Below are 144,179 nucleotides of genomic sequence, written 5' to 3'. Positions count from 1 at the left end.
CCTTCTTTAAAGAAAGGTTTCTAATATAAGAAGAAGACAAAAACATAAATCGGCTACACAAAAGAAAAACAAATAAAATATGTGTTTAAAAGGACTCTAGTTACTTTTTTCAAAACCATAGAATGTCGACTTACTTGAAGTCATCATTCTCTTTACAAAGCATTAAATACCTCCTGTAACAAATCCTTGTTAATATCCTTCTCAAAGAATGTCGACCTTCTTTTTGGTCCTCATTCTCTCTGGAGACTTTGAAAAACACAACATAAAGAAAACACTTGACATGGCTATGTACAAATAAATATCTCAAAGCACTCATTGTACTTACACTCATTTAAAGCAAAGAAGTACTAATGTACCTCAAATCATTAATTAGAATAAAGACAAAACTACAACCCAACGTTCAATGTACTATTGTAAGAAATAGACTTTTTACATAAAATATGTATTACCTAAAATATTACAACGACTAGTGTACCCTCTAGTTTACTTTTATGGAAAAAGGCATTCTCGAAGTTCTCTAAAAGATATTTTTGAAATGACATAACAATTCACATTTCAAAAAGTTACAAATCCAAAATGTAACGACTACTTTTTAAAAGCTATATAAACACACTCAAATAAACTATTCAAACAATGGAATGGAATAGACGTGTGAGCTTACAACGAGAAAAATTCCTATTCGATATTTGAAAAGAGAGCCTTTAAAAAGAAAGAGAAAAAGGAAAGAAAGAAAAGAGAAAAAGTCAAGTCCAGCTCTTTGACAAAGAGTATCCTCTGAGTGACAAACAGAACATTCTGAGAATCCTTCATTCGTGCATTCATATCATTATGAAGGTTCTATAGGAAGTATTGTAACTCTGTTATTCACTGTATTCCTTCTTTGTTGAAAGAAGTAGACCTCTGTGAAAGAGGGTGTTGCCCTTCTCTGTTGAGAGAAGAAGACCTCTGTGAAAGAGGGTGTTGTCCTTCTCTGTTGAGAGAAGAAGACCTCTGTGGAAGAGGGTGTGCCCCTTCTCTGTTGAGAGAAGAAGACCTCTGAGGAAGAGAGTGTTGTACTATTTATCCGGTGACTCGGATGTTATAGTGGAAAGCTCAAGTGGTTTGCTTGGGGACTGGATGTAGGTCTGGATACTGACCGAACCAGTATAAATTATGTGTTTTATGTGTTGTGCCTTATTGCTTAATTATTTTATTTTATCAATCTTTATCATATTTCACTATTCACCCCCCCCCTCTAGTGGAATTTCATTTGGTATCAGAGCAGGTTTGCTGGTTTCGACGTAACAAGTCTTCCAGCACAAATGGCATCTACTTTCTATGCTCGTGATATTGAAGGTCAACATGCATCTCGTCCACCTTTCTTCAATGGCTCCAACTATGGATACTGGAAGTGCAGAATGGCTATATTTCTCAAATCCATAGATTTTGCTGTATGGAAAATTGTTGAGCATCCATACACATCTCCATCCGCAGACTATAGCTTATGGTCTGATGAAGAAAAGAAAATGGCAAACCTAAATGCAAAGGCTATGAATGTCTTATATTGTGCCATTGATCAAAACGAATTCAATAGAATATCTATATGTGAATCTGCATATGATATTTGGCATTCTTTGGAAGTTATTCATGAAGGAACCAACAAAGTGAAAGAAGCCAAAATTTCATCTCTTGTTAGAAAATATGAGTTGTTCAAAATGAACAAAGATGAACCCATCACAGAGATGTTTACCAGATTCACCAACATCACCAACGATCTGAAATCTCTGGGTGTAACATATTCCCAGACTGAAAAGGTGAAGAAAATCTTGAGATCTCTCACAACTGATTGGGAGAAAAAGACTACTGCTATTAAAGAAGCTCAAGATTTATCTAAGCTTACTTTGGACGACTTAATAGGCAATCTTATGGCCTATGAAGTCCACATGAAAGAAAGAAGGGAAGAAGAGCAACCAGTAAAGAAAACTCTAGCTTTCCCAGCCCTATCTGAGAATGAAGACTCAGATAAAGAATCAGAAATTGCGCTACTTACCAGAAAATTCCAGCGCTTCATGAGAAGGAACCGGCTTCCAAACAAGTACAAGGAAAGAAAAGATCCTAAAGAAGATCCCATGTGCTTTCAGTGTAATAAGCCAGGCCACTTAAGACGTGACTGTCCCCTTCTCAAAAGAAAGTCCAAGACTGAGGAACCAAAGAAGAGGTTCTTCAAGAAAAAGGCTCTGCATGCTCAATGGGATGATTCAGAACCATCCACTAGTGAAGAGTCAAGTGATGATGAAGCCGAAACTGCAAATATGTGCTTCATGGCAAACGAAAGTTCGGTAAGTGAAATCTCTGATTTTTCCTTTGAAGAACTTCTAGATGCTTTTCAAGAACTATTTGAAGAATCTAGAAAATTGAGTTTCAAAAATAAAGATTTAAAATCTGAAAATCTAAAGCTTTCCCAAGAGAATGAAAAACTCAGCAGTGAAAATTCTGAGTTGAAAAAGGAAAATCTTATGCTTATGTCTGAAATTTCTTCTACTAGCTCCAAAACTAAAAATCTGCAAGTAGAAATTTCAGAGCTAAAAAGTAAAACTGAGAACCTCATGAAAACGGTTTTCAAGTTTACTAAAGGTAAAGAGAACTTGGATAAACTCTTATCCTCTCAGAAGGTCTCTTTTTACAAGAATGGTATTGGCTACTCTCATTTCAAAAAGCCTTCTTGTATAAATCAAAAGACCACGTTTGTGAAAAGTTCATCTGAACCAAATAAGGAGTATTATAATGATAATCTTTTTAACTCCTCTAAAGATATAGACAAACCCAAATCCAAATGGATATGGGTTCCAAAGTCTAACAAAAAAGGACCTGATTGGGTACCAAAAAGGAGATTTACTTAATGTTTTGCAGGCTCCAAAGAAGAAGAACAGATGGATACTAGATAGTGGATGTTCAAAGCACATGACAGGACATCCAGACCTTTTTGTTGTTCTTCATCATAAAGAAGGAGGAACCGTCACCTTTGGAGATAACAACAAAGGTTTGATAATTGGTATTGGAAATATTGGTAACATAGATAAACCTCTTATCAAAGACGTTCTCCTTGTTAAAGGCTTAAAACATAACCTACTAAGTATCAGTCAAATGTGTGACACAGGTTATAATGTTAGCTTTAATCATGATGCATGCCTCATAACAGACACCAATGAAAACATCATCTTAAAAGGTATAAGAAAGAATAATATATACGAACTATACCTAGAAAACATCACAGAACATTGTCTTATAGCTAATAACGACTCTCAACATTTATGGCACTTAAGAATGGGTCATGTAAATTCTAAATACATGTCTAAATTAGCTAAAAACAAGTTAGTACGTGGGTTACCCAAAATTTCTTTTAAAAAGGATTACTTTTGTGATGCATGTCAATTAGGAAAATTATCAAAATCATCTTTCAAATCAAAAAATATCATTTCAAGTGAAAGACCTTTAGAGCTTCTCCACCTGGATCTTTTTGGTCCTTCTAGAGTAGCTAGTCATAATCACAATAAATACGTTTTTGTTATTGTAGATGACTACTCAAGATTTACTTGGGTAATATTTTTGAAAAACAAAAGTGACACGTTTTGTCAATTTGAAATCTTATGTAAAAAATTACAAAACGAAAAATCTTGTTCTATTGTTAAAATCCGTAATGACCATGGAGGAGAATTTCAAAATGAACTTTTTGAAAATTTTTGTAACTTGCATGGTATTTCTCATAACTTTGCCTTTCCTAGAGCTGCACCTCAAAATGGTGTAGTAGAAAGAAAGAATAGAACCCTTCAGGAATCTGCCAGGACTATGCTCCAACACAATAATCTTGCTAAATCTTTTTTGGCAGAAGCTGTTAATACTGCATGCTACATAACAAATAGAGTTCTCATTAGACCCTTATTAAATAAAACTCCCTATGAACTATTCTATGACAGAACTCCAAGAATAGACTATTTCAAAGTCTTTGGATGTAAATGCTTTATCCTAAACACAAAAGATAGCCTGGATAAGTTTGATGCTAAATCTGTTGAAGGCATATTCTTAGGATATTCAAGTCATAGTAAAGCATACAGAGTTTTCAATAACAGTCATAATACTATTGAAGAATCTATGCATGTTAGTTTTTGTGAATCTATTGATCAATCTGTTCATAAACAAACTAAGGATGATGATGTTGAAAGTATAGATTTATTTTTAGATTACAAAGCTAAGTCTAATGAAGATGATCATCAAAGAACCTTTGTCGATATCAAAGATCATCCTCAAAAGCAGATTTTGGGAGAACTAACAAAGGGGGTTCAAACTAGAGCTCAGCTAGAACGGATTGCAAACATGGCATTCATTTCTCTCAACTTGAACCAAAGAAGATTGATGAAGCCATCATTGATGAGTTTTGGATGCTAGCCATGACTAAAGAATTGAATCAATTCCAAAGAAATGATGTTTGGGATCTTGTACCTAGACCAAAGGATCATCCAATCATTGGGACAAGATGGATCTTCAGAAACAAGCTAGACGAAACAGGTAATGTTATAAGAAACAAGGCCAGACTAGTAGCTCAAGGATACAACCAGGAGGAAGGTATTGATTTTAATGAAACATTTGCTCCTGTTGCTAGACTTGAATCTATTAGAATGTTTTTAACATATGCAAGCTATATGGATTTCAAATAATATCAAATGGATGTTAAAAGTGCTTTCTTAAATGGTTTCATAAATGAAGAAGTTTATGTAAAACAACCTCCAGGATTTGAAAATGAACAATACCCAGATCATGTTTTTAAACTCAAACGTGCTTTATATGGTTTAAAACAAGCACCTCGTGCTTGGTATGATAGATGATGTCTTCTTTTAAATCGTTGTAATTTTGAAAAGATTTTTATATGAAAAACATGTGAAAACCAGACATCAAATAATAAAAACCAGTTCTCACTAGTGAATGAGACCGGGTCGAACTCAGGGAACGGGAATATTTCGTATTCAAGTACACAAATCTAAACTATTCTTTATTGCTGAATTATTGAAAAATAAAATGTTCAGAAAAGGTAAAAACAACTAACTATTACAACAAATGAATACCCTTCGCAGAGGGCATAAAGTGCAATATTTACAAACCCAATTAAAATTCCTACTTCTAAAAATAAAAGCAAAAAGAAGCTTTATTCTTCGTACTTCGTGTCACGTAATCGCTTCCGCTCCAGTCTCGTGCAATCCTGCATAATTCAAAGGACACGAGCAGTACAAGAGATCGAAATAGAAATTATGCTAGACTAAATATAATACTAAAAAAAAATTCTAAAAGAAATCACGAAAGGAATCTAATGACAATTATAATCTAACTACTAACTAATGAATTACAAGGCAATTAAAAACTAATTCACTCACTTAACTAATACCTAACTACTTAACTATAGTCTTGACTAACAATTACAAAATGAAGAAAACAAACAATAGATGATTAACAAAAATTGCATAGAAAGAAGAAACATAAAAGGAAAATGCAATGAATGAACAAATAAGAAAATGAACGGATACACAGTAAAAACAAATCAACACAGGAAATTGAAAATTGTAACAGTGAACAAAATCAGATGCATGACATTGCGAGAATGAGAGAAAAAAAAAATACAGAACTGGAATAATCGATAACAGGAAATTAAAAACTAAACAACAGAAATTTATTTTGTGCGGTGAATGAAAACAGAATTTAACAAATAACTAATAGACTAAATTTATGAAACGTAAATTTTAACAAACAAATTGCAAACAATTAGATCTAATGAATTAAAGAAATCCACATAACTAATCAAAGAAACAGACAATTGGGCGATGAACAGAAAAATCTGACATAGCAACTATTTAGATTTTTTTTTCGTTTTTTCTCTTTTTCACACAGAATTTAATTGAAGAAGAAGATAATGAAGTAGAAAAAGCTGATGCTGAAATCAAACTCGATGTATTTATTTTTTTATTTTTCTGAAACAAAACAGACACAGTTAGATGATCGATTGAAAAGAAAGAAAAAGACAAAGAAGTAGAAGATCAGAAGAAGAAGAAGAAGAAGAAGAAGAAGAAGAAGAAGAAGAAGAAGAAGAAGAAGAAGAAGAAGATACAGAGGATGAAGAAAAATCGGAGGAAGAAGAAGAAGAAGAAGAAGAAGAAGAAGAAGAAGAAATAGAAGATGAAGATCGGATTGGAAAAAGAAGAAGAAGAAGAAGTAAGAAAAGAAAGAGAACTCAGCACTCACCGTACCGTGAACCTGAAGGAAGAAGCTGGCGACCTCCACCACCGCTGGCGTCGCCGGAAGGAAGCTCCACCACCGCCGGTTGCCGGATTTGACAGAGAAAGAGGGAGAAAGGAAAGGTAGGTAAGGAATGGCCCGGTGTTGGTGGAGGAGGGTGAGAAAAGAGGGAAAGAGAGGGAAAGAGGGGAAAAAGGAGAGGTTTCAAGCGTAAATGGGGGAGGCGCCCTTCCACTCTTTGTTTTTGGGTTTTAAAAGTAACGAACCGGCTGGAACCGGTTTGAAACAAATGCAAACCGGTTCAAGCTGGTTTGTTTATTTATTTTTTTTAAAAGCAAACCGGGTGAACCGGTTTGTGTTTATTTTTGCAATTTTCAAAAATCAAAAACTATATAAAATTTTCAAAGAAAAAACAAAACTTATTTATGAAGAACTAAAAAAAACTATAAATTTTTTTTTTCTCTTTTTTAAAAAAAACAAACACTTAAAATGAAAAAATATTTTTCTATATTATTTTTTTTTTCATTTTTAATTGCAAACTAAAACTAAACTACTATGAATATAACAAAAACTAAAATATGTATAAAAATGTAAAAATAAAACTATTTTTCATGCATTTTCTATTTTTAAATCATTTTAACACATTTACTCGAAAACTAACATAAAATTGGGTTTTTGAAACATTATTTCATAAAATCATGCATATTTAAATGTTAATAAACCCTGAATTATATGCATGATCAAATACCCCCATGCTTATGTTTTGCTAGTCCTCGAGCAAACTAGAAAAATGCAAGAAATTAAACTATCACCTAACTCACTTTTGTAGGAATCACGATTGCATTTAGCTCATGCAACAAGCCCTTTCAACCCCTGGGTTACCCCAGTGGACGAGTAAGGTCTCGTGAGGGTTTGCAGTGATGCTACCCACAAACATCTCTGTCATGTATGCATAATATTACACATCCTCATAAGCAGTAAGTAATTAAAGACTTTGTTTTCACAAATATTTCCTATTATTTCACAATCGAAATATAATTAGAGTCTTTTATATACCACCACAGAAAAAGAATTTCTTTCACTTTTCTAAATATCATAATTATTTATGTTTTATTCTTAGAAAATCCAATAAAAACATATTATTATTTACTTATCCTCACTCATATGTTTTCTGCACAGGTTTTCTCAATCACACTTCTAAGCATTGAACTTTTCTTTCTTTTTAAGCTCTTTTCTCTCTCTTTTTTTTTTCTTTTCTTTTCACGCTTTTTTCTTTTTGCGCACTTATTCTTCTCTTATAGCTTGCGTGTGGTCTGCTTTTATGCCTTGTGCAATGTCAATATCTTCTATACTTTTTCAATGCATACCAAAAGATATCAACTAAGACATAAAAGTGACTTCCTTCATTCACCTTTATAACATGAGAGTCAAATATTTCAACTTGTATCTGTTCTCAGTTACGTAGGATCACAAAGTTTTCCACTCTTTTTTTCCGAAATGGAATTAAAAGTTTCAACTTACATCTAATTTCCATCTACTAAGGATTGTGGAATTATCCAAACAACCTAACACATGCTATATTTTTTCTTTTGAGCTCATTTTTTACGCTTTTGTTCATTTGCTTAGTTTTTTCAAAAATAGAACTGTGCATATTCATATTTATGATTCAAAATAAACTCTAACATGTATCTATCATCATTTCCTCAAAATCCACATAAACAACCATAATTTTTAGATTTATGTCAGAAAAATTTTTTCGTGGGGCTTAAAAATCCTCTAAAAACATCAGATTTGAAATAACATTCATATAAGTTCAAACTCTTTCTTTAAAAATCTACTTTTTATGAGAGATGTGTAAACATGTGCAAGAACGTAAACAGAAATATCCAGGTGTGCAAACTACACCCTCCCCCATGCTTGAATGACACTGTCCCAGTGGCACTCCCCCATGCTTGAATGAAACTACGTGAATGCACATGAGAGGAAATAAATGAGGGAAAAGAGTAGAATTACCTGACATGAATTAAAAATACATGTTCTATGAATGTAATAAATGCAATATATACATGACAAAACATGAAACTCATAGAAAAGATAGAAAAAAATAAAACCAAATGAAATCTACAAATCCTAATAACAAATGTAAAACTATACAGAATATGGGTTGCCTCCCATAAAGCGCTAAGTTTCACGTCCCCAGCCAGACGGATCCCTGGAAAAATCCTTCATCGTCCATGAGATCAATGGACGTGAAGTTAGACTCAACCGGGCTCTATGAAGAAAAGAGTGTCATCTGTGACACTACGCACTGTGTTTCCATCCCTTCTACCTCCAAATGTAGGATCATAACTCTCTCGACGTGAAGAACAAAGATTAGTCTCATCTGAGAGACTGGTCAAGAATCGAGAGTCTAGGACCGACCGAGTATCAATTAATGCAACTTCAGACAAGTGGTGAATATGATCAGGCTTGACTTGGTCAAGCACCTTCTGCATCTGTACCTCTTGCTTACTAAAAATTGGTGATCCTAAAGGCTGAGAAAATGGGGCTTTATATGAAGACTGTAACAACTGAGGGCCTTGCCCCTTCTGCTGAGGTAATATGGAAATCGACTCGTCAGTAGAAGTGATATGGGGCTCATGAGTCGATTCCTGAGTGGAGTGACACGCCTTCCCATACTGAAGGGATGTAATAGATTTGACTTGTTCATGATGTGAATCAGTGGGTTGTAAGTCAAATGACATGGAATCTTCTCCCTTAGGGACAACAGATTGACTATGAAGGTTCCCCTGACTTTGTCTACTCAATGTCTGAGCTAATTGTCACATTTGAGTCTCTAGCTTGGCTATTGACTGCGTATGGGAACAAAGAGTGGCCTTGATATCAGAAAATGCTTCTAACATCTTTTCTTGAAATGATGAACTTGGACTGGGCTCCTGAGGTGAAGGTAGACAATACTGGGGATGAACCTGTGGAAATATAGGATGTGAGTAACCTTGTGAAGGGTTACTGGGTCTATACTGTGTCTGGGAGGGCTGATGGAATGGGGAACTGAACTGGTTTCGCCAACCTGTGTTATATGAAGATGTAAATGAATCAGGCATGGGTTTAGCTAAACCTTGGGCAACATTCACCTGTTCCTGAACGAATTCAGGATATAATGGCGCTGCCGGACAATCCGCAACACAGTGTGCAGGGCTAGCACATATCTCGCACACTCTTTCTATTGGATTTCTCGAAGAATTGGCTAGGAATTGATCTAACTTCCTAGTCAACTGGTCAACCTTGGTACGCAATTCTAATTCGGACCCAACTTCGGAAATCCCAACTTTCCTAGGACCACTAGGCAGAGATGTAGTTCTATCGAACCGTGAAGACAAATTATGATGCATCGTGTTTTCACTCAAGGTCTCGAATAGAGACCACGCCTCATCTTCACTCTTGAGCATAAAAGTGCCCCCACAAGACGAATCAACCATTTGACGATGCTTTTCAGTAAGCCCGTCATAAAAATACTGCACCAACTGCCAACGAGGCACCTGGTGATGGGGACACTTGCGGAGAAGATCTTTCAATCTCTCCCAAGACTCGTGAAATTGTTCTCCCTCAATTTGAGAAAAATTGGTTATAGCTTTACGAAACTGATTCGTTTTACTAATTGGGAAATATTTTTTTAAAAATTCTTTTTGTATTCCTTCCCAAGTAGTAATACGAACCGTCTCAAGAGATTTTAACCAGTGCTTGGCTTTATCTTTGAGAGAGAACGGAAACAAAGTTAACTTCATAGCGTCGTCTCCAAAATTATTGATTCGCACAGTCGAGCAAATCTCAAGGAATTCGTCGAGATGACGATATGGGTCTTCATTGCTAAGGCCATAAAACGAAGGTAACATTTGAATCACACTGGCCTTAATCTCAAAATGGCTCGCTCCTACATCAGGTCTCGTGATGCAGGAGGTGGGAGTATACGTATTTGGCATGAAGTACTCCCTCAAAGGACGGATTAATTGATGATTGTCAGCCATTGCGTACACCTTGGAGTAGACCGGTGTAGCACACGTCCTAACTTTGGGTTTTCTACCTGACTAATGCACTAAGTGGCCAAACCACGCAAACCACAAAGCGAGTGAACTAAAAACAACAAAAACTAAACAAACACCACGCAGTTACACATAAAAGAGATTATGCACAGAAATATAAAATCTATGTGTACGGTACCAATCGTACACAGTCACCTCTAAGGGGATCCTAATAGGTGGGCTGTGCAGAAAAGTAAGCTCGTCTCTAAGATATGCACATACGTGGTTCTAAACCTAAATGCACACAAACACTAGGCTATAAAGCGAATACTAATATTACGCCGTTCCCCGGCAATGGCGCCAAAAATTTGATGTCTTCTTTTAAATCGTTGTAATTTTGAAAAGATTTTTATATGAAAAACATGTGAAAACCAGACATCAAATAATAAAAACCAGTTCTCACTAGTGAATGAGACTGGGTCGAACTCAGGGAACGGGAATATTTCGTATTCAAGTACACAAATCTAAACTATTCTTTATTGCCGAATTATTGAAATATAAAATGTTCAGAAAAGGTAAAAACAACTAACTATTACAATAAATGAATACCCTTCGCAGAGGGCGTAAAGTGCAATATTTACAAATCCAATTAAAATTCCTACTTCTAAAAATAAAAGCAAAAAGAAGCTTTATTCTTCGTACTTCGTGTCACGTAATCGCTTCCGCTCCAGTCTCGTGCAATCCTGCACAATTCAAAGGACACGAGCAGTACAAGAGATCGAAATAGAAATTATGCTAGACTAAATATAATACTAAAAAAAATTTCTAAAAGAAATCACGAAAGGAATCTAATGACAGTTATAATCTAACTACTAACTAATGAATTACAAGGCAATTAAAAACTAATTCACTCACTTAACTAATACCTAACTACTTAACTATAGTCTTGACTAACAATTACAAAATGAAGAAAACAAACAATAGATGATTAACAAAAATTGCATAGAAAGAAGAAACATAAAAGGAAAATGCAATGAATGAACAAATAAGAAAATGAACGGATACACAGTAAAAACAAATCAACACAGGAAATTGAAAATTGTAACAGTGAACAAAATCAGATGCATGACATTGCGAGAATGAGAGAAAAAAAAAATACAGAACTGGAATAATCAATAACAGGAAATTAAAAACTAAACAACAGAAATTTATTTTGTGCGGTGAATGAAAACAGAATTTAACAAATAACTAATGGACTAAATTTATGAAACGTAAATTTTAACAAACAAATTGCAAACAATTAGATCTAATGAATTAAAGAAATCCACATAACTAATCAAAGAAACAGACAATTTGACGATGAACAGAAAAATCTGACATAGCAACTATTTAGATTTTTTTTTCGTTTTTTCTCTTTTTCACACAGAATTTAATTGAAGAAGAAGATAATGAAGTAGAAAAAGCTGATGCTGAAATCAAACTCGATGTATTTATTTTTTTATTTTTCTGAAACAAAACAGACACAGTTAGATGATCGATTGAGAAGAAAGAAAAAGACAAAGAAGTAGAAGATCAGAAGAAGAAGAAGAAGAAGAAGATACAGAGGATGAAGAAAAATCGGAGGAAGAAGAAGAAGAAGAAGAAATAGAAGATGAAGATCGGTTTGGAAAAAGAAGAAGAAGAAGAAGTAAGAGAAGAAAGAGAACTCAGCACTCACCGTACCGTGAACCTGAGGGAAGAAGCTGGTGACCTCCACCACCGCTGCCGTTGCCGGAAGGAAGCTCCACCACCGCCGGTTGCCGGATTTGACAGAGAAAGAGGGAGAAAGGGAAGGTAGGTAAGGAATGGCCCGGTGTTGGTGGAGGAGGGTGAGAAAAGAGGGAAAGAGAGGGAAAGAGGGGAAAAAGGAGAGGTTTCAGGCGTAAATGGGGGAGGCGCCCTTCCACTCTCTATTTTTGGGGTTTTAAAAGTAACGAACCGGCTGGAACCGGTTTGAAACAAATGCAAATCGGTTCAAGCCGGTTTGTTTATTTATTTTTTTTAAAAGCAAACCGGGTGAACCGGTTTGTGTTTATTTTTGCAATTTTCAAAAATAAAAAACTATATAAAATTTTCAAAGAAAAAACAAAACTTATTTATGAAGAACTAAAAAAAACTATAAAAATTTTTTTTTCTCTTTTTTAAAAAAAACAAACACTTAAAATGAAAAATTATTTTTCTATATTATTTTTTTTTTCATTTTTAATTGCAAACTAAAACTAAACTACTATGAATATAACAAAAACTAAAATATGTATAAAAATGTAAAAATAAAACTATTTTTCATGCATTTTCTATTTTTAAATCATTTTAACACATTTACTCGAAAACTAACATAAAATTGGGTTTTTGAAACATTATTTCATAAAATCATGCATATTTAAATGTTAATAAACCCTGAATTATATGCATGATCAATAGACTTAAAACCTTTCTATTAAAAACTGGTTTTTCTGTTGGCAAAGCAGATTCTACATTATTTGTTAAAGTAGTGAATAATCATACCCTAATTGTTCAAATATATGTCGACGATATCATCTTTGGATCTTCTAACAGCACTCTTTGTGAAGAATTTTCTAAGTCCATGCAGAAAGAATTTGAAATGAGCATGATGGGAGAACTCACCTACTTTCTTGGACTGCATATTAAGCAAACCAAGGATGGAGTTTTCATCAATCAATCTAAGTATGCTCGTGAACTTCTGAAGAGGTTCAACATGAACTTAACTGCTTCAAAATCTACTCCTATGAGCACTACTACTGTTTTGGACAAAGATGAAGATGCTAAGTCTGTTGATACAAAGGTATACCGAGGTATGATAGGATCACTTCTTTATTTAACTGCTAGCCGTCCAGATATTATGTTCAGTGTTTGCTTGTGTGCTAGATTTCAGTCAAATCCAAAAGAATCATATCTTAAAGCTGTAAAAAGAATAATGAGATATTTAAAAGATAGTTGATTTTGGATTATTCTATTCAAAATCCTCTACATTTGATCTAATCTCATACAGCGATGCTGACTTTGCTGGAAGTAAATCTGACAGAAAAAGCACAAGTGGAACATGTCATATGCTAGGGCACTCACTAGTATCATGGTTCAGTAAGAAACAAAACTGTGTATCCTTATCAACTACTGAAGTCGAATACATTGCTGCTAGCCTAGCCTGTACACAAGTCATCTGGATGAAACAAACTTTGAAAGATTTTGGTTTAAAATTCGAAAATACAACTATTTTATGTGATAACACAAGTGCTATAAACCTTTCCAAAAATCCTGTTTTACATTCTCGAACCAAACACATTCAAATTAGACATCACTTTCTAAGAGAACAAGTCTTAAATAATATAATTAAACTAGAATTTATACCCACAGATAAACAACTAGCAGACATCTTTACTAAACCTTTAAAAAATGAAGATTTTATAAGAATAAGAAGAGAACTAGGTATATGTAAATTGAATGATATATAAAACTAAAATATTAATTTCACTCGAGTTCATAATATTTACTAAATTCATCTTAATAAGGATAATAAAAGAACTTTTAATCGTGTCTTCCTTTTACAATTTTTTTATTTTTACAAAAGAATCATTTCTAAGGGTCTCGAATACCACAAATTGCCTTAAAAGTTGAAACTTCATGTCAAAGTACATTCTACCTCTTGTCACATCATCTTTCATATCACTTTCATAATTATTGTTTCTCATAACTTGACTTTCTCTTTACTATATAGTTACTTTAGTTACTTTTCTCTCTCTCACACATACGATTTGAATCTCCATTCATAACTTTGACTTCTTTACTATTTTCCTAAAGAAACTATGAACTCCTTCAATCGAATTCCTCCAAAAACCTTGTTCCTCAAACCAAAAATTCTATGAATAACAACACATTCTTTATGTCTTTCATTTTGTCACCTTTCAAGTACACATTAATAATCACACTTTGTCCTATCCTCCTCCACGCATACCCATGAGTACTACCTTCTTTAAATATAAGTAATTATGACACTCTTTCATATCACTCATCTCATAACATCCTTTCATCACCTTTTGTCCTCTTGTGAAAACCCCTCATACGAATAACAATCTTCTACACTTCAACCCATGCATTATATTTTAATAACACCCACTTGTTTCTTGTTTTAGTAGGCCATCATTTCTCACTTTTTCTCTCTCTCTCTCTTCACGAGTTTCTCTTTGTTTCTCTCAAAACAACTTTATGTCTAATCAAAATATCTTCTTCTTTCCATCATCATCACTCCTCTCTCTCACGATAGGCTAGCCGATCTTCAACAGAATAGTATATTCCTCATATTCAAATGATATATCTCTTTCTTTGTCCTATCAATATACTTCTCTAAAACTTGGGTCAAAAATTTGATTATTTATCCATCAATCTTTTTGTTGCTACATTTCACGTAAACTTTTACTATATCATCTACTATATCATAGCCTATGTACAATCAATTATCGTCTTTAGCAATCATGACCTTTTTCATATTGTATATCTTTCTCTCCAATCAAGATTCATTAAAAACTTGTCCTCAAGAAAAACTTCATCTTATGTCACTCACACATCTCTATTTGTCTTATTCCAAACACATTCTTCACGAATACTCTCCATAAAGTAGAAACATCTTATAAAAGGATATTTGTTTTTATTAGGCCATTATTTCACCTCATCTCTCGAAAATCTTAAAAAAAAAAAAAAACATAGAAAAATTCACTCTTTTGACTTTATCACACATCAAGTCACTCCATACATGACACAAACTCACAATTCGATAAAACTCTCACATGATAATTCTTTCTTATATAAAAGAATAATTCAAAACCATGTCCTCCTTGACTTCTTCTCAAAAATAATACACTATCCTCCAAACTTGATTTGATTTGTCATTCACAAGCCTCTTAACTTACTTCTCACGGATTTCCTTATTTGACTAAATTCTAAAAATCACTCACTTCCAATGTCATTCAAAACCTATCAAAATTATTTTCATTCTTCTATTTAATGGATTGGTTTATCACACACCAATTTCACTCGCATCTATCTATCATCCTACAAACTATTACTCACTTCAAGCTCGCCCTTGTTAGTCCTCCATTTTTCTTACAAACTCTTGCAATGGCCTCTTCCTCCAACAATGTGATTACTGCAGCACATTTAAGGTATCCAGATCTGTTTCACGACTACAACTTACTATGCTCTCGCCCTATTCATGAAGGTAAATTGGTTAACTTCGACGACTTCATGCTCTTTGACTTAGACACCTATCTCCCTGAACTCAAACCTTTACTAGGATCTTCATCCCAAGCTGCCTATTATCCCGAACTAGTTCGACTGTTTTATACCAACTTCTCTACTGATCATGAACAAACCTCAATCACCAGCAAAGTCCGAGGAAAGCTGATGATTCTCGATGCTTCCGACCTAGGTAGAATTCTAAACCTACCTTCCACCGGTACCGACCTTAACACCATAGTACCAATCGAACGATCGGTACTTCGAAAAATACTTCTCTGCACCAACTGCTACCAACTTCCATGGCACATGAGGAATCTCCAACCTCATGCTCAACTATTTGCCCATATTCTTCTCCACAACATCTATCCCAAGCTTCCCCGCCAGGGATTAGTTCCTCGAAAAATCTCTCTTCTTATCTACGCAATCTTTTCTTCTCTTCCGATAAACTGGTCATCCATTCTTTTCGACCTTTTTATTCGGTATCAAAAATTCGAGCCTCTTCTTTTTGAGTGTTTCATAACTCCCATTCTCAAATACTTCAAAGTACCCCTTCACAACGAAGTCATCCTCCGTCCCTCTCAAGTCCTCGATGGTACCACCTTCAATCTAAGGTCCCTGCACATGCCCGGCTCTGATAAAGCAGATCCAACATCCTCCTTCAATTACTTTTCTGCTATGATGGATATCGAGCACTCTCAGGATCGTATCCTTCGTAATCAAGCCCTGTTGCAGCAGACTCACAAGCGAAATCGTGCCGACCGAACACATTACCTCCTCCACCTTCGAGATAAACTCATTTTTTTTTGTCTGTAATAACTTTTAATTACTTTTGGACTGTAATATTTGGTCTGTAATAACTCTCTTACTCTGGTCCCTTCCTTTTTGTCCATGACAAAGGGGGAGAAAACCTGTCTCCATTACTGGAGAAATACTCTCTTTAAACATTTTTTTATCATATTATTATTTCTATGCATAATGTCTTTTTGACAGGGGGAGCATATTTTGTCATCATAAAAAAGGGGGAGAATGTTGAGAAACTCTGTTTTGATGTCACACAATATGATACACTGTCGTATTTGATTTTATATAATATGATAATATGTCATCTTGAATAATGTTATATTATGACTGAATATGTTTTGCCATAAATCTAACGAGTATTTGATGCAAGGATATCTCACCCAATAAGGATGGAGACTTCCTGTTCAAGTACAACTATGGTGCAATCATACTCCTTGAAGAAAAAGCTTGATGAGCCATGCATTCCTAATGTTCAAATGAAGAGATCGGCTACCTCAAGATGAAGACTTTTTTCTTCTTTAGAGTCATATGTAACAGAACCTTCAGGAAATTGCATATTGCATATTACATACTCATTCATAAACACTATATCATAAAAGTATACGATAGTTTCAAAAAGCTCCTTTTTGAAAACCAATAATTGTACCTTCTTACAACCTTTTATGAAAAAGATATTTTGTCATGTAATAATTGTACCTTACACTATATACAAGACAACATGAAAAAGAAATGTAGGAAAAAGACAAACACACAAAATCGGCTACATAAGAAAAATAAATATAATATGTTTTTGAAAAGACTTTAGTTACCTTCTTTAAAGAAAGGTTTCTAATATAAGAAGAAGACAAAAACATAAATCGGCTACACAAAAGAAAAACAAATAAAATATGTGTTTAAAAGGACTCTAGTTACTTTTTTCAAAACCATAGAATGTCGACTTACTTGAAGTCATCATTCTCTTTACAAAGCATTAAATACCTCCTGTAACAAATCCTTGTTAATATCCTTCTCAAAGAATGTCGACCTTCTTTTTGGTCCTCATTCTCTCTGGAGACTTTGAAAAACACAACATAAAGAAAACACTTGACATGACTATGTACAAATAAAAATCTCAAAGCACTCATTGTACTTACAATCATTTAAAGCAAAGAAGTACTAATGTACCTCAAATCATTAATTAGAATAAAGACAAAACTACAACCCAACGTTCAATGTACTATTGTAAGAAATAGACTTTTTACATAAAATATGTATTACCTAAAATATTACAATGACTAGTGTACCCTCTAGTTTACTTTTATGGAAAAAGGCATTCTCGAAGTTATCTAAAAGATATTTTTGAAATGACATAACATTTCACATTTCAAAAAGTTACAAATCCAAAATGTAACGACTACTTTTTAAAAGGTATAAAAATACACTCAAATAAACTATTCAAACAATGGAATGGAATAGACGTGTGAGCTTACAACGAGAAAAATTCCTATTCGATATTTGAAAAGAGAGCCTTGAAAAAGAAAGAGAAAAAGGAAAGAAAGAAAAGAGAAAAAGTCAAGTCCAGCTCTTTGACAAAGAGTATCCTCTGAGTGACAAACAGAACATTCTGAGAATCCTTCATTCGTGCATTCATATCATTCTGAAGGTTCTATAGGAAGTATTGTAACTCTGTTATTCACTGTATTCCTTCTTTGTTGAAAGAAGTAGACCTCTGTGAAAGAGGGTGTTGCCCTTCTCTGTTGAGAGAAGAAGACCTCTGTGAAAGAGGGTGTTGTCCTTCTCTATTGAGAGAAGAAGACCTCTGTGGAAGAGGGTGTGCCCCTTCTCTGTTGAGAGAAGAAGACCTCTGAGGAAGAGGGTGTTGTACTATTTATCCGGTGACTCGGATGTTATAGTGGAAAGCTCAAGTGGTTTGCTTGGGGACTGGATGTAGGTCTGGATACTGACCGAACCAGTATAAATTCTGTGTTTTATGTGTTGTGCCTTATTGCTTAATTATTTTATTTTATCAATCTTTATCATATTTCACTATTCACCCCCCCTCTAGTGGAATTTCAAAGAACAATGACATAGACAAAATATAAGAAGAAATGATAGATGCTCAAAATGTGAAGAGAAAGTTGATCTTTTATTGATTGGAAATGAAGTATTTACAAGACATTGACAAAAGATGGGATCGTGTTGTCCCTACAAGATTTAAACAAAGAAACAAGAGCAGAAAAAAGCAGGAAAACTAAGGCATCATCTCTTCATTGGCTTCCTTTGACAAAAACTGTCCTTTTGCTGGAATCTTGTCCGGTGAACCCCAACCCTAAACTGTCCGCATGCCGAACTAGAATGATGGGCTCTATCATGCCATCATCATCTTTCCCCATGCCTCGGAATGGCTGGTATCCATGTTTTATCAGCAGATCAAATCCCTTCCTGGCTTTGGATAACTGAGGGAATAAAGGGTGATCTTTGAAGGAGGCGTAATCAATGCGTCCTCCTAGCTTGAAGAAACAAGGTCCCTGCCATTGGACTGTAGCTGCAATATTTTCCTCTTCCATGACATCTTTCAGTTTTAGCATCTCTAGACTGTCACTGAAATTGATCTCATCTGCTTCTCGGATGCTTGGAATATCAGCTGTGAATGTTGGACGAGGAATCATAGGCTGTGGTAGCCTCTCTTCAGGATCTTCGCCCAAAATGGTAGTGATCATTCCACCTTTGGACCGCTTTATGCATTGGTGGAGGGTCGACGGAACTGCATTGGCATTGTGGATCCATGTTCGTCCCAACAACAAATTGTAAGTTGGCGGCACATTGATGACATGGAATAGCACCGTATGCACTGAGTAATTAATGAAGATTTCTAGGAAGATCTTGCCCTTGGCAGTCTGCCCGTGATTGTCAAAGCCGTAGATGGTGATGGGATCAGGCACGTATTCTTCTTCCTTCAATCCCAAGGCTTTCGCTGTCATTTCTGGGCAAATATTCAAGCTGCTGCCCCCATCAACAAGAACATGTGGGACAGTCATGCCCCTGGTCCTGACCACAATGTACAACGCATTGTTATGAGATGAATGAGGCTTAGGCAAATCCTCATCAGAGAAGGTGATAGGCGCATTAGTCATTGCTTGATTTACTATTTGCGCCATATCCTCGGGCGTGGTGCCCGGCTTCACCTTGATCTTTCTTAACAGATCATCCAACTTTTCTTGATGCTTCGGAGAATCATGAGTTAATTCGAAGATGGAAATGTTGGAAAGCGCCGTAACTGGCTTCTGAAAATCATCAGCCTGTTCCTCTGCTGCTTTAGAGGTTTCTGCCTTCTCTGCGCAGGCTTCTTTCTTAAGAAAGCTCTTGGGGAAGATTTGAATTCTTTCATTTTTGATTGGCACACTAGCTTGGTCAAGAAGCGAGAGGATATCTATTTTCTGATACACAGGCTGATCCTGATATAGAACCATTACCTGATGCTGGAGTTTTAGCTCTTCACTAGAGCATGGGTGGATATGACTCTGTGGAAGGAAAGGGTGTTCGGAGATAGTCGATGCTGAATGCTTCGGGAATGGAGCAGATAAAATCTCCATCTTGCCCTCCTCTTCATCTTCTACGAGGATACTTTTGTCGATACAGTCTTGGACCAAATGCTTCAAGACGAAGCAGTGTTTTGTATCATGCCCCATGGCTCTATGGAATTTGCAATATTGCTCTCTGTACTTCCCCATGAATACTGGAGGATCCGCAATTTTGGGCAATTTCACCATCCCATGGGATAGCAGGTATTCCAGCACTTTTTCCAGAGGCTGGTCCAAAGGAGTGAATTTTCTGTCCTTGCTCCAATTGATGTGTTTTGGTTTTTCTTGAAAGTCCCCTTTTTGTTGAGGACCGGTTGGGAGAGATTTGTCATTGCTCTTGAAGAATTTGCCCTTTCTTCCCCTGTTCTGCTCAGGTTTCGACCCGCTGCCACTGTCATTCCTGCTGCTACTGCCCGGATGGTCTTCGGGGATATCAGCTGAGTAGGTAAAATGGGCCTTCTTCTTTGGGTCCAAGATGTTCTTTGCCGAAAAGACACCTTCGTACATCCCATTTTCTACCCCCATTTCGAGCCATTCGGCTCGCTCTGTTAGCTCGATGAAGGACTTGAAGGGATATGGGAAGAGGAGGCTTTTCAGGGGCTGACAGAAATTGTTGAGGATGACCTGGAGGGCATGTTCTTCAGAAATGGGATTCCTCATCTTATTGCAAATACTTCTCCACTTATGGATGAAATCCCTGGCCTTTTCATTGGGCTCTTGCTTGAGGTTGTACAAGTGGTTTAGGGTAGGTAGGGCTTCCGTGTTGAACAGGAAGCGTTCAACAAACATATTAACAACTTTATCAAAATCCCTCAATTCGATGGGATTAACATGTTCAACGTACCACTTGGCCACTATCCCGTCCAAGCTGCGGGGAAAACAGAGAAAAAGGGCGCGGTTATCCTCACTGAACCGGGTGCATTCTGCGAAGAACATTGCCAAATGGGCTTTTGGGTCGCCGGTTCCATCAAACTTGATGAACGTCCGGGGGAGGTTCTCCAGATCCTTGTCCCCTTCTAAACCGAGATAGAAGTCCTGCCTGGTGTACGACCTCTTTCCTTTGTCACGGATTTGCAGGTCCTTGACTATCTTGGTTAAAGCTTGAATTGAATCCTCTGCGGGGGCCCCATACTTGGGCTTGTTTACTGATACTGGCTCTTCCACTGGCCTCTTGGACTGCCGCAGGTGCTTTGGAATGTAGATTAACTGTTCTTCTTCTTCAGAGACTTCTCCTGCTGACCCGGAATCCTCAGAAGTACTTTCACGCTGTTTCTTCTGTTTGTTGATCTTGACTGGCTTCTTCATGGGCCTTTTCTTAGCTTTGCCCTTAGAAGCCGCCTTCTTGGGAGCAGCTTTGGCCTGCTCAACCATCATCTTGGTCATCATTTTTTGAAAGATCCGATACATGGCCGGATCAACGTCGCTTTCATCTCCGGAGTTATTCTTCTTAGACAATCTAGGAGAATTCATCTCCTCTGACTCGCTGTCACTGTGCTGTTGAGCAGCCCGTTTGTCAGCCCTTGTCTGGACCATTTTTCAGATGCCTAAGCTTTCCTGTAGAATATGGGAATGGTTAGAGTATGGAGAAGCCCTTTTGAAAATCACAATTTCTTTGAGAAAAAGCAAGAAATGAGGAGATTTGGTAGACAATTTCAAGAGATTATCCCATTACCCGGGATTGGGTCATCACACGATTTGTGATAATTGTGTTACCATTTGATGATAATAGAGAAATGTGCCTTGTTACCTAGGCGAGGTCGTCAACCATGATAAGATTTGAAGAAATGCGGAAGGGATATCCCTTTTACCCGGGATTAGGTCGTCATCCAAAATTTGTGACCTTTATTTGTGTTATAAACAAAATACAGAAAACAACATTTTTGGCCAAAAGTAAAATTTTATTGATATTTTTAACTTTCAACGACAAAGAGAGGGTGGGCAGACAGTTTGCCACCACTCTTGATATTCAGATGATACATTTGGCCCAGGAAATATAGACAGAGAAATAAAGGAGTTCCAGGTATATTTAGCGACATGATATGCCCCAGACCACTGATCCGACTGCAGGTTGAATTCTGACACGTTGCCTGTCGGGAAACGGGTGTTGGCACGGACCTGCCGCTGTGAAAACTGCCTCAGACATCGTTCCGGCTGATAATCAACACAAAAGAAAGGGCCCATCAACTTGTAGCGCTTGTCACGGGCATAAGTGTATTGAGGAACAGTCTCTCTTCTGTCAAAGAAATCCCAAGTGATCTCCTCCTGATGCAGCTTCTCGATCAAAGCTCGGCATTGGATGACTGTTTTCGGTTGCTTATTGTTGAACCTGAAAGAACTGGCCTTCGAGGGAACGTGTCGCAGAAACCACGACTGCAAGGCGTAAGTGCATCCTTCTACCAGAATGGTCTCCCCGAGAGCAAATCGAGCCAAGCCTCTGTAAAGAAAGGCTAATGCGGCCATGGAGACTGAAAGTTGGCGGGTCTGCTTGTTTCCCCATCTTCGAAAGAGCTGAGCGACTCTGATATCTATGAAATTCTGACCATCTTGGAAGAAAGCTAACCCCACCGTACATAGGATCATGGCATGCTGAATTCTGTCCTTCGCTGCTCGAGACAGAGTGTCAACCTCTTTGTAGGCTCCGTACTTTTGATATAGTTCAAATAGGTCGATGTACTGATTTCCACCAATCTCAGTGAGGGGCCAAGATCTGCTCCCTGTTGCTCTTGCTAAGGCCTCTCAAACATCTACCCCTTTGATGTTGATCAAAAACTGTTGCTCGACAGGATCATCTGGCTGACCAGCTAGTTCGGGCAATCCCATAATATCATTGAACTCATCCATCAGTAGAGTCATTTCCCCCCAAGGAAACCAGAATGTACAGGTACGTGGATTCCACCGTTCTGCCATGGCCTGAATCAGAGCTCCGTTGATGATTCGTTTGTCTGCCGCCGACGCCATCTCCAACCCACAGTCATCCAAGTGGTCTGGGAACATACGTGAGAAGGTGGCGAACCAAGAATTATACCACCGTGGGAAGAAAGGACGAGACTGGATGACCCGCAGATCCGGGGGTCCATCCTGGATCTGATAGAAGACATGATCTTGGGGGAAGACAGCATCGAGGGAATTTGACGCCATTGAGATAATACTGGGGTAAAAGAAGAAATGAGGAGAATTAGATAGAATGCAGGACTTATGGATAGACTCTTTAAAGAATCAACCTGGAAATTTTGAAAAGGTTGATAAAATTTTAAAGGTATTTTCCAGGGTTTTGAAGAAAATTGGATCTAAAAAAGAAAATGTAGGTAGATAGAAATATAGACCTGGGGTTTTTGAAAATAAAGGTAAATTTTGAATAATACACCCAGGGTTTTGAAAAAGGGTTTGATACATATATATGAAAGAAATAAGAGAATTGCCATACAACTAAAGCTGCACAAACAAGGATGCGCAAACAACACTCTCTAAAGGCTGACTCTAAATGCAATATTTGAAATGGCTTGTAGGACCTTAATCCTAACTCTAGGGTTCAAAAAATCATCTGATTCCAATCAAGATATGCCGATATACTCAAGCTGAAGCTCGAAGTACGTGGCATAGAAATATTCCTCCGGTTCTAAGGTAATGGTTTCCCAACATCCTTGAGCACCTACCGATATACCTTGGACTATGGCCCTTAGGTACGTGGTAGGGTGGCGCGAACCCAAATAGGTGGTCCAGTTGTGAGGCTCTCTCCCAAACTATGGTTCAGTGAGACAGCCCAGCAACGTGAAGACCGGGATAATATCAGGTAGGGGATATTTTTGAAAACATGTTCAACATGCAAAATAAATCAGATGGCTCTAATGCAAGTCCTAAAGAGATAGATTAAAATGAAGAGAAGCATACACTTGCATTCATTGTTTTGCATTCAATCCCTAGAATTGAGGAGAGTTGTATTTCAGACCTAAGTCTAATGTGAGCATGAAATAATCTCCTCAATATGGTCCTACCAAACCATACTTAAATCCTATATGCAATGATGTCAGCTTAGGGCAGAATCTAGGCCCCTAAGGTTTGCATGGAAATGAAGCTGACATATATAGAAAAGACTTAGATAATGTCAAAGCAAAAGAAAAGGCATTAAATTTGACTGGACGAAGACGGGTCCCATCTCGGTCGCCAAAACTGTGATCATCGCAAAATTTTTCCTCTCATAATATTCTCTCTCTTCCTCTTCCTTTCCAACCTCTATGTCCTCTTTTTAAAGGGAGAAAATAGAAGACGGAAAGAGAAAAGAGAAGAGAGAAGAAGAGAAAAGAAGAAGAGGAATTCTTTTGTGGGTCTCACTTGACCTTAATTTTGAAAATATTTTGAAATAACTCACCTCCGTTTTGAAATATTTGCGGGAAAACTGGGAGACGGGATTCGCTCGTCGGTACGAGGTTCGACCGTTCCTGGCGCCTTTACCAGGGGTAATCGAACCAAGGGTCGAATTTTATGCCTTTTGCTTTGCGAAGAATTTATCTAAGTTTTTTATCCTAAGTCTAAATGCACAATGAATCATGCTTGTGTAAATGCAAAGATGTATGCTCTTTTTGAAAATATTTTGAAGAATTTCCAAGTGAATCTGATAAAGTGAAGAAATGATTCCTAACTGAGAACTTAAGATTAAAGTTCTAAGTTTTTAGAATAATCAAGAGCTTGGGAAAATAAATCTAGCATTTGGAAATTGATTTTGAAGTTTTGAGAAAAAAATAGAAGAAAAGAAATTTCAGAGTCGTAAATGGACTTTGAATCAGAATAGAGATGATATGGAATTGAATTCTTACTTTGAAGTTTTTGAAATCATAATGGAATGTGGGAAATCTAAATAGAATTGAGAAATAGGATTGACTAAAAAGTTGGAATTCAAGATGGAATTTGAATCCAAAGTCTGGATTCTAAATAGAGTCCGAAGTTGAATTTTGGATTTAGGATTTGAAATGGAAATTTGATTTGAAATCTGGAAATGGAATTGGTTCTAATGAATTGGAATCAAGATGGAATTCGGATTTGGAATTTTGAATAGAATTGGATTCAAGATTTGGAATCCAAGATGGTATATGGATCTGAAATCTGAGACCCGAGATAGGGTTGGACTCTGGATCCTAAGATGGATTTGGAGTCTGAGATAGGATTGGGTTCTGGATCCTAGAATAGAACTTTAGATCTGAATCTGAGATCCAAGGTAGAATGAAGATCTGGATCCTAAAATGGAATTTGAATCTGTAATTGGAGATCCAAAATGGAAATGAATTCTGGATCCTAAAGATGGTTTTTGGATCTGAATCTGAGATCCGAAAAATGGAAATGAGTTCTAGATCCTAAGATAGGTTTGTGGATCTGAATCTGAGATCCGAAATGGAAATGAATTCTGGATCCTAAGGATGTTTTTTTGGATCTGAATCTGAGATCCAAAAATGGAAATGAGTTCTGGATCCTAAGATAGGTTTGTGGATCTGAATCTGAGATCCGAAATGGAAATGAATTCTAGATCCTAAGATAGGTTTGGATCTGAAGTCTGAGATCCAATGTAGGATTGGGTTCTGGATCCTAGAATGGAATTTTGGATCTGAATTTGAGATCCAAAGGTAGAATGAGGATCTGGATCCTAAATGGATTTTAGATCTGTAATTGGAGATCTAGAATGGAATGAGGATCTGGATCCTAAATGGAGTTTGGATCTGTGATTGGAGATTCGAAGTGGAATGGAGTTTATACTTGGAAATCTGGATCCAAGTTGAGACTAGGATTGGACTTTGGATTTGGGTTTTGAGAAGTCCAAATAGGACCTTTAAAGATGGATCTGGGTTTTAGAAACCCAAATCTAAACTTGAGATTCAAATCCAAACCTTGATTTGAAGATAAGGGGATGAATTTGATTTTGAAATCAGAAGATATCTTCAAAGTTAAATTGAACTTTGATTTTGAATTTTTGATTTGAGTTTGGAAGTTTGAATATAAGAGTGATTTTGGAATTTCAAAGTCAAATTGAACTTTGAAATTGAATTCTTGAATCTTGAAGTGAGATAGAATTGGATTTGAATAAGATCTGATGAAGAAAGAGAAACACTTGGGATTTTTGAAAAGAAGTTTTGAAAATATGATGCAATTCTGCCCTATATGATGAATGAATTTGAATAAGTTTGAAATTTGAAATTTGAAAAGCTATTTCATTCTTTAATTGAATTAAAATAAGATTGAAAATATAATACATCCTTGACTATGGTCATTGAATGTATTATATTATAATCTATATTTAAATTCAAAAGAAGAATAAAATACATTTTTTTGTGCTTTTATAGAATTTAAAATGAAATTAACCCTCAATATACCCTTACTATGGCCATTGGTATATATTTTGAGTTAATCCTAAGTTAAATTCTGATAAAAGAAAGAAAATATTTTGAGAAAATATGATGAATTTTAAAGGTGGATCCAGTGTTATTTTGTAAAAGATAAAAATTCTAAGATTTGTTTACACCCCGACTATGGCCGTTGATGTAAATCGTCAACTTAGAATTAACTTACCTCTTACGAAATGGTGCGCGTGCCATTCGTGTCTCACCATTGTAGGAATTTTGAGAAATAAAGGAAAATGCATGAGAACAAACAATTCATGATATTTTGCAATGCTCATTCATTCTACCTAAAGCAGGAAATGGAAATTTCTCATTTATACCTAGCTATTACAATTGAATTGAAATCATGCTCCTGAGCTAAGAAGGGAAAAGCAATCTCTATCTAATTCCTGCAAAACAAATGTTAGCACAAGATGAATGGAAAATAGTATGCCGAATGTACATGAGAATGCTTATATACATGGAGGAATCTAAAGGCATAATTCAGACCTAATGAGAAATGTACATGTATTAATATGACAAGAAGGGAAGGTACGTGTAGGATGTGGACGTAGAAAATACTGTAAATGCAATGAAGAGTTGTGAGGGAATAGTTATGTGATGGCTATTGGTGTGAAGGTGGATGCTACATGCAGGATGTCTAGGTCTTAAATCAGGATTGAAAGCATCCTTGGGTCGGGCTTGTAACGCCCCGGATTTCCAAAACAAAGCTAAGTTAAAATTTTCATGAATTTCTTTTTTTTTTCTTTGCAGCGGAACTTACAAAAGCTTTTAGCAGCGGAATTAGACGATAATGAGTCGTCAGTTTTAGAAAACTCCGAGCACGTTGCAGGTATGTGGCCAAGCAACTCATTGACCACCAAAGTGTTCCATTTTATCGAAAACATATGTTTATTACAACACTACTGCTTAGGAAAGCAGTGTAGGTTCAATAAAAAGGAAGCAGTACAACTCTGTCTAGAGAAACCCTGGAACTCGATGCCGCCTTGCTCCGCATATCGCCACGTAGGTACAACACCTGAAATCCCCATGAAACGGGGTCAGAACCACTGATGGTCTGGTAAGCATGCAGTCATACATCCATTCAACTCAAATACAATAATGACCACTCAGGGTCGCAATGCGCAATAACGACGCTCAAGCCTCCAAGACTTAGCGTATATCGCAAGAGCCTCCTCAGGGCTATGAGTTGAACATCCGCTCGAGTCCTCATGACTTAGAGCAAGCCTTTTTAGGGCTGTGATTTGAATAGCCGCTTAAGTCTCCATGACTTAGCCATGACCTCTTCCGGGTCTCAAAGTGATGTCTAGCTCAAGTCTTCATACTTGGCACATCCGTATCCCACGCATCTAAGGACAACTCCTCGAGCTTCGCTTAGTCGTGCAGATACAACACGGGTCTTTGCCCAGTCGGTCCAATAGTATACCGAACATGACACCTTCACAAAGGTTATGCAGGACTGACTCAACACGTCATCCACTCATACATTCAAAGCATCGTTGTACCTAGAACTAATGCATTGTTTGATAATTAACCGCTCCCGCCTTTGGTACGCAGGTAGAGCTATTGTCCGGGCATCAACGCGACGTTCTGGGGGTTGATTATTCTATGTATTTTAGATACCCCAGAGGCCTGTTGACCCTATCCATAGTAGGGCAGTGTGTTTCAACTGGGAGAACCCTACTAGGCCCATATTCGGATGCATCCTCTACTTGCAGTAGTTGGGTTCAATCCTTAGATCTTAAGGATAACCACGACCCCAAAACCCATGAGTGACTGAGGCCATCGTGGACTCTATCAGGTCCAAAGTAAAATACATGTCACTCAAGGCTGTACCATCACTGTCATTCCACAGTGAGCATAATTCCTGAAGGGGTCTGCCAGTCTTACAATTACTTGGACAGAATCTGCATGCCATTTAGGCATCCCGTGCTTTCAGCACTACGGGAGTATGTACCCGACCCCATTCAGTCTTCCCCAACACAGTCATTACTGAGGGGGTACCCCTAACACAATCTTCAACCGCGGGGTATGTGCGACCTTAAGTCTTATTCATATGCATGCAGAACACCGCTCTTTGGCACTTCGGCCACCACGAGCATCACACCTCTTTGGGTGGAAACAACACACTCTGGCTCTTCGGCCCTTACGAGTCTGGTTGTGTAACCGTTCTCAATGAGCATGCATATGACTCGATCTAAATAGATCGGCTACTCGGCGTATTTTTACGCAACGAGTCCAAACCTAGCCAAGGCGCAACCTCTACTCCAGCTCAGCGGCCCTTACGAGCAAGGTGCCCTTGCAGGCACAAGGATACGAGCCGATCTGGCATCGTTCCATCAACGGACATCATTATGCCGTTCCATTGGTTCTGGCAGCTCTTCTGCCGACCATTTCGTCAGCACCTCCCCTGCTCTACCGGCAGTGGTGCGACGAACCCTTCTACGTTGTAGAGGGCAAACCATGAACTGGGTAGCACTCTGCTATATGTCAGAGTATCCTGCTACGTTCTTTCTGAGCTATTCTTAGCTTCTTTAGAAATTTCAGCAGCACTTCCTCTCTTTTACGGAGAAAGCGTGCGTTTCTTTTATCCATTTCAGCGGCATCTCCCCTCTTTGGTAGGAAATTGCCACGCTTAATTCGGGGAAATGGATGCGCACCGTTGTGCGTACTTTGCATCCATCAAGGTTGCAGGAACCCTTGGCCATAGCCAGGCCATACGAAATTGACTTAGTCATTACGTAAAGAGCATTTTGCCAAAAACCGAAGCCTTTCCAATAGGGGCTTCATTCATCAAGCAGAATCTTGAATGAAGAGCGGTCAAGGAATCGCATGGGCGATTTGGAGTTGATCTCCATTTGAACGCTCATTTATGCGCTATATATGTAGTATAAGCAGAAGCCTGTGCTTTATACAGCGGCGGCGTAAAGAAATGCATATACTATTGTTCAGGGTGTGTAACTGAACGAAATATTCTACATATATAACAAATCAGAAGCCTTGGCATCGTTCGACGCGACGGCGTAAGTAAATACAGTGCAGAAAGCAGGAGCCTTGGCATCGTTCGACGCGACGGCGTAAGTAAATGCATAATCGGAAGTGCAGTAATCGGAAGTACAGAAAGCAGGGAGCCTTGGCATCATACGACGTGACGGCAAAGGTAAATTACATGGCCTGTGCGATATAAGACGCGTCGGCAGTATCAGCAGATATACACCTAGATCTGTATCCAACGATAGTTACGAGGCGAGCGAGTGAACACCGAAGTGTCCTAGAGGGCTCAACCAAGAACTAGGGTGAGATACTATTTTGAAGAACGCATATACTGCGTATTCGAACATATATATCCGACGATAGTTACGAGGCGAGCGCGTGAACACCGAAGCGTCCTAGAGGGCTCAACCAAGAACTAAAGCAAGATACTACTTCAGAAAGTATATTCTATATACAAACAATCAAATACTTGAGAGAGATGGATCAACGAAGCGAACTTACTTCAAATCGTGGAAGAAACGGCTCTGGGTTGCTTCTTGGGCTTCGAGCCTTCCTTCGAGAGGTCAGACTAAGTCAGATGAAGCTGACTTAGTTGAGAAAGAGGTAGAGTAGGTCAAGCTACTCAACCTAAGTGGTTTGAACCAAACAGGGTTCGATCCAAGTCAACTGGGTTCAGCAGGTTCGAACTCAGCTCAAGTAGGCTAAGTCTGGGTTCAGAAATCCAAATCGGAATCTGGACCAAAAAGGACTTTGACTTTGACTTTAAACCCAACTAGGTTCAAGTCAAGTCAACTGGGTTTGGACCAGGTCAAGTGGGTTCAGACCCAGGTCAGGTGGGTTAGGACCAGGTCAGGCAGGCTCAGGCTAAGTCAGGCAGGCTCAGACCAGGTCAGGTGGGCTCAGGTGGGCTAGGCTAGGTAGGGGAGGTTTAGGAGAGAGAGAGAAGGCAAGAGAGAGGGGGGGTCGAAATTATGAGAAGAGAGAGAGTGGGGAGGGCTATTTATAGCCCAAGCCCACCTCCTCTTGGGTTTTTCCATGTCCCTTTTACCCCTTGGCTTCTTTTAAATTCCTGGAGGTTCCTTTTGAGGTGGGGCCCACAAGATATTTCCATAGGATATTTTGTGGGTCCCACAAGATATTTTCTAAGGAATATTTCTGTGGGTCCCACCAATATTTCCGTGGGTCCCGCAAGAATTTCGGGTTTCCGGCGATTTTTTCCAAAAAATTCTGAGTACGCCATTTTCTTCGTATTGACGTAACTAAGAAAGTTGGCTTGTACGAATCTATTGATTTCGTTTAGTTAGGAAGTTATGGCTTCCAGAGTGTTTGAGCATATATTCGCAATTCGACGAATATCCTAAGTATAACTGGCTCGCAGGAATTGATTCGTTTCGCATTCTGAGAAGAAATGCTATTTTTACCGGTAAATGCCTCATGAATTTTATTCAGATATTTTCTGAAAAATTGCGGGTCTTACATCATTACCCCCTTAAAGGAATTTCGTCCGCGAAATTCAGCTAAGAGTACAAGGTGAAGAGTTCAGGATATTTATCCCGCATATCCGATTCAGGCTCCCAAGTGCAATCATCGATTCCATGATGCTGCCACCTCACTTGAACAAGTGGAATGACCTTCGTTCTTAGCACTTGCTCCCGTCGGTCCATGATCTCCACTGGCCTTTCTTCTACCGTCATATCTTCTCGGATGTCAATGTCTTCATGTTGAATGACGTGAGAAGGATCATGAACGTACTTACGAAGCATTGATACGTGAAATACATCATGTATTTGCGCGTATTGTGGTGGCAATGCTACTCGGTAGGCAGTCTCTCCGAGTCGGCTCAAAACTTTGAAGGGACCAACGAATCTGGGGCTGAGCTTCCCCTTCTTTCCAAAATGAAACACACTCTTGGTTGGAGAGACCTTGATAAAAACCTTATCTCCAACCGCAAAAGTGAGTTCCCTACGCCGCTGATCGGCGTAGCTCTTCTGTCGACTCTGAGCAGTCAGTAGCTTCTTTCTGATCATGTGGACCTGCTCAGTATAATGCTGCAACACAATGGGCGAGTCCAAGGTTCGCTCACCCACTTCACCCCAATGGATTGGTGATCTACAGGGTCGTCCATACAAGGCTTCATACGGTGCCATCCCAATGCTAGCGTGGTGGCTATTATTATAAGCAAATTCAGCCAACGCTAGGTGGAAATCCCAATCACCTTTCCATTCCAGCATACAGGCTCTTAGTATATCTTCAAGAGTCTGTATGGTTCGTTCTGATTGCCCATCTGTTTGGGGATGGAATGTTGTACTGAACTTGAGTTTCGTCCCCAGGGCTCTCTGAAGCTGCTCCCAAAAGTGAGAGGTGAACTTCGGGTCACGATCAGATATGATCGAAATCGGCACTCCATGCAGTCTAACAATTTCCCGAATGTAGATCCCTGCCAATCGTTCAGTTGAGTATCGAGTGTTGATTGGCAGGAAGTGAGCAGACTTGGTGAGTCTGTCCACGATCACCCATATTGAGTCATGTTGTCTCTTGGATCGAGGCAATCCAACGATGAAATCCATCGTAATGCCTTCCCATTTCCATTCTGGAATCTCGATCCATTGCATCTTTTTACCAGGTCGCTGATGTTCGATCTTAACTTGCTGGCAGATCAAACACTTCGAGACAAACGTAGCCACATCACGCTTCATACCCTTCCACTAGTACTTCCTCTGCAAATCTCGGAACATCTTCCTACCTCTAGGGTGAATGGTGTACTTGCTATTATGAGCCTCCTGGAGTACTTCCTGTCTTAGCTCAGGGTTATTTGGAACCCAAATCCTTTCTTCCATCCATATTCCTCCATCTTCTTTCAAATGGAAGAAAGTGTCATCTTTTTCAACACGAGCTTTCAATTCCAAGTACTGGGGATCCTTGAACTGTTCGGCTACGATGCGATCGAGGAACTCAATGTGGATCGTCAAACATGACATTTGGATTCTACCTGAATCAGCCAAAAATGGCTTCCACTTGACGAAATCCTCCATCAACTTCCATTGTCCGGTTAGGCTGGCCAGAGTGCCAACAGTCTTGCGACTAAGGGCATCTGCTACAACATTCGCCTTTCCAGGGTGATAGGAAAGCGTGAATTCATAGTCTTTGAGGAATTCCAGCCATCGCCGTTGCCGCATATTGAGTTCTTTTTGAGAAAAGAGGTATTTTAGGCTTTTATGGTCCGACATGACCTCAAATTTCTCTCCATACAGGTAGTGTCGCCAGATTTTAAGCGCGAACACTACCGCGGCAAGCTCCAAGTCGTGGGTTGGATAGTTTTTCTCATGGACCCTCAACTGTCGTGACGCATAGGCGATTACTTTGCCATGCTGCATCAACACACAACCCAGACTCGTTCCTGAGGCATCGGTATATGCCACGAAGCCTCCCTGACTAGAAGGTAAGGTAAGGATAGGGGCAGTGGTAAGCCTCTGTTTGAGAACCTCAAAGCACTCCTTACACTGGTCAGTCCATTCAAACTTGACTCCCTTTTTAAGCAATTTCGTCATCGGTACAGCGATTCGGGAGAAGTCTTGTATGAACTTCCGATAATATCCGGCAAGTCCAAGGAAGCTACGGACCTCAGTGATATTTTCTGGCTGCTTCCAGTCCATCACAGCTTCCACCTTCGCAGGATCTACTGCGATTCCATCTTTTGAGATCACATGACCAAGGAACATCACTTTGTCTAGCCAGAATTCACATTTTGAAAACTTAGCATAGAGTTGGTTATCTTGAAGGGTTTTCAAGACGATTTTCAAGTGCTCCACGTGTTGTTCCTTGTTCTCAGAATATACGAGAATGTCATCAATAAAGACGATGACAAAGCTATCCAAATATGGTCTAAATATCCGGTTCATTAGATCCATAAAGGCAGCAGGCGCATTAGTGACTCCGAAGGGCATTACTACGAACTCATAATGGCCGTATCTCGTTTTGAAGGCTGTCTTGGGTATATCCTCTTCCTTTACTCTGAGTTGATGGTACCCAGACCTGAGGTCGATCTTGGAGAACACCCTCGCTGTTCTGAGTTGATCGAATAAGTCCTCAATCCGAGGAAACGGGTACTTATTTTTAACAGTTGCCTGGTTAAGCATCCGATAATCGATGCATAACCGAAGGGATCCATCCTTCTTCTTTACAAATAGCACTGGGGCTCCCCACGGTGACACACTCGGTCGGATGAACCCTTGTTCCATCAGTTCTTCCAACTGACACTTCAACTCACTGAGTTCAGCTGGTGCCATACGATACGGGGCTTTGGATATCGGCGTTGTTCCAGGTAAGGATTGAATTCCAAATTCAACCTCACGAAGTGGCGGAAGTCCTGGCAATTCCTCAGGAAATACATCGGGAAACTCCCGCACCACTTCCAAACTCTCAAGGGGTTGGTCGTTGGATTTTTCCACCGAGAGACTCAACAGGAAGGCCACACAACCCTTCCTAAGGTATTTTTGTACCTTAAGTGCTGATATGAGCCTTTTCTGTGGAACAGGTTTGGATAACCGGTATTCCATCTTAGGCAATCCGGGTCAAGATAGAATCACTCTGCCCTCGCGGCACAGAATCTTGGCATTATTCTGAGCCAACCAATTCATTCCCAGAATGACATCGTACTGTACCATATCGATCAGGATGGCGTCAATAGGCAAGTGTTGCCCTGCTATCTCAATATCCAAATTTTTCACACACCGGATACATTTGGTGCGTGAACCCAACGGGTTATATACTTCGATCATTTTATCAATCGGTTGCACCGAAGCGTGGAGTTGTTCGGTGAAATCGTCAGAGATAAACGTATGAGTAGCACCACAATCAAACAAGACGTAAGCTGCATGTCCATTAACAGGTACGGTGCCTTCAATCAGGTCACCATTTTCGACTTGTTCAGTCGTTACAGCATATACACGACCTGCAGCAGGCCTTTGTTCTACTCTAGGTGGAGGTCGTTGAAACTGAGAACGTTGTGGGGCTGGTCGAGAGGGTCCGGCAGATCCGGCATTACTCCTCTGTTCATCTGCAGCCTTCTTGGCGCAATCCCTTATAAAGTGGCCCATCTTGCCACAATACAAGCACCCACCAATGTCACGAGGACATGGCTTTCCGGGGTGGTTCATACGATACCTTGGGCAGCTGAAGTTGGACTGCTGACCATTCGGAGTTGTATTCTGTCTTGGCCTCACGACTTGTTGAGTGTTGTTCCCTCCTTGGAACTTCTTCTTTTGAAAGGGTTGTCGTGAACCCTGGCCACTTGGGAACGTCCTTTTACGATTCCCACCATTTACTATGGGCTTCTTTGCTACGATCACTTTAGATCGTGCCCAGTCCTCTTGGATTTTTGAAGCTGCTGCTACCGCAGCCTGAAAGGTCGAAGGCATGCTTGTTATCACTCGAGATCGCAGCCCTTCGCGCAGACCATTCACATATTTGTCGGCCCTTTCTTGGTCTGTTTCGAACAATTGAGAGCAGTAGCGCTCTAGATTCTGAAATTTGGTGGTATAGTCCATTAGACTCATACCGCCCTGTTCCAACTCCAGAAACTCCATCTTTTTCTTGTTTCTGGAATGCAACGGGAAGTAATTATCCATAAAAGTCCTCCGAAAGTCAGTCCAAGGAATGACTTCGACTTGTGAGAACTGGATAAGTTTAGTGGTATCCCACCACTTCCGTGCATTATCTTTTAACCGATACGTGCCAAAGTTAGTCTTCTTTTCCTCTGGTACTCCCAATACTAAAAAGGCACGTTCTGTCTCTTCGATCCAACTCTCCGCGAGCTCAGGATCGGCTCTGCCAATGAAAACTGGCGGGTCAAGCTTGAGGAACTTCTCATAAGTCACTCCTCCCAGGTGCTCATTTCGTGGTGCGACTGGTTCTGGCCTCGTTTCACGGATGACGGTAACCAGGTTGTTGAGTGTCTCCAACAGGAATCCCTGCGTATGGGACTCCTCGCTTGGTATGGTTCTCCTCGTCGTAGGAGCCATTTATCTATGCACACACAAGCACTTGTTTTTAGTTTCTCGATGTATATGAGGAAGTAAAAGCTTTATTTACTTAATATACATCACATTTACACAAGCATCGCCTTAAACAAAACGTCATGCCGCACTGGCAGACTTTAGGCGTTGAGAAACTATATACATGAGTCTACTGACTCCAAAACATCACCAGTCTCTTTAAGACTTAGATTTCTTTGATGAAGACGAACTCCAAAAGGTCCATCTATTGCCACATGGCCTTGTTGCAGGCACTACTAGCTTTGGCTTGGGCGGCACTTCCGCACTAGCAAGCGAATATTGGGGATATATGAGGGACTCCAGTCCACTTTCCCAGTCAACAAGATCAAGACTCTGGGAGTCTGGAATAATGATTGGCGAACAGAAAGAATCCCCTCTTTTGTTCCTGCCATTTAAGCTCGGCATATGCGATGCCGGATGGTAGCTTGGCGAGTGATAGACCTCCGCAGGGAAGTTCAAATCAAAATCCCTCAGCCTTGGTAATTCATCAAAAGATGTTGGGGCATGGTTGCTCCCAACACTAGAGTGATGCGGTCCACTGACACGCGAAGTCTCATCCCTGAGACCCTTTGAAGCCCGCCGACCCATATCGGCGGTATATTTCCTTTGGCATTCGTTGGCGGAATGCCCATCCTCGCCACAATATTGGCAGTCTTGGACTTCATACGGGCATATCCACTCATCGTGCATGACCTTGCAGCGATAGCAGTATCCATGCGAGTCATGAGTTGCCATCTATACAAAGATGCACCCAAATCAGAACAAAAGTATAAAAACATATACTTACAGTGCGATATGGTGACCATGACGGATCTTGAACCAGGTTTCTCAGACTCATGCTCTGATACCAATTTTGTAACGCCCCGGATTTCCAAAACAAAGCTAAGTTAAAATTTTCATGAATTTCTTTTTTTTTCTTTGCAGCGGAACTTACAAAAGCTTTTAGCAGCGGAATTAGACGATAATGAGTCGTCAGTTTTAGAAAACTCCGAGCACGTTGCAGGTATGTGGCCAAGCAACTCATTGACCACCAAAGTGTTCCATTTTATCGAAAACATATGTTTATTACAACACTACTGCTTAGGAAAGCAGTGTAGGTTCAATAAAAAGGAAGCAGTACAACTCTGTCTAGAGAAACCCTGGAACTCGATGCCGCCTTGCTTCGCATATCGCCACGCAGGTACAACACCTGAAATCCCCATGAAACGGGGTCAGAACCACTGATGGTCTGGTAAGCATGCAGTCATACATCCATTCAACTCAAATACAATAATGACCACTCAGGGTCGCAATGCGCAATAACGACGCTCAAGCCTCCAAGACTTAGCGTATATCGCAAGAGCCTCCTCAGGGCTATGAGTTGAACATCCGCTCGAGTCCTCATGACTTAGAGCAAGCCTTTTTAGGGCTGTGATTTGAATAGCCGCTTAAGTCTCCATGACTTAGCCATGACCTCTTCCGGGTCTCAAAGTGATGTCTAGCTCAAGTCTTCATACTTGGCACATCCGTATCCCACGCATCTAAGGACAACTCCTCGAGCTTCGCTTAGTCGTGCGGATACAACACGGGTCTTTGCCCAGTCGGTCCAGTAGTATACCGAACATGACACCTTCACAAAGGTATGCAGGACTGACTCAACACGTCATCCACTCATACATTCAAAGCATCGCTGTACCTAGAACTAATGCATTGTTTGATAATTAACCGCTCCCGCCTTTGGTACGCAGGTAGAGCTATTGTCCGGGCATCAACGCGACGTTCTGGGGGTTGATTATTCTATGTATTTTAGATACCCCAGAGGCCTGTTGACCCTATCCATAGTAGGGCAGTGTGTTTCAACTGGGAGAACCCTACTAGGCCCATATTTGGATGCATCCTCTACTTGCAGTAGTTGGGTTCAATCCTTAGATCTTAAGGATAACCACGACCCCAAAACCCATGAGTGACTGAGGCCATCGTGGACTCTATCAGGTCCAAAGTAAAATACATGTCACTCAAGGTTGTACCATCACTGTCATTCCACAGTGAGCATAATTCCTGAAGGGGTCTGCCAGTCTTACAATTACTTGGACAGAATCTGCATGCCATTTAGGCAGCCCGTGCTTTCAGCACTACGGGAGTATGTACCCGACCCCATTCAGTCTTCCCCAACACAGTCATTACTGAGGGGGTACCCCTAACACGATCTTCAACCGCGGGGTATGTGCGACCTTAAGTCTTATTCATATGCATGCAGAACACCGCTCTTTGGCACTTCGGCCACCACGAGCATCACACCTCTTTGGGTGGAAACAACACACTCTGGCTCTTCGGCCCTTACGAGTCTGGTTGTGTAACCGTTCTCAATGAGCATGCATATGACTCGATCTAAATAGATCGGCTACTCGGCGTATTTTTACGCAACGAGTCCAAACCTAGCCAAGGCGCAACCTCTATTCCGGCTCAGCGGCCCTTACGAGCAAGGTGCCCTTGCAGGCACAAGGATACGAGCCGATCTGGCATCGTTCCATCAACGGACATCATTATGCCGTTCCATTGGTTCCGGCAGCTCTTCTGCCGACCATTTCGTCAGCACCTCCCCTGCTCTACCGGCAGTGGTGCGACGAACCCTTCTACGTTGTAGAGGGCAAACCATGAACTGGGTAGCACTCTGCTATATGTCAGAGTATCCTGCTACGTTCTTTCTGAGCTATTCTTAGCTTCTTTAGAAATTTCAGCAGCACTTCCTCTCTTTTACGGAGAAAGCATGCGTTTCTTTTATCCATTTCAGCGGCATCTCCCCTCTTTGGTAGGAAATCGCCACGCTTAATTCGGGGAAATGGATGCGCACCGTTGTGCGTACTTTGCATCCATCAAGGTTGCAGGAACCCTTGGCCATAGCCAGGCCATACGAAATTGACTTAGTCATTACGTAAAGAGCATTTTGCCAAAAACCGAAGCCTTTCCAATAGGGGCTTCATTCGTCAAGCAGAATCTTAAACGAAGAGCGGTCAAGGAATCGCATGGGCGATTTGGAGTTGATCTCCATTTGAACGCTCATTTATGCGCTATATATGTAGTATAAGCAGAAGCCTGTGCTTTATACAGCGGCGGCGTAAAGAAATGCATATACTATTGTTCAGGGTGTGTAACTGAACAAAATATTCTACATATATAACAAATCAGAAGCCTTGGCATCGTTCGACGCGACGGCGTAAGTAAATACAGTGCAGAAAGCAGAAGCCTTGGCATCGTTCGACGCGACGGCGTAAGTAAATGCATAATCGGAAGTGCAGTAATCGGAAGTACAGAAAGCAGGGAGCCTTGGCATCATACGACGTGACGGTAAAGGTAAATTACATGGCCTGTGCGATATAAGACGCGTCGGCAGTATCAGCAGATATACACCTAGATCTGTATCCAACGATAGTTACGAGGCGAGCGAGTGAACACCGAAGTGTCCTAGAGGGCTCAACCAAGAACTAGGGTGAGATACTATTTTGAAGAACGCATATACTGCGTATTCGAACATATATATCCGACGATAGTTACGAGGCGAGCGCGTGAACACCGAAGCGTCCTAGAGGGCTCAACCAAGAACTAAAGCAAGATACTACTTCAGAAAGTATATTCTATATACAAACAATCAAATACTTGAGAGAGATGGATCAACGAAGCGAACTTACTTCAAATCGTGGAAGAAACGGCTCCGGGTTGCTTCTTGGGCTTCGAGCCTTCCTTCGAGAGGTCAGACTAAGTCAGATGAAGCTGACTTAGTTGAGAAAGAGGTAGAGTAGGTCAAGCTACTCAACCTAAGTGGTTTGAACCAAACAGGGTTCGATCCAAGTCAACTGGGTTCAGCAGGTTCGAACTCAGCTCAAGTAGGCTAAGTCTGGGTTCAGAAATCCAAACCGGAATCTGAACCAAAAAGGACTTTGACTTTGACTTTAAACCCAACTAGGTTCAAGTCAAGTCAACTGGGTTTGGACCAGGTCAAGTGGGTTCAGACCCAGGTCAGGTGGGTTAGGACCAGGTCAGGCAGGCTCAGGCTAAGTCAGGCAGGCTCAGACCAGGTCAGGTGGGCTCAGGTGGGCTAGGCTAGGTAGGGGAGGTTTAGGAGAGAGAGAGAAGGCAAGAGAGAGGGGGGGTCGAAATTATGAGAAGAGAGAGAGTGGGGAGGGCTATTTATATCCCAAGCCCACCTCCTCTTGGGTTTTTCCATGCCCCTTTTACCCCTTGGCTTCTTTTAAATTCCTGGAGGTTCCTTTTGAGGTGGGGCCCACAAGATATTTCCATAGGATATTTTGTGGGTCCCACAAGATATTTTCTGAGGAATATTTCTGTGCGTCCCACCAATATTTCCGTGGGTCCCGCAAGAATTTCGGGTTTCCGGCGATTTTTTCTGAAAAATTCTGAGTACGCCATTTTCTTCATATTGACGTAACTAAGAAAGTTGGCTCGTACGAATCTATTGATTTCGTTTAGTTAGGAAGTTATGGCTTCCAGAGTGTTTGAGCATATATTCGCAATTCGACGAATATCCTAAGTATAACTGGCTCGCAGGAATTGATTCGTTTCGCATTCTGAGAAGAAATGTTATTTTTACCGGTAAATGCCTCATGAATTTTATTCAGATATTTTCTGAAAAATTGCGGGTCTTACAGAGCTACTCAGATCGACCTAGCAGGGGAGAGATGGCTTCAGATTGTAAAGACTGTGCAAGGCTTAGTCCCCATGTCCTACTGCCACTATGGTCAAGTTTCAGCAGGAACAGAGGTTGCTTGAATTCCAACTCCACATCTTTCCTTGAGATAATTCATATAGGAACTATGAATTGATAAATATGAAACTGTCAACAGTAACATCATGCACCATGTCAGTAATATAACGAATCCTATCAGTATAGAGGACTAAAATCACCCTATTCTTAAGGCCAAGAAGTCAGCTGAAATTAAGGATCAAATGGATATTCCCTAGCTTTGTATGGTTGAACAAGATATAACAAAATTGATTTGATCAGCAACTCTTCCCTTCATAGCTACACACTTTAGTCCTTCCAGGTACTGAATATTTTCTAAAATACAGAAATCACCTAAGCCATGGGGGTCATGGAAATAACTGAGGAACATAGGGATACAGAATCGACCTCGTGAATGGATCGAGCTTGGAGAAATGAGAACATGATCAAAACAAACAAGATATAATGAGCGAAATAGTAGAAAATGTATATATATCTAGCTAAACTACAGTAATTTATGCATAAGAATGGTCACTGTTACAGAGGCAAGAATGGTGTCAATTGATGATGCCTATAGTATTAATAATGATCTTATTCGACGAAAGTCCAAAATAATGAAACTATGGAAATATGACACATGGAGATGCAAGAATGAAGAAATACAACACAATGAAGGGGAAGTGAGTGGTGATAATAAAGGGGATGACAGGTGAATGCAAATACTGAATAAAAAGTGTTGAAAAGACATGGCTAATATATATATGCGTGCAACCAATGTGCAGTGGAAGATGTGTATATATATAGATAGAGATACCAATGTGCGAGCTGCAGTGCGTATTGAATCAAAATCTAAGCAAAACACACCTTACGATGAATTAGAGCTTGGTCCCCAGCTAATACCTCAATGTGTTTCACAGAAAGACTAGGAATCTGATTTCCCTGCTAAACCTCCGGATGCTTCAGCGACTGGATGCTTATATCCTTTTGATATAGCTGCTGGGGGGAGCTTTGGCAGCGTCTGTTGTGGTTGATATGAGTGCTTGGGCAAGCGCCAATGATGACGGACCTGCAACATGGATAATAACAGAGGATAAACATAGACAGATATGAGAATTAAAATGTATAAGGGATGCACAGGGGGTAATAGCAGAAAAGAAAAAATGGATGTCGAATGGCTTTAGATCTGCTGTGATAGGTGGTGCACGTTGAACCTTCCCTTTAATCGAATCAATCAAGACTCCATTGAGTTGTCATTGTTGAAAATGTTGCGGGAGAGAGGCTAACTTGCACCTGACCATAACCCTGAATACTTGTTTTGCTTTGACAGTGGCAGCTTGATTCCATATCGAATTGATCACTTACAGCAAACCAACTCGATGTCAATTTTATCTTTGGACACAACCATCGTTATGACAGGTGATATATGGAGCCTCTGGAGCCCAAAGTTATCCCAGGATGAGATCCTTTTAAGCTTTCATGCAATTGACAAACCCAGATAATTGTTTATCAAGGTATAAACACTTCTGAACTCCAGCCCATCTAAAAATCTCCTGATGCACCCCATCAACCTCCTTCTGCAATTATTGTCTGGCCGTATTTCAAAATCGTCATGAAACACTTATTCATCTTCTTTTTTTTTTATGGCCACAGATTCTAATCGATTGGAGCTTGGATTTTGTTAGTTCACAAGAAACAAAGTTGGAACAGCTACAGCATGGGGGTTCCCCATATTAGCCAGCTCAAGTGAATAGAGCATTTCATATGAAAGTCACACAGAACTCAGGATTTTGAGGAATTTAGCAAAGAATAGCATGACGACATATGATGATACAAGAGAGTTACACTCACAAATGCATGAAGATAACAATTGTAGAACTAAGACAAATGTACGGGAGCACAATGAAAAAAACTAGGAAATCTAAAAAATGTTGGGCTCCATGGCCATTCAAATGCTGATCGTTTCAAAGCAATTCAGATCAGACAACCTTCTTTTTTTTTTAGGGCCAATCAAGTAGAGGATTTACAACAGGGAAAGGAAATCTGCTATTAGGGAAGGTCGGATTTGCTTTTTGTGGCAGATCAACCCCCTATTTTTATATCTAACATCCTCAATTTACATGGTAGATCAGACAGAAGCATCTCGATGGAACTGCATTCTCGTGACAGTAATCTCAGGACAGATTCAACTTTTAGAAAGGGAAGTCCAGCATAACAAAGAGTCTCACGGTGAACTGATGATCCACCGTGGGTCTCCATTTCAGAGAATGCAAATGGGACCTAGCCTATGTGATGACAATATATGACATGAAAGTTAGACAGGGGGAAAGGTTAAAAGAGAAGACTCATGCATGAGAGAAACGGAACCAGAGTTTTATTGCCCAAAAAAAAAAATAATAATAAGATCAATCGCAAATCAGGCTCAGAGCCATTAGTTCAGCAAACCCAGGTCACTAGATACTGCTGTAGACTGCTGGTTTTGGGTTTTACAGCGCGCCCGGGGGCAATCTCTTGACGAAAATCAGTGAATTAGAAAGGGGGGTCAAACACCGTGAACGTTCAATGTAATCAAATACAGTAAAAAAAAAATGGAATGTTATCAATGGAACGATTAGAATATAATGGAAGATGCAAAGTGGAAGGGAATGTCGTGAATGAATTCCAAAACGCATTCACATGACATTACTGATTATAAAATAAAGATTTCAGTATAAATTAAGAATATGAACTCACTATGATAATTAAGATCAGCAGACCATAAAAAGGGAAATCTAAAATAGGTAATCAAAATAAAATAAGAAATCGTCATGAATGAGGAATCTAAGAGCATGAATGGGAAAGTCAGATAATGGAAAAGAAAATAAGAAGATCGAGTATAAACAGATATTCGATCAGAAAGAAAAAAAAAAATTCCATAAACACAAAAGAAATGTAGGGATGAATATTCCATTACTATTGCACAGAGAAGGGATGGGTATTGTTATGAGCAACACCAATCCCTCAAAAGGTGCGTTAATGAGTCAGCAAATCGAGAAAGCTCAGAGGTAATAAAAAAAAATATATATATAGGGAAGAAGGAGAGATTCTTACCAGATTTTTCGCTTTAAATCGAAAGAGGAGAAGTGCGTTTGGATATTCTTGTTACCGGAAATCTTCCTCCTCCGCTGCAGGAAATGCCGAAATGGGCTGTTGAGGAAGGGTCTAAGGCGACGGCTGAGAGAGGCAATGTTGGGTGATGGATATTTCCTTCAGAGAAAATGTCGATCAGAAGAAAAACTGGATGAAGTTCATGGATTGTAAGAGATGAAGTCGATGGATCACAATGGATTTTGTAGAGAAAGTTTAATGACGAAGATGCTGATCATGGATGCCTAAAGACAGGAGTTCGCCTCTTCTTAAAGGGGGAATGGAAAATTCGAGAATGGAGGTCGTTTCAGATTGAAGGTTGAGGAGAGAGGAGGCTGTTGGAAGATCAACGGTGGAGAGGGAAGGAAAGAGACGCGGGAAGGGGTTCGTTGGAAATTTTTCCTATTTCAAAAAGGTGGTTCCCCCTTTTTAAGAAATTTTTGAAAACATGTTTAAGAAATGAGTTTTTTGGTAAAAACAGCTTCAAAAGCTTGAAAATCATCCGTTTTCTTTGTAGTTTTTCTCAATTTTTGGTTTTTATGTTATTTTTCTATATTTTTTTTTTGTATTTTTGGAATAAAATCCTAAAGCTTTACGAGAAATCAAATATTTAAAACTAATTTTTTTGTGTTTTTGTAAAATTTTTACAAAAGGGAATTTTTCAGAGAATTTAAGAGCTATTTTGAGAAAATTTCTTCAGAAATGGGTTTTGATCTGGATTTTTGGAGGAAATATGGATTTAAAGTACTGGATTCAGATACGAAATTAATTTTGAATATAGCTTTATGGAATTCAAAAAATCTGAAGAAATGACTTGATTTTTTCAGAAAACGAGGTTTAGGGGCAAAAATGGTCATTTTCAAAACTTTGAAAAATTTGGGGTGTTCACAAAATCAAAGGGGCTCCTTGGAAAAAAATTTCTTTTAGGGTTTGTTAAAATCCTTCGTAAGAAAAAAAAGAAGGAGAAAACCCTACTGCACATTCTTCTCACCGAAACCCTTCCCAAAACCCTCTTCCCCGCTGAGCTCCTCCACCATCCATCGCATGCTCCACAGCGATGGCTCCAGAACCATCGAAAGCCAACGGCCTCACAAGCCTTCTTCCACCTCCACCCATCACTAACGAACTCCGATCGGTTCCCAAAACCTTCTTCTCCATCGCTTCAACATCGCAGGCCTCCCCATCACCACCCTTCATCTCTAACCGAAGCCTCTTCTCGATCCTTCCCAAGGGGATCAACCCTTCATCGCCCACCCTCTCCTCTCCGCCCTCAATCTTCAACCCTCCATCCTCAACGGCCTCATCCTTCTCGAACCTTCGTTTGCTTGCCTATAAGAGCACACACAGGAGGAGAAGGAAGGGCATCGATCTTCTTGGAGGGACATCCATCATCCGCTACTCGCATCGCCTCTCATCTACCAAAGACTGATCCTCACCAACCATTGATCCCCCAATCGCTTCCCTTTTTTTTTTTGCTTCTTCTCTCTCTATGTAGAGAAAACAACGAAGAAGAAGAGGGGATCCATTTTGTTATCATCGGTTATCCATCCTTGGCCTCGCCATCCCAGCATCAACCAGAAGAGAGAAAATCCTCTCTGGGGTTTCAAAGCTGCAGAGAGCCTCTCCTCTTTTCTTCAGACGAATCTTGTGGAACTACGAATCTGAGCATAAGCATTACCCAGCAAAGATCATTGGATTCGTTGAAGGTATTTCATGATTCACAGATGATGCAGATTCATCTCATTTTATTTTCCTGGATATTCTATATGCTAGTATGTGTATTTTGCATGCATGATTTTCTGTTAATTTTATCACCTACTGAATCCCTTATCTGCCGTTACATATTATTACCTCATTTATTGCCCATGAGTGTTTTTTTTTCCTGTCTACCCGTTTACAATAACATTTTCATTCAAATCATGTCATTGGATTATGTTTCTCTGATCCCTGTGTAAATAGAGATTTATCTCCATGTGTCTTGTCCATGTGTCATGGTGCCATTTAAGTGTTGTTTTGATGCCCATCATCAGTCATCTACAATTTGCTCCATCGGTCATGTGTCATAAAAGGGAAAACTACAGGATTGAGGGGTAAGGGTGTCATAAGAGGGTAGTACCAATGCAATGGGGTATGGCATCTACAGAATTGATGGTGGAGAGAATTCTTTTTGGAAGGGTTATCATTTTTGTCTAAAGGATGTCTGTCCTTGCACAAAAGGGGCAATATGTTATCATTGCCCTGTATGATCTGAACCTTTATTTGACTTCATAAAAGGTACTAGTGTCTCACCGCGTGGGCATATAATTCATACGGCCTCTCCAAAAGGGAAGGAATCGCGTTGGCTCAAGATCTGTTGGCCAGATGTCTAATGGGAAAAACATAATCAGAAGGCTTCATCCACACCCGGGCCTACAACATATTTCATACAAATCAACATTTTTTTTATCACTGCTTCCACTTGCATTATTGATGCTTTTGCTCCAATAAATAACCTCATGTATATGATTGTTAAATTTTTTTTTTTTAGCTAGATCCCACGGTGGAATTTTCTGATTTTGTCGTGAAACCTTCTCATTTTCTGTATTTATAAATTCAACAAGTGTCTTTATTCATGCCATCATTTGTCACCCATAGTTTTTCGCCATTTTTTTTTTTTAACTTCACTAGCTCACCACAGAGTTTGTTGTGGCTCTTATCTTAGCATTTTTAGCAATGCCAGGCACTGCTATAGCCATCAGTTGCCTATAGCAGTGCACAACCTTGTCGTGGCTGTCATTCCAGGGTATCTATCACGGTGCTCAGCACTGTTATGATTCTCCTATGTCAACAACCATGTTAAACACTGATTTGGCACCTTTAGCAGTGTTCAAACCTGCTAGGGCTCTCTTGTGTATCCAAATAGTGCCAAACACTAACCCAATGGTCACCCCTTACTGCCCTCAGTGTCAGATGTACCCTTCTGTATATCACATTGGCTGTACATCCCCCATTGTTATTTACCAACAGCATAATGGCTCAAGTACCACCACATGTTTTGGCATATTCCCCCCCCCCCCCCTATTTGTCCAATAAGCATTCTAGTCATAAAGCATCAAGAGCATGTTTTCCCGTTCAGATCCAGGTCATATATCATTTATATTGAAGGCGCAGCCATGTCATGCCTCTACCCTCAGGTAGGTTCGAGAATCAGGTTTATCATTGGGTGCCACATAGTTCATTTGGCAAGCCGTCACCTAGTTCTGGTTGTTATATGTCACGATGGTTCACCTTGAACCATCCCGGTTCTCACCCAGTTAGGAATTCTTACAGTAGCATATTTGCTGTATTTTCACACCCCTAACAACTCAAGTGCTGTCCACCTTAGTAGCACCATTACAGCCATACAACAGCATCATCTCACAGTCTATTACATCATTGCACCAATCCTTGAACTAGTTGAACCATAAGAATCTGTAGTCAATTGTTGCAGAAATGTAATTTTTCTGTAGATGGTCTTTTGATGGTTCCAGCAGTTGATCTTCACTTTCCTGACATACATTTGTTCTCTGTCAGCATTCTTCATTACTGTTTTGTTTCCTTAAAGAATGATTATCATCGAGTGTTGTCTCCTAAAGTGGATCTTGAATCATTGTATATATCCTGTATCTTGCAAGAGGTGACTGACTAAACAAAATTTCTGATATTGTGTGTCATCAATTGCTGTCTTGTTTCCTTAAAGAAATGGCCTTTGCCAAACAAGCTTGTTGTCATGTCTTTATAAACACCATTATCTCACCTTACTGCAATTATTTACAGCATCCTCATGTTTCTCCCCCTTTGTCCCATTCCTTCACCTCTTACTGTATTATATATCCACATAAATTTCAACTCTTACCAATGTCACCATGTGGCTACGCCTAGCTTTTCAGCTTGTTGCCTACGGCTACAGTACTGTTTTCAGCAAACTTAAGTCAAACCCATTCCCTATTGCACAATTTCCCTTGTAATGCCTCCATTAATATCTACTCTTCTCTTATTGTCACTATCATACTATGTCATCATACATACACCTTTTTCTTCTTTATATATATGCCAACACAAACCATCCACATTTCAGCACATCTGCTTCGGTCCTTCACCATATCACCCCATCTCACAGGCTATTGTATATATCTTATATATATATATATATATATCTATATATGTATATATGTATATATATATACATCCATATATATATATATATAGATAGATATGCCTATGCATACATGAGCATATGTATGTATATATTTATATATATAAGCATATACATCATTTTTTTTATCTTTCCATCATTATAGTCTTGATCTGTGAGCAATTTCTCTTGACATTAACATCCTTTTGACATACGTAACTCTCTTCCATTCTTCATACTAACCAAGTAATTTTGCAAGAAATATGTGGAAGATATCATTACTTGGGGCTATAAATTTGATTCTACGTGTTGTAATAGCTAGATTTGAATGAAAAGTTACTTTTCCTGCTTTAGGTAGAATGAATAAGCATCGTGAATATCATGAATTGCTTGTTTCCACGCATTTTTGCCTTTATTTCTCAAAATCTCACATTGGTGAAACACGAATGGCACGTGCACCATTTCGTAAGAGATAAATTAATCCTAAGTTGATGATCCACATCAATGGCCATAGTCAGGGTGTGGACAAAACTTAGTATTTCTATCTTTTGCAAAATAACACTGGATCCACACTGGATCCGTTTTAAAAATTCATCATATTTTCCCCTAAATATTTTCTTCTTTTATCAGAATTTAACTTAAAATTAATTCAAAATATATACCAATGGCCATAGTCAGGGTATATTGAGAGTTAATTTCATTTTAAATTCTATAAAAGCACCAAATGTGTCTTATTCTTCACCTGAATTTAAATATAGATTATTATATAATGCATTCAATGACCATAGTCAGGGATGTATTATATCTTCAATCTTATTTTAATTCAGTTCAAGAATAAGATAACTTTTCAAAATCTAAATTCAAATTCTTTAAATTCATTCATCATTTAGGATAGAACTGCATCATATTTTCAAAATTCCCTTTCCAAAAATTCCAAGTAATGTAAATATCTTCCTCAATCTATCTTCAATTCTTATAAAATCCAATTCATCCTTTCATTTTCAAATTCAATTTCATTTTCAATCTCAAAGTTCAATTTAACTTTGAGATTTCAAAGTCATTTGTATATTCAAATTCAAATCAGATTTCAAAGTTCAATTTGACTTTGAAATTCCAAATTCATTTTATATTCAAAACTCTAATCAAACTCAAAGTTTAATTTTAACTTTGAGACTCTTGATTCACCTTCTAAATTCCAGATTCAAACTTCAAATTCAAAGTCCAATTGGACTTTGAAATGCTTATTCCAAGTTCAAAATTCTCAAATCAAATTTTTGAAATTCCAAATCCAAAGTCAGATCCTAAATCCAACTTGGATCCGGATTCTCAAGTACAAACCCCCACTTTTTGGATCTCAAATTCTGATACAAAACCCATTTTAGGATCCAGGATTCAACATTCATATCGGATCTCAGACTTCGGATCCAATTCCCCTTTAGGATCTAGAATCCAAAACTCTACATTGGATCTCAGACTCCATATCCAATTCTATTTTTAGGATTAAGAACTCAACTTCCATCTTGGATCTCAGACTTCAGATCCAATTCCACTTTAGGATCTAGAATCCAAAACTCTACATTGGATTTCAGACTGCAGATTCAAATCCATTTTAGGATCCAGAACCCAAATTTACATCGGATCTCAGATTTCAGATTTTAAATCCATTTTAAGATCCAATTCCATTCCTAATTCTAGATTTCAAATCCAATTCCATTTTCAGATCTCGTCTGAATCCATTTCTACTTCCTATAGCATTTGGATCTCTCAAGCCTGTCCTGATTTCAAAATCTTAAAATTCCATTTTCAAATTTCATCTTCTTCTCCTAAAGCTATGATTAAATTCAAAGTCCATTTCTGACTTTGAAAACTTCATTTCCTTTCATTTCAAAGCTTCAAATCATCCTTTTTTTCAAAATCAAGATTTATTCTGCCAACTCTGATTTACTTCAAAGACTTAGAACTTCTCTGATCTATCTCAAGTTCTAAGTTAAATTCAATGATTTCTTCACTCCATCATCAAGATAATCCCAGAAATACTTGGAAATTTTTTAAATCATTTTTTTAAAAGAGCATACATCCTTGCATTGCACAAGCATGATTCTTTGTGCATCCAGAGTTAGAATAAATTCTTAGATTATATTTAAGCAAAACAAAAGGCATAGATTTGATCCTTGGTTCGATTACCCCTGGTAAAGGCGCCAGGAACGGTCGAACCTCGTACCGACGAGTGAATCCCGTCTCTCCATTTTTCCCGCAATATTTTCAAAACGGAGGCGAGTTAAATTTCTAAATATTTTCAAATTAAGGTCAAGTGAGACCGCGCAAAATAGTTCCTCTTCTCTTTTTCTTTCTTTTCTTCTCTTTCTCTTTTCTTTCTTTTATTCTTCTTCCTTTAAAAAGGAGGAAAATAGAGGTTAGAAAAGGAAAAGAGAAGGAAGAGAGAGAAACCACAAGAGAGGAAAAATTTTGCGATGATCACAGTTTTGGCGACCGTGATAGGACTCGTCTCCGTCTGGTCGAATTATGCCTTTGCTCTAATATTCTCTAAGTCTTTATTCTAGCATATGTTAGTTACATTTTCCATGCAAACCTTAGGAGCCTAGACTTTGTCCTAAGCTGACATTATTTGCATATAAAATCTAAGTATGGTTTGGTAGGACCATATTGAAGAGATTATTCCATGTTCACATTAGACTTAGGTCTTAAATACAACTCTCCTCAATTTTAGGGATTCAATGCAAAAACAATGTATGCAAGTGTATGCTTCTATTTATTTAAAATCTATCTCTTTAGGACTTGCATTAGAGCCTTATGATTTTATTGCATGTTGATCATATTTTGAAAACATCCCTACCTATATTGTCCCGGTCTTCACGTTGCTGGGCTGTCTCAGTGAACCATAGTTCGGGAGAGAACCTCACAACTGGACCACTTATTTGGGTTCGCACCCCCTACCACGTACCTAAGGGCCATAGTCCGAGGTATATCGGTGGGTGCTCAAGGATGTTGGGAAGCCCTTACCCTAGATCCAGAGAAGTACTTTTATGCCACGTACTTCGAGCTTCGGCTTGAGTATATCGGCATATTTTGATTGGAATCAGATGATCTAAATCTTAGAGTTAGGATTCAGGTCCTACAAGCTATTTCAAATATGGCATTTAGAGTCAGCCTTTAGGGAGTGCTGTGTGCGCATCCTTGTTTGTGTAGTTATAATTGTATAATATCTTCTTGTATGCTCCTATGTATATCAAAAACTTCTTTAAAACCATGGGTACACTATTCAAAATTTCCTTTATTTTCGAAAACCCCATGTGCATATCTTTCCTTTACCTATATTCTTTTCTCTTTTGTATGTCAAAACTTTTCTTAAAAACCCTGGAAAGTCTTTTCCAAGTCCTTTGATCCTTCAAAGTTTTCCAAGATTTATGTCTATCTTCTTCTTTCATCAAAAGTCTATCCGTAAGTCCTGCATTCTATCTGACTCTTTTCCTCTCTTGCCTCAGTATCATTCCGATGGCATCCGAATCTCCCGATGCTATCTTTCCCAGGGATCATGTCTTCTATCAAATAAGGAATGGAACCCCAGATCATCGAGTCATCCAGTCTCGTACCTTCTTCTCTCGGTGGTACTATTCCTGGTTCGCCACCTTCTCGCGTATGTTCCCAGACCACTTAGATGATTGTGGATTGGAAATGGCATCAGCAGTTGGCAAGCGAATCATCAACGACAGTCTGATTCAAGCTATGGAGAGCAGTGGAATCCATGTACCTGCACATTCTGGTTTCCATGGGGAGAGATGACTCTGCTAATGGACGAATTCAGTGACATCATGAGGTTGCCAGAGCCAGCCGGTCAGCCAGACGGCCCGGTCGAGCAGCAGTTCTTGATCAATGTCAAAGGGATAGATGTTCGAGAAGCATTGGTCAGAGCTACAGGGAGCAGATCCTGGCCTCTCACGGAGATCAACGGAAGTCAGTTCATCGATCTGTTCGAACTCTATCACAAATATGGAGCCTATGAAGAAGTCGATACCTTGTCTCGAGCAGCAAAAGAAAGAATTCAGCACGCCATGGTCCTATGCACAGTGGGATTGGCGTTCTTTCAGGATGGTCAGAATTTCATCGATGGGGAAGCACGCAGACCCGTCAGCTTTCGGTGTCCACGGCAGCTCTAGCTTTTCTCTACAGAGGCTTAGCTCGTTTCGCCCTCGGAGAAACCATTTTAGTGGAATGATGCACGTATGCCTTGCAGTCATGGTTCCTGCGACATGTGCCATCAAATGCCAGTTCTTTCAGATTCAGCAGTAAGCAACCAAAGTCAGCCATTCAGTGCCGAGCTTTGATCGAGAAACTGCATTAGGAGGAGATAGTTTGGGACTTCTTCGAAAGAAGAGAGACCGTTCCTCGATACACCTATGCTCGTGACAAGCGCTACAAATTGCTCGACCCTTTCTTCTGCGTCGACTATCAGCCAAAGAGGTGTCTCCGACAATTCTCGCAACGGCAGATTCGTGTCAACACCCGCTTCCCGACGGGCGGCATGCCAGAGTTCGATCTACGATCGGATCAGTGGTCTGGAGCATACCACGTCGCCAAATACACTTGGGACTCTTTCATTCCTTTGTCTATATTTCCTGGTCCTAATGTATCATCAGAGTATCGAGAATGGTGGCAAATTGTCTGCCCACCTTCTCTTTGTATTTAAAATTTTGTCATCAATGAAAAAGCAAACTTTTGTTCTGATAAAGAGCTTTTTATGGCCAAATTTTATTTTCTTACGATCCTCGGAACAACCTCATCCCCAGTGATGAGACTTCTCTTATTCTTCTTCGATTATCTCTCGTCATGACGACGACCTCGCCTAGGTTATAAGGCGCATTTTGTTGCCATAAAAGGGTAACACAATCATTGCAAAATTTGTGATGACCCAATCCCTGGTGATGGGATAACTTGTCTAAACTGTCTATCAATTCCTTCTTTCATATTTTTTTCTCAAAAAAGTCGCATTTTCAAAAATTCCTCCAGGCTCTAACCATTCTTCTACTTCTACAGAAATCATCTGGCATTGTCGAAAATGGTGCAAACCAAAGCTGGAAAAGAGACTGCTCCTCAGCACAGCGACAGTGAAGTCGAAGCAGTCAGCTCTCCTAAGTCAGACAGAGGGCAGAATAGGAATCAGGCCGATGATATAGACCCCGCGATATACAACCTGTTCAAAAGGATGATGACCAAGATGATGTCAGAGCAGGCAGAAGCCAGTCAGAAGGAGGCTGCTCTGAAAAGCAAGCCCAAGAAGAAGGCTGTGAAAAGGCCAATCAGAATCATCAAGAAGAAAGTCCAGCCCGACACCACTTCTGAAGAAACAGAGTCAGTAGAAGAGGAATCAGAAGAGGAAGAGCAGTTTGTTTATCATCAGAATCCCCCCCCGCAGTTTGTAAAGACCGCTACAGAGCCCGAATCAATCAACAAGCCCATTCTGGTTAATGACCCGATGCAAGAGCAGATGAAAGAAATGAATCGGGCTATCAAGGATATTTAGGCCAAAAGCAAAGGCAAGCAAACCTACTCCAGTGAAGATTTTTACCATGGCCTGGACGGGGATGACAATCTAGAAAATCTCCCTCGCAAGTTCCTTAAATTTGACGGAACAAGCAACCCTAAGGCTTATTTGGCCACTTTCTATGCCGAATGCGGCCGTTTCAGGAAAGACAACCGGGCGTTGTTCATTTGCTTCCCTCGCAGCCTAGAAGGGGTAGCAGCCAGGTGGTATGCAGACCACATTAATCCTATCGAACTACGAGAGTTCGATAAAGTCATGAATTTGTTCATTGAGCGCTTCATGTTCAATGTCGAAGCCTCACCAACCCTCAACTATCTATACAATTTAAAACAGATGGAGAATGAGAAAGCCAGCGAATTCATCCACGGGTGGAGAAGCACCTGTAACAGAATGAAGGTTCCCATCCTAGAGGAGCACGCCCTACAGATTATTCTGAATAATTTTGCCCAACCTCTGAGGAACCTCATTTCTACTTCGCCCGCCAAATCATTCATTAAGCTAATTGAGAGAGCTGAATGGCTCGAGACTGGCCTAGACAATGGTCTTTACGAAGGATATCCTTTTGTCAGAGGGAATCCTGATCATAAGAAAAGGCACACGTCGCCTATGCTACAAAATTCTCAGATCAAGGCAGCGGTAGTTCTAACAGCAAGAAGAGCAAGAAAAATCGTGGCAAGAACTCAGGACACTCCGGGGCCGAAAGGACAAACTCTGCAGCCCAGAAGGGGAAGTTTGTCAAGACACAGCCTGTTCATTCAGCACCTCAGCCAGAAGCGAAGCAGTCAGAGAAGCCAAAACACGAGGGTTGGAGTTATGACCGAGAATTCACAGCTCTGGAACAATCCCGCGAAGACATCTTAGAGTATATGATGTCTAAGGGAATGATTAAGCTCCCCAAGGTAGCAGATCCTTCGGTCACTATGGGAAAATGGATCGATAAATTCTGCAAGTTTCACCGGACTATGGGACATGATACGGAGCATTGTTTTGTCCTAAAGAACATCATCCAGGATTGCATCGACAAGAACCTGTTAATCGAGGATGAAGAAGAACAACCGGAAATCTTGTCCAAACCATTTCCCAAACATTCAGCTTCAGTCATCACAGAACAAACATTTTCTCTGCAAGGTAGCATTCAACCATGTTCCAGCCAGGACATCCAAGATCAGCATCAGGTCCTCGTCCTCTGCCAAGCACAGTCTTCCGCCAAGAGGGCGGATGTCACTGCATTTTCCAGCAAAACAACAAAGGCAACGACAGAAATTGCCAAGATAGTCCCCAGAATCCCGAAGTGCTTTATCAAGGCGGCTTCGAAGGAAAGAAAAGCTTCAGGGTCAGTTCAGAAGCCAATCACCGCTCTGTCCAATATTTCTATTTTGGACCTGACCCACGCTTCACCTGAGCACCAGCAAGTGCTAGAAGATCTTCTCAGAAAGATCAAAGTCAAGCCTAGCACCACTCCGCAAGATATGGCTCAGATTGTCAATCAAGCAATGATGAATGCACTAATCACCTTTTCGGATGAGGATCTGCCAAAACCTCATTCATTTCACAACAACGCACTTTACGTAGTGGTGCGAACCAGGGGCATGACAGTCCCCCATGTGCTCGTTGATGGAGGCAGCAACCTCAATATCTGTCCGGAGATGACGGCCAAAGCATTGGGCTTAAAAGAAGAGAAATATACCCCGGATCCGATAACGATCTACGGATTCGACAACTACGGATAGACGACCAAGGGGAAGATATTCCTCAAAATCTTCATCAACTATTCGGTGCATACTGTCCTTTTCCATGTAGTGAATGTGCCACCTACGTACAACCTATTGCTTGGACGCACTTGGATTCACAACGCCAATGTCGTTCCATCAACCTTGCATCAATGTATCAAGTGGTCGAAGGGAGGCATGATCACCACGGTCCTAGGAGAGGATCCAGAAGAGCGACTCCCGCAACCGATGATTCCCCGTCCTACTTTCACTGCCGACATCCCGAGCATCCGGGAAGTCGATGAAATCAATTTGAGTGAAAGCTTGGACATGATGAAGCTGAAAGAAGTCCAGCCGACAGAAGATGTGACAGCAGTAATCCAGTGGCAGGGACCTCGCTTCTTCAAAATGGGCGGGCGCCTTGATTGCACTTCCCTCAAAGATCACCCTCTTTTTCCTCAGTTCTCAAAAGCTAAGAGGGGGTTTGATCTTCTGATGAAGCATGGTTATCAACCCTTCAGGGGCCTGGGCAAGAATGAAGACGGCATTTTGGAACCAATCGTCCCCGCTCAGCATATCGAAGGTACAAGCCTAGGTTTCACAGGTCAATCATCCGGCAAGAAGACCGTTTTCATCAAAGGAGCATAATGAAGACAATGCCAGTGTTTTCTGTTTTTCTTTCCCGTTTGAGTCATCTTGTAAGGGGCAAAAGATCCGCCCCAGTTTTCTTTCTTTTCTTCCATCGTCTATAAATATCAGAGTTACTTAAATCAATGAAATTTTGATTCCTATTTCTCACCTTGGTGTGCACAAATTCTTGCTTATATCTCTTTTCCATAATTGTCATTCTTTGTTTTCTTACAAAAGGCTATTTTTCAAAAAACCTTTTATCCTTTTCTCAAAAACCTTCGTTACGCTTTCAGGATTGTCGGGATCATGGCTCCTAAATCGCTCAGAAAACTCGTCATCAATACCAATTTTTTTCAAAATAAATCCCGATCGGCCAGAATCTGCAAGGCAAAGGCAGGAGCAGAAGTCAGCAAAATGACAGAGCAGATCGAAGAGTTGGCAGAATTTGACTCGACGATTCAAGATTTGCCAGAATTTGCCAGTATTCAGAAGCAAGATGAACCATCACCATTAGTTCAAGACCCGACAGAAGATGTCAACATAGGTTTAGAAGATGACCCAAAAATCCTCAAGATTGGTTCCAGCTTGAGTTTAGATGAGAAGGAAAGGCTCATCTACTTTTTCAAGCAGCATCAGGAAGTCTTTGCTTGGACTTATGAGGATATGCCAGGCTTAGACTCCAAGTTAGTTGAGCATCGCCTTGTATTGAAGCCAGATTGCAAACCAATCAAGCAGAAATTGAGAAAGATGGATCCTCGAGTGGCACTGCAAGTTAAAGAAGGACTTGAAGAATTGTTAAAAGCAGGATTCATCCGGATCATTGAATATCCAGACTGGTTGGCGAACATCGTGGCGGTTCCCAAGAAGAACGGCAAAGTCCGGATTTGTATTGACTTCAGAGATCTGAACAAAGCCACCCCAAAAGATGATTATCCACTCCCCAACATCGATCTTCTGATCGATAGCACGGCAGGTCATGCCATGTTTTCCTTTATGGATGGATACTCAGGCTATAATCAGATCAAATTGGCTGCTCGTGACCAATCCAAAACTTCCTTCACCACGCCTTGAGGTACATTTTGCTATATGGTCATGCCATTCGGGCTCAAGAATGCTGGGGCAACCTATCAGAGAGCAATGGCAGTTATCTTTCATGACCAGATGCACAAGAACATGGATGCCTATGTGGATGACATCCTGGTCAAGTCCAAAGAAGGAGAGGATCATCTTGATGCTCTCGGTCAAGTCTTTAAAAGACTTATCCTCTACAAGCTGAGACTCAATCCACAGAAATGCGTCTCCGGAGTGGAATCAGGCAAGCTGCTTGGCTATATGATCAGCAAGAAAGGCATAGAGGTGGATCCTGCCAAGGCAAAGGCAATCATTGATATGCCGCCTCCCACCAATCTTAAAAAACTGCGAAGCCTTCAAGGTCGTATTCAGTCAATTCGGCGTTTTATCTCTAATTTGGCCATGAGATGCGAGCCCTTCAATCACTTGCTGAGAAAAGAAGTGAAGTTTGAGTGGGGACCAGAATGTCAACTCTCATTTGAGCGCATCAAGCAGTATCTTCTCAATCCACCAGTTCTGAAGCCATCACAACTCAGAAAACCACTCCTTTTATATATTTCCGTCAACCACAATGCTTGTGGCGGATTTCTTGCACAGTACGAGGAAGGCAACCGAATAGAGCATGCCATCTACTACATCAGCAAGACCTTCATCGATTATGAGAAAAGATATTCTCAGATGGAGAAGACATGTCTAGCCTTAGTATGGATGTGTCAGAAGTTAAGACATTATCTGATGGCCTCAGAGATCAAAATTCTGTCAAGACTTAACCCTCTCAAGTACATCCTTGAGCAGCCTTTCCTTACTGGACGGATTGCAAAATGGCAAGTCCTTCTAATGCAGTACGATTTGAAATATGTTTCTCAGAAGTCAGTCAAGGGTCAGTCCATCGCAGATCAGCTGGCAGATTTCCTGTTGACAGAAGAGATCAAAGCCGAAGACGATTTCCTTGACGATCGCATCTGCAGTGTTCAAGAATCCCCAGTTTGGACTCTATTCTTTGACGGAGCTCGAAATATGTCTGGTATAGGGATTGGGATTTTGCTAATCACTTCTGAAAAGGAGATGCTCCCTTATTCCCTCAAAATCGACTTCCAATGTACTCATAACATGGCCGAGTATGAAGCTCTAATACAAGGCCTCAAAATTTTGCAAGACTTTGATGTCAAGAGAGTACATGCCTTTGGCGACTCATTGCTCGTTATAAGCCAAGTTAATGCTGAATGGCAAGTCAAGGATTCAAAGTTGATCCCTTATCAAAAGATTGTCATGGCTCTCATAGGCAACTTTGAAGAATTTCAGCTTAATCATGTCAAGAGGGAATACAATCACATAGTTGATGGCCTAGCTTGTTTAGGCTCTGTTCTATCTTTTAAAGACAGTGAATCCTGTCGTTCATTCGAAATAGGCAAACTTGATCAACCTGCCTACATTCCAGCTGAACAAGTGAACCAAGCCACTCAGAAAGAGAAGCTTTGGTACCAAGACATCCAAAACTTCATCGAAACTCAAAAATTTCCAGCGGAAATGCCAAGAAAGGAGCAACATGCGGTTCAACGCATGTCAGCCCATTATTTCATCCTTGCCGATACTCTTTATCGTCGTGGATTCAGTTCTGAGTACGCCAGATGCTTAGATAAAGATGAAGCCATGGAAATTGTCCAAGAGGCACACGAAGGGATTTGTGGTGGCCACGTCGGCTACCAAATACTCGTCAAGCAGATTATTCGGGCGGGATATTATTGGAAAACCATGCAGCAGGATTGCCATCAATTTGTAAGGAAATGCGTCAAATGTCAGATGCACGCACCTTCCATTCATGCACCAGCCGCATACTTGAAATCCGTGGTCTCTCCTTGGCCCTTTTCGATGTGGGCCTTCGATGTAGTTGGCCCGATCACTCCTTCGGCTTCTAATGGCCACCGATACTTTCTCGCAGCTACAGAATACTTCACCAAATGGGTCGAAGTTGTCACTCTGCGAACAGTAGAAGGCCGACACGTGGTTTGCTTTATCCATAAAAATCTTCTTTGTCGTTTCGGCGTCCCACATGATATTGTGTCAGACAATGGCAGCCATTTCAAGAATGAGAAGATGAAGACTTTCTGCTCGAAGTTCAGGATTCATCACCACTTTTCAGCTCCTTATTATCTTCAAGGAAATGGCCAGGCAGAGGCCACTAACAAAATTCTAATTCGCATTCTGGAAAGAACAGTGGAAACAGGCCGCGATTGGCACGAAAAGATGCATGACGCACTTTGGGCATACCGAACCACCGTTCGGACTCCAACCAATGCTACTCCTTCAGAGCTCGTCTACGGGACCGAGGTAGTACTACCTCTCCATGTTCAGAAGCCCACACTCAAGTTTGCGTCGCTCGTCGAACTTCCGCTCGATCAGTATCAACAGCAGAGGTTGGTACAGCCTGATCTATTAGATGAGAAAAGGCTCAAGGCCGCAGAGCACGCTCAGGCCTATCGTCAGAGGATAGCTCGGCACTATGCCAAATCAGTTATTGAGAGAAGATTCCGAGTCAATGATCTTGTGCTCAGATCAACAGCTCATCTCAAGAATCGGCTGAAGGGCAAGTGGTCACCCAATTGGGAAGGCCCTTATGTGGTTAAAGAAGCGCTGCCTCGCAATTCCTATCGTCTGATCAACGCAGATGGAGTGGAACTGCCCGATCCGATTAATGCTTTATATTTGAAAAGATTTTAAACTTGAATTGTTCATCATAGCCTTTTGTACTCTTCAAAAGTCTTTCAATAAAGCAATAATCTTCTGTTAAGTTCTCACATCCTTCCCTGATACTGGGGCATTTTATTTTAATCTATACTTATCTTCCTTCATCATAATGCAGGCAGGATCAGACGAATCCTTTTCTAAATTCTTACCAACTCTTTTTTTAACTTGTTCATCTTCATTGAATTGCATTCATTTTATTTTATTTTTATTTAATCAAATTTTAATTTATTGTCAATTTTTATCAATTTGTCAAGTTTCATTAAGTTTTATCAAATTTTACTAAATATCATTTCTTTATCTTTAAAAATTACCCCCCCTTCAGGTTAAGGGATAAACCTGATGCCTCTTTTCCCATGAGGTATTCTTTTTATATTTTCCCCCTCAGGTTAAGAGAAAAACCTGACCCTCATTGTCCGAAGTGTTCCCATGCAGGATAAGGGATAATCCTGATACCCCTCATAAGAGCATCGCTGCTACCCGCGAGAATTCTTTTTCAAAACAAATTTTTAATAAATCTATTTAAATTCTTCTCCATTTTTATAAATTTTATTCTTCTTCAAGTTAAGGGATAAATCTGAATTATTTCCCATAAATTCTTCAATTCACCTCCAATTTTGTTCTATGTTTCCTTAGGATAGGGGAAAATCCTGAAGCCATCATAAATAAATTCGGATCTTAGGCCACCTTGGGTCAAGGATCTCGAATGAATCTCTCATCTTCATCATCAAAATCTATTCACGCTTTTGTCAATCATTCAAGTTCCAACTTCCGGGCTGGAATCGTTTCCTTCTAATCTGAGTTCCGACTCAGATTTTTTTTTTTGTATATTCTTATTTTTGAAGTCTCAAGTTCCGACTTGAACTTCCTTTTGAATCCAATGCTCGTGTTGGACAGATCGTTGTTTTGAGAATTCGAGTTTTCAAACTCAATTCTCATTTCATTTCCTTATATTTAAAAAACCGGGTTCCGACTCAGATTTTCCTTTTGTATATTCTTATTTTTAAAGGCTCAAGTTCCGACTTGAACTTCCTTTTGAATCCAATGCTCGTGTTGGACAAATCGTTGTTTTGAGAATTCGAGTTTTCAAACTCAATTCTCATTTCATTTCATTTCCTTATATTTAAAAAACCGGGTTCCGACTCAGATTTTCCTTTTGTATATTCTTATTTTTGAAGGCTCAAGTTCCGACTTGAACTTCCTTTTGAATCCAATGCTCGTGTTGGACAAATCTTTGTTTTGAGAATTCGAGTTTTCAAACTCAATTCTCATTTCATTTCCTTATATTTAAAAAACCAGGTTCCGACTCGGATTTTCCTTTTGTATATTCTTATTTTTGAAGTCTCAAGTTTCGACTTGAACTTCCTTTTGAATTCAATGCTCGTGTTGAACAAATCGTTGTTTTGAGAATTCAAGTTTTCAAACTCGATTTTCACTCATTTTCTTGTGTTTGAAAAAAACGAGTTCCGACTTGGATTTTTCGCTTTTGTATATCCTTATTTTCTCTTGAATTTTCCCTGTCAATCTAATATTCATATTTTGGACCGAAGTCTCCTTGAACTTCCCCTTCAGGATAAGGGATAATCCTGAAAACACTGGCAATCATTCTTATTCAATTCTCAAGCATCTTAGAATGTCGATCTCCTGTTCAAATCTCCGTTGAAAAATCCAGTGCTGGTATGCATTTTGAAAACCCAGTGCTCGTACTGGGGTGCATTTTTCGAAAACCCAGCGCTCGTACTGGGGTACATCTCTCGAAAACCCAGTGCTCGTGCTGGTGTGCATTTTCGAGACCCAGCGCTTGTACTGGGTTATTTTTGAAATCCAGTGCTCGTGTTGGTACATCTAGCACTCGTGCTAGTGTCTGTCTGACTGATCAGTTAGCCCTCCCGGTTCAGTCTTTGTACTAACCAATCCTCATCATTCAAGCTCTAAATTCTCAAATTTCAACCTTCGGGTTATCATTTTGTCAAAATTTTAAATCATTTTCTCTTGCGAAGGACCCTCTTCAAAGAGAGTTCGAGGGAGCTCGTTCCTTTCGCATGCAACCATCTTTCGTTCGCAAGAACCCTTTTCCAAGGAGAGTTTGAAGGGACTCGTTTCTTTGCGAACAGTTTGCAAAACAACAACCAACTTTACACAAAAGAACCCTCTTTCCAGGGAGAACTTCGACGGAAGCTCGTTTCTTTTGTGGCCCCTGTTTTTTCATCTTTGGCCAACCCCTTCACAGAGGACCCTCTTCTAGGGAGAGTGTGATGGATTCGTTCCTCTGTGATACTTTCTCAACTTTGTTTTTTGACCGCCTTTCCATAAGAGAAGCCTAGAGATAGGGAGTTTTGACGAAAACTTCATTTCTCTTCGAAAGTTCCGTTTTGCAAACACCTTCTCTTTGGGGAAGAGAGGAGTATTTCCAACTTCCCATTCAGGTAAGGGCTAAGCTTGAGTCTCTCTTTTTGGGGAAAAAGAGAGGAGAATTTTGTCACGGACGTGTCGATTCGATATCAAGCGATCTCTTTCATCAAGGATTTTAAGAATATTTTGCCAATTTGTTATCAAGTCATTGTTGATCTCAAAATTTTCATCATATAAAGAACTACCTCAAACTACCTTTAGTATTATTTCCAAAGGAGCAAGACTTTTGCGAAATAAGAACTGAATTCAAGTTTTTTTTTGTTATTGGTCAACCAAGAAGATGAAGAAAAATCTTCGATATGACCGGCAAAGGAAAATTCGATGATGTTAAAAAGCCATGAGCGAATTGATATTGATCATAGCTATGGCACATTCTTAAAGACCATTCTTTGGCAGTAAGACAGTGGAAATATCCTGGGCAGTAAAAAAGAACCTACCCAATCCATATCTCCTCAGTCATTTGAGCTGTAAATCAAATATCCGCAAAAGGGATCTCTTAATTGTCGTCAAGATGAAGATGAATTATGCGAGCTAGATCTCCGGGGCCAAAGAAGATTTGGATCATCTCCGAGATGAAGGAGTTTGTGAAGGATCCTTCCAGGGAAAGTTCAGATCACCGTCGAGATGAAGGCGAGTGTGATGGACCTACCGACAAACCCTAAAAGATATTTGATTTCTGCTATCATCTAGAGAATTTTGACCAATGAACCTATATCATCAAGCCTAACTCCTGAGAAAAACAAGGATCGAAACATCTCCAAGATGAAGGAGTTTGTGACATACCCTTCCCCTGAAAAGGAGAGAAAAGTCAGGACATCTCCAAAATGAAGGATGATGTAAAAAGTCCAAGAAAGCTCCATGATTCAAAAGAGTGCAAAAGATCATCATGGGAAATACCCAGGATATCAAACTGCCCAAAACTGTCAGGAATCATCTTTATCTATGTAAAATTCTTTTATCAATATTTTCTCACTCAATTTGCTTTTATGAAGCTAAGAATGTTTCATTTCTTTTTATATCAAGGAAATTGATATCTTCCTTGAAGAAAATCAACAACAACAAACTTTGAATTTGACTTTTGATTCTGCAGAGTTAGCTCAATTGAAGCTAATACTCTAGGTAGAAAGAGGTGATATTTTTCATACACAATTCAATCATGCTGAATCAACTACAATTTTGGTATCTTATTGGCAATATTTTCTCATTGTCCCAAAATGAGGTGTGAACTTGATGTTCGTTTTGACGTATCTTGACGTCATCCCTCCGTAGGACTGAAAAGTCATTTTCTTTCGTCTGATATGAGCACTCTCAGATTTGCACACTTCCCTGTTGTTCCCCACTGTCCCACCATAGATAGTTCCCGCTCAGGATAAGGGTTAAACCTGAACTTTTTGCAAAAGATTTGTTATTGTCAAAAGCTATTTTCAGTCTCAGCAATGAGGCGCCCAAGAACAACCCCTTTTTCAAGCTTTAGGGACCTCCATTTTTTTGCAAAAACCCCTCTTGGACTTGTTGTGCAAAGTCTAGAGGCCCATCACAGTTTTCCTCGCTCCTCGAGGATTCTGTATCCATTCAGGCTAAGGATTAAACCTGTTACCTCGCTCCTCGAGGTATCACCCAAACCTTCTGCGAGAGGTCATCTGTTTTTAGAAAGCTGATTTAGTCTCAGCAATGAGACGCCCCAGATCATCCCCTTTTCAAGCTTTAGGGAATTCCTTGTTTTTCTCTTCTCGCAAAACCCTTTTTGGATTTGTTCATCCAAATTCTGAAGGTCCCATCATGATTTCTTCATCCGAGGATTCTGCATGGTCGTCCCTTTCAGGTTAAGGGTTAAGCCTGAACCTCGCTCCACGAGGTATCTTCCGTTCAGGTTAGGGTTAAACCTGAATCCTGTTCGACTAGATATCCTTTATAGTCCCACCACGGTTTCTTCATTTGAGGACTTCGTGCGATTCCCTCCCACTCAGGTCAAGGGTTAAACCTGAATCTCGCTTTGGCGATGCATTTGTTGTCCCATCACGGTCTCTTCACTCGAAGATTCTGTATGGTCGTCCCTTTCAGGTTAAGGGTTAGGCCTGAACCTCGTTCCATGAGGTATCTTCCGTTCAGGTTTGGGTTAAACCTGAGCCTCGTTTCGACGAGGCAATCCTCCCCGTCCCATCATGGTTTTCCTCACAAAGAAACCCATGCTCTTTGTACATCCATCCAGGAAAGGATCATACTTGAGTTTCATCTCGCAAGGCATTTCTCTCAAAATGTCCCATCGAGGTCTGCTTTTATTCCCTTTCCCCATCCGAATCATCTTGATATATCTTCGTCCCATCCAGGTTAAAGGCTAAACCTGAGTCATTCCAAGAACTGATCTTGTCTCACCCATGAGACTTGATCAAAATTCTTACCTTTCACCATTTTGGGATCTTCGCCCAAAGTCCCATCACGATTTCCTCATTTTTATCATTCAGTCGTATCATTGTCGAGGATTTCGTCCCCCCAAAACCATTCAGGACAAGGCTTTAAGCCTGAAAAGCCATGTCTCGAAATAATTCTTCCACACCCAGTTCAGATCTGCTGACTGGGGCATTTTTCAAAATTTGGAGTGTTTCTTTGCCACTAAGCTCGGCTTTCAACCGGCTTAGTAGCAAAGAGGGGCATCTGTGAACACCCCAAAATTTTCAAAATATTGTAAAATATTCCCCTTCAGCCTTTTGCCCCGTTTTTCTGGGTAATTAAGTTAGTTTTAAATCTAAATTCTATTTTATTTCTCAAATTGGGTTGAAATTAAATTCATTTTACATATCTAACTCAATTTCGGATCCGGATCTAGATAAAAATTTCCAAATCTGAGCTTCACTATCTAATTTTTTTCTCAAAATTACCAAAATAACTTTTGAAAAGCTCAAACAGTTCATCTGGTATCCGTTTGGATCCATCAAGTTATATTTCTCAATTCGAGGCTTAAAACTCGAATTTTTCTCAAAACATGGGTCCAAATCCATTTTCTGAAGAAATCAGACCCAAACTTTCAAAAACTCCTCTTTTTGTAAATTTTTATCAAAAAATGCAAAAAAATTAGTTTCATCTCTCATACTGCTTAGGTTTAGAATCTTATTTCCAAAAAAAAAAAAATCAGAAAATGAAGAAAAGAGCAAAATATATATATATATATATATATATATATATATATATATATATATATATATATATATATAAATAAGTTTTTTTTGAAAACCTCCCTTTTTGAAAATACCCTTTTCTAAAAACCCCTTTTGAATCTTATGAAAAACACTCTTTTGGCAAAATTTTGTTAAAGACCCTCTTTGTAAAATCTTGGAAATCAAAGGGGCTCCTCGGTAAAAAAAATTCTTTTAGGGTTTGTTAAAATCCTTCGTAAGAAAAAAAAAGAGATGAGAAAACCCTACTGCACCTTCTTCTCACCGAAACCCTTCCCAAAACCCTCTTCCCCGCTGAGCTCCTCCACCATCCATCGCACGCTCCATAGCGATGGCTCCAAAACCATCGATAGCCAACGGCCTCACAAGCCTTCTTCCTCCTCCACCCATCCCTAACGAACTCCGATCGGTTCCCAAAACCTTCTTTTCCATCGCTTCAACATTGCAGGCCTCCCCATCACCACCCTTCATCTCTAACCGAAGCCTCTTCTCGATCCTTCCCAAGGGAGTCAACCCTTCATCGCCTACCCTCTCCTCTCCGCCCTCAATATTCAACCCTCCATCCTCAACAGCCTCATCCTTCTCAAACCTTCGTTTGCTTGCCTATAAGAGCACACACAGGAGGAGAAGGAAGGGCATCGATCTTCTTGGAGGGACATCCATCATCCGCTACTTGCATCGCCTCTCATCTACCAAAGATTGATCCTCACCAACCATTGATCCCCCAATCACTTCCCTTTTTTTTTTTTTGCTTCTTCTCTCTCTATGTAGAGAAAACAACGAAGAAGAAGAGGGGATCCATTTTGTTATCATCGGTTATCCATCCTTGGCCTCGCCATCCCAGCATCAACAAGAAGAGAGAAAATCCTCTCTTGGGTTTCAAAGCTGCAGAGAGCCTCTCCTCTTTTCTTCAGACGAATCTTGTGGAACTACGAATCTGAGCATAAGCATTACCCAGCAAAGATCATTGGATTCGTTGAAGGTATTTCATGATTCGCAGATGATGCAGATTCATCTCGTTTTATTTTCCTGGATATTCTATATGCTAGTATGTGTATTTTGCATGCATGATTTTCTGTTAGTTTTATCACCTACTGAATCCCTTATCTGTCGTTACATATTATTACCTCATTTATTGCCCATGAGTGTTTTTTTTTCCTGTCTACCCGTTTACAATAACATTTTCATTCAAATCATGTCATTGGATTCTGTTTCTCTGATACCTGTGTAAATAGAGATTTATCTCCATGTGTCTTATCCATGTGTCACGGTGCCATTTATGTGTTGTTTTGATGTCCATCATCAGTCATCTACAATTTGCTCCATCGGTCACGTGTCATAAAAGGAAAAACTACAGGATTGAGGGGTAAGGGTGTCATAAGAGGGTAGTACCAATGCAATGGGGTATGGCATCTACAGAATTGATGGTGGGGAGAATTCTTTTTGGAAGGGTTATCATTTTTGTCTAAAGGATGTCTGTCCTTGCACAAAAGGGGCAATATGTTATCATTGCCCTGTATGATCTGAACCTTTATTTGACTTCATAAAAGGTACTAGTGTCTCACCGCGTGGGCATATAATTCATACGGCCTCTCCGAAAGGGAAGGAATTGCGTTGGCTCAAGATCTGTTGGCTAAATGTCTAATGGGAAAAACATAATCAGAAGGCTTCATCTATACCCGGGCCTACAACATATTTCATACAAATCAATAATTTTTTTATCACTGCTTCCACTTGCATTATTGATGCTTTTGCTCCAATAAATAACCTCATGTATATGATTGTTAAATTTTTTTGTTTTTTAGCTAGATCCCACGGTGGAATTTTCTGATTTTGTCGTGAAACCTTTTCATTTTCTGTGTCTATACATTCAACAGGTGTCTTTATTCATGCCATCATTTCTCACCCATAGTTTTTCGCCATTTTTTTTTTAACTTCACAGGCTCACCACAGAGTTTGTTGTGGCTCTTATCTTAGCATTTTTAGCAATGCCAGGCACTGTTATAGCCCTCAGTTGCCTATAGCAGTGCACAGCCTTGTCGTGGCTGTCATTCCAGGGTATCTATCACGGTGCTCAGCACTGTTATGATTCTCCTATGTCAACAACCATGTTAAACACTGATTTGGCACCTTTAGCAGTGTTCAAACCTGCTAGGGCTCTCTTGTGTATCCAAATAGTGCCAAACACTAACCCAATGGTCACCCCTTACTGCCCTCAGTGTCAGATGTACCCTTCTGTATATCACATTGGCTGTACATCCCCCATTGTTATTTACCTACAACATAATGGTTCAAGTACCACCACATGTTTTGGCATATTTCCCCCCCCCCCTTTTTGTCCAATAAGCATTCTAGTCATAAAGCATCAAGAGCATGTTTTCCCGTTCAGATCCAGGTCATATATCATCTAGATTGAAGGCGCATCCATGTCATTCCTCTACCCTCAGGTAGGTTCGAGAATCAGGTTTATCATTGGGTGCCACATAGTTCATTTGGCAAGCTGTCACCTAGTTTTGGTTGTTATATGTCACGATGGTTCACCTTGAACCATCCCGGTTCTCACCCAGTTAGGAATTCTTACAGTAGCATATTTGTTGTATTTTCACACCCCTAACAACTCAAGTGTTGTTCACCTTAGTAGCACCATTACAGCCATACAAAAGCATCATCTCACAGTCTATTACATCATTGCACCAATCCTTGAACTAGTTGAACCATAAGAATCTGCAGTCAATTGTTGTAGAAATGTAATTTTTCTGTAGCTGGTCTTTTGATGGTTCCAGCAGTTGATCTTCACTTTCCTGACATACATTTGTTCTCTGTCGGCATTCTTCATTACTGTTTTGTTTCCTTAAAGAATGATTATCATTGAGTGTTGTCTCCTAAAGTGGATCTTGAATCATTATATATATCCTGTATCTTGCAAGAGGTGACTGACTAAACAAAATTTCTGATATTGTGTGTCATCAATTGCTGTCTTGTTTCCTTAAAGAAATGGCCTTTGCCAAACAAGCTTGTTGTCATGTCTTTATAAACACCATTATCTCACCTTACTGCAATTATTTACAGCATCCTCATGTTGCTCCCCCTTTGTCCCATTCCTTCACCTCTTACTGTATTATATATCCACATAAATTTCATCTCTTACCAATGTCACCATGTGCCTACGCCTAGCTTTTCAGCTTGTTGCCTACGGCTACAGTACTGTTTTCAGCAAACTTAAGTCAAACCCATTCCCTATTGCACAATTTCCCCTATAATGCCTCCATTAAGATCTACTCTTCTCTTATTGTCACTATCATACTATGTCATCATACATACACCTTTTTCTTCTTTATATATATGCCAACACAAACCATCCACATTTCAGCACATCTGCTTCGGTCCTTCACCATATCACCCCATCTCACAGGCTATTGTATATATCTTATATATATATATATATAGATATATAGATATGCCTATGCATACATGAGCATATGTATGTATATATTTATATATATAAGCATATACATCATTTTTTTTATCTTTCCATCATTAAGGTCTTGATCTGTGAGCAATTTCTCTTGACATTAACATCCTTTTGACATACGTAACTCTCTTCCATTCTTCATACTAACCAAGTAATTTTGCAGGAAATATGTGGAAGATATCATTACTTGGGGCTGTAAATTTGATTCTACGTGTTGTAATAGCTAGATTTGAATGAAAAGTTACTTTTCCTGCTTTTGGTAGAATGAATAAGCATCGTGAATATCATGAATTGCTTGTTTCCACGCATTTTTGCCTTTATTTCTCAAAAACTCACATTAGTGAAACATGAATGGCACATGCATCATTTCTTAAGAGATAAATTAATCCTAAGTTGATGATCCACATCAATGGCCATAGTCAGGGTGTGGACAAAACTTAGTATTTTTATCTTTTACAAAATAACACTGAATCCACACTGGATCCGTTTTCAAAATTCATCATATTTTCCCTTAAATATTTTCTTCTTTTATCAGAATTTAACTTAAAATTAATTCAAAATATATACCAATGGCCATAGTCAGGGTATATTGAGAGTTAATTTCATTTTAAATTCTATAAAAGCACCAAATGTGTCTTATTCTTCACCTGAATTTAAATATAGATTATTATATAATACATTCAATGACCATAGTCTGGGATGTATTATATCTTCAATCTTATTTTAATTCAGTTCAAGAATAAGATAATTTTTCAAAATCTAAATTCAAATTCTTTAAATTCATTCATCATTTAGGATAGAACTGCATCATATTTTCAAAATTCCCTTTCCAAAAATTCCAAGTAATGTAAATATCTTCCTCAATCTATCTTCAATTCTTATAAAATCCAATTCATCCTTTCATTTTCAAATTCAATTTCATTTTCAATCTCAAAGTTCAATTTAACCTTGAGATTTCAAAGTCATTTGTATATTCAAATTCAAATCAGATTTCAAAGTTCAATTTGACTTTGAAATTCCAAATTCATTTTATATTCAAAACTCTAATCAAACTCAAAGTTTAATTTTAACTTTGAGACTCTTGATTCACCTTCTAAATTCCAGATTCAAACTTCAAATTCAAAGTCCAATTGGACTTTGAAATGCTTATTCCAAGTTCAAAATTCTCAAATCAAATTTTTGAAATTCCAAATCCAAAGTCAGATCCTAAATCCAACTTGGATCTGGATTCCCAAGTACAAACCCCCACTTTTTGGATCTCAAATTCTGATACAAAACCCATTTTAGGATCCAAGATTCAACATTCATATCGGATCTCAGACTTCAGATCCAATTCCCCTTTAGGATCTAGAATCCAAAACTCTACATTGGATCTCAGACACCAGATCCAATTCCATTTTTAGGATTCAGAACTCAACTTCCATCTTGGATCTCAGTCTTCAGATCCAATTCCACTTTAGGATCTAGAATCCAAAACTCTACATTGGATTTCAGACTCCAGATTCAAATCCATTTTAGGATCCAGAACCCAAATTTACATCGGATCTCAGATTTCAGATTTTAAATCCATTTTAAGATCCAATTCCATTCCTAATTCTAGATTCCAAATCCAATTCCATTTTCAGATCTCGTCTGAATCCATTTCTACTTCCTATAGCATTTGGATCTCTCAAGCCTGTCCTGATTTCAAAATCTTAAAATTCCATTTTCAAATTTCATCTTCTTCTCCTAAAGCTATGATTAAATTCAAAGTCCATTTCTGACTTTGAAAAATTCATTTCCTTTCATTTCAAAGCTTCAAATCATCCTTTTTTTCAAAATCAAAATTTATTCTACCAACTCTGATTTACTTCAAAGACTTAGAACTTCTTTGATCTATCTCAAGTTTGAAATTCCACTAGAGGGGGGGTGAATAGTGAAATATGATAATGATCGATAAAATAAAATAATTAAGCAATAAGGCACAACACATAAAACACAGAATTTATACTGGTTCGGTCAGTATCCAGACCTACATCCAGTCCCCAAGCAAACCACTTGAGCTTTCTACTATAACATCCGAGTCACCGGATAAATAGTACAACACCCTCTTCCCCAGAGGTCTTCTTCTCTCAACAGAGAAGGACAACACCATCTTTCACAGAGGTCTTCTTCTCTCAACAGAGAATGGCAACACCCTCTTTCACAGAGGTCTTCTTCTCTCAGCAGAGAAGGGCAACACCCTCTTTCACAGAGGTCTACTTCTTTCAACAAAGAAGGAATATAGTGAATAACAGAGTTACAATACTTCCTATAGAACCTTCAGAATGATATGAATGCACGAATGAAGGATTCTCAGAATGTTCTGTTTGTCACTCAGAGGATACTCTTTGTCAAAGAGCTGGACTTGACTTTTTCTCTTTTCTTTATTTCCTTTTTCTCTTTCTTTTTCAAGGCTCTCTTTTCAAATATCGAATAGAAATTTTTCTCGTTGTAAGCTCACACGTCTTATTCCATTCCATGTTTGAATAGTTTATTTGAGTGTGTTTATATAGCTTTTAAAAAGTAGTCGTTACATTTTTGGAATTGTAACTTTTTGAAATGTGAAATGTTATGTCATTTCAAAAAATATCTTTTAGATAAATTTGAGAATACCTTTTTCCATAAAAGTAGAATAGAGGGTACACTAGTCGTTGTAATATTTTAGGTAATACATATTTTATGTAAAAAGTCTATTTCTTACAATAGGACATTGAACGTTGGGTTGTAGTTTTGTCTTTATTCTAATTAATGATTTGAGGTACATTAGTACTTCTTTGCTTTAAATGAGTGTAAGTACAATGAGTGCTTTGAGATATTTATTTGTACATAGTCATGTCAAGTGTTTTCTTTATGTTGTGTATTTCAAAGTCTCCAGAGAGAATGAGGACCAAAAGAAGGTCGACATTCTTTGAGAAGGATATTAACAAGGATTTGTTACAGGAGGCATTTAATGCTTTGTAAAGAGAATGATGACTTCAAGTAAGTCGACATTCTATGGTTATGAAAAAAGTAACTAGAGTCCTTTCAAAAACATATTTTATTTGTTTTTCTTTTGTGTAGCCGATTTATGTTTTTGTCTTCTTCTTATATTAAAAATATTTCTAGAGTCTTTTCAAAAACATATTATATTTGTTTTCTCCATGTAGCCGATTTTATGTTTTTGTCTTTTTCCTACATTCCTTTTTTTCATGTTGTCTTGTATATAGTGTAAGGTACAATTATTACATGACAAAATATCTTTTTCATAAAAGGTTGTAAGAAGGTACAATTATTGGTTTTCAAAAAGGAGCTTTTTGAAACTATCGTATACCTTTATGATATAGTGTTTATGAATGAGTATGTAATATGCAATATGCAAGTTCCTGAAGGTTCTGTTACATATGACTCTAAAGAAGAAAAAAAAAATCTTCATCTTGAGGTAGCCGATCTCTTCATTTGAACTTTAGGAATGCATGGCTCATCAAGCTTTTTCTTCAAGGAGTATGATTGCACCATAGTTGTACTTGAACAGGAAGTCTTCATCCTTATTGGGTGAGATATCCTTGCATCAAATACTCGTTAGATTTATGGCAAAACATATTCAGTCATAATATAACATTATTTCAAGAGGACATATTATCATATCATATAAAATCAAATGAGACAGTGTATCATATTATGTGACATCAAAACCGAGTTTCTCAACATTCTCCCCCTTTTTGATGATGACAAAATATGCTCCCCCTGTTAAAAAGACATTATGCATAGAAATAATAATATGATAAAAAAGTGAAATAATGTTTAAAGAGAGAATATTTCTCCGATAATGGAGACAGGTTTTCTCCCCCTTTGTCATGGACAAAAAGGAAGGGATCAGAGTAAAAGAGTTATTACAGACCAAATATTACAGTCCAAAAGTATTAAAAAGTTATTACAGACCAAAAAATGAGTTTATCACAGACAAAGAGTTTTAGTCAGAGTCAGTGGGATTGAGCTTGTGGCGGCGGCGACTTGAATCTTGGCCCATTACCAAGGAGTCAAAGGCCTATTGAAGAGAGGCTTGATTCCTGAGAAGTAGAGCCTGTGTATTTTGGATGTCGACGAGGGTAGAGAAGATGTCGTGGTCAGAGCTTGCTGGGGGATCGGCTTCACTGGTCCTTTCATCGTCAGAGTGGTCTCGAGGGGACCCTTCCTCAGGGAGGTATGAGTCATCGAATGCATGAACAGACCAGTGAATGATGTCTTGGTGGAGAGGCACTTGGAAGTGCTGAAGAATATGGGTGATGAAGTACCCGAAGGGAAGAGAGTGGAAGGTCCGAAAATTGATCATGTTATTGAAAATGATACTGGACCAGTTGATGGGAAAGTTGCAGAAGATTGCATATAGGAGAAGTGAGATTTCGTTTGCCACGAAACCCTTGGAGGGAAGCTTTGGAAAGACGTTGGATGAGAGGATATGTGAGAGCATTAGAGCATGAGGTTTCAGATTGCTCGTATGCCATGGGAAATGGGTGCAGCGAGTGGAGAGAAAGACTTTCTTAAACACAGTCCGATCTATCGGAACTATTTTAGGAAGCTCAATGCCATAGGAAGAAAGGTTTAGAATGCAGCCTAGTTAAGAGATATTGAAGGAGATGAGTTTTCCATGTACCATGGATGTAATGGTGGTGTGGTCACGGTCTTCAGAGAGGTTGGTATAGAAAATTTTGATGAGATGAGGATAGTAGGTCATGGAGTTAGTCGTTCCTAAGATGGGAACAAAATCTTGAAGAGAGGTATGGAGGTCAAGGGATGTGAAGGCGTCGAAGTTTACTAGTTTGCCAGTTTGAATTGGCAAGGTGCTAATGTACTGAAAGTGTTGAACAAGGTCTGGGTAACGTAGATCTGCGGAGGTGATCACATTGGTGGAGGAGGAAGCCATTATCGAATGTCTTGAAAATAAAGCACTAGGAGAGAATGGAGCTTGAAATGAGAGAGAGTTTGTATGAGGATAGAGAATTTCGAATGGAATGGTGAGAGATGAACCAATTGATTAAATAGAAAGAAGAATATAATTGTTGATATGAAATGAATGACATTGGAAGTGGGTGATTTTTAGATTTTAGTTGAAAGAGGAAATCCGTGAGGTGTGAATTAAGAGTCTTGTGAATGACAAATCAAATCAATTTTTAGAAGATAGTGTATTATATTTGAGAAGAAGTCAAGGAGGACATGGTTTCGAATTATTCTTTTATATAAGAAAGAATTATCATGTGAGGGTGTATCAAATTGTGAGTTTGTGTCATGTATGGAGTGACTTGATGTGTGATAAAGTCAAAAGAGTGAATTTTTATGGTTTTGTTAAAGGTTTTCGAGAGATGAGGTGAAATAATGGCCTAATAGAGACAAATATTCTTTTTATAAGATGTTTCTACTTTATGGAGAGTATACGTGAAGAATGTGTTTGGAATAAGACAAATAGAGATGTGTGAGTGACATAAGATGAAGTTTTTCTTGAGGAAGTTTTTAATGAGTCTTGATTGGAGAGAAAGATATACAATATGAAAAAGGTCATGATTGCTAAAGACGATAATTGATTATACATAGGCTATGATATAGTAGATGATATAGTAAAAAATTAGCAACAAAAATAGTAGATGATAAGTTGTATATTTTACATGAAATGTAGCAACAAAAAGATCGATGGATAAATAATCAAATTTTGACCAAAGTTTTAGAGAAGTATATTGAAAGGACAAAGAAAGAGATATATCATTTGAATATGAGGAATATACTATTTTGTTGAAGATCGGCTAGCCTATCGTGAGAGAGAGGAGTGATAATGATGGAAAGAAGAAGATATTGTGATTAGACATAAAGTTGTTTTGAGAGAAACAATGAGAAACTCGTGAAGAGAGATAGAGAGAGAGAGAGAGAGAGAAAAAGTGAGCAATGATGGCCTACTAAAACAAGAAACAAGTGGGTGTTATTAAAATATAGTGCATGGGTTGAAGTGTAGAAGATTGTTATTCGTATGAGGGGTTTTCACAAGAGGACAAAAGTTGATGAAAGGATGTTATGAGATGAGTGATATGAAAGAGTGTCATAATACTTATATTTAAAGAAGGTAGTACTCATGGGTATGCGTGGAGGAGGATAGGACAAAGTGTGATTATTAATATGTACTTGAAAGGTGACAAAATGAAAGACATAAAGAATGTGTTGTTATTCATAGAAGTTTTGGTTTGAGGAACAAGGTTTTGAAGAAATTCGATTGAAGGAGTTCATAGTTTCTTTAGGAAAATAGTAAAGGAGTCAAAGTTATGAATGGAGATTCAAATCGTATGTGTGAGAAAAAGTAACTAAAGTCACTATATAGTAAAGAGAAAGTCAAGTTATGAGAAACAATAATTATGAAAGTGATGTAAAAGATGATATGACAAGAGGTAGAATGTACTTTGACATGAAGTTTCAACTTTTTAAGGCAATTTGTGGTATTCGAGACCCTTAGAAATGATTCTTTTGTAAACCAAAAAAAATGTGAAAGTTAGACACGATTATTAAAATTTTTAAAGATCTTTTATTATCCTTATTAAGATGAATTTAGTAAATATTATGAACTCGAGTGAACTTAATATTTTAGTTTTATATATCATTCAATTTACATATACCTAGCTCTCTTCTTATTCTTATAAAATCTTCATTTTTTAAAGGTTTAGTAAAGATGTCTGCTAGTTGTTTATCTGTGGGTATAAATTCTAGTTTAATTATATTATTTAAGACTTGTTCTCTTAGAAAGTGATGTCTAATTTGAATGTGTTTAGTTCGAGAATGTAAAACAGGATTTTTGAAAAGGTTTATAGCACTTGTGTTATCACATAAAATAGTTGTATTTTCGAATTTTAAACCAAAATCTTTCAAAGTTTGTTTCATCCAGATGACTTGTGTACAGGCTAGGCTAGCAGCAATGTATTCGGCTTCAGTAGTTGATAAGGATACACAGTTTTGTTTCTTACTGAACCATGATACTAGTGAGTGCCCTAGCATATGACATGTTCCACTTGTGCTTTTTCTGTCAGATTTACTTCCAGCAAAGTCAGCATCGCTGTATGAGATTAGATCAAATGTAGAGGATTTTGAATAGAATAATCCAAAATCAACTGTGTCTTTTAAATATCTCATTATTCTTTTTACAGCTTTAAGATGTGATTCTTTTGGATTTGACTGAAATCTAGCACACAAGCAAACACTGAACATAATATCTGGACGGCTAGCAGTTAAATAAAGAAGTGATCCTATCATACCTCTGTATACCTTTGTATCAACAGACTTACCATCTTCATCTTTGTCCAAAACAGTAGTAGTGCTCATAGGAGTAGATTTTGAAGCAGTTGAGTTCATGTTGAACCTCTTCAGAAGTTCACGAGCATACTTAGATTGATTGATGAAAACTCCATCCTTGATTTGCTTGATATGCAGTCCAAGAAAGTAGGTGAGTTCTCCCATCATGCTCATTTCAAATTCTTTCTGCATGGACTTAGAAAAATCTTCACAAAGAGTGTTGTTAGAAGATCCAAAGATGATGTCGTCGACATATATTTGAACAATTAGGGTATGATTATTCACTACTTTAACAAATAATGTAGAATCTGCTTTGCCAACAGAAAAAATAGTTTTTAATAAAAAAGTTTTAAGCCTATCATACCAAGCACGAGGTGCTTGTTTTAAACCATATAAAGCACGTTTGAGTTTAAAAACATGATCTGGGTATTGTTCATTTTCAAATCCTGGAGGTTGTTTTACATAAACTTCTTCATTTATAAAACCATTTAAGAAAGCACTTTTAACATCCATTTGATATAATTTGAAATTCATATAGCTTGCATATGCTAAGAGCATTCTAATAGATTCAAGTCTAGCAACAGGAGCAAATGTTTCATCAAAATCAATACCTTCCTTCTGGTTGTATCCTTGAGCTACTAGTCTGGCCTTGTTTCTTATAACATTACCTGCTTCGTCTAGCTAGTTTCTGAAGATCCATCTTGTCCCAATGATTAGATGATCCTTTGGTCTAGGTACAAGATCCCAAACATCATTTCTTTGGAATTGATTCAGTTCTTCAGTCATGGCTAGCATCCAGAACTCATCAATGATGGCTTCATCAATCTTCTTTGGTTCAAGTTGAGAAATGAATGCCATGTTTGCAATCTGTTCTAGCTGAGCTCTAGTTCGAACCCCCTTTGTTAGTTCTCCTAAAATCTGCTTTTGAGGATGATCTTTGATATCAACAAAGGTTCTTTGATGATCATCTTCATTAGACTTAGTTGTGTTATCTAAAAATAAATCTGTACTTTCAACATCATCATCATTAGTTTGTATATGAACAGATTGATCAATAGATTCACAAAAACTAACATGCATAGATTCTTCAATAGTATTATGACTCTTATTGAAAACTCTGTATGCTTTACTATGACTTAAATATCCTAAGAATATGCCTTCAACAGATTTAGCATCAAACTTATCTAGGCTATCTTTTGTGTTTAGGATAAAGCATTTACATCCAAAGACTTTGAAATAGTCTATTCTTGGAGTTCTGTCATAGAATAGTTCATAGGGAGTTTTATTTAATAAGGGTCTAATGAGAACTCTATTTGTTATGTAGCATGCAGTATTAACAGCTTCTGCCCAAAAAGATTTTGCAAGATTATTGTGTTGGAGCATAGTCCTGGCAGATTCCTGAAGGGTTCTATTCTTTCTTTCTACTACACCATTTTGAGGTGCAGCTCTAGGAAAGGCAAAGTTATGAGAAATACCATGCAAGTTACAAAAATTTTCAAAAAGTTCGTTTTCAAATTCTCCTCCATGGTCAGTACGGATTTTAACAATAGAACAAGATTTTTCGTTTTGTAATTTTTTACATAAGATTTCAAATTGACAAAACGTGTCACTTTTGTTTTTCAAAAATATTACCCAAGTAAATCTTGAGTAGTCATCTACAATAACAAAAACGTATTTATTGTGATTATGACTAGCTACTCTAGAAGGACCAAAAAGATCCAGGTGGAGAAGCTCTAAAGGTCTTTTACTTGAAATGATATTTTTTGATTTGAAAGATGATTTTGATAATTTTCCTAATTGACATGCATCACAAAAGTAATCCTTTTTAAAAGAAATTTTGGGTAACCCACGTACTAACTTGTTTTTAGCTAATTTAGACATGTATTTAGAATTTACATGACCCATTCTTAAGTGCCATAAATGTTGAGAGTCGTTATTAGCTATAAGACAATGTTCTGTGATGTTTTCTAGGTATAGTTCATATATATTATTCTTTCTTATACCTTTTAAGATGATGTTTTCATTGGTGTCTGTTATGAGGCATGCATCATGATTAAAGCTAACATTATAACCTGTGTCACACATTTGACTGATACTTAGTAGGTTATGTTTTAAGCCTTTAACAAGGAGAACGTCTTTGATAAGAGGTTTATCTATGTTACCAATATTTCCAATACCAATTATCAAACCTTTGTTGTTATCTCCAAAGGTGACGGTTCCTCCTTCTTTATGATAAAGAACAACAAAAAGGTCTGGATGTCCTGTCATGTGCTTTGAACATCCACTATCTAGTATCCATCTGTTCTTCTTCTTTGGAGCCTGCAAAACATTAAGTAAATCTCCTTTTTGGTACCCAATCGGGTCCTTTTTTGTTAGACTTTGGAACCCATATCCATTTGGATTTGGGTTTGTCTATATCTTTAGAGGAGTTAAAAAGATTATCATTATAATACTCCTTATTTGGTTCAGATGAACTTTTCACAAATGTGGTCTTTTGATTCATACAAGAAGGCTTTTTGAAATGAGAGTAGCCAATACCATTCTTGTAAAAAGAGACCTTCTGAGAGGATAAGAGTTTATCCAAGTTCTCTTTACCTTTAGTAAACTTGAAAACCGTTTTCATGAGGTTCTCAGTTTTACTTTTTAGCTCTGAAATTTCTACTTGCAGATTTTTAGTTTTGGAGCTAGTAGAAGAAATTTCAGACATAAGCATAAGATTTTCCTTTTTCAACTCAGAATTTTCACTGCTGAGTTTTTCATTCTCTTGGGAAAGCTTTAGATTTTCAGATTTTAAATCTTTATTTTTGAAACTCAATTTTCTAGATTCTTCAAATAGTTCTTGAAAAGCATCTAGAAGTTCTTCAAAGGAAAAATCAGAGATTTCACTTACCGAACTTTCATTTGCCATGAAGCACATATTTGCAGTTTCGGCTTTATCATCACTTGACTCTTCACTAGTGGATGGTTCTGAATCATCCCATTGAGTATGCAGAGCCTTTTTCTTGAAGAACCTCTTCTTTGGTTCCTCAGTCTTGGACTTTCTTTTGAGAAGGGGACAGTCACGTTTTAAGTGGCCTGGCTTATTACACTGAAAGCACATGTAATCTTCTTTAGGATCTTTTCTTTCCTTGTGTCTGTTTGGAAGCCGGTTCCTTCTCATGAAGCGCTGGAATTTTCTGGTAAGTAGCGCAATTTCTGATTCTTTATCTGAGTCTTCATTCTCAGATAGGGCTGGGAAAGCTAGAGTTTTCTTTACTGGTTGCTCTTCTTCCCTTCTTTCTTTCATGTGGACTTCATAGGCCATAAGATTGCCTATTAAGTCGTCCAAAGTAAGCTTAGATAAATCTTGAGCTTATTCAATAGCAGTAGTCTTTTTCTTCCAATCAGTTGTGAGAGATCTCAAGATTTTCTTCACCTTTTCAGTTTGGGAATATGTTACACCCAGAGATTTCAGATCGTTGGTGATGTTGGTGAATCTGGTAAACATCTCTGTGATGGGTTCATCTTTGTTCATTTTGAATAACTCATATTTTCTAACAAGAGATGAAATTTTGGTTTCTTTCACTTTGTTGGTTCCTTCATGAATAACTTCCAAAGAATTCCAAATATCATATGCAGATTCACATATAGATATTCTATTGAATTCGTTTTGATCAATGGCACAATATAAGGCATTCATAGCCTTTGCATTTAGGTTTGCCATTTTCTTTTCTTCATCAGACCATAAGCTATAGTCTACGGATGGAGATGTGTATGGATGCTCAACAATTTTCTATACAGCAAAATCTATGAATTTGATAAATATAGCCATTCTGCACTTCCAGTATCCATAGTTGGAGCCATTGAAGAAAGGAGGACGAGATGCGTGTTGACCTTCAATATCACGAGCATAGGAAGTAGATGCCATTTGTGCTGGAAGACTTGTTACGTCGAAACCAGCAAACCTGCTTTGATACCAAATAAAATTCCAGTAGACGGAGGGTGAATAGTGAAATATGATAATGATCGATAAAATAAAATAATTAAGCAATAAGGCACAACACATAAAACACAGAATTTATACTGGTTCAGTCAGTATCCAGACCTACATCCAGTCCCCAAGCAAACCACTTGAGCTTTCTACTATAACATCCGAGTCACCGGATAAATAGTACAACACCCTCTTCCCCAGAGGTCTTCTTCTCTCAACAGAGAAGGACAACACCCTCTTTCACAGAGGTCTTCTTCTCTCAACAGAGAATGGCAACACCCTCTTTCACAGAGGTCTTCTTCTCTCAGCAGAGAAGGGCAACACCCTCTTTCACAGAGGTCTACTTCTTTCAACAAAGAAGGAATACAGTGAATAACAGAGTTACAATACTTTCTATAGAACCTTCAGAATGATATGAATGCACGAATGAAGGATTCTCAGAATGTTCTGTTTGTCACTCAGAGGATACTCTTTGTCAAAGAGCTGGACTTGACTTTTTCTCTTTTCTTTATTTCCTTTTTCTCTTTCTTTTTCAAGGCTCTCTTTTCAAATATCGAATAGAAATTTTTCTCGTTGTAAGCTCACACGTCTTATTCCATTCCATGTTTGAATAGTTTATTTGAGTGTGTTTATATAGCTTTTAAAAAGTAGTCGTTACATTTTTGGAATTGTAACTTTTTGAAATGTGAAATGTTATGTCATTTCAAAAAATATCTTTTAGATAAATTCGAGAATACCTTTTTCCATAAAAGTAGAATAGAGGGTACACTAGTCGTTGTAGTATTTTAGGTAATACATATTTTATGTAAAAAGTCTATTTCTTACAATAGGACATTGAACGTTGGGTTGTAGTTTTGTCTTTATTCTAATTAATGATTTGAGGTACATTAGTACTTCTTTGCTTTAAATGAGTGTAAGTACAATGAGTGCTTTGAGATATTTATTTGTACATAGTCATGTCAAGTGTTTTCTTTATGTTGTGTATTTCAAAGTCTCTAGAGAGAATGAGGACCAAAAGAAGGTCGACATTCTTTGAGAAGGATATTAACAAGGATTTGTTACAGGAGGCATTTAATGATTTGTAAAAAGAATGATGACTTCAAGTAAGTCGACATTCTATGGTTATGAAAAAAGTAACTAGAGTCCTTTCAAAAACATATTTTATTTGTTTTTCTTTTGTTTAGCCGATTTATGTTTTTGTCTTCTTCTTATATTAAAAATATTTCTAGAGTCTTTTCAAAAACATATTATATTTGTTTTCTCCATGTAGCCGATTTTATGTTTTTGTCTTTTTCCTACATTCCTTTTTTTCATGTTGTCTTGTATATAGTGTAAGGTACAATTATTACATGACAAAATATCTTTTTCATAAAAGGTTGTAAGAAGGTACAATTATTGGTTTTCAAAAAGGAGCTTTTTGAAACTATCGTATACTTTTATGATATAGTGTTTATGAATGAGTATGTAATATGCAAGTTCCTGAAGGTTCTGTTACATATGACTCTAAAGAAGAAAAAAAAATCTTCATCTTGAGGTAGCCGATCTCTTCATTTGAACTTTAGGAATTCATGGCTCATCAAGCTTTTTCTTCAAGGAGTATGATTGCACCATAGTTGTACTTGAACAAGAAGTCTCCATCCTTATTGGGTGAGATATCCTTGCATCAAATACTCGTTAGATTTATGGCAAAACATATTCAGTCATAATATAACATTATTTCAAGAGGACATATTATCATATCATATAAAATCAAATGAGACAGTGTATCATATTATGTGACATCAAAACCGAGTTTCTCAACAAAGTTCTAAGTTAAATTCAATGATTTCTTCACTCCATCATCAAGATCATCCCAGAAATACTTGGAAATTTTTCAAATCATTTTTTTAAAAGAGCATACATCCTTGCATTGCACAAGCATGATTCTTTGTGCATCTAGAGTTAGAATAAATTCTTAGATTATATTTAAGCAAAGCAAAAGGCATAGATTCGATCCTTGGTTTGATTACCTTTGGTAAAGGCGCCAGGAACGATCGAACCTCGTACCGACGAGTGAATCCCGTCTCTCCATTTTTCCCGCAATATTTTCAAAACGGAGGCGAGTTAAATTTCTAAATATTTTCAAATTAAGGTCAAGTGAGACCGCACAAAATAGTTCCTCTTCTCTTTTTCTTTCTTTTCTTTTCTCTTTCTCTTTTCTTTCTTTTTTTCTTCTCCCTTCAAAAAGGAGGAAAATAGAGGTTAGAAAAGGAAAAGAGAAAGAAGAGAGAGAAACCATAAGAGAGGAAAAATTTTGCGATGATCACAGAGGGCGAAGATGGCTGTTGAAGATTGAGGGCGGAGAGGAGAAGCGAGCCTGCGGCCGTTGTAACTTTTCCAATTTCTCAAAAGAAAGCCCCCTTCTAGGAAATTTTTGAAAAAAATGGTTAAGAAATGAGGTTTTTGGAAAAAGGGCTTCAAAAAGCTCAAAAATGCTTCGTTTTTCTTGTAGCTTTTTTCTCAATTTTTTTGGTTTTTTTTTAATGTTATTTTTCTATTTTTTTTTGTATTTTTGGAATAAAATCCTAAATTTTGTGAGAAAACAAAGATTGAAACTAATTTTTTTGTATTTTTGCAAAAATATTTACAAAAGGGAATTTTTCTGAGAATTTAAATACTATTTTGAGAAAATTTCTTCAGAAAATGCATTAGGATCCGAGTTTTGAGGAAATATGGATTTAAAACACTAGATTCGGATCCAGAATTGAATTTGAATACATCAATATGGAATTTAATTCAGAAAATCTGAAGAATGACTGAAATTTGGCTTTGAAATTGCTTTTATCTTCTCAGAGAATGAGGGCCAGGGCAAAAAGGTCATTTTTACAAATTTTTGAAAAATTTGGGGTGTTCACAGATGCCCCTCTTTGCTACTAAGCCGGTTGAAAGCCGAGATTAGTGGCAAAGATAACACTCCAAATTTTGAAAAATGCCCCAGTCAGTAGATCTGAACTGGGTGTGGAAGGATTATTTTGAAAATATGGCTTTTCAGGCTTAGAACTTTATCCTGAATGGTTTTGGGGAGACGAAATCCTCGAAGATGATGTAATCAAATAATAGAAATGAGAAAATTGTGATGGGACTTTGAGTGAAAATTCTGAAATGGTGGGGAATGAGAATTTTGATCCGGTCTCGTGGGTGAGACAAGATACTCTTTTTTTGGAATGATTCAGGTTTAGCCCTTAACCTGGATGGGACGAAAATATATCAAGATGAATTTGAAATGAGGAAAGAAATACACGAAGACCTTGATGGGACATTTTTGAAAAATGCCTCGTGAGACGAAGCTCAAGTAAAATCCTTTCTTGGATGGATATACAAGGTATGGATTCCTCAATGGGAAGAGCCATGATGGGATTGGAAGGAAACATCTCGTTAGAACGAGGAATCTCGTTGGAACCAGTCTCAGGTTTAACCCAAACCTGAAAGGAAGATATCTTGTGAAGCGAGGTTTCGGGTTAACTCTTAGGCTGAATAAGAAATCTACCATACAAATTTCTCAAATGGAGAAACCATAATGGGACCTTCGGAATTCGGACGAACAAATCCAAAAGGGGTTTTACGAGAGGAAGAAAATATAGAGCTCCCTAAAGCTTTGAAAAGGGAGAAGAAATTGGGCGTCTCATTGCTGAGACTGAAATAGCTTTTGAAATCTATGACCTCTCGCAGGGGGGTTCAGGTTTGGCCCTTAACCTGAGTGGGGGACACCATACGAAATCCTTGACTGAAGAAACCACGATGGGACAGGAAGGGATACTTTAACTGAATGAGGCAACTCTTCTGGAAGATATAAACAACGCTAGGTTGCATCAAAATGGATATTGAATGTCTATTTTATTCTTGGAATAGCTAGAAAATTTTGCCAATAAGATAGAATTATAGCTGATTCAAATGCTTGGAAATGTGCACGTATGTGCGAAGATATTCTCTCTTTTACCTAGAGTATTTTCTCCAATAAGGTTAACTCCTCAGTTTTAAGAGTCAAATTCAAAAATTTAGCGCTGATGATTTTCTTCAAGGAAGCAATCCATTTCCCTGATATGAGAATAGAAGAAATATTCTTAATTTCATAAAAGCAAGTAATGAAAAGATATTGATAAAAGAATTTTGCATGAGAAAAGATGACTTCTGGCAACTTTGGCAGTTTGATATCTGAGTGTTTTCCCACGATGATCTTTTTGCACTCTTTTTGAGTTGTTGCACTTTCTCGGGCTTTTTACATCATCCTTCATTTGGATGGGTCCTAACTTTTCTCTTTTTTTTTAGGGAAGGGTACGTCACAAACCCCTTCATCTTGGAGATGCTTCGATCCTTCTTTTTCTCAGAGATTATATATGATATTGGCTTAAAAAGGTCTTTAGATGTAGCTGAAATCAAATATCTTTTAGGGTTTGTCGGTAGGTTCATCGCACTCGCCTTCATCTTGACGGTGATCTGAACTTTCCTTGAAAGGATCCGTCACAAACTCCGTCATCTTGGAGATGTTTCCGATCTTCTTTGACCCCGGGGTCTACTCGCTTAATTCGCCTTCATCTTAACGACAATTGAGAGATCCCTTTTGCGGATATTTGATTGCAACTTTTAAACGAAATGAGAAGATATGGGTTGAGTGGATTCTTTTTATAGCTCAAGATATTTCCACTACCTGATTGCCAGAAAGTCATTTTTAAAACATGCGCCATAGCTAAGATCAATATCAATTCACTTCTGGCTTTTCAACATCATTGAAGATTTCTTTCATTGATCATATCGAGGACATTTCTTACATCCTTTTGGTTGATCAACAGGAAAAGATTTGAATTTTACCTCTTTTTTGCAAAAAGTTTCACCTTTTGGAAGGAAATACTGGAGGTAGTCTGAGGAAATTCTTTTTGTGTAGTCAGACTTTTTTAGAATCAACTAATGTTTTTAGCAAATTGGCAAAGTTTTCATGAATTTCTTGTAAAATAATCACTCAATATAGATTTTGATGAGAGCTGTAATGTAAAGCAATGGTGTAAGAATCAGACTTTAGAAAACTGGACTGAAGAAATACATTAGGTTTTGGAAATCCCGACCAGTTATGAGAAACTGGATTTCGATAATCCCGACCAGTGAGAAATACTGGATTTCAAATCCCGACCAATTATGAAAACTGGATTTGAAAATCCCGACCAGTTATAAAACCTGAATTTGAAAATCCCGACCAGTTATAAAAACTGGATTTGAAGATCCCGACCAGTTATAAAAACTGGATTTGAAAATCCCGACCAGTTATAGAAACTGGATTTGAAAATCCCGACCAGTTATAGAAACTGGATTTAAAAATCCCGACCAGTTATAAAAACTGGATTTTAAAATGAAGGATTTAATTTGATGGTTTGAAAGTGATTAAATTTGGGAGGTTATAACCCGAGGGTTGAGGAAATGATGAGATTTTAAAGATATTGCAACCAGAGGTTGGGAAACTGATAGAATTTGTGAGATTGAAGACCTTGGAAATGATAGAATTGAGGAGCCGCACCCTAAGAGTTTGATCTTTTGGAATATACGACCAGCGGGAGCTGGATCTTTTGGAATACAGGACCAACGAGATGCTGGATCCTTTGGAAATACATGACCAGCGAGATGCTGGATCTTTTGGAAATACATGGCCAGTGAGATTGTGGATCCTTTGAAAATACATGACCAACGAGTGTTGGATCCTTTGAAGTGGTCTGTTTTTAAGATTTATCTTCTTATCCTGAATCGAGAAGGAAGAAAAGAAATACCTCGTTATCAGGAGGCATCAGGTTTATCCCTTAACCTGAAGGGGAATTTTTAAAGGTAAAAGTAGATGAGATTTTAATAAGATTGAAAAATTTGTTAAAACTTGACAAAGATGAGCAATAGCTTGATAAAAATTTGATCAAACCAAAAAGTGAATCAAATGAAATGAAAATAAAGATCACAAGATCAATTGAGAATTAACAAAATTTGAGGAAAAGAGTTTTCGTCTAATCCTGCCTGCATATGATGAAAGAAGATGATTATGGATCAAAATAAAATGCCCCAGTATCATGGAGAAGAATGTAAGAATTGATAGAAGATCATTGTTTTATTGAAATGACTCTTTGAATAGTACAAAAGGCTTTAGAATGAAAATTCTAAGTATAAAATTTCTTCAGATGCAGAGCATTGATGGGATCTGGCATTTCCACTCCATCTGCGTTGATTAGAAGATACGAATTGCGAGGAAGTGCTTCCTTAACCACATAAGGGCCTTCCCAATTGGGTGACCACTTGCCCCGTGGTCGGTGCTTGAGATGAGCTGTCGATCTGAGCACCAAATTGTTAACTCGAAATTTTCGCTCAATGACGGACTTGGCATAGTGTCGAGCTATCCTTTGTCGATAAGCTTGAGCATGCTCTGCTGCCTTGAGCCTTTTTTCATCTAGTAGATCCAGCTGCACCAATCTCTGCTGCTGATATTGATCGAGTGACAATTCTATAAGGGAAGCAAATTTGAGAGCGGGCTTTTGGATATGGAGAGGCAACACCACTTCAGTCCCGTAAACAAGTTCTGAAGGAGTGGCATTAGTCGGAGTCCAAATGGTGGTCCGGTATGCCCAAAGTGCGTCATGAATCTTCTCATGCCAATCTCGACCTATTTTCACAGTCCTTTCCAGAATACGAATCAAAATTTTATTGGTGGCCTCTGCTTGGCCGTTCCCTTGAGCATAATAGGGAGCTGAGAAATGATGGCAAATTCTGAATTTAGAACAAAAGGTTTTCATCCTCTCATTTTTTAAATGAGTTCCATTGTCTGAGACAATATCATGTGGTATGCCGAAGCGACAAAGGATGTTCTTGTGAATGAAAGAAACCACATGGCGGCCTTCTACCGTGCGTAGAGTAACAGCTTCAACCCATTTTGTGAAATACTTTGTCGCAGCCAGAAAGTATTTGTGGTCGTTGGAAGCAGAAGGAGTAATTGGGCCCACGACGTCAAAAGCCCACATAGAAAATGGCCAAGGAGAAACAACTGATTGTAAATATGTGGCCGGAGCATGAATGTAAGGCGCGTGCAATTGACACTTGACACACTTCTTCACAAATCTATGACAGTCCTGTTGCATGGTATTCCAGTAGTAACCTGCTCGGACGATCTGCTTGATGAGCGTTTGAGAGCCGACATGGCCACCACAAATCCCTTCATGTGCCTCTTGGATAATTTCCATAGCTTCTTCTTTGTCTAAACATCGGGCATATTCAGAACTGAAACCACGGCGGTAAAGGACATTGGCAAGAATGAAATAACGGGTAGACATGCGCTGCATTGCACACTGCTCCCTTTTTGGCATTTCTGGTGGAAATTCACCAGTCTCAATGAAATTTTTGATATTTTGATACCAAGGTTTCTCCTTCTGATTAATCTAGTTTACTTGCATAATTGAATAAAAAACGGGTTGCTCAAGTCTGCCAACTTCAAAAGATCGACAAGATTCACTGCCTTTGAAGGATAAAATGGAGCCCAGACTGGCTAAACCATCAGCTATTTGATTATGCTCTCTTCTGATATGACTAAGCTAAAATTCTTCGAAGCTGTCCACAAGAGTTAGGACGATCTTCTGATGCGGAATTAATTTAGAATCTTTCACTTGCCATTCAGTGTTAACTTGACTGACAACAAGTAGTGAATCGCCAAAAGCATGCACTCTCTTGACATTGAAACTTTGCAGAATTTTGAGGCCTTGTATTAGGGCTTCATACTCGGCCATGTTATGAGTGCATTGGAAACCAAGTTTAAGGGAATAAGGGATCATTTCTTTTTCTGGAGTGATTAACAAGTCTCCAATCCCGATGCCAGACATGTTTTTAGAGCCATCGAAGAACATGTTTCAAACTGGGGGCTGTTGGATATTACAGACGTGCTCATCAGGAAAATCATCTTCTGCTCTAATCTCTTCTGTCAGGGGGAAATCTGCCAACTGATTTGCGATCGCTTGGCCTTTAATCGACTTTTGAGAAACATACTCTAAGTCATATTGCATTAGGAGGACTTGCCACTTCACAATCCGTCTAGTGAGAAATGGTTGTTCCAAGATATATCTGAAAGGATTAAGCTTCGATAGGAACTTGATTTCAGAAGCCAACAAGTAATGTCTCAATTTTTGGCACATCCAGACCAGAGCTAGACAAGTTTTCTCCATCTGAGAATACTTCTTTTCATAATCAATGAATGTTTTGCTCACGTAGTAGATGGCGTGCTCTATCAGGCTGCCCCTCTTCATATTGTGCGAGGAATCCGCCACAGGCATTCTGATTGACTGAAATATATAGTAAGAGAGGCTTTCCCAGCTTTGGCGGCTTCAAAACTGGTGGATTAAGGAGATATTGCTTGATGCGCTCAAATGAGAGTTGGCATTCTGGTCCCCATTGAAATTTAACTCCTTTTCTTAGCAGATGATTGAAGGGCTCACATCTCATGGCCAAATTTGAGATGAACCTGCGAATAGACTGAATACGCCCTTGAAGGCTTCGCAGTTCTCTAAGATTGGTTGGAGGCGGCATATCAATAATGGTTTTTGCTTTAGCTGGATCTACCTCGATTCCTTTCTTGCTGATAATGAAGTCGAGTAATTTGTCGGACTCAACTCCAAAGACACATTTCTGAGGATTAATTCTTAACTTGTAAAGAATAAGTCTTTCAAAAACTTGACTAAGAGCATCGAGGTGATCCTCTTCTTCTTTAGACTTAACCAAAATGTCATCCACATATGCATCCATATTCTTGTGCATCTGATCATGGAAAATGACGGCCATTGCCCTCTGATAAGTTGCCCCAGCATTTTTTAGCCCAAATGGCATTACTGTATAGCAGAAGGTTCCCCATGGTGTAGTAAATGAAGTCTTTGACTAATCACAAACGGCCAGCTTGATCTGATTATAGCCTGAATATCCATCCATGAAAGAAAACATGGCATGACCTGTTGTGCTATCAATCAACAGGTCAATATTAGGAAGTGGATAATCATCTTTCGGGGGAGCCTTATTGAGATCCCTGAAATCGATGCAAATCCGAACTTTTCCGTTCTTTTTAGGGACTGCCATGATATTTGCTAACCAATCTGGATAATCAATGACCCGGATGAAGCCTGCTTTCAATAAATCTTCAAGTCCTTCCTTGACTTGTTGCTTAATTCGAGGGTCTAACTTCCTCAGTTTTTGCTTGATTGGCCTGGCTTATGGTTTCAACTTGAGTCGATGCTCAACCAGCTTGGGATCTAATCCTGGCATATCTTCGTAAGTCCAGGCAAATACTTCTTGATGCTTTTTAAGGAATTGGATGAATCTTGCTTTTTCGACCTCGCTTAGACCCGACCCGATTTTGAGAATTTTCGGATCATCTTCCGACCCAATGTCGATATCCTCAGTTGGATCTTGAACCAAAGATGAGGGTTCATCCTGCTTCTGAATGTGAGCAAATTCTGGCAAATCCTGAATGGTGGAATCAAACTCGGCTAGCTCTTCGGTCTGCTCTGCTGCTTGACTGACCTCTGCTCTGTCTTTCATCTCAGGAAACCTTGCCAATTTTAGATATTTGAGATTGATAACGAATTTTGTCATTGATTCAGGAGTTAATGGTCCTGAAAATGTAAGAAAGTTTTTTAGAAGAAAGTACAAGTCAAAAACAAGTTTTGTACAAAGTAAAGAAAATGACATAGACAAGATATAAGAAAGAAATGATGGATACTCAAAGAGAAAATTGATCTTTCATTGATTGGAAATGAAGTATTTACAAGACATTGACAAAAGAAATGGGACTGCGTCGTCTCTATAAGATTAACAAAAGATAAGAAAAGAAAGCAGGAAAACTAAGGCATCATCTTCACTTGTTTCCCCTGACGAAAACTGTCTTCTTGCTGGAATCCTGGCTGGTGAACCCCAACCCTGAACTGTCCGCATGCTGAATTGGAATGATGGGCTCTATCATGCCATCTTCATCTTTCCCCATGCCCCGGAATGGCTGATATTCATGTTTGATCAACAGATCGAATCCCTTTCTTGCTTTGGAAAACTGAGGGAATAAAGGATGATCTTTGAAGGAGGTGTAATTAATACGTCCTCCTAACTTGAAGAAACAAGGTCCCTGCCATTGGACCGTGGCTGCCAAATTTTCTTCTTCCATGACATCTTTCAATTTTAATATTTCTAAGTTGTCACTGAGATTGATTTCATCCGCTTCTCGGATGCTTGGAATATCAGTTGTAAATGTCGGACGAGGGATCATAGGTTGTGGCAGCCTCTCTTCAGGATCTTCGCCCAATACTGTGGTAATCATTCCGCCCTTGGACCACTTGATGCATTGGTGGAGGGTTGATGGAACTGCATTGGTATTATGGATCCATGTTCGTCCCAACAACAGATTGTAAGTTGGCGGCATATTGACAACATGGAATAATACTGTGTGTACTGAATAGTTGATAAAAATTTCTAGGAAGATCTTGCCCTTTGCAGTCTGCCCGTGATTATCAAAGCCGTAGATGGTGATGGGATCAGGCACGTATTCCTCTTCCTTTAATCCCAGGGCCTTTGCTGTCATTTCTGGGCAAATGTTTAAACTGCTTCCCCCATCGACAAGAACATGTGGGACAGTCATGCCCCCGGTCCTTACCACGATATACAGTGCATTGTTGTGAAAAGAATGAGGCTTTGGCAGGTCCTCATCTGAAAAAGTAACAGGCGCATTATTCATCGCCTGGTTTACAATTTGTGCCATGTCTTCGGGCGTGGTGCCCGGCTTCACTTTGATCTTCCTTAGTAGATCATTTAGCTTTTCCCGATGCTGGGGAGAATCGTGAGTCAACTCAAAAATGGAGATGTTAGAGAGAGCGGTAATTGGCTTCTGAAGGCTTTTGTCCCGCTCCTCTGCTGCCTCGGAGGTTTCTGCTTCCTCTGTGGAGGCTTCCTTTTTCATAAATCTTTTTGGAAAAACTTGGGTTCTTTCACTCTCAACCGATATGTTTCTTATGTTCAGAAATGAGAGGATATCCCCTCTCTGAGATGCAGGCTGATCCTGATGTAGAACCATCACCTGATGCTGCAAATTTATTTCTTCGCTGGAACATGGACGTATGTGATTCTGCGGAAGGAAAAAATGCTCGGAAATGGTTGATGTTGAATGCTTTGGGAATGGGGCGGACAGGATGTCCATTTTGCCTTCTTCTTTATCCTCGACGCGGATGCTTTTATTAATGCAATTCTGGATCAGATGCTTCAGGACGAAGCAGTATTCAGTGTCATGGCCCATTGCTCTGTGGAACTTGCAATACTGTTCCTTAAATCTTCCCATGATCACTGGCGGATCTGCAATTTTGAAAAGTTTCACCATTTCGTGAGACAGCAAGTATTCCAGAATCTTTTCCAAAGGCTGGTCAAGGGGAGTGAATTTTCGATCCCTGCTCCAGTTTATGTGCTTGAGTTTTTCTTGAAGGTCCCCTTTTTGTTGAGGACCGATCGGGAGAGGCTTGTCACTGTTCTTGAAGAACTTTCCCTTTCTTCCTCTGTTCTGCTCGGGCTTCGTGCCACTGCCACTGCCATGCTTGCTGCTACTGCTCTGATTATCTTCGGGAACATCAGCGGAGTAAGTGAAGTGTGCCTTCTTCTTTGGATCTTGTACATTCTTGGCCAGAGCGACACCTTCGTACATTCCGTTCTCTACCCCCATTTCGAGTCATTCTGCTCGCTCTGTTAGTTCGATAAAGGATTTGGAGGGATATGAGAAGAGGAGGATTTTTAGGGGCTGGGAGAAGTTGTTGAGAATGATTTGGAGGGCATGTTTCTCAGAAATAGGGTTTCTCATTTTGTTGCAAAGGCTCCTCTACTTGTGAATGAAGTCCCTGGCCTTCTCATTGGGCTCCTGCTTCAGGTTGCACAGGTGGTTCAGGGTGGGCAGAGCTTCTGTGTTGAACAGGAAGTGTTCAACAAACATGTTGACAACTTTATCAAAATCCCTCAATTCGATGGGATTGACATGCTCAGCGTACCATTTGGCGGCTATCCCCTCCAGACTACGGGAGAAACAGAGAAATAGGGCACGATTGTCCTTACTGAACCGGGCGCATTCTGCAAAGAACATGGCAAGATGGGCCTTGGGATCTCCGGATCCATCAAATTTAATAAATTTCTGGGGGAGGTTCTCCAGATTGATGTCCCCTTCTAAACCGAGGTAGAAATCATGCCTGGTGTATGACCTTTTTCCTTTTTCCCGAATTTGCAGGTCTTTAACTATTTTGGTCAAGGCCTGGATTGAATCCTCTGCAGGGGTCCCATACTTGGGTTTGTTTACTAACACTGGCTCTTCTACTGGCCTCTTGGATGATCGCAGATGCTTCGGGACATAAATTGGCTGCTCTTCTTCAGAATTTTCTTCTGCCGACTCGGAATCTTCAGAAGTACTGTCACGTTGTATCTTCTGCTTGCTGATTTTGACCGGCTTCTTTATGGGCTTCTTCTTAGCTTTTCTCTTAAAAGTTGCCTTCTTGGGACCAGCTTTAGCCTGCTCGGCCATCATCTTGGTCATCATCTTTTGAAAAACCCGGTACATGGCCGGATCAACATCGCTTTCATCCCCCGAGTCATGCTTTTTGGATAATCTGGGAGAATTCATTTCCTCTGGTTCGCTGTCATTGTGTCGTTGAGCAGCCTGTTTACCAGCCCTTGTCTGAACCATCTTTGGATGCCAAAGTTTTTCTGCAGGATATGGGAATGATTAGAGTATGGAGAAGCTTTTTGAAAATTATAACTTTTTGAGGAAAAAAAAGAATGAAGGATTTCGGCAGACAATTTCAAGAGATTATCCCATTACCCGGGATTGGGTCATCACACGATTTGTGATAATTGTGTTACCATTTGATGATAACAGAGAAATGTGCCTTGTTACCTAGGCGAGGTCGTCAACCATGATAAAATATATTGAAGAAAAAAATGTGGGAGGAATGTCCCTTTTACCCGGGATGAGGTCATCACAAAAATTGTGACTATTTGTGTCATAAACAAAATTCAAGAAACAAAATTTTGGCCAAAAGTAATTTTTATTGATATTTTAACATTCAAAGACAAAGAGAGGGCGGGCAGACACTTTGCCACCACTCTTGATATTCAGATGATACATTTGGCCCAGGAAATATAGACAAAGAAACAAAGGAGTCCCAGGTATATCTAGTGACATGGTATGCCCCAGACCACTGATCCGACTACAGGTTGAATTCTGGCATGTTGCCTGTCGGGAAGCGGGTAATGGCACGAACCTGTCGCTGCGAAAACTGCCTGAGACATCGTTCCGACTGATAATCAACACAAAAGAAAGGGCCAAGCAATCTGTAGCGCTTGTCGCGAGCATAGGTGTATCGAGGGGCGGTCTCTCTTCTGTCAAAGAAGTCCCAAGTAATCTCCTCCTAATGCAGTTTCTCGATCAAAGCTTGGCATTGAATGGCTGACTTCGGTTGCTTACTGTTGAATCTAAAAGAACTGGCCTTCGAGGGAACGTGTCGCAGAAACCACGACTGTAGGGCGTAAGTACATCCCTCTACCAGAATGGTCTCTCCAAGAGCAAATCGAGCCAAGCCTCTGTAAGAAAGGCTAATGCAGCCATGAAGACTGAAAACTGACGGGTCTGCTTGCTTCCCCATCTTCGAAAGAGCTGGGCAACTCTGATATCTATGAAATTCTGACCATCTTGGAAGAAAACTAATCCTACTGTGCACAGGATCATGGCATGTTGGATTCTGTCTTTCGCTGCTCGAGACAAGGTGTCAACCTCCTCGTAGGCCCCATACTTGTGGTAGAGTCCGAACAGGTCGATGAATTGATTCCCACTAATCTCAGTGAGAGGGCAGGATCTGCTCCCTGTTGCTCTGGCCAAGGCTTCTCGAACATCCACCCCTTTGATGTTGATAAAAAACTGCTGCTCGACAGGATCATCTGGCTGACCAGCTGGTTCGGGCAATCCCATAATATCATTGAACTCATCCATTAGTAGAGTCATCTCTCCCCAAGGAAACCAGAATGTGCAGGTACGTGGATTCCATCGTTCTGCCATAGCCTGAATCAGAGCTCCGTTGATGGTTCGCTTGCCTGCTGCCGACGCCATCTCCAACCCACAGTCATCCAAGTGGTCTGGGAACATACGTGAGAAGGTGGCAAACCAAGAATAATACCATAGAGGGAAGAAAGGACGAGACTGGATGACCCGCTGATCCGGGGATCCATCCTTAATCTGATAGAAGACATGATCTCGGGGAAAGACCGCATTGAGAGAATCGGACGCCATCGAGAAATGATACGTGGGAAAAGAAGAAATAAGGAGAATTAGATAGAATGCAGGACTTACGGATAGACTCTTTGAAGAATCAAACCTGGAAATTTTGAAAAGGTTGAGGAAATTTTAAAGGAATTTTCCAGGGTTTTGAAAAATTTGATCTAAACGTAGAAAAGAAAATATAGGTAGAGGAAAATATACACCTGGGTTTTTTTGAAAGTAAGGGAATATTTTGAATAATACACCCAGGGTTTTTGAAAAAAGGTTTGATACATAAATATGAAAGAATAAAAGAAAATATCATACAACTAAAGCTGCACAAACAAGGATGCGCATACAACATTCCCTAAAGGCTGACTCTAAATGCAATATTTGAAATGACTTGTAGGACCTTAATCCTAACTCTAGGGTTCAGATCATCTGATTTCAATCAAGATACGCCGATATACCCAAGCCGAAGCTCGAAGTACGTGGCATAGAAATATTTCTCTGGTTCTAATGTAATGGCTTCCCAACATCCTTGAGCACCTACCGATATACCTCGGACTATGGCCCTTAGGTACGTGGTAGGGGGGCGCGAACCCAAATAAGTGGTCCAGTTGTGAGGCTCTCTCCCGAACTATGGTTCAGTGAGACAACCCAGCAACGTGAAGACCAGGACAATGTAGGTAGGGAGGTTTTCAAAATATGCTCAACATGCAAGAAATCAGATGGCTCTAATGCAAGTCCTAAAGAGATAGATTAAAATGAAGAGAAGCATACACTTGCATACATTGTTTGCATTCAATCCCTAAAATTGAGGAGAGTTGTATTTCAAACCTAAGTCTAATGTGAACATGGAATAATCTCCTCAATATGGTCCTACCAAACCATACTTAAATCCTATATGCAAATGATGTCAGCTTAGGACAGAGTCTAGGCTCTTAAGGTTTGCATGGAAATGAAGCTGACATTTGAAGAATAAAGACTTAGATAATATCAAAGCAAAAGAAAAAGGCATAATTTGATTGGACGGAGACGTGTCCCATCATGGTCGCCAAAACTGTGATCATAACAAAAATTTTCCTCTCTTGTGGTTTCTCTCTCTTCCTTCTCTTTTCCTTTTCCAACCTTTATTTTCCTCCTTTTTGAAGGGAGAAGAATAAAAGAGAGAAAAGAAGAGAGAAGAGAAAAGAAAAGAAAAGGAGAGAAGAGGAACTCTTTTGCGGGTCTCACTTGACCTTAATTTTGAAAATATTTGAAATAACTCGCCTCCGTTTTGAAGTATTTGCGGGAAAACTGGGAGACGGGATCCGCTCGTTGGTACGAGGTTCGACTATTCCTGGCACCTTTACCAGGGGTAATCGAACCAAGGGTCGAATTTTATGCCTTTTGCTTTGCTAAGAAATTATCTAAGAATTTATTCTAAGTCTAAATGCACAAAGAATCATACTTGTGCAATGCAAGGATGTATGCTATCTTTTGAAAATGGTTTTGAAATTTTCCCAAGTGTTTTTGAGATGAATCTGATGATAGAGTGAAGAAATGGTTTAGAACTTAAGATTAAAGTTCTAAGTTTTTAGAATAATCAGAATTTTGAGAATAAATCTTGACTTTGAAAGGAAGGATTTTTGAAATTGAGATAAGAGGAGAAGAAAGGAAACTTCAAAGTCATAAATGGACTTTGAATTTAAAAGTTTGAACTTGGATGAATATTTGGAATGAAATTGAATTCTAACTTTGAAGTTTTGAAATCAAAATAAAATGTGGGAAATCTAAATAGAATTGATTTGAAAGTTGAAATTTAAGATGGAGTATGAATCCAAAGTCTGGATTCTAAATAGAGTTGAATTTCAGGAGAAGATTGAATTCTGGATTTAGAATCCTAAATGGGAATTGAATTTGAAATTTGAGATGAAATGGAATTGGTTTTAAGAATTGGAATTGAAAGTAGAAGTTGATTTGAAATCTGGAATTCAGAATGGAATTTGAGTTCAAAGTATGAATTCTAATTTAGAGTTGAGATTTAAAATCGAATTCTGGATTTAGAATTCGAAGTGGGAATTGAATCTGAATTCTGGGATCCAAGATGAAATTGGATTCTGATTTTTTAAATGGAATTAGATCTAAGATCTGAGATCCAAAGGGGAATTGGGTTCTGGATCCTAGAATGGAATTGGATCTGAAGTCTGAGATCCGAAGTAGAATTGGGTTCTGGATCCTAGAATGGATTTGGATCTGAAGTCTGAGATCTGAAGTAGAATTGGGTTCTGGATCCTAGAATGGATTGGATCTGAAGTCTGAGATCCAAAGTAAAGTTGGATTCTGGATCCTAAATGGAATTTGGATATGCAATCTGAGATCCGATGTGAAGTTGGATTCTGGATCCTAAATGAAATTTGGATCTGTAATCTGAGATCCAAAGTGGAATAGAGATCTGGATCCTAGAATGGATTTGGATCTGAAGTCTGAGATCCAAAGTAAAAATTGGGTTCTGGATCCTAAAATGGATTTGGATTCGAGACCCAAAGTAGAGATTGTACTTGGAAATCTGCATCCAAGTTGGGATAAGAATCTAACTTTGGATTTTTGGAAATTTCAAAATTGATTTTGAGAATGATTTTCAAAGTCAAATTGGACTTTGAACTTGAAAAAAAATGAATCAAGTTGAATTTTAAACTTTGAATTTGATTTCAAAGTTTTGGGAATGAGATAGAATTGAAATAGAAATTTGAAGAAGAGATATTCACAATCACTTGGAGTTTTGAAAAAGAAATTTTGAAAATATGATGCAATCCTATCTTAAATGATGAATGAATTTGAATAAGTTTGAAATTAAATTTGAAAATCATATTTCATTCTTCAAATGAATTTAAATAAGATTAATGATATAATACAATCCTGACTATGGTCATTGAATGTATTATATAATAGTCATATCTAAATTCAAATGAAGAATAAAATAGTTTTTTGGTGCTTTTATAGAATCTAAAATGAAATAAATTCTCAATATACCCTGACTATGGCCATTGGTATATATATTGAATTAATTTTAGATTAAATTCTCATAAAAGAGGAAAATATTTAAAGAAAATATGATGATTTTGAAAAAGGATCCAGTGTGGACCCAGTGTTATTTTATATAAGATAAAAATCCTAAGTCTTGTTTACATCTCGACTATGGCCATTGATGTAAATCATCAACTTAGGATTAATTTACCTCTTATGAAATGGTGCACGTGTCATTCGTGTTGCCATTTGTGAGAATTTGAGAAATAAAGGGAAAAAATGCATGAAGAACAAGCAATTCATGAAATGCTCATTCATTCTATCTAAAACAGGAAATATAAATTCTCATTAAGGCCTAACTATTACAATACATAAAATTGAAATTACAACTTCCACATATTTCCTGCAAAACAACTGAGTTAGTACTTGACAAAGATGATGAAAAAGCACAAATTTTAATCATGTTTATGGAAGATACTTAGAAGTAAGGATGAGGTTACAATGCACATGATCCTACTATTCAGAAATAATACAAGGTTACATTTCCAATCAAGACCCAAAACATGTAATTATGATGTCCCCTGCATGTGTTATGACATATCGAATTTTGAAAAATGAGATAACAGGAAATGAGCTATAATGATATTTAAGGTGAATGGTAACCATCTAAGCTGGAAGCCTAGAGGTCGTGAGGTAATGTAAGGGGTAATGGTGCAGTGAGTAGCCGACTGGGAGATGTTAGTACTGAAGTGGAAGGTGTGTGATGTGAATAAAGCGGAGTAGGTGGTATGACTGCATGTGTTGCAGTAGGTAAGTGCACGGAAATCAGTGCTGGGCACTTTGAGTTTTATATGAGATCATGGAAATTGAAATGTATTTACTGTCCTGCAAATGCATAGGTGTGGTGCTAGTGTATGTAAGATAGAAATAATGGAGGAATGAAGATGACAGGCTATGCTGAACAATGTATATTGAAAGTGCACTAGGATCGAGGCAACGAGCACTAGAGGGGGGTGAATAGTGCTTTTTAAAAATAATCTGCGGAATATTGAAGGATTTTGCAAATCGAAAAGCAAACACACAAAGAACACAAGATTTTATCTTGGTTCGGTCTATCTCGACCTACATCCAGTCCCCAAGCAAAACCCGCTTGAGATTTCCACTATCAACCTTGTAAACTATAAGATCACACAGACCAAAACCGATCCCACTTTCAGTAACAACCCTACTGAAAGCAAACAACTCCTTACACCAAGGAGTCCATCTTTTTACAGAAAAATAAGTAACAACTTACAATACAACCTATAAGCCTTTCTTTTGAATGCGAATGAGATGCAATTGGCTTTTAAGGTTGTTGAAATACTCTACTCACGAATTCACTATCTCCCAAAGTGATTTGAGTGAAAATCTGAAGTGAAAATATCAAGTGAGTGAGAAAACAAATACTTGACTGAACAGGAGTGAAAAACAATAAGTAAATGATTCAAATTAATTGAACTCTTGTTTTTCTGAGTGTAAAATGCACTCATATTTATAGTTAAAGTTTTCCATACGTTGAGAGTATGAAAGGGTGTCAAAACTGTCCATTTTGAACAATCAAAATGTTTTAAAAATAGAAGACACGCCTTTTTGAAGTTTCAGGAAAACGACAAAATTAGTCGACTAATAGTTAGTTATTAGTAGACTGACAGTTATCGTCGGTCGACTGATCTGTTAATCGAGCCGTTTGAAAATCTAAACTTTTGAAACTTAGTCGACTAGAGAAAAGTTAGTCGACTGATAATATCATCAGTAGACTGAAAAACCTTTTACTCGTCTGTTGCTAAAATCTTCTAAAAAACAAACATTCTGTTCGGTCGACTGATAAAAGCATTAGTCGACTGCTGCTGAATTTTCAGAAAACACATGTTCTGTTCAGTCAACTAATAAAACCATTAGTCGACTACTGCTAATTTTCCAGAAAACAGACATTCTGTTCAGTCGACTGATAAAACCTTCGGTCGACTAATTTGACAAGAATGACTTTTTATAGAAAATATGGCGCGAAAGGATTAGTCGATTGGTAAGTCTATTGGTCGACTAATAAACATAAAAAATTAATAAAAGAGTTTTCTAAAAAGATTTTCAAGAGGGTTTCTTTTAGAAAAGTTTTTTTAAAAACTTTTAAGGTGAAATGCAACCTAAATATGCACTCTAAGTAAGGCTCTTACAAGAATCTAAGACTTTTAATGAATTAAACATTTGCACACTAGTCTTCAAAGATTCTTCATCGAATTCTTCAATTTCTTCATAGCCTTAGCTGAAATACAGTTGATTCCACTTGCTCATCATCAAAATCTTGTACTTGAAGTATCATGTATGGCTTCATTGTCGTAACAATCTCCCCCTTTTTGATGATGACAAACTTAATTAAAGAAGAAACATTTAGATGCATAGATGGAGATTTTACTCCCCCTATCAATATGCTGCAAAACATTAAAAGATAGTACTTTCAAAGCACATATATCACATATTGATTGGTTTGCATTTCCATTCACCATTACTTCATACATTCATTCAAAGCTTACTTTTTCTCTTAATTCTTATGCAAGATCTCCTGCAATTTCAATGTAATGCAATGTAATGCTATCTTTTTCTCCCCCTTTGTCATAATAAAAAAGAATAAGGGCAGAAATAGCATAAGCAAAAATAGCGATACAAGTTTAAAATATTACAACCCATAAAGTATTATACAAAAAGCATCAAAAAGATGTGAAATACCAGGAAATAATTCTCTTATGTTATAACGAGAAAATAAGTGAAATAGAACATTTCGGCCATGTAAAATAGGTAGTGTAGAAATTGATCCAAAAGTATCATACAAAAGAAGATTTCTGAGTAATCTGAGTGAAAAACCATGTCTTGAAGTAGGTGTAGAAGGAGGAGAACCTAAACCTTTTGCAGATGCAGACTTCGTACGAGGCATGGTTAAAAATAGATTTAAAAAAATTGCCGGCTTCCAAATGACGTTCTGCAAGGGGAAAATGCTGTCCGGCGTTCAGAAACAAAGGACAATGCGGTGGCTGACGGCGAGTGTGAAGTCGGCCACAAGAGGATTCCGACAATACACTGTCACGGCAAGAGAGTTCCGGCGTGTTTTGAAGATGCGCCAGTTACTGCAAGAGGATTCCGGCGTTTCAAGATCACGGCCAGAAGACTCCGGCGTCTCCTTGCCACGACAAGAAAATCCCAGCGAAGATGGGATCGAATGGTACTCCGAGGGTTTTTCGGAAGAGAGAGAGGCAAAAGAGAAATAGGGTTTTCGTTTTAAGGGTTTTGTTATTTTAAAAAAAAACTGAAAAGGTACGAAAACGAAGTGAAACGATGCCTATAAAAAAAATGGGTTTTTTTTTTAAAAAAAAAAAAATCCAAGGGGTGTCGGGTCCCTTCATTTAAAAATTTTAGTCGACTAAAACTTTATCGGTCGACTAAAATGTGTGACTCATTCTAAAAATATCATCAGTCGACTAGAGATATATCGGTCGACTAATATGGTGCGATTAATTCTAAAATACTAAAACATCAGTCGACTAGAATTTTATCGGTCGACTAATAAAGTGCGATTTTGAGATTTTGTTCAAAAATCAACATTTTTATAAATCCAAAAACGAGCAAATACCTAGTTCTCTCCTAATTTTCATAAAATCTTCATTTTTAAGAGGTTTAGTGAAGATATATGCATGTTGTTCTTTAGTGAAAATAAAATTTAACGAAATATCTCCTTTTAACACATGATCTCTTAAAAAATGATGTCTAACTTCAATATACTTAGTTCTTGAGTGTTGAATAGGATTTTTCGAAAGATTTATAGCACTAGTGTTATCACAATAAATAGTTGTTGTGGAGTAATTCAAACCAAAATCTTTTAAGGTCTGTTTCATCCAAAGTACTTGTGAACATGCTAAACTAGTTGCTATATATTCAGCTTCAGTTGTTGAGAGTGATACTGAATTTTGCTTTCTACTAAACCAAGAGACTAAGGAATTTCCTAAGAAATGACAAGTTCCACTAGTACTCTTGCGATCAGATTTACTTCCTGCAAAATCTGCATCACTATATGAAACTAAATCAAAGGAAGATGATTTTGGGTAAAACAAACCAAAATTTGAAGTATCTTTCAAATAACGAAGAATTTGTTTTACGACAGTTAAATGAGATTCCTTTGGATTAGCTTGAAATCTTGCACACATACACACACTAAACATAATATCAGGTCGACTAGCAATTAAGTATAATAGAGATTCGATCATACCTCTGTAGAGCTTAGTATCTACACTTTTACCATTTTCATCTTTATCAAGAGAAGTAGTTGTACTCATAGGATTCCTTCTTGATTTCGATGAGTCCATCCCAAATCTCTTGAGAAGTTCTTTTGTATACTTAGCCTGATTGATGAAGATTCCTTCTTCAGTTTGCTTTATTTGAAGTCCAAGGAAGTAGTTTAATTCGCCCATAAAGCTCATTTCAAACTCTTCCTGCATAGCCTTAGCAAATTCTTTACAAAGAGTATCATTAGTAGAACCAAATATTATGTCATCAACATAAATTTGCATAATAAGAATATCTGATATAAAATGTTTAATAAATAAAGTGGAGTCTACCCGACCAATGGAAAAACCAGATTGTTCTAGAAAATTCCGTAGTCTTTCATACCACGCTCTTGGTGCTTGTTTGAGTCCATACAAAGCTCTTTTCAATTTGTAGACTTTTCTGGATATTTCTCATTTTCAAAGCCTGGAGGTTGCTCTACATAAACTTCTTCATTTATGTATCCATTTAAGAATGCACTCTTAACATCAATTTGATATAATTTGAAGTTCATGTAACTAGCAAAAGCAAGCATCATTCGAATTGACTCTAATCGAGCCACTGGTGCATAGGTTTCATCAAAATCTATGCCTTCTTCTTGATTATAGCCTTGTGCTACTAGCCTTGCTTTGTTACGAATGACTTCACCATTTTCGTCCAGCTTATTTCAAAAGACCCATCTTGTTCCAATTACTGGATGATCCTTTGGTCTATCAACTAGATCCCAAACATCATTCCTAGTAAATTGGTTAAGTTCTTCAGACATGGCCAAAAGCCAAAATTCATCATCACAAGCCTCATTGATATTCTTTGGTTCTAATTTAGATATGAAAGCAACATTTGCAATATATTTTTCTAATTGCCTTCTAGTTTGGACACCACTCTTTATTTCACCAATAACTTGTTCATGTGGATGATTAGGAACTTCTTTCCAAACCGGTTGAAGAGGAATATTTTCTTGAGAAGTATTCTTTATCAAGGGTTCTTCTTAAAGTATTACTTCTTCTCCTTCGCTTAGAGGTATAACCTGCTCACAATTCTCATCAAATGCAACATGTAAAGATTCTTCAATACAATATGTTCTTTTATTGAAAATACGATAAGCTTTACTTCTAGAAGAATATCCAAGAAATATTGATTCATCTGATTTTGAATCAAATTTATCAAGATTATCTTTGGTATTTAACAAGAAACATTTACTACCAAATATTTTGAAATATGAGATCTTTGGTATACGATCATAATATAATTCAAAACAAGTTTTATGTAAAATTGGTCGAATAAGAACACGGTTTAGAACATAACATGCTGTATTAATTGCTTCATCCCAAAAGTATTTTGGTAGATTTTTATCTTGAAGCATGGTTCTAGCACATTCTTGCAAAGTTCTATTCTTTCTTTCAACAACTCCATTTTGAGGAGCCGCTCTAGGAAAAGCAAAGTTGTGAGATATACCATGTAAATCACAAAACTTTAGAAAAGATTCATTTTCAAATTCACCACCATGATCACTACGAATTTTAATAATAGATGTATCTTTTTCATTTGTAATTCTTCTACAAAGTTTAGAAAATTCCGAAAAAGCATCATTTTTGCTTTTTAGAAAAATTACCCATGTAAACCGAGAATAATCATCTACTATAACAAAGGCATACTTGCTACCATTCAAACTTTGAATTCTAGATGGTCCAAATAGATCTAAGTGTAAAAGTTCAAGAGGACGTTTTGTTGAAACTATAGCTTTTGCTTTAAAAGAACTCTTGATTTGTTTACCCCTTTGGCAAGCATCACATAAGTGATCTTTCTTATATGGTATTCTAGGTAGGCCTCTTACAAGATCATTCTTGGATAACTTTGAAATAGTTTTAAAGTTAACATGTCCAAGTCTCTTGTGCCATAACCATTGATTTTCATTTGAAACAATAAGACATTTTTCATTAAAAGTGGGTAATTCATCTTGATATAGTTCATACACATTGTTCCTTCTTTTACCTTTAAAAATGATCTTTTTAGATTGAAAATCAGAAATTAAGCATAAATCATTTTCAAAAGAAACATGAAAACCTTTATCACATAATTGACTAATAGATATTAAATTATGCATTAAACCATCTACTAAAAGAACATTTTCTATCAAGGAAAATTTTGGATTACCAATATTACCAATACCTATTACTTTTCCCTTGTTATTGTCACCAAAGGTGATGGTTCCTCTATCCTTATTTTGGAGGGTGGAAAATAACTCCGGCCTTCCAGTCATATGTTTGGAACAGTCGCTGTCCAATATCCATTTGCTCCTTATGTTGTGTACCTACAACAAAATTAGAAAACAGAGCATTTGACCCCTTTCTATTTTCGGGTCCATGAGAGTTAGTCTTAGGAACCCATATCCATTTGGATTTTGGTTTCCTTTGATAATAAATATTCTTTCTATAAAAGGATTTATCATGTCTAGAATAATCATGTCTAGGCATATAAGCATTATAGTTTCCATGATTAGATGCATTTCTATTAGAACTAGAAAGTTTAGTTCTATGAACAAATGGTTGAAAATAATGTCTTTGATTTTTCACCACATAGTTAGATCTATTTTGAGTATCAAAGAAGCTATATCCCAATCCGCTTTTATTAACCGAGCATCTTCGAGAACCAAGAAGTTTTTCTAGATTCTCTTGACCATTTGTGAATTTGGTCACTATGGAAAGAAGATCATTTGATTTTTCTTTAAAACTAGATATTTCCTTTTGTAAGAGATTGGTTCTAACTCCAATTTCTTTTATCTCAAAAGCTTGGCAAGAGTTTTCCTTCTTGAGATCTTCTATCTCATGAAGTAACACTTTATTTTGAGAGTCAAGAGTTAAATTTTCAGTTTTTAACTCTTTATTTTTAGAACTTAGACTCTTAAATTTAGCATATAAATCATTGAATGCTTCAAATAACTCATCATAATCAAATTGACTTACCGAATTTTCTTGTGCTACAAAGCACATGTTGGCAACTTCTTCATTTGTTTCTTCATCGGAAGAGGAGTCACTATCATCCCAACATTCTTGAAATGCCTTTTTCTTCTTGAATTGTTCCTTGGGCTTGATTTTGAGAAGAGGACAATCTTTCTTGATATGTCCTGCCTTTTTGCAGTTAAAGCACTTGACTTTATTGGGATTGGAAGAATCTGATTTCTTTACCTTTCTTTGAAATCTTCCTTTTTTGATGAATCTTCTGAATTGCCTTGTGATGAGGGCAATATCTTCATCTTCTTCTAAATCAGAAGTAACTTTAAAAGCAAGAGACTTCTTTTTGGGATCTTCTTCTTGTCTGTCTTGAAGTTGGACCTCATATGCCATAAGGTTACCAACTAAATCTTCAAGAGAGAGAGTATTGAGATCATTTGCTTCTTCAATAGCAGTGGTTTTTCTCTCCCATTCAGGAGTTAAACACCTTAGAATCTTTCTGACTAAATCCACTTGTGAATATTCTTTTCCAAGGGATTTCAAAGTGTTAGTTATATCGGTCATTCTAGTTACCATGTCCAATATAGACTCATTTTGCTTCATTTTGAACAATTCAAATTTATGAACTAAAGAAGCAATTTTAGATTCCTTTACCTTTGACGTACCTTCGTGAGTCACGAGAAGAGTATGCCATATTTCATTTGTTGTAGAGCATTGAGAGATGCGATTAAACTCTACCTTGTCAACGCCACAATATAATGCATTCATTGCCTTGGCATTAAGTGAAGCAGTCTTCTTTTCTTCGTCGGTCCATCGGCTGAAATCAGTTGATGGAGTTTGGTACTTTTTTGAAACAATTCTCCAAATATCTAGATCCATGGATTGCAAGAATATTGTCATTCTTACTTTCCAGTATCCATAGTTTGTTCCGTCGAAGAGAGGAGGACGAACAGAGGAGTTTCCTTCTTTGTGCAGAGATGTTGTAGTTGCCATGCTAGATGATGGTCAAATCAAAGTAATAGCTAACCTGTGCTCTGATACCAAATGAAAGTGCACTAGGATCGAGGCAACGAGCACTAGAGGGGGGTGAATAGTGCTTTTTAAAAATAATCTGCGGAATATTGAAGGATTTTGCAAATCGAAAAGCAAACACACAAAGAACACAAGATTTTATCCTGGTTCGGTCTATCCCGACCTACATCCAGTCCCCAAGCAAAACCCGCTTGAGATTTTCACTATCAACCTTGTAAACTACAAGATCACACAGACCAAAACCGGTCCCACTTTCAGTAACAACTCTGCTGAAAGCAAACAACTGCTTACACCAAGGAGTCCATCTTTTTACAGAAAAATAAGTAACAACTTACAATACAACCTATGAGCCTTTCTTTTGAATGAGAATGAGATGCAATTGGCTTTTGAGGTTGTTGAAATACTCTACTCACGAATTCACTATCTTTCAAAGTGATTTGAGTGAAAAACTGAAGTGAAAATATCAAGTGAGTGAGAAAACAAATATTTGACTGAATAGGAGTGAAAAGCAATAAGTAAATGATTCAAATCAATTGAATTCTTGTTTTTCTCAGTGTAAAATGCACTCATATTTATAGTTAAAGTTTTCCATACGTTGAGAGTATGAAAGGGTGTCAAAACTGTCCATTTTGAACGATTAAAACATTTGAAAAATGAAAAGACACGCCTTTTTGAAGTTTCAGGAAAATGACAAAATTAGTCGACTGAAACATCAGTTAGTCGACTAATAGTTAGTTATTAGTAGACTGGCAGTTATCGTCGGTCGACTGATCTGTTAATCGAGCCGTTTGAAAATCTGAACTTTTGAAACTTAGTCGACTAGAGAAAAGTTAGTCGACTGATAATATCATCAGTAGATTGAAAAACCTTTTAGTCGACTGCTGCTAAAATCTTCTTAAAAACAAACATTTTGTTCGGTCGACTGATAAAAGCATTAGTCGACTGCTCCTGAATTTTCAGAAAACACATGTTCTGTTCAGTCGACTGATAAAACCATTAGTCGACTGCTGCTAATTTTCCAGAAAACAGACATTCTGTCCAGTCGACTGATAAAACCTTCGGTCGACTAATTTGACAAGAATGACTTTTTATAGAAAATATGGCGCGAAAGGATTAGTCGACTGGTAAGTCTATTGGTCGACTAATAAACATGAAAATTTAAGAAAAGAGTTTTCTAAAAAGATTTTCAAGAGGGTTTCTTTTAGAAAAGTTTTTCTAAAGACTTTTAAGGTGAAATGCAACCTAAATATGCACTCTAAGTAAGGCTCTTACAAGAATCTAAGACTTTTAATGAATTAAACATTTGCACACTAGTCTTCAAAGATTCTTCATCGAATTCTTCAATTTCTTCATAGCCTTAGCTGAAATGTAGTTGATTCCACTTGCTCATCATCAAAACCTTGTACTTGAAGTATCATGTATGACTTCATTGTCGTAACATATATGTGTACGGTGTATGTGAGTGTTGAGGTGCAAGACAGTGGATGCAACTTACAACAGGTAAGTGCAGGGGATGTATCAGTGATATAGTAGTGGCGTAGAAAGTTACAACAATAGTGGAGGTAGGTGTTGGGGGTGAAAGGGCAGGTGACTGCTAAAAAATGGAAATCGTGCTGGGCAAATGATGTTGCCAGCACAGTTGAATGTTTGAGTGTATTGGGCAGCAATCACCACAGGCGATATGCTGTAGGCCTAAGGTATGAAGATGTTAGGTGAATAGGATAAGTGAAGAGCAGCAAGGGATGAACAGTGTGACTCGCAGGAAATGCACACAGGTGTGGCTGAAGGTAACAACACAGGGTGTGTTGAGAATGAGTTATGTGCTACTATGGATGAAGGTGCTGACTGTCAGACACGTAAGTGTAGATTGTGGCTAAGTGAAAATGGTGACATGAGCTACAAGCACATGGGGGTGCACCAGCTATCGTGAGGGTATTATCAGTAGGGGAAACGAATGGTAGCAATTGCTTTTAGCACTGTTTGCTGGATGGGGAAAATAAATGGTGTATGTTATATCAGTTCCATAGTTGATACAACTCCTCCCCCAAAGAATGAAATCGGTGAAGCCTGTTGTAAAGGGTGATCTGAAGATATCTTGAAATCCACAGCCTATTGCACAGTAACTTGTGAGCATTCCAGAGGTCATGTAATACTTTATTTTGTTGACCTGTTTATCTCAAAATTCTCATATACAATCTATCAGGGCCTATAATGAATTTCCTACCAAGAATGGCTCGTTGGAACCAAAGTTATATTTACTGGTAATGGTACAAATATTCAGCAGGCCCTCAATTGCATCTGCTGGACAAACCATCATTTAGACAATAGATATATATCGAAATACTTGAAAGAATGAAGACAAATGTCTGCAGAAAAGGATCTTGGATATCCTTTAGTTCATCATCTAACACAGCTCAGATATTACCTCTAAGGCCCACGAAGAAGGATACTATCAACCAGAACCGATTAACAAAATGTATGAGTTTCTCATGAAAGGAGACACTGATATCCTGTGCAGTAGACATAATGGATCCACCTTTGTTTAACTGCAGGGGCTTGACTTCTCAGAACACTTGAGGGGTTACAATCTGACTGATGGAGGTTCAATCAGCCAGATCATGGCTGCCGCAACCATGAACTTTCTTCTAAAATGGGTGAATAGCAGATAGCAAATGAAGCACACACATATCCAATTTAGATTCCTATGTAGGATAGATGCTGATATTACACACACAAAAAAAAAATCAATACGATCTTTATATCTTCAACAGGGGATTAACAATGTTATAAGATGCCGTGTACTGGAGTGATTACGGTAATCATAAGAGCACTATATGAGTTTATGCGAGTCATACAGGAGATGAAAATAAAACGTAAAAGAGAATTCCTGTGTTGAGCAGGAAATTTCAAAGGTTCTATTGAATGGATACATTGTTTCGTCCACTAAATGGCTTGAATCACGACTGAAACTGAAACTCCAATAGCTCCAACGATCTCCCCAAACTATAGCTTGCAAATTCATAAGATCAGGTCACGGATATTCATTTGAATCCAGACAATACAGAGGCTCCTTATCAATTTCCAGGATAAATGCTTTTAAACATTGGTTAAATGGCTGGATCTGATGGGTCATATTCAGATTAGACTAGTGTGAGTTTGATTAGTATGTAACTGAACATTGGCAGAATTGATCGATTCGCAAGTCACCTCATTTGATGAATGCATATATTGACTTAATATATATAATACGACATGCTTAATATAACAAAGATTCGAATATGAAAAGAAAAGATATGAGAAATTGACAATGCAAAATAAGAAACCTAGTGTGAATGGAGATGAAAGCAGAAGAATAAGTTCTCAAATCATATGAAAATTAATGAGATAAAAAGGGAAAGAAAATGTCGAAACTTATATGTTTTTGTCGATCTAGCATACGTGTGAATCGATTTTGCTACAAGCAGATCGACTCTACACTGATGCTCTAATGGAAAAGGGAAAAAAAATGGAGAAAATCGGGAAAAAAAAATACAGAGAAACAAAGAAGGGGAACGACACTTACCGTGAACTTATAATGTGGGATTCGTCCTTCAGAGATGCCGAGGAAGGCAGATTGCGAGAAGAGAGATGCCCAGGGGAGGAGACCGATCCTCAATGATGATGGATTGTGAATCAATGCCCGTAACTCGAAAATTTGCTGGAGCTTCAGACTAGTGGACTCCTTTCACCGAAGAAATGAGAAGAAGGGCAAAGGGGAAATGAATAGGATTAATGGAGCTTCGAGAATTATTGTGTGAGGCTGAGTTGTTGTATGGGATGTTCAGAAAGAAAATGGGTCTGTAAACGTAGGTGATCGATACCAGGGAAGGAAAGAAGTAGATTTAAAGGGGTTTTGCAGGGAAGAACATCGAGGATTGGGATGGAGAGATGTTGATTACCGATGAAATTGATGGATTGCCAAAAAAAATTGATGCCCCTCAAAGAAGACCGAGGTCTCTTTTTAAGGAGGGCGTGGAAGGCTCTAGAGCGGGAGATGGTTGAAGATTGAGGGAGGAGGGTGAAGATGGCTGTTGAAGATCGAGGGCGGAGAGAAGAAGCGAGCCTGCGGCCGTTGTAACTTTTCTAATTTCTCAAAAGAAGGCCCCCTTTTAGGAAATTTTTGAAAAAAATGGTTAAAAAATGAGGTTTTTGGAAAAAGGGCTTCAAAAAGCTCAAAAATGCTTCATTTTTCTTGTAGCTTTTTCTCATTTTTTTTGGTTTTTTTTATGTTATTTTTCTATTTTTTTGTATTTTTGGAATAAAATCCTAAATTTTGTGAGAAAACAAAGATTGAAACTAATTTTTTTGTATTTTTGCAAAAATATTTACAAAAGGGAATTTTTCTGAGAATTTAAAAGCTATTTTGAGAAAATTTCTTCAGAAAATGCATTAGGATCCGGGTTTTGAGGAAATATGGATTTAAAACACTGGATTCGGATCCGGAATTGAATTTGAATACATCAATATGGAATTTAATTCAGAAAATCTGAAGAATGACTGAAATTTGGCTTTGAAATTGCTTTTATCTTCTCAGAGAATGAGGGCCAGAGCAAAAAGGTCATTTTTACAAATTTTTGAAAAATTTGGGGTGTTCACACTAGGTTCATTGTATTAGGATTTGAATGTTTAGACGTTTTTCTTTTAATATTTGGCAATTTTGATTTAGGTGTTGTTTCCTTTAGTGTAGAGAGTGATATTTTCCAATTTCAACCTTGTCTTATTTTAGTTAGGTTTTGAGTCAATTCATTTAGAGGTAGGTTAATTTCCTTGTCTAAGCTAAATCGATTTTTAGGAAGAGGGTAGGTGAGTAATTGTTTTGAAATTTATTTTGGGCAATGTTGAGGTCTTCTAAATTCGTGTGGAGCATTTAAAGAAAGGATTTAAGATTAATTGTACAGCCAAGGTAGGGGAGAGTTACTTGTTTAGTTTTGGAAATTTCTTTTCAATTCCAATTAAGTTACCAAAAGAGGTGTCAACGGTTTTGAGAAAGAACATTTAATTGGATTCTAATCATTTTGAGAAAGTGCAAAACGTGTGGCTCTTGTGGAGCTAGACGGTTTTATTGAGTTTGAAACTTATTTTGCAAAGCATTTAAGGAAATACAATAACTCTTCTTTAGATTGGACGGTTTCCTATCTTTTATTATTTTCCAATTGGATTGGTACAATAATTAAGGAAAGGAAATTATTTTGAATTGGACGGTTTTTGGAGAGACCCAATTGCTAAGTTTAAGTGGAACATTTATTCATCTTTATCTCTCTTTCTTTATCAATTTAGCATAGACTTAGTCTTAATTAATTTAGTGAATAGTGTTAACCTTAAATTAGTTATTAAGATTATTGTTTAGGAAGGTCTTAACTAAGGTTTTATATATTAGGCGTGTAAGCAGTGGAGTCATTAGTGTTATTTATTATTTTTAATTAATTAGGTATTAATTTTATGTTTCTAAATTAGGCATTGTCTAAGGTAGTGTTATCATCGCAAATTTTTTTTTTACTTTTTGCGAGTCAAACTGACCTTTGAAAAAGTTTTTGAAAATAACTCACCTCCGTTTTAAAATGCGGGAAAATTCCGTAGAATGGGGCTTGCCTGTCGGTACGAGGTTCGACCGTTCCTACCACCTTTAACAGGGGTAATCGAACCAAGGATCAATCTACTGCTCTGCTCTATTCAACTTGTCTAAATCATATTCTAATTTCTAAATGCACATAGAATCAGGCATGTGCTATGAATTTTCTGAAAATGCACATTTGAAAACATGATGTTTGCTTTGAATAACTGAAACACTTAGAATAGATATCACATGGAAAATCATGATTTAGGATTTGAAATGTACTTCTGAGAAAAGTAAAAATCGATTTCTGAAGAATCTAGAGGCTTTTTGAAAATCGATTTTGAGAAATGTGAAATAACTTTGGAAAACTTGATTTCTTTGAATTAGAACTTTGAAATTGAAAATATAACTTAGAAAAATCGAATTTGGAACTTGGGAAATACTTGAAATATCATTGGCAAATCAATATTTTGAGAAAATCGATTTTGAATAAGACTTAGAGAATTTTGAGAAAAGGAACTTCTTTGAATTGAGATTTGAATTGGAATTGACAAATGCATGAAATGAATGAATATGGATTTGAGGAATTGAGAAATACTTTTTGTATTTTTGAGAAATGCAGTGCATTTTTGAAGTTAGCCTAAGAGTGTAGGCTGAATGTGGCTAATGTGAAGATCATAAATCTGGGTATCATTCATATTCTGACTATGGCCATAAATACGAATTCCACCAAGTTTATAAACTTCATAAAAGCTAGTGTATGTGCCATTCGTGTAGACCATAGTGAGTTTGAATATGCATGAATCATCATCCATCACACATTAACATTATTTAAAAAAATAAACTATATGCAATGCTGCCTAAGCTAAGCAGGAAATGTAAATTCTTATTCCAAAGTTTAATTTAGTTTACATCACTATTGAAATTTAAATACATGAAAAATAAAGTCTTCAATGTACCTGCAAAACTAGAAAACTTTGTTAGTGATGATATGTTGGCTTTTCTAGATTTATCCAGCAATATCAGGAAATTGCTGGATTTTGCTAGATATAAGCCTTTTTGCCATGATTCCCTTAAATCAAAATGATAAAGTATGAAATAAAATTGGATAAATAAGGAAGATAAGATATGAAATTTCGAAATTGGGGTCAAAATGACCAAAACACCCCTAATAACAAGACTATGGCCTTGAAATTAGGGATTTCAGAAAGATATTTGGTAAAATGCAAGTTTTGAAATTCAAATGCAAATAAACTAGGCTAAAATATGATATGACATACTTAAACACATGAAAACTAAGGTTAGGGATTTCGAAATTGAGGTCAAATGACCAAATTGCCCCTGATAGCAAGACTATGGCCTTGAAATCAGGGTTTTCTGAAATAGATTTTGGTAAAAACTTGGGTTTTTAAAGACTAAATGAAATCAAATTAACATCAAATTTGACCTAAAGTATCCTAATATGATTATGAATATGATTAAACCGTAAAAATATATGCTTATGCACGAAAAGCCAAGAATATCACAAAAACTGTGATTTTGGCAGTGTTTTTGGATCTTTCAGGAACCCGGTTTTGCAATTTGCTTAATTCAGCCATCAATCAGATTCCAAAATTCATCAAATTTGGTACCTACACTTGTTATAACCTTAATTTTGAATTAGAATTATAAAAAATATTTTTTTGACATTAAATTAACCCGAAAATTGCATCAAACCCTAAAAATATGCTATTTTTGACCTAGTTCACCAACCAGTTTCAGAGTTAGACCCGAATCAGGGGTCAATCTTTCATGACAATCTATGAGATTTTATAGATTGGAAAAAGCATCTCCGGTTAGGAAGAAACCCTTCTGGCAATCTGAACTAAAATCTAACAAATCTAACAGGGGTTAAAACAGATACTTTCAATTTATAATTTCGGGATAAATATAAATACTAATTTAAAATATCTGATATTTTATCAGTAAACAGTAGACAGAAAAATAATAATACTCACTTTTTACAGATCATGAATCGGATCTGTGGTTTGGGATTTATGAATAACACAAGTCTGATTAGGGTTTTGGTAAACCCTAACAAGTTTTAAATTGAAAATCAGAGTCTCTGACAGAGGAAAAATACTAAGCAGTGGTAACAAATTCTAAATATTTAACAGTAGATATATCTAATTAATGTGAATCCATGGCATTTTACAGATCTAAAATCGGACATAGAATGAGAAAAATATCATCACAACAAGTTACCTTTCTGATTTTAACAACGATTTTAAAGTTTTAAAAACCCAATTTGGTGCCTGATTATTTTGGCAGGGTTCCCGAAGTCCAAAATCTCTGATCTTTTTACAGTAGATCAATCACATCTGCATTCATAACATATAAAAAAATCAGAAATTAATAGCACATATTTTAATCCGAAACAGCATGCTCTTTTCTGTTCTAAACTAAAAACACACAGAAATCTAAGAAACTTAGGAAACCATGCATTAACTAATGAAAAATAATAAAATAAACACTAAAACAGTAAAATAAAATTGATTTCTATGCTGGAAAACGTGTAATAAACATGAATAAGCAAATAAAAAAATAAAATACAGGGAATCCATGGCTGGAATTTGCTTTCACCTTTGAAATCATAGATTTAACCCATTTAACTGGTAAATCTCACGTTTCGTCGGTTAAGAACATGAAAAACGTACCTCTCATCGATTCTAATGGATTAGAATCCTTGAAATCACCCTCAAACTGAGTTAGATCATCTTCTTCGGTCGATTTTGGGATTCTTGGATGAAATCCATGGTTAAATTCATGAACACAAGAGTTTCCATGGTGAAATCTATTGAAAAATCATAAAAACTAATAAAATAATAATAAAATAATATTAAATAAACTCACCTTGGGGCTGCAGCTGCAATGGAGGAAGGTGGAGGTGCTGGAGAGGAGAGAGAGGCCACGAAAATTTAAGAGAAAAAGAGCTCCTTTTGACCTCTTGAAGTCCCCTATTTATAGGTTTTCAAAACCTCCTTAATTAGGGTTAATTAAGGAGTTTTATTTTTTTAGAACTCTTTCTAATAAATCCACTAAAGGGGGCAACGATTTTTTGGAGAATTATAGCCTAGGTAGGACTCTAATTAATCCCTAATTAGCCCCTAACTAAACCTAGAAAACCCCCAAATGTGATGCCACTTGGCATCTTCCATATTTGGTTTTTTAAAAACCTTTAAAAACATTAGTTTTAAAAACTAAACTTCAAAATGGGTTTTCAAAATGATATTAACTCTTCTAAACCCCTAACACTAACCAAGACACTGACTAACCCTAGTCTAGCCCTGACTTACTCGAATATGGCGACACCCCGAGTGGGCCCTATTTGAGTTTTTCAAAAAGCGATTTTAAAACTTGAAATTGAGAGAATTTTCAAAAGAGATTCAAAAGTAGTCTTGAAATTAAAAGTTTTGAAATGGCACAGAGTTCCAACTGGGTCAGAACTCCTCTGGATATGACGCCAACTGAGTGGACCCCACATCAGAGTTTTGAAAATTTGAAATAAATACTGAAAATGGCTTTGAAAAGGGGTTAAAATCAATAATTGAAATTCAAGATTTCTGAAAACAGGGTATCAAGCGAACTGAAACTCCGAGTTAGAGTCCTAAACTCTTAGGATTCTGAGATTTTAGAATTCAAATAGAAGAGTTTTCAAAAGATTTTATCAAAAACTGACGAAATAAGTCAAAAAACACAGTCAGGGGTAGACTTCTAACTTGACCGACCTCTAAAATAGAGTCCTGAATTAACTGGACTCTGTAAAATGTCCTAAATTTTGAAAACAATAAAAATGAAATAAAAACAGACTTCAAAACAGACTCCTGACTGGACTAGGACTCTGGGACAGAGTTCTGATCGGACTGAAACTCTAGATTTTTTTGGTATTTTCTGAAAAATAGACGAAAGAACAATGTAAACAATGACAAGTATTGAAATAGAATAGAGTTTTGATTCAACTGAGACTCTGAGAACAGAGTCCTGATTGAACTAGGACTCTCAGATTTTTGGATTTTCTGATAAAGCAAATGAGAGAATTTTGGAAAACAGTTAAAAATGGGATGAAATTGAAGTTTTGGTTCAGAGTCCTGTTCTGATTAGGACTCTGAGAAAAAGTCCTGATTCAATCAGAACTCTAAGAAATTTTGGTTTTCTGATAAGTAAATGATGAAATTTAAGCAAAGCTTTTTGAAAACTAGTGAAAATGAAGTGAGAAAAATCAATTTTGGATAGAGTCCTACTTCGATCAGGACTCTGGGGTAGAGTCCTGATTTGATCAAGACTCTGAGATAAAACCTCTGAATTTTGAAATTCTTTGATAAAAGTAATAGTTTTGGTAGATTGAAAGATTTCTGAAAGATTTTCTCAAAATTAAAATCAGGATCAGAGTCCTGATCCAACTAGGACTCTCTGAACAGAGTCCTGTTTTAACTGAAACTCTGAGTTTCTGACTCATTTTGAAAGATTTTGAAAGATTTGATTGAAAATGAGTAAAATAGCTGTAAAAGATTAGAGTCCCAATCCAATTGAAACTCTAAAGAAGAGTCCTTATCCGACTGGACTCTTAAAGAAGAGTCCTGATCCAACCAGGGCTCTGAAATTTTGGCCAAAACAGAAGATTTTAAAAGGTTTTCTCCGAAAGCAGGTAAAAAGGTAGTGAAAAGTAGAGTTCTGATCCGACTAGACTCTGGAAAAAGAGTCCTAATCCAACTAGGACTCTGAAATTTTTGGAGATTTTTGACAAGTAAAGGAATCCAGAAGCGACACCACCTAAATGGGTCTCATCTGAGAATTGAAATCAATTGAAATTGAGTTTGAAATGAATCCAGATTGTTTTCTGAGAAAATATTTCGAAATATGAGGTCCTGGGGTTGGAAAATGATAGAATGTTGACTAAAAACCCAGGTTTTGAAATTGATTTTGAAAGAAAAAGTTTTAAAACTCAAATCTGGATTGAATGTTTTGAAAATAGGAGTGCTGGATCTCGAAAATGAGATGTAATGACATGTAATGCTATGCAATGCGATGAAATGATATGCAAAAATGTATGCAGTGATATGCAATTATATATGAAATGAACAAACACTGGATGAGGGTGAAAATTTGGGGTGTTTACAGATGCCCCTCTTTGCTACTAAGCCGGTTGTAAGCCGAGCTTAGTGGCAAAGAAAAACACACCAAATTCAGACTATAAAAATGTCCCAGATAGATAAATTTGACTGGGTATGAAAGAATTAGTTCAAATGATGGTGGTAGATATAGCATAAAGAATAAATAAAAAGATTCACCTCATCGAAATGAGGCTCAGGCTTAGCCCTTAACCTGGATGGGACGACAAATGAAATACCTCATCAGAATGAGGCTCACGCTTAACCCTTAACCTAAAGGGGGACGATACCTCATGGAAAAACGAGGCTCAGGCTTAACCCTTAACCTGAAAGGGGACAATACCTTGTGGAAAAATGAGGCTCAGGCTTAACATTTAACCTGAAAGGGGACGATACCTCGTGGAAAAACGAGGCTCAAGCTTAACCCTTAACCTGAAAGGGGACAATACCTCGTGGAAAAATGAGGCTCAGGCTTAACCCTTAACCTGAAAGGGGACGATACCTCGTGGAAAAATGATGCTCAGGCTTAACCCTTAACCTGAAAGGGGACGATACCTCATGGAAAAATGAGGCTCAGGCTTAACCCTTAACCTGAAAGGGGACGATATACGGAGTCCTCGAATGAAGAAATCATGATGGGACCTTCGAATTTTGCACAATAAATCCGAGAGGGGTTTGCAAAAGGAAGAAAGGGGGTTCCCTAAAGCTTGAAAAGGGATTGATCTTGGGCATCTCATCGCTGAGACTGAATGGCTTTTAAGACAGATGACCTTTTTGCGGAAAATTCAGGTTTAACCCTTAACCTGAACGGGAACTGTCTATGGTGAGACAGTGGGAAGCACAGGGAAGTGTGCGAATCTGAGAGCCCGTGCCCTCAGATTATACCAAAGAAGGGAAGGAATCTTGAAAACTCCCGTAATCAAGTCCTAAAAGGGATGGTGTCAGGATGCACCAAAGATGAACCTCAAGCTCTCGCTTTATGCCAGGATAGCTAGAAAATATTGTCAAAATATTGAAAATTGTTGTTGATTCAAAATAATTGAAAATGATGCACATTATTTTGAAAGTATTCCCTCTTTTCTACCTGAAGTATTACCTCTGACTGGGCTTAACTCCGTAGAATCAAGATTCAAATTCAAATTGCTTGCGATTGGCTTTCTTTTAAGGACGCTATCAATTTCCTTGATATGGACGGGAAAAAAAGTATTCTTGATATTGCGAGAGCTATTGGTGAAAGAATATTGATAAAAGAATTTCACAAAATTAAAGAAGATTCTTGATAGATTTGGCAGTCTGATATCCTGAGATTCTTTTCTCATGATGATCTTTCTGCACTCTCTTTTTAGCAGATTGGAGCTCTCTTGGATTTTTCGGGAATTACATCATCCTTCATTTTAGAGATGTCCTGACTTTTCTCTCTCTTTTTTTTTTTTTTGGGAAGGGTACGTCACAAACTCCTTCATCTCAGAGATGTTCCGATCCTTCTTTTCTCTCAGGGATTATCTTGATAGTTATTGGCTCTTTGGTAGGAAATCTTTTGATGATAGCTGGAATTAAATATCTTTTAGGGTTTGTCAGTAGGCTCATCACACTCGCCTTCATCTCGACGGTGATCTGAACTTTACCTGGAAGGATCCGTCACAAACTTCGTCATCTTGGAGATGATCCAAATCTTCTTTGGCCCCGGGGGGTCGACTCGCTTAATTCGCCTTCATCTTGACGACAATTGAGAGATCCCTTTTGCAGATATTTAATTGCAGCTTAGGTGATTGAGGAGATATGGAAATTGAGTGGATTTTTCTGTATCACCCAGGATATTTTGACTGCTTTATTTTTCAAGAATGGTCTTTAAAAATGTGCCATTGACTGCGATCAATATCAATCACTCATGGCTTTGCAACAACATTGAATTCTCTTTGCTGGCCATATCGCGGATTTATTCTTCATCCTTTTGGTTGGCCAATAGAAAGATTTTGAATTTTGAATCCTTTTTCGCGAAAGCATTGTCCTTTCAGAAGTAATACTGGAGGTATTCTGAAGTAATAATTTTGTGCAATAAAGATTTTTAAAATCAACAAATATTTAATGACAAATTGGCAAAATTTTCTTGAAATCCTTTGTGAAAGCGAGCATTTGAAGCACAACGCAACACATCCATGACAGAAATTCTCTTCTCCTTTCCCCAAAGGAGACGATTTAGAATTCGGAATTAGGAATTACTCCTCTCCTTTTCCCAAAGGAGAGACTCAGAAATTGGAAATAGGATATTGGATGACCTGGAGATCGAAATTGAGAATTGGTTTACTGGGAGCGACATGGGTTCTGTAGGGATTCATCCTAAGAACGACATTGGTTCGATTGAGAACGACATTAGTTCAATAGGGATTCAGCCTAAGAACGACATTGGTTTAATTGAGAACGGCATTGGTTCACTGGGAACGACATGGGTTCAATAGGGATTCAGCCTAAGAACGACATTGGTTCAATTGAGAATGACATTAGTTCAATAGGGATTCAGCCTAAGAACGACATTGGTTCAATTGAGAACGGCATTGGTTCACTGGGAACGACATGGGTTCAATAGGGATTCAGCCTAAGAACGACATTGGTTCAATTGAGAATGACATTGGTTCACTGGGAACGACATGGGTTCAATAGGGATTCAGCCTAAGAATGACATTGGTTCAATTGAGAACGACATTGGTTCACTGGGAACGACATGGGTTTAATAGGGATTCAGCCTAAGAACGACATTGGTTCAATTGAGAACGACATTGGTTCACTGGGAACGACATGGGTTCAATAAGGATTCAGCCTAAGAACGACATTGGTTCAATTGAGAACGGCATTGGTTCACTGGGAACGACATGGGTTCAATAGGGATTCAGCCTAAGAACGACATTGGTTCAATTGAGAACAACATTGGTTCACTGGGAACGACATGGGCTTAATAGGGATTCAGCCTAAGAACGATATTGGTTCAATTGAGAACGACATTAGTTCAATAGGGATTCAGCCTAAGAACGACATTGGTTCAATTGAGAACGGCATTGGTTCACTGGGAACGACATGGGTTCATTAGGGATTCAGCCTAAGAACGACATTGGTTCAATTGAGAATGGCATTGGTTCACTGGGAACGACATGGGTTCAATAGGGATTCAGCCTAAGAACGACATTGGTTCAATTGAGAACGGCATTGGTTCACTGGGAACGACATAGGTTCAATAGGGGTTCAGCCTAAGAACGTGGATCAGGAGGACTTCAACCTACAAATCATATATCTAAAAAATACCAATCCAAAAGGAGTTCGACCTAAGGACTGTAAAGAATATCGGATCAGAAGGACTTCAACCTACAGATCGAAATTTTTGGCAAATGGGATTAGTTCCGAAGGAGTTCAACCTAAGAACCGGGGATTAGTAAGACTTCCACCTACAGATCGAAATTTTGAGAACGAGATTGGTTTGAAAGGGGTTCAGCCTAAGAACCACTGGGTTGAGAAGGACTTTTGGTTCACAAAGGGGTTCAACCTATGAGCCGTATTGGTTTGACAGGCGTTCAACCTACAAATCCCATTGACTCTGCAAGGGTTCGACCTACGAACTATCAATTTCATAGGGATTTAGCCTAAGGATCACATTGGTTCTGCAGGGGTTCGACCTACGAACTATCAATTTCATAGGGATTTAACCTAAGGATCACAGTTTAAGAAGGAAGGGTTCAACTTGTGAGCTTGGAATGGACCAGGTGCTAAACTGGGGTTTTTGAGGGAAGATTCGAATCAGAATTCAACTCTTCAAGGAAAACTAGATGAATTGGATTTTTGAAAGAAAATTCAGGTCGGAACTCAGATCTTCTAGACCAACTTGCAGGGTAGTTTGAGTAGAAGTTCAAACTTGTAAAGGAACACTAAGTGAATTGGATTTGAAAGAAAATTCAAGTCGGAACTTGGATTTTCTAGACCAACTCTGAAGGAAAAGAAAACTCGAGTCGGAACCCGAATCTTCGAAGGAAAAGAAAACTCGAGTCGGAACCCGAATCTTCGAAGGAAAACCAGGTCCATTATGGAAGGAAAAGAAATCCGAGTCAGAACTCGAATCCTGAAGAAAAGGTAGATCAATTTGGAAGGAGAAGAAATTTGAGTCGGAACCCGAATTCCAAAGGAAACTAGATCAACTAGAAAGAAAGAAGATTCGAGTCGGAACTCGAATCTTGAAGGAAAACTAGACCGGTTGGAAGGAAAAGAAATTCGAGTCAGAACTCGAATTTCTGAAGGAAAACTAGATCAATTAGAAGGAAAGTAAATTCGAGTCGGAACTTGAACCTCAAAGGAAAACTAAACCGGTTAGAAGGAAAAGAAATTTGAGTCGAAACTCAAATTCCTGAGGAAAACTAGATTAAATATAAGGAAAGGAAATTCGAGTCGGAACTCGAACCTCAAAGGGAAACTAAATCAATGGGGCTACTGAATTTTAAAATTAACCAGTATATACACCGGATTTTAAAAATGTACCAATATAGGCATTGGATTTTGAAAAATTACCAGTACGAATACTGGGGTTTGGAAGATTACCAGTACGAGCGCTGGATTTTGGAAGATTACCAGTACGAGCACTGGATTTTAAAAGATTACCAGTACGAGCGCTGGATTTTAAATAGTTACCAGTACGAGCACTGGGTTTTGGAAATTTACCAGCACGAACACTGGATTTTTGAAAAATTACCAGCACAACACTGGATTCTGAAGAATTACTAAATGATTTTGATGGAAAATTTTCAGTCTTCACCCTCACGACGACTTGGACAACTGTCGGGGTCTCAGGATTTATCCCTTATCCTGAATGGGTAATTCGATGCAAATGCAGATGAATGCAGATGAATGCAAACGAATGCATGCAAATGCAAATGAATGTAAATGGGTGCACATGCGTGCAAAATGAGAGATTTGTTTGATCCTGCCTGCATACAGGGTATTTGTAGATAAAATGAAAATTTAAAAAAAAAATGCCCCAGTGTAATGGGGGAAGAATATTTTGAACAAAAAAGGATAAATGATTGATGTTCGAAGAGCGCACGACAACTGGCTTTTGATTGATTCAGAAGAGACTCGGAAGAGGTTATTCGTCATAAAAGAACATTTTGCGGAGGAGAAAAAAAAATGGCACCGAGTTTGCGAGAAAAATTGACAACTTTATTGATGTATTGAAGGAAAGGTAACAAATAAGGGAAAGACAGACGGGGTTACATCATCCCTTTGAAATAATAAAAGCAAGATGAGAAATTGGGAAAGCGCTAGTGTTATCAATTTTTTGAATGATTGGAGTGAAACATGATCAAGATGAATGGTCCTCCTTTTCATATCCAACGAGGAGATTCTTGTCAATGCCGTCTTGAACAATATTTTTAAGGACAAAACAATGCTCGGTATCGTGACCCATTGCCCGATGAAATTTGCAGAACTGATCCTTAAACCTTCCCATGGTCACAGGAGGATTTGCTATCTTGGGGAGTCTAACCTTCCTTTTGGCTATCATGTATCCCAGAACTTGCTCCAGTGGCTGTTCTAAGGGAGTAAAATTGCGATCGTATCCCCAACCATCATGCTTTGGTTTTCCTTGGAATTTTAATTCGAATTTGACACTTGAGGAAGACTTGTCATCTTGCTTGTCCATTTTATCCTTCCGACTTGCGAGGTCATTTCTCTCTGAGTTTGGATTTCCTGAGCCTCCAGTATGATTTTTTCTACCTCCGCTTTTGTTTTGTCTATTGCTATTTCTGGTGGAGTTGTTAGAAAATGTGGAGTGAGCCTTCAGAGACCCGACTGTATCTTTTGTGTGCATGTATTCCAAGAAACTCTTGAGTATTTGATCTAACAGGGTCATCTTGTGGTCCTGGTTCGGATCATCACGCTGCCTCTCTTGTCGAGTACTTGATTTTTGCTGAGACTTGGATATGACAGTTGACCAGTACTCTTTCTTATTTTCAATGAAGAGATCCTTGTTGATATGATCTTGGACAATGTTTTTGAAGATGAAACAGTGGTCGGTGTCATACCCTACTGCCCGATGGAATTTGCAGAACTGGTCTGTGAATCCTCCCATGACTGTGGGAGGATTTGAGACTCTTGGAAGCTTTACCAATTCCTTGGCCAACATATATTCAAGGATTTCATCAAGAGACTGCTCGAGAGGAGTAAATTGGCGATCGCAATCCCAGTCGTCCCGCTTTATCTTTTCTTTGTGTTGACTCAATTTTTCACTCTGCTTTAAAGATTTCTCTTTCTGACTTGTATGAGTTTCTTTGCTATCCTTGCACCCCTCGCGGTGGGCCTTGACAAAATTTGTCTTTTTTGAATCTTGATTATTCCTGACGGGAGTGATGCTCTTGTAGAAATCTTTGCTCGTGAAGACTTTCTTGCCCTTGTCGCGGGCTTGAAAATCTTTAATCTTCTTTGCCATTTCCTTCAGCTGTATTTGGACTGGATCATCCATTGCTTGATCTTTCAATTTATAGGTTGTCCCTTGCCTATGAGAGGATCTTTGAAGTGCTTGCCAGACTTCATACTCTTCATCAGTGTCACCTACCGATCCTGATTCATCAGATGTATCTTTATGTTGGATATATTTCTTGGATAGCTTCAAACATTTCTTGACTGACCGGCCTTTTGCCCTCTGCCTGACCTGAATCTTTTCTGTACTAGCTTCAGCTTGTTCTGTCGATATTTTGGTCATCATCTCTTTGAACAAAGCATATATCTGGGGATCAACATCATCCTTTGCTTGCTTGCCTTGACTTCTGACTGATCGGGGTGAGTCCATTTCTTCTTCTGAAGCGATCGAGTATGCCACACCTTCGACTGATGAGGTTTTCTTTCCGGATCTTGTATAAACCATCGAGTATCACGAGTATTCTTTTAGATGTTGTTGATGCTCTCGGCAAGGTAGAACTGATGGTTAGGCTTTTGAAAGAAATTGGGTTAGAGGAAGATATTTGTTGAGAATTTTGGTAGACAATTGAAAGAGTATCCCATTACTAGGGATTGAGTCGTCGCTGGAATTACGACAATTGCATTGCTATTCTTTGCAAAATAAACAACTGGAAATATGCCTTTTTATCTAGGCGAGGTCGTCAAACCATGGTGAAATATAGAATAAAGGAATTTTATTGAGGGGAAAAACATGATTTTATCAATAATACACTTGACAGAGGGGAGGGGGAGAGACAATTTTCCACCACTCCGGATAATCAGACGGCACTCGAGGGCCAGGAAAAATAGTAAGATTGACAAAGGAATCCCAGCCATGTCTGGCAGAATGGTATGCTCCAGACCACTGATCTGATGCGAGGTTGAATTCTGGCAGAACCCCTGCTAGTGGACGAATCTCTACGCGCTTCTGCCTCTGAGAGAACTGCTTGACACACCGCTCTGGATGATAGTATGCGCAGAAAAAGGGGCCAAGTAGCCTGAACCGCTTGCCATAAGCGTAAGTATATCTGGGAGGTGATTCCTGACGATCAAAGTAGTCCCATACGACTTCTTCCTCCTGAAGGTTGTCGATCAAGAATCGGTATCGCGCAACTGGCAGAAGCTTTTTACCATTGTATCTGAATGAACTGGCTCGGGTTGGCACATGCCGGAGGAACCAGGATTGCAATGCATAAGTGCACCCTTCGACTAGAATAGATTCTCCGAGGGTGAAAAGAGTCAACCCTCGATATAGAAAAGCGAGTGCGGCCATGGCTATCGAGAGGCGGCTGGTCTGTCGACTTCCCCATCTCCTTAGAAGCTGAACTATTCTGATATCCATATAATTTTGTCCATCGGGAAGGAAAGCTAATCCCACCGTGCACAGAACCATCGCATGCTGAATTCTTTCTCGAGTTGTCCTGGACAACGAGCTGACTTCTACGAATGTCCCATACTGTCTATAGATTTCGAGCAGCTCCACATATTCGTTTCCATCCTCCTCTATCAATGGCCAAGACTTGCGTCCTGTCATGCGAGCTAAAGCGTCTCGGGGATCCAGACCCTTGACATTGATCAAAAATTGTTTCTCCAATGAATCTCCAGGCTGACCGGCTGGCTCGAGCAATCCCATAATCTCTGAAAATTCATCTATCAGTACTGTCATCTTTCCCCATGGGAACCAGAAGGTAGAAGTGCTCGGATTCCACCGTTCTGCTAGTGCATGGATCAAATTGCTGTTGACTATCTGCTTTCCCACTGCGGACGTCAATTCTAACCCACTATCGTCCAAGTGGTCCGGAAATATACAAGAGAAATTCTTGAACCATAAATAGTACCACCTGGGAAAGAAGGATCCGGTGCTCAGGACTCGATGCTCGGGAAGACTTTGTCGCACCTCGTAGGAGATGTGACCCTCAGGGAAGACTGAATCAAGCTGACTGGATGCCATCAGACTGGAAAACATGGAAAATTGGAATAAGACTTGGGAAAATACAGGCAGGATAAAAATAAAGCAGGAAATTCGAGATCCAGAAGACAGGAAAGATGGGAAATCACCTGGAGTTTTGAGGAAAATGGAGGAATTTTATGAAAATCGTTCAGGGTTTAATGAAATATAAGGAAATACTTCATAAAATGAAGTATTTTGAAAATCGTCCAGGGTTTAAAACATGGACAGTACATGGACATGGATTGGGGATTTTAAAAAAAATCATCCAGTATTTTTTTAGAAAATTGGGAAAATATGGAAAAAAAAAGGACATGATTATAACACATTCTGCACAAACAAGTATGCACATACAGCATTCCCTAAAAGCTGACTCTAGATGCACAAATTTTGAAATAGCTGTAGGACCTTAATCCTAACTCTAAGGTTCAGATCAACTGTATCCAATCCAGTTATGCCTATATACTCAAGCCAAGGCTCGATGTACGTGGCATAAAATCAATTTCTCTGGTTCTAGGTTCAAGTTTTCCAACATCCTTGAGCACCTGCCGATATACGTTGGACTATGGCCCTTAGTACGTGGCAGGGGGGTTTTCACCCAAATAGGTGGCCCAGTTGTGAGGCTTTGTCCCGAACTATGGTTCTGGAAGACAGCCCAGCAACGTGAAGACCGGGACAATATAGGTAGGGTGATTTTTGAAAAACATGAGCACATGCAATCAAACAGAAGGCTCTAAGTCCTAAAGAGATAAAATTTTGAAATATTTGAAGAAGCAAACATTGTTTTCATACAATTCCTAAATTGAGGAGTGTTGTATTAGACCTAAGTCTATGTGAGCATGAATAATTCTCCTCAATATGGTCCTACCAAACCATACCTAGTCTATATGCATTCCATGTCAGCTGGGTTCAGGTCTAGGCTCCTAGGTTCACATGATATCATAAAGCAAAGCTGACATTCCATGGAAATCAATTTTGACAATTTGAACTAAGCAAAGCATTAGATTGATCAGGCGAAGACAGGTCCCATCACGGTCGCCAAACCTGTTATCATCGCATTTTTTTTTTACTTTTTGCGAGTCAAACTGACCTTTGAAAAAGTTTTTGAAAATAACTCGCCTCCGTTTTAAAATGCGGGAAAATTCCGTAGAATGGGACTCGCCTGTCGGTACGAGGTTCGATCGTTCCTGCCACCTTTAACAAAGGTAATCGAACCAAGGATCAATCTACTGCTCTGCTCTATTCAACTTGTCTAAATCATATTCTAATTTCTAAATGCACATAGAATCAGGCATGTGCTATGAATTTTCTGAAAATGCACATTTGAAAACATGATGTTTGCTTTGAATAACTGAAACACTTAGAATAGATATCATATGGAAAATCATGATTTAGGATTTGAAATGTACTTCTGAGAAAAGTAAAAATCGATTTCTGAAGAATCTAGAGGCTTTTTGAAAATCGATTTTGAGAAATGTGAAATAACTTTGGAAAACTTGATTTCTTTGAATTAGAACTTTGAAATTGAAAATATAACTTAGAAAAATCGAATTTGGAACTTGGGAAATACTTGAAATATCATTGGCAAATCAATATTTTGAGAAAATCGATTTTGAATAAGACTTAGAGAATTTTGAGAAAAGGAACTTCTTTGAATTGAGATTTGAATTGGAATTGACAAATGCAAGAAATGAATGAATATGGATTTGAGGAATTGAGAAATACTTTTTGTATTTTTGAGAAATGCAGTGCATTTTTGAAGTTAGCCTAAGAGTGTAGGCTGAATGTGGCTAATGTGAAGATCATAAATCTGGGTATCATTCAAATTCTGACTATGGCCATAAATACGAATTCCACCAACTTTATAAACTTCATAAAAGCTAGTGTATGTGCCATTCGTGTAGACCATAGTGAGTTTGAATATGCATGAATCATCATCCATCACACATTAACATTATTTAAAAAAATAAACTATATGCAATGCTGCCTAAGCTAAGCAGGAAATGTAAATTCTTATTCCAAAGTTTAATTTAGTTTACATCACTATTGAAATTTAAATACATGAAAAATAAAGTCTTCAATGTACCTGCAAAACTAGAAAACTTTGTTAGTGATGATATGTTGGCTTTTCTAGATTTATCCAGCAATATCAGGAAATTGCTGGATTTTGCTAGATATAAGCCTTTTTGCCATGATTCCCTTAAATCAAAATGATAAAGTATGAAATAAAATTGGATAAATAAGGAAGATAAGATATGAAATTTCGAAATTGGGGTCAAAATGACCAAAATACCCCTAATAACAAGACTACGGCCTTGAAATTAGGGTTTTCAGAAAGATATTTGGTAAAATGCAAGTTTTGAAATTCAAATGCAAATAAACTAGGCTAAAATATGATATAACATACTTAAAAACATGAAAACTAAGGTTAGGGATTTCAAAATTGAGGTCAAATGACCAAATTGCCCCTGATAGCAAGACTATGGCCTTGAAATCAGGGTTTTCTGAAATAGATTTTGGTAAAAACTTGGGTTTTTAAAGACTAAATGAAATCAAATTAACATCAAATTTGACCTAAAGTATCCTAATATGATTATGAATATGATTAAACCGTAAAAATATATGCTTATGCACGAAAAGCCAAGAATATCACAAAAACTGTGATTTTGGCAGTGTTTTTGGATCTTTCAGGAACCCGGTTTTGCAATTTGCTTAATTCAGCCATCCATCAGATTCCAAAATTCATCAAATTTGGTACCTATACTTGTTATAACCCTAATTTTGAATTAGAATTATAAAAAATATTTTTTTGACATTAAATTTACCCGAAAATTGCATCAAACCCTAAAAATATGTTATTTTTGACCTAGTTCACCAACCAGTTTCAGAGTTAGACCCTAATCAGGGGTCAATCTTTCATGAAAATCTATTAAATTGTTCAGATACAAACTAGGAAGACAAACAAAAATTTCCCAATTTACAGATCAAAAAAAGCATCTCCGGTTAGGGAGAAACAATTCCGGCAATCTGAACTAAAATCTAACAAATCTAACAGGGGTTAAAACAGATACTTTCAATTGATAATTTCGGGATAAATAGAAATACTGATCTAAAATATCTGATATTTTATCAGTAAACAGTAGAAAGAAAAATAACAATACTCACTTTTTACACATCATGAATCGGATCTGTGGTTTGAGATTTATGAATAACACAAGTCTGATTAGGGTTTTGGTAAACCCTAACGAGTTTTAAATTGAAAATCAGAGTCTCTGACAGAGGAAAAATACTAAGCAGTGGTAAAAAATTTTGAAAATTTAACAGTAGACATATCTAATCAATTTAAATCCATGGCATTTTACATATCTAAAATCGGACATAGAATTAGAAAAATATCATCACAACAAGTTACCTTCCTGATTTTAACAACGATTTTAAAGTTTTAAAAACCCGATTTGGTGCCTGATTTTTTTGGCAGAGTTCCCGAAGTCCAAAATCTCAGATTTTTTTACAGTAGATCAATCACATATGCATTCATAACATATAAAAAAATCAGAAATTAAAAGCACATATTTTAATCCAAAACAGCATGCTCTTTTCTGTTCTAAACTAAAAACACACATAAATCTAAGAAACTTAGGAAACCATGCATTAACTAATGAAAAATAATAAAATAAACACTAAAACAGTAAAATAAAATTGATTTATATGCTGAAAAACGTGTAATAAACATGAATAAGCAAATAAAAAAATAAAATACAGGGAATCCATGGCTGAAATTTGCTTTCACCTTTGAAATCATGGATTTAACCCATTTAACGGGTAAATCTCACGTTTCGTCGGTTAAGAACATGAAAAACGTACCTCTCATCTATTCTAATGGATTAGAATCCTTGAAATCACCCTCAAACTGAGTTAGATCATCTTCTTCGGTCGATTTTGAGATTCTTGGATGAAATCCATGGTTAAATTCATGAACACAAGAGTTTCCATGGTGAAATCTATTGAAAAATCATAAAAACTAATAAAATAATAATAAAATAATATTAAATAAACTCACCTTGGGGATGCAACTGCAATGGAGGAAGGTGGAGGTGCTGGAGAGGAGAGAGTGGCCATGAAAATTTGAGAGAAAAAGAGCTCCTTTTGACCTCTTGAAGTCCCCTATTTATAGGTTTTCAAAACCTCCTTAATTAGGGTTAATTAAGGAGTTTTATTTTTTTAGAACTCTTTCTAATAAATCCATTAAAGGGGGCAACGATTTTTTAGAGAATTATAGCCTAGGTGGGACTCTAATTAATCCCTAATTAGCCCCTAACTAAACCTAGAAAACCCCCAAATGTGATGCCACTTGGCATCTTCCACATTTGGTTTTTTAAAAACCTTTAAAAACATTAGTTTTAAAAACTAAACTTCAAAATGGGTTTTCAAAATGATATTAACTCTTCTAAACCCTTAACACTAACCAAGACACTGACTAACCCTAGTCTAGCCCTGACTTACTCGAATATAGCGCCACCCCGAGTGGGCCCTATTTGAGTTTTTCAAAAAGCGATTTTAAAACTTGAAATTGAGAGAATTTTCAAAAGAGATTCAAAAGAAGTCTTGAAATTAAAAGATTTGAAATGGCATAGAGTTCCAACTGGGTCAGAACTCCTCTGGATATGACGCCAACTGAGTGGACCCCACATCAGAGTTTTGAAAATTTGAAATAAATACTGAAAATGGCTTTGAAAAGGGGTTAAAATCAATAATTGAAATTCAAGATTTCTGAAAACAGGGTATCAAGCGAACTGGAACTCCGAGTTAGAGTCCTGAACTCTTAGGATTCTGAGATTTTAGATTTTAGAATTCAAATGGAAGAGTTTTCGAAAGATTTTATCAAAAACTGACGAAATAAGTCAAAAAAACACAGTCAGGGGTAGACTTCTAACTCGACCGACCTCTAAAATAGAGTCCTGAATTAACTGGACTCTGTAAAATGACCTAAATTTTGAAAACAATAAAAATGAAATAAAAACAGACTTCAAAACAGACTCCTGACTGGACTAGGACTCTGGGACAGAGTTCTGATCGGACTGAAACTCTAGATTTTTTTGGTATTTTCTGAAAAATAGACGAAAGAACAATGTAAACAATGACAAGTATTGAAATAGAATAGAGTTTTGATTCAACTGAGACTCTGAGAACAGAGTCCTGATTGAACTAGGACTCTCAGATTTTTGGATTTTCTGATAAAGCAAATGAGAGAATTTTGGAAAACAGTTAAAAATGGGATGAAATTGAAGTTTTGGTTTAGAGTCCTATTCTGATTAGGACTCTGAGAAAAAGTCCTGATTCGATCAGAACTCTAAGAAATTTTGGTTTTCTGATAAGTAAATGATGAAATTTAAGCAAAGCTTTTTGAAAACTAGTGAAAATGAAGTGAGAAAAATCAATTTTGGATAGAGTCCTACTTCGATCAGGACTCTGGGGTAGAGTCCTGATTTGATCAAGACTCTGAGATAAAACCTCTGAATTTTGAAATTCTTTGATAAAAGTGTAATAGTTTTGGTAGATTGAAAGATTTCTGAAAGATTTTCTCAAAATTAAAATCAGGATCAGAGTCCTGATCCAACTAGGACTCTCTGAACAGAGTCCTGTTTTAACTGAAACTCTGAGTTTCTGACTCATTTTGAAAGATTTTGAAAGATTTGATTGAAAATGAGTAAAATAGCTGTAAAAGATTAGAGTCCCAATCCAATTGAAACTCTAAAGAAGAGTCCTTATCCGACTGGACTCTTAAAGAAGAGTCCTGATCCAACCAGGGCTCTGAAATTTTGGCCAAAACAGAAGATTTTAAAAGGTTTTCTCCGAAAGCAGGTAAAAAGGTAGTGAAAAGTAGAGTTCTGATCCGACTAGACTCTGGAAAAAGAGTCCTGATCCAACTAGGACTCTGAAATTTTTGGAGATTTTTGACAAGTAAAGGAATCCAGAAGCGACACCACCTAAATGGGTCTCATCTGAGAATTGAAATCAATTGAAATTGAGTTTGAAATGAATCCAGATTGTTTTCTGAGAAAATATTTCGAAATATGAGGTCCTGGGGTTGGAAAATGATAGAATGTTGACTAAAAACCCAGGTTTTGAAATTGATTTTGAAAGAAAAAGTTTTAAAACTCAAATCTGGATTGAATGTTTTGAAAATAGGAGTGCTGGATCTCGAAAATGAGATGTAATGACATGTAATGCTATGCAATGCGATGAAATGATATGCAAAAATGTATGCAGTGATATGCAATTATATATGAAATGAACAAACACTGGATGAGGGTGAAAATTTGGGGTGTTTACAGGTAGTTAACCTAACCTAGTCAACCTAGTTGAACCTAGTCTAAGTCAAACCTTAAACCCGCACCTTATTGTTCCTTAGTTGCTTATTTAATTTTAATTTTAATTCATATTAGATAGTGTAATTTAGTCTAGGGAATCACTTGCTCGCTTTAGTTAGAGTTTAGAAGTCAGTATTGTCTTAATGTGTAGTTGTTTATTGTATTTGATTTGAGCATTTCATTTAGTTAATGTGTATTTAGTTTGTATTAACTGCAGCTTCTAATTCATATAGTTAGGTTTGCACTTTTAATTATGTTAGTTGCATTTGCATTAGTAGTTAACTTAGCTTTAGTCGTAATTTGCATATTGTATTTCATTTTTATTTCATTTAGAATAATTGCATTCATCATCTGCATATAAACTGTCATTTAGTATCATTTAGGTTTGCATTAGTGTTAGATTGCATTATTAGAGTGAAAAATAGATTTCTAAAGTGAATAGTGCATTGAATCCGAAACCCGATTTTTACCCTCTCGCACTGTCGTTATTTCATGTGCAAAAATTTCGAGTTTCCTAAACTTTTTTTTTTGTTCACTTTATTGGCGTGTTAACTGTCTGCAGACCAAATTTCAGCTTGATCCGAGTTGGGTTGGTCTATTTTTTAAGCGTTTTGTGAAAACCGCTTTTTTGGATTTTAAAATTTCGGGACCTGTGATATCCAGATTTTTCCCAGTTTTGAAACGCTTATATCTGGAGTTCCAGATATCATTTTTCAATTCTGTAAAAACTTTCAGATTCTTGAATGTGTTAGTTACAGAATAAAATAAATTTCTGGAAAATCGGACCTCGTTTGCTCTGCCAAACAGTTATTTTTTGAAGAGCTGTCAGAAGTCTATTCTGCACTAGTTAGGGGTAGAGTTGTAATTTCATTCATTTAGTCATTTTCGACCTATTTTCAGTATTTTCTGCATTTTAATTGCTGAATCTGCATCATCCAGCATTGTTAGACTTAGATTAATTGATTTTAGAATTAGTTTGATATTTTCCTTATTATTTTATTAGTAATTAGGTTTTGCTTGTTTAAATTCTTGAGAATTAGGTTTAATTTACATTTTAGTTTAGTTTCATTAAATTAGTTATTAACTTTGTATTTTTCTGTGTTTTTAGGTTGAAAAGCATAACAATTTTTTAGGGATTCTTGTCCAAGTGTGAAAATTGAGAAGTGGCGAAAAGACAGAAATACCCTTGGTGTGCAACAAAAGACTAAATTGCTTTTCCATTTTATTTTAGTGTTAATTTGTAATTGTTATTAGCCTTGTGATTGTAGACTGATATTTGTGATTAATAAATTAAAATTCATAGAAATATTTGAGTAATTCCCGTTCCCTGTGGATTCAACCCGTACTTACCACTTCGTGGAAAGTCAGTTATTTACTTTTGGTTGACGATTTTCCAAAGATTTTATTGAAAAACTTACTTTTAAAAAGAGCATTGTAAAATACCAGCCAAGTTGGTCGAGCAAAAAATCCTGCTTTCGAGCTGGTCGGTCAAACAAATCCTGCTTTTGAGCTGGTCGGTTAAACAAATACTGCTTTCGAGCTGGTCGGTCAAACAAATCCTGCTTTCGAGCTGGTCGGGCAAAAAAATTCTACTTTCGAGTTGGTCGATCAATCAAATCCTGCTTTCGAGCTGGTCGGTCAAACAAATCCTGCTTTCGAGCTGGTCGGTCAAACAAATCCTGCTTTCGAGCTGGTCGGGCAAAAAAATCCTGCTTTCGAGCTGGTCGGTCAATCAAATCCTGCTTTCGAGCTGGTCGGTCAAACAAATCCTGCTTTCGAGCTGGTCAGGCAAAAAAATCCTGCTTTCAAGTTGGTCGGTCAATCAAATCCTGCTTTCGAGCTGGTCGGGCAAACAAATCCTGCTTTTGAGCTGGTCGGTCAAACAAAGCTTGCTTTCGAGCTAGTCGGGCAAACAAATCCTGCTTTCGAGCTGGTCGGTCAACCAAAATCCTGCTTTCGAGCTGGTCGAGCAAAAAATCCTGCTTTCGAGCTGGTCGAACAAAAAAATTTTGCTTTCGAGCTGGTCGAACAAAAAAATCTTGCTTTCGAGCTGATACTTCCATCAAAATCCTGCTTTTGAGCTGGTACTTCCAAAAAATTCTGCTTTCGAGCTGGTCGGTCAAAACAAAAATCTAAATATTCCTTTCCAAAAATTCCAACTCAAGGTTTCATCAAAATCTATTTTGAGTGATTATTTCACGAAGAATTCTCGAGAACTTTGCCAATTTGCTAAAGATACTTGTTGATTCAAATATTCTTACTGCACAAAGGAATGACCTCAGATTACCTCTAGTATTCATTCCAAAAAGGTGAAACTTTTTGCGAAAAAGAGGTAAAATTCAAATCTTTTCCTGTTGATCAACCAAAAGAATGTAAGAAATGTCCTCGATATGATCAGTGAAAGAAATATTCAATGAGGTTAAAAAGCCAGAAGTGATTTGATATTGATCATGGCTATGACACATGTCTAAAGATGATTTTCTGGCAATTAGACAGTGAAAATATCCTGAGCTATAAAAGAATTCACTCATATCTCCTTATCCATTCAAGCCACAATCAAATATTCGCAAAAGGGATCTCTCAATTGTCGTCAAGATGAAGACGAATAGGCGAGCTAGACCCCCGGGGCCAAAGAAGATTTGGATCATCTCCGAGATGAAAGAGTTTGTGACGGATCCTTCCAGGGAAAGTTCAGATCACCGTCGAGATGAAGGCGAGTGTGATGAACCCACCGACAAACCCTAAAAGATATTTGATTTCTGCTATCATCTAAAGACCTTTTTGAGCCAATATCATATATAATACCTGAGATAAAAGAAGGATCAGAACATCTCCAAGATGAAGGAGTTTGTGACATGCCCTTCCCCTGAAAAAGAGAGAAAAGTCAGGACATCTCCAAAATGAATGATGATGTAAAAAAAAAAAACCCGAAAAAGCTCAATGACTCAAAAAGAGTGCAAGAAGATCATCATGGGAAAACACCCAGATATCAAACTGCCAAAATTGCTAGAAGTCATCTTTTCTCATGTAAAATTCTTTTATCAATGTCTTTTCACTACTTTCTTTTATGAGATTAAGAATATTTCTTCTCTTCTCATATCAGGAAAATGGATAGCTTCCTTGAAAGTCATCAGCACTAAAATTTTGAATTTGACTCTTAATACCAAGGAGTTAACCACGTTGGAGGAAATACTCTAGGTAAAAGAGGGAATATCTTTGCACACATGTGCACATTTTCAAGCATTGAAGTCAACTATAAATTTATCTTATTGGCAAAATTTTCTAGATATTCTAAGAATGAAATAAATATTCAATATCCATTTTGATGCAACCTAGTGTTGTTTATATCTTCCAGAAGAGTTGCCCCATTTAGTTGAAGTATCTCTTCTGTCCCATCACGGTTTCGAGAATTCCGTATGGTTGTACCCACTCAGGTTAAGAGTCAAACCTGTACTTTCTGCGAGAGGTCATTGATTTCAAAAAGCTATTTCAGTCTCAACAATGAGACGCCCAAGATCATCCCTTTTCTAAGCTTTAGGGAACTCCATTTTCCTCCTTTTGCAATGTAAACACCCCAAATTTTTCAAAATCTTTTAAATATTCCCTTTTTGCCCCTAAATTCATTTTCTGAGCAAATGGGTCATTTCAAATCTAAATTCCAGTTCATTCCTCTAGTTTTATTGAAATTAAATTCATTTCATATGTTTAAATTGATTTTGGATCTGGATCCATTGTCCAGATCCAAATCTCAGTCTCCTTGTTCAAATTTTAAATCAAAATTATAGAAAATACCAAAAATAACCTTTAAATAGCACGGACAATCCATTCGACATCCGTTTGGATCCATCACATTGTATTTCTCGACTCGAGTGTCAAAACTCGAACATTTTCTCAAAACCTGTGTCAAAAACCCCTTTTTCTGAAGAAATTCTCTCGAAATGGATTAAAATTCTCAGAAAAATACTTTTGTAAATATTTCTCAGAAAAATACAAAAAAATAGTGTTTAAAACTTAGTTTTCTTTTAAAATCTTAGTTTTCTACTACAAAAATACAAAAAAATGGAAAAAATAATACAAAAATAAAAAATTGAGGGAAGCAAAGGGTTTTGAAACTTGAAAAATGGAATTTTTGCCAGAAAACCCTCCTTTTTTACCATTTTTTAGAAAAAATCTGAAAAGGAGCCCCCCCTGGGAATTTTAGAAAATCTCCAACAGCCATCTCCCGCGCATCCTCTCTCTCGATTCTCCATCGTTGATTTCAAAACAACCTCATCCCTTCTTCACCTTCCATCTTCAACCGAAATCCCCTCTCTAAGGCTCTTCTTCAGCCTTAAGAGGAGATCACGAAGGGGGAGCAAGGGATCCGTCTTCTGCCTCCCCATATGCTCTTCTCATTGCACTCTCTATGATCGTCTTCTACCCCTCCATTTGCTTCTGATCCAGCTTCTACCCTTCCACACTTCGGCTCTTCTTCTTCCCCATTTCTTTCTTTCCTCTGTTCTTCTTTCCCATCAACTGAAGGAAGTCGCACCAGTCCCAGGATTTCCAAGCAATCCATCTGATCGAACATCAGTATAAGTGTGGGAATTACAGTTCTCATCTGCATCAATTGAAGAAAATCGGTGGATCGTCCCAGCAATCAGGGAAGAGGCATCAATACTCGATCAGATAAAACAGTAAGTAAGACCTCCCTTCTTCCATCTCCGATTTTTTCGTAGATATCTTCTGACTGCATTGCTTTGCTTCAGTTTTGTTCCTCTTCATTTCTTTCTCTCTTCTTTTTTTTTTTTTTCTTTCTTGCATCCATGGTGGGATCGACCTGCATATAGCAGTGCCGATCCGCCTAATGCTACAACAAATGGAATGATTATATTCCCACATTCTTTTATTTATTTTTCATCATTTTATTTTCGCAATTTATGTTGTTTTGTATTTCATCAGGATCACGATTTACATTTGAGCTTATCCTTCCTTTTCAGTTTTGATCTCCTCTTGGGTTTTTCAATTCCTTGTTTATAGATCGATTTTCCCCCTGATTTTAGTCTCTGGTTTATGTCTTGATTTCTTTCATAATGTCTTACTTCTTATTATTATTCTTTTTTTTTTTTTCTCTTCGAACACCCATTCCCTTTCCTGTAATTTTCCCTAAGTTTTCCTTTTGATTTCCCATGTTTCTTGTTTCTCTGGATCTCTTCATAATTATTCTTCTGTTTGATGTAAGGTTACGACCGTTACCTTTTCCTGTTCTTTTAATGTTGTTTCACCCTCTACTACCTGATGTTAGCATTTGTTCTTTTATTCATATTTTGTTTATTATAATTTTGTGTGTTTCTTTGCAATTTTAAACAAAATATTGCATCTCGTTTAACAGTCCTCTTTACTGTTTCATGGATTTTCACTTACCACTCATTTCAAATGGCTCCATTTTATATTTGGGAATGGCTTTCGTTCCTTGGACGTATCTCTCAATACATGTATATTGTAGCAGCATGAGCGGGTGCTTTGCATCACGTTCCCCCCCTATTCCCATTTCATTGATTGCGGTTCATTGACATTTCTACTTTTTTTTTTCTCCTGCTCTTTGCATGATATCCTTAAAGATCATCCCACTCCACGAATAATATATATTGTTTATTGTATCTCCTCAGCATTTCCCCTTTGAAATTTCTGTTGTAAATCATCCTTGTCATCAAGCGATTTATACAATCATTGTCTGAGTTATCTTTATATGTAGCTGGCATGACCAACATCTTCACTGGTAAGCTGCTATGAAATTGACTTTGATTTTTTTTTTTTTACCCACAGCAGTGGATCCAATCTGTCATAAAACTCTGTTTACCATGGAATCCTGTAAACTTTCGCATGATTTACATATCATAAGCTACCTGTATATTACATTGGTTCTATTGCACAACAGTCATTTGTGTATTTACGCTTGTGTCAGCAAGGCATCAGATCCCCTGCTGAGCAATAACGTTTCAAGCCTTAATAAAAGTTTGCCAGAAGCTCAGGAGATCGGAATTTTACCTATGGCATGGATGTCAATCGTAGGAGTTTTTACCATCCAAGATTGAAATATGGATTGCTAAATTCTAGCTCTTATCCTGATTAGAAAGAGTAGCTATCATGTGGATATATATATATATATATATATATATATATTTAATGGGTTGGTTGTTATAGCAATCTTCCATTTTGGAAATAATGTTATTTACTATCATAAAATGTTCAGGAAACTATCCATCCTTCTGCAATAATTTAGTATGATATTTAGGGTATCTATTCCTTACCAGCATTAGTGGGTATACCATTAAAACTCAGACCAGTCTCCTTCTTGAATCAGAATTTTTTGGGTTCTGTAGAACTATTCATTCCTGTGCATCTTACCACTGTGAAAACAAAAACAAGGTCTAGTGGTAGACCTGGGCAAGGTTCATCTCAGAGGTGGGGGTTGGGTTTGATTTTTTTTTTTTTTTTGAAACAGAGGAAATAAAGCTTAAAGATCTATATTCACCTCATTGAGTCAAGGGTCATCAATCAGCAGCGCCTCATAACCCCTGTACCCTTCAACACTCTTCACAATTCTGCACAGGGCTATGGATTTGAAAGCATATGGTAAAGGACTGGTGTTCCAACTTCAAAGAATCCTCAGTGCATCTAGGTTATTCGTAAGTTGGTGTTAGAATATTTGAAGTCTGCATATTACCCTTAGATGCTCAGGTTTGGGGCTCTGTAGTTATGTGGATCTGAACAAAAATCCTAAAAAAAAAATGAAAAGCTTTTATGAGATAACCCTATGTAATGTATATTCTGGGCTGCAGTTGATGTCCTGTATATTGCAAACCCCGGTAACTTCAGTTTATGGTTGTTGTATGTTCCCCTCCTCTGCACATCAACACCCTAACACTCATATATACCTGCTAATTATACCCGTTACGGGCTCCATACACTTGAACTCATACAGCTGGTCGCCTATCACACCACTTACAACATCATTTAATATCCTGTCCTCCATCATCTACACTAGCCATGCCTCTTCCACACAGCCATTCACCCATTTGCAAACATTTGTCTTCAATACCTGTTTCTACTCATGATGGTCAGCATCAACCTCACTCCATGTAATTGTTCATCCTTCACATCATTCCCCATGCCCTTGCTGTATCATATTGCAGCTAAATTGCCACCCACAGTCATTACTTCCACTCTTCAACATCATCAGCTAGACCTATTGCTCTTACAGTAGCCGTGTATCCTCTGTTCCACTTGCTGTGATTGCAGCAATATCAACACTTCATCATACGCTACTCCACTTCATCCAGCTGCTAACAGCTTGCTCATGGTCAGGTACGCTTGCGTTGGCCACTTTGCCTTACACAGCACAACCTTATTGTTGTAGCTGCATCCTCCAACACCTACAACCACCTTCCATTTTAGCTTCAAGTACCTGCATCAGTCTTCATTGCTGCCAGCACCTTTTTCCCCATCTTCATATCAGTCCAGTATCCAGCAGTTGTTCAGCCACTATGTTTTCACAACCTTCCATTCCCTCTGCATGCAGCATACGTATATACTTAGCTTCAGCCTCCTTCTATATCAAACTCTACTGATCTACTGATTACATGCTAATCATTAAACCTGCTGCAATGATGTATTTACACTGTGTATCATCACTTCCAACACATCAGTACTCTACATCAACCCACCTCCTTCACCTGGCAGCATACACATGTATGCACTTGTCATCTTTCTCATGTTATACCCCCACACCTATCATTCTTCATTGTAGCCATCCAAACCACTTGCAGCAATAAATCGTCCCTGTCAGTCACCTATTGTACATACATGTTAATATATATGTACATATATATATATATATATATATATATATATATATATATATATATATATATGTGTGTGTGTGTAGATATATATATATATATACATACGTGCCTATATATAAATGTATTAAATTGCTATCCTTCCATGCCTTAGATCATCAATATTATTTCATTAAGGTATTAAGCACAAGGTAGGTATATGAACCTTTGAAATCGATATGATATATGCAAATTCTCACATTAACTAAAGTGTTTTGCAGGGAATATGTGGAAGATATCATCATTTGGAGTTGTAAATTAAATTTCATGTATTGTAATAGTTAGATCTTAAATGAGAATTTACATTTCATGTTTTAGATAGAATGAATGAGCATTGTAAATACCATGAATTACTTACTTTCATGCTTCTTACCTTTATTTTCCAAAATCTCACAAATGGGAACACGAATGACACGTGCACCATTTCGTAAGAGGTAATTAATCCTAAGTTGATGATTTACATCAATGGCCATAGTCAGGATGTAAACAAGACTTAGGATTTTTATCTTCTATGAAATAACACTGGATCCACACTAGATCCATTTTCAAAATTCATCATATTTCCTTAAATATTTTCAACTTTTATTAGAATTTAACCTAAAATTGACTCAAAATATATACCAATGGCCATAGTCAGGGTATATTGAGAGTTAATTTCATCTTAAATTATATAAAAGCACCAAATGTATTTTATTCTTCTCTTGAATTTAAATATAGATTATTATATAATACATTCAATGACCATAGTCAAGGATGTATTGTATCTTCAATCTTATTTTAATTCATTTAAAGAATGAAATAGCTTTTCAAACCCAATTTCAAATTCTTTAAATTCATTTCATCATAGAACTGCATCATATTTTTCAAAAATTCATTTTTCAAAAACTCCGAGTAAATATCTTTTTTCAAATCTATCTTCAATCCTTATCAAATCCAATTTTCAAAATTCTATTTCATTTTTAAATCTCAAAAGTTCAATCTAACTTTGAGATTTCAAATTCATTTTATATTCAAAATTCAAATCGGATTTCAAAGTTCAATTTGACTTTGAAATTCCAAATTCATTTATATCCAAATACTCCAAATCAAATCCAAAGTTCAAATTAACTTTGAGATTCCCTTCATCTTCTAAATTTCAAATTTAAACTTCAAAAATTCAAGGTCTAATTTGACTTTGAAATTCATTTATATATTCAAGGTTAAAATTTTAAATTTCATTTTTTCAAGTTCGATTCAAAACTTGGAGGTTCTTAATTCAACAAATTCCAAATCCATGTTAGGATCCAGAATCCAACTTTCACTTTGGATCTCAGGCTTCAGATCCAATTCCTCTTTAGGATCCAGAGTCCAAATTCACTTTGGATCTTAGACTTCAGATCCAACTCCTCCTTAGGATCCAGACTCCAAATTCACCTTGGATCTCAAACTTCAGATCCAAATCCATATTAGGATCCAGAATCCAATTCCAATTTTAGATTTCAATTCCATTTTCGGATCTAATCCGAATTTCTTAAATCAATTTCTATTCTTAAATACCATTTGAGTTTCTCAATCCATTCTAATCTCAAACTTAAAAATCCAAATTCAATTCCATCTCAAGTATTCATTTCCTTTTCTAAATTCAAATCTAAAATTCAAAGTCAATTTTGACTTTGAAACTTCATTTCCTTTCATTTCAAAGCTTTAAGTCATTTTTTCTCATTTATTCTTCCAATTCTGATTTACTTCAAAGAAACTTAGAACTCCTCTGATCTATCTCAAGTTCTAAAGTTAGATTCAATCATTTCTTCACTCCTTTATCAAGTTCATCTCAGAATACTTGGAAATTTTCAAAACATCTTTTAAAAGGAGCATACATTCTTGCATTGCACAAACATGATTCTTTGTGCATTTAGAGTTAGAATAAATTCTTAGATTATATTTAGGCAAAGCAAAAGGCATAGATTCGATCCTTGGTTCGATTACCCCTGGTAAAGGCGCCAGGAACGGTCGAACCTCGTACCGACGAGCGAATCCCGTCTCTCCATTTTCCCGCAATATTTTCAAAACGGAGGCGAGTTATTTTCTAAATACTTTTTAAATCAAGGTCAAGTGAAAACCCGCAAAAGCGTTCCTCCTCTCTCTCTCTTTTTTTCTTTTCTCTTCTCTCTTTCTTTTCTTTCTTTTATTTTACTCCCTTCAAAAAGGAGGAAAATAGAGGTTAGAAAAAAAAAAGAGAAGGAAGAGAGAGAAATCACAAGAGAGGAAAAATTTTGCGATGATCACACGCAAACCCTTTTCGGATTTGTTCGTCCAAATTCCGAAGGTCCCATCATGGTTTCTTCATTTGAGGATTCCATTTGGTCGTCCCCTTCAGGTTAAGGGTTAAGCCTGAACCTCGTGCCTCAAGATATCTTCCTTTTTCAGGTTTTGGTTTAAACCTGAGCCTCGTTTCGACAAGGTTCCTCGTTTGACGAGGTGTTTTCTTCCAATCCCATCATAGTTCTTCCCATCGAGGAATCAATGTCTTGTATATCCATCCAGGAAGGGATCCTATTTGAGCTTCATCTCATGAGGCATTTTCCAAAAATGTCCCATCAAGGTCTTCATATATTCCTTTTCCCATTCAGGTTATCTTGAGATATCTTCATCCCATCCAGGTTAAGGGTTAAACCTGAGTCATTCAAAAAGCTGCTCTTGTCTCACTCACGAGAATTGATCTAAATTCTTATCTTTTTGGAATCTTCACCTAAAGTCCCATCACGATTTCCTTATTTTTAAGATGCAATCATATCATTGTCGAGGATTTCGTCTCCCCAAGGCCATTCAGGATAAGATTTTAAGCCTGAAAATCATGTCTCTTCAAAATAATTCTTCCACACCCAGCTCAGTTTTGCTAAACTGGGGCATTTTTTTCAAAATTTGGAGTGTTTTTCTTTGCCACTAAGCTCGACTTTCAACCAGCTTAGTAGCAAAGACAGGCATCTGTGAACACCCCAATTTTTCAAAATCTTTTAAATATTTTTTTTTTGCCCATGATTTCATTTTCTGAGTAATTGAGTCACTTAAAAATCTAAATTCCATTTTATTTCTCAAGTTTTTTCTGAAATTAAATTCATTTTATTTATCTGACTCAATTTCGGATCCGGATCCAGATAAAAGATCCAAACCTGAGCTTCATTATGCAATTTTTAAACCAAATTCTCGAAATTTCCAAAATAACCTTTTGAAAAGCTCAGATAGTTCATCCGGTATCCGTTTGGACCCATCGCATTATATTCCTCGATTCGAGGTTTAAAACTCGAATATTTTTCTAAAAAATTGGGTCCAAACCCATTTTCTAAAGGAATCAAACCCAAATTTCTTAGAAAAACCCTCTTTTGTAAATATTTCTCAAAAATACAAAAAAATCAGTTTTAAATCCTTGTTTTCTCGTAAATTTTAGGATTTTATTCCAAAAATATCAAAAATATATATATATATATATAAAATGAAGAAAAGAATAAAAAAGAAAAAATATAAGAAAAGAAACAAAAATCGGATTTTGAAAAAAATCTCTTTTTGAAAACAATCTTTTTAAAACTAGTTTTTTGCAAAAATCTTTAAAAGGGACCAACTTTTTGAATTTTTTTATAAAAAAAACCCTTTTCGATTTTAGGGTTACGAAGGCCTTCTCTCTCTCTGACCGGAACTCTCTCTCTTAGGCATTCTCCCTCTCTCGCCAAAACTCTCGAGAACCCTCTCCCCTTCATCCCGCCATCACCAAACCCCCATGTGCGAAACCCCCTTCTCGAAGCCTCCATGGCCTCCATCCGCCCATCACCAGAATCTCCATCGCCCATCGCCAACAAGATCTTCCCTTCATTGTCGACCCTCCATCATCAACGGCTTGCCGCACCCCTCATCCGCCCTTCAGCCTCAACAACCTTCCTTCTCTCCTCCGCCCATCTTCAACCGATCTCTTCACGAACCTTCTTCCTCCTTAAAAAGACACTCAGGAAAACCCTAAAGCCATCTGTTTTCACCCCCACATACTCTCTTTTTCCTTCTTCTCATCCTCCTCCCTCTTCCACTCCACATCATCAGGAACGACGCAGTAGCTCGCCATTTCCCCTGATTCCTTTTATGGATCATGTTTCACCCCTTTCATTGTCTTCACGCTTCTTCTCTGATTCTCCTCAAGTAGCAGTAAAAGACCGATTACCACAGCCATCGCAGGTAAGTAATCGTGCTCTTCCTTCTTTTGATTCCCTGCAAAAAACCCCTCTCCTTTTCATTCTTTTATCCATGGATTTCTCTAAGTTTCAACGAATATCCCGATTTTGATTTCCTCTATGTCCTCTTTCACCATCTATTTATACATCATCCTTCACTTGCTCTTTTAATTTCTAGAGTTTAGTTATGTTTCAAGTTTATAGTGGGTTTTAGATTCCATCTAATATCTCTTCTTATTGATGATCGGTGATGCCTCGCAATGGCATCGCCGATTCATCTGTCTTAAAATTAAATTTCGTCTATACATTTACCTTACCTTTTCAACTTTGATTTTCCTCTGATTTACTATAATTTCCTTCTGTCTTCACTCCCAGGAAAGCACTACTGGTGGTGTTGGTTTGCCTGTGCAACACCAGCCCACCCTTGTGCTACAACAAAAGGGGACATATGGTCCCAATATCTTATTTCCTCTTCCTTATATCCAGTTTTATACTGTATCTGATTTCCAGTTTCCCTATTCTTTTATCATTATTGTTCTTATTTTATTTTCATTTGTTTGCTAAGTTCATCTATTTTCTACTCAGTGTTTTCCCTGAGGAAATTTACATCTCGCATATTATATTCTCTTTCCTTCATCATTTTCATTCACTATGTTTCCTTGTGTGGTTATATGAATATGACAATCTCTTCCTGTTTGAATCTCTTATTAATTTCAGGAATGGCCATCGGTCGTAAGGATCATTTAGCATCATTATCAGTTCAGTATACAGGATTCCATTTTCATTAGCATGATTTAGGCGTCTATAAAACCATCTATCCACTAAGATCTGTGTCTTCTCCATCACAATCTGGGAACTATAGTGTACACACATCTATGGACCATGCTCTAAGGCTTTGCATTTTTTTTTATATGTGTACCCCTGCTCATCTGTTCATCATGCTTTTCATATCTCTTTTTCAGTTGTTGTATTTTATTTTTTTTAGCATCTCACTAATAGCATCTCGCTGTGCTTCATCATCGCCCCATCAACATCAGCCCTGCTAAAACATCCCCTGGTGGCATGTTAAGTGTTAAGCCCTTCATTCGGTCTATCTTTGAGTTCAAGTTTTGATGCTCCAGAGCAAAAGGAGTTCTCTTTTTTTTTTATGCTATGACGTTCTTTTCAGCATCTGGTGCTCTAAGTTTTCTGGCCTATACTGCTGAGGGCTAGACAATCTTCTTTGTCCTCATCGTGAAATGCCAGATTCTTCACACAAGAGAGTCTATCATGTTGTTAAGGGTTGGAACAATGTGATTTACATTTGCTTATGGGTGTTTAATTCGCCATTTTACTAAGACAAGCCCTGAACAATTGAAGATAGAGAGATTGCGTGAGCAGAAGTGTACATATACACACGCAGGCAACCAAGTCGCTGCTCCTGAACCAGTAACCTCCATTAAATATGCTTATAGTGACCACATATATAGATCTGATTGCTAATGAATAATGTTGGTGTCCTAAGTAGACTTATGAGTGCAGGTTGTGCTTTATAT

This window comes from Nuphar pumila, chromosome 3 (genome assembly GCF_984573655.1).
Source record: "Nuphar pumila chromosome 3, dmNupPumi1.hap1.1, whole genome shotgun sequence".
In the NCBI taxonomy this organism is placed as follows: Eukaryota; Viridiplantae; Streptophyta; class Magnoliopsida; order Nymphaeales; family Nymphaeaceae; genus Nuphar; species Nuphar pumila.
Note: the sequence above shows the minus strand (reverse complement) of the source record.